Source organism: Delphinus delphis, chromosome 7 (genome assembly GCF_949987515.2).
Source record: "Delphinus delphis chromosome 7, mDelDel1.2, whole genome shotgun sequence".
NCBI classification, from domain to species: domain Eukaryota; kingdom Metazoa; phylum Chordata; class Mammalia; order Artiodactyla; family Delphinidae; genus Delphinus; species Delphinus delphis.
Window position 1 is genome coordinate 8,647,961 of NC_082689.1, and position 111,212 is coordinate 8,759,172.

Sequence of the window (111,212 nt, forward strand, 5' to 3'; positions counted from 1 at the left end):
GGAAGTAGAATAGCCAGAAAAATGGCTATTTGGAGGTCTGTTGCCCTTTGGATCAAACATGCCCAGAAAACTAATAGGCCAGGGACCAGCTCTGTGGAAAGACGAACTGGAAACACAACTGTAAAAGTGGTGCTTAATGTCAACCAGTCACTTCACTATTATAAGTGCCTTCATGTGTAAAATGAGGGGTTAGACCATACCGTTCTGATTCAATTAAAATTTAGGGAATATGTTAGTGCTAGGTTCTTTAACCTAGATAGATTATCTCAAGATAACAGCGTCTAGTTCACAGGGTTGTCGTGAGGAATAATACATGTGATTCTTAGTATCTAGCATGTAGTAAGCATGTAATAATGAGCCATTATCATTTAATCCCCCAACCTTGAGATAAACATTATTTCCTCTGTACAAATGAGGAAACCACTAAGGGACAAGATTAGGATCTGAACCAAAGTCTGAAGCCAGAGTCTACGACCTTCCCATTATGCAGTTCGGTTTGGAAGGGCCCTCCCTTCCAGTTCTTAATTGTAAAAAATGAAAGGGTAGAAAAGGAACTTGAGCTCTAGAAACAATCAAGCTAAGCAACTTCTAAGGGATTTGCCGTGCAAAACCGAAGTGTTGTCTCATTTATGACAAAGAAAATAAGGAGGCTGGGGAGAGGACTGAGACAAAGCCACCAAAGCTTCTTTGCCCAAGCTCAGCTGCTTCTCATCATCTCATGCCAGTGAGAGATTTCAGACACACCATCTTGCACATATACATACACAAAGAAAAGCCAAGGTTCTCCAAGAGTAAAACCCACTGAAAAACAGTCCTTAGAAGGATTGTTTAATCACTGCAGGAGATAAATAAGAAGACATTTGAATTAATCCCCTCATATGTCCTCATGGATTCTGTCCCAGTTGTTCTGTTAGTGCTCAGTTGTGGCTCTCACCATTCTCAACAGTACAGAGTCCAAGAATATATGATCATACATTGCGCGCTAGGGTTATAATGGTGAGCAAGACAAAAGTGGGGGAAGATATAGGCAAGTCAACTGGGCAATGAATAATAATATGGTGTGATAAGGACCACGGGGGCAATACTGGGTGCTGGGGAAGCAGAGAGGACCTCGTCCAGCTCTGGTGGGGGGAATTGGGGAGGGTTTCTTAGAAAAAGTCTCTTTAAATTGAGACCTAAAGAACTAACTAGTAGAATGTATACATATAGCTAATTCACTTCACTGTACAGCAGAAACTAACACAACATTGTAAAGCAATTATGCTCCAATAAAAAAAGAAAAAAAAAAGAAGCAACTAGTAGATTCACCAGACCTTGAGGGAGAGGCGGGAATAAAGAGAGAAGGGTATTTCAGGCAGAAGGAATAGTACGTGCAAAAGCCAGTTATCTCTAACTGGCATGAGATGATGAGAAGCTGAGCTTGGGCAAAGAAGCTTTGGTGGCTTTGTCTCAGTCCTCTCCCCAGCCTCCTTATTATCTTCATCATAAATGAGACAACACTTCGGCTTTCCACAACAAATCCCTTCAATGGATCTTTGAAGGAAGTGAAAGTGGTTCTAAGTGTGAGGTGGGAGAAGAGTGAAGAGATGGGAGGTTGGAGAGGTGAGTAGCAGCTAACACCTTGCATAACTTTGTACACATAGAAAAGGATTTGCACATTATTCAACAAAGAACCACTGAGAGATTTTAAGCAGGAGACTAATATGGTTTGCAATTTAGAAAGATCAGTTTGGAGAATGGAGTAGAGTGGGCCAAGTCTAGAGGCAGACAAACAGTTAAGTACTTAAACTAGGGATAGTGAACAGTGGGGAAGGAGGGTGGACGAACTGGAGAGATACTTGAGAGGCTAAACTGAGTCAAGGGTGAAGCCTTTCTAGATTTCTGGTTGGATCACCAGATCGAGGGGTTGTAATTAGCCTCAAGCGGGAGCAGAAGAGGCTGGACGTGCTTTGCTTATATGGTTTTAAGTGCCTGTGAGGCAGCCCAAATAGGGATGCCCAGGAAGTGGTTGGATGTGCACCCCCCTTGCCTTCAACTCTGAAACAGTGTGCCCCAATGACAACACTGGCAGTAATTGCTGCCATTTTCCCTTCTGTTTCTTCTATAGAATGTGTCAATTCTAGCTCCTGTCCTGTTTTCATACGTGACTTTATTTCATATATCACTTTAGATTTCTTTGCACCTTAGTTATCTCGGTGCTGTGCGTATCTTAGGAAATCTTCTAGGAAAAAAAAAATCAGGAAAAGAGATACGATCTCATCATAATCTGACCCAAGAGGCCATTTTACTTTAATAGCTTGCATTTTTTTTTTTTTTTTCGTTACACGGGCCTCTCACTGTTGTGGCCTCTCCCGTTGCGGAGCACAGGCTCCGGACGCACAGGCTCAGCGGCCATGGCTCACGGGCCCAGCCGCTCCGCGGCATGTGGGATCTTCCCGGCCCGGGGCACGAATCTGTGTCCCCTGCATCGGCAGGTGGACTCTCAACCACTGCGCCACCAGGGAAGCCCAATAGCTTGCATTTTTAAAAGCTATAACCTTAAGATTTAAGACCAAGATACAAATTCTAAATTGCACTTCTTACTGGGAACTAGTGCTGACTACTCCCTGAAGTTCAATCCACTTTTTTAGAAAGAATTTATTAACTTTGGCCAGAGACCCATGAATGTACCACTTCTCCCAGACTACTCAATTTTGGACAGTGACATCATCTACAGACTTCTGTTTTTTAAACATTTCATATATTAAGGGAAATGTTAGAGATAACTGTGTCTGAAATGCAAGCAATGTTAAGAGGTTGAACAGGAAGGACATAGCTAATGAGAGGCTAGGAAATGAGATAATCTCTTTTAGAGAATCATCTGATATTGAGGAAACAAGGAATTTACAAAGGAGGGGATACAATGAAATTAACCAACGAGTGGAGCCATCCTTTGGGATCAGTAACCTTTAGACCTGGACCTAACAACAAAGCTGTGGTAGATGAACGGATAGAGCTGATCTACCCAGGAGTTTGTTTCCTCTAAAAACAGGTTTTTTTTTTCTTTTCCAGACTCAGAAGGCTATATCTTAAATTAAGAAGTGAAAGAATCAAGGTTGGAATAAAGAGTTATTCGTGTATAAATGTTGGAAACTACCTACTTTTACTTTAATAGTTGAAGGCCAAGGCACAAAAGGCCCTACATAACCAAATGTCTGCATTTTTTATTACCTTTAAATTATACCTCAATAAAAAAAAACATGAAAAAAATGTCAGAAAAGGAGAAAAAAAGGGTACATTATTAAATCTTGTGGCTAAATAAACTGAAATAATTTATATCTATTGTCCTTAACAGGGTCAAAAGCAGGAAACAATAAGCAAAGCTTATTTAAAAAAAAAAAAGCTTCTGAGCTGCCTAAACAGACTACATTTCCCTTGGACCATTAAAGGGACTTCCACCTCAATAAGCGACGCCACCCTACACCTTGAATCCCATTAATAAAAATGCAGAGAATTCTTGGAGTAATAAACAAGGGCGGTTGTTTTTCTCTCTTATTTTTTCCATTATTTTGCAAATAATCTATAAAATAGTTTAACTCTTTCACCAATATTAAAGTCATGCATACTTATCCCAGCAATCAAAGATTTAGCTCTTTGGGTTTAGGCGTTTCATGGTGGGAGGAAAGAGTACTAGATCCATTTATTTAAAATCCAGGCTGAAAAACAAACAAGAAGTCCTTGTCCATCTGAAGATCTTAATATATTTATTTGAAAACCAAGTTGTGTGAAAGAGAACACTAAATAGTCATATACCATCTCTTCAACCAAAGACTTGGACACAAGGTCCGCACAGAGGCAATGATACATGCAGTGAATAGCAGGTCTCAGCATGAACTTCCTCACAGGCGTTTCCAATATGAGCTTGGACAATCTTCTTCAGGTGAGTAATAAAATCCTGGGGAAGCGGGGAGAGAGAGAAGCTAGGGTTATTCTTTATTTTAAAAACATTGAAAAAACCCCAAACAAACTACTAGATGTTGAAGTCTAAAACTAGCCTATAGACTTCCCTGGTGGTCCAGTGGTTAAGACTCCACGCTTCCACTGCAGGGGTAATGGGTTCAATCCCTGGTTGGAGAACTAGAATCCCACATGTTGCACAGTGTGGCAAAAAAAGAAAAAACAAAAAAACACGCAAAATAAAAAACCAAAACAACAAACAAACAAACAAAACCAAAATAGCCCCTAACTCTGCTGATGCAGTCCTAATACGACAGTTCGTGCTAAGACAGACTATAGTTTCCGAATTCTCATTTGACTGGATATTTTACCCTTTTAAAAACTAACAAGGGGAACTTCCCTGGTGGTCCAGTGGGTAAGACTCCACGCTCCCAATGCAGGGGGCCAGGGTTCGATCCCTGGTCGGGGACTAGATCCTGCATGCATACTGCAACTAAGAGTCCGCATGCTGCAACTAAGAAGTCCGCATGCTGCAACTAAAAGATCCTGCATGCTGCAACTAAAATCTGCATGCTGCAACTAAAATCCCGCATGCCGCAACTAAGACCTGGCGCAGACTAAATAACTAAATACAAAAGTAAATAGATAAATAAATAAATATGAAAAAAAACCTAACAAGAATCTAATTTCCAACTGAAAACTTCTAAGCCATTTTGTAGTTAGCTGTCTTGAAAGACTTAATCAGGGGGTTTTCAGTAAGGTATTGTGAAAGGCTGAAGAGGGCTAATGTGAGTTCAGTTCTGCACCCAGACTGCACCCAGGGTATTAATATTGTCATGTGCTGGTTGGGTAAAGCTTAGGAAACCATCAAGAGCTGGAAGACAATTTTCAAAGGCAGGAAGGCAAGTTATAAATCTCCAAACTGTGTCTTGGAGGCTTGAATATATTTTTCTACTAATAGCAGGGTTTCTGCCTTAACATTTATCTGAGATTTCTACAAAAGCTTTCATTAATTGCTTACTTAATGTGTAACACTCACAGCGTTAGATTTGCAACTTGACATTTCAAATGTATTTTTCTTTTGTCCTAATGTAATAAATGGTACTGATCTTACTTTCTTTAAAGAGTAGAATAAATTCATATTTGTTTGACAACGTACTTGTAGTAGGGTGGAATTAGAGAACCTTGATTATACAGTTTATATGTATCTTCAGATACGTGATGACCATTCAAAAAAAATTGGAGGAAACAGAATGACAATTTCGTGAAATTGCAATCTTTTTGCATCTAAAAACCCCCTTCAACATTGTTAGGACATTAGCATAATAATAATCTTTTTCAACTGGACAAAGCTTTGTGTTACAGTCTAACTGACCCCAAAGTACCTATAAGCACTATGGCTTATACATATTAGATGTTCAATAGCTTCTCAAATAAATGAATGGTAAGGCTTTTAGTGCCAAAAGTATTGCCAAAGGAAAGGGAGAGAGAGAAGAATCAGTGAGGAATTTAGACCTGTGCTACTCAAAGTGTGATCTACGGACCAGTGCCCGTCCACAAACTATAACTGATCCACAACAAGGAGCTTACATCAAAATGGAAATCACCTCCGTCACTGAGCTGTCAGTTCAGCTGACTTTTTTGGGGTTAGTGGGTAGCAAGGCTTTTTTGATGAGAGAAGCATTGAGTTACATTCTGGAGCAAGCTCCCTACTTCGTCATGGACCTATGAAATCAGTTTGCAGTCCAGCCACTTTGAATAGCACTGGTAGAACACTAGAGGGTAGAGAGTCAAAGAAGGAAAAAGGAATAGGTATATTCCATATTCATGAAGAGGTCAAAGAAGGATAAATTTTAATACTGTTTAGGTAAACAGGGATTAAGTACAAAAGGGAAAAAGTGAGACCATGTCTCTGTATAAAACATTTGTGAAGAACTGACTAAGAGATTTCCCTTGATACACAATTTTGTTCCACACACACCTCTGGTCCTTAGTCATCAATATACTCAAATGGTTCTGGGGGTTCTGGCTCTTGCTCCTCTTCCTCAATTTTCGGGCCATGGGCTGCCACAGGTTCCACCAGCTCTTCAATGTCTTCACTGGTATCCTTCAGAATGATGATGCCTCCAATGGACAGCTATTAAACAGAGCAAGGAATGAAGAAGCACAAGCTCCACTCGTATTTCCAGAATGCTCCAGAATCTTGAGTGCATATTTGTTAAATGGTACCTCAAGGCTACTAGAATGATTTGGAAATAAAGAACTGGGATGGAACTACCTTTCCTTGATGACAGTCAGGAAACCTGGGCATTTGTGCCTGTGTGATGCTACACTAGTGACTTAACTAAACTGTTCAAACGTAAGAAGGGGCTAATAAAATCTTCCTGATCTATTCCTTCAGGTTAGTCTGAGGGCTGAATGAGGACATCATTGCCAATGTGCATAAGAAAGGATAAAGATAACTGTAATCTATAGGAGTACCTGCAAACTTAACCCAGTGGTTCTGGATGGTAGAACATGTGGTGTTGCTGTTTGGATGATGCATCCCAATTTAAGAAGTATTTCTCAGTACTGCACTAGCCTCAGTCGGACTGCAGGGAGAATGTTTACTATCCAAAGACGGTATTCTAATGCCTTGTTACTCAGTGTGTGGTCCTGTACCAGTAGCATCCTCATTACCTCAGAGCTTGTTAGAAATGCAGAAAACTTAGTCCCGCTTTAGATCTCTGAATTTGTATTTTAAGAAGAGCCTCAGGTGATTTATATGCATGTTAAAGTTTGAGACGCACACTAGTCTAACAGATACTTTATCATTTGTGAGAAAACCATCATTTTCGACACAAGAGACAACCTAGAAATGAAAAGCCAATTTTTCTCCAGCAATTTCAGAATGATAGAGCAATATAAGTATCACAAATATCTGAGTGTTTTTCACTATAATCTACAAATCCTTGTGATGCGAGACAGTGAAAAACTAGACTAGAAACAAAAGGGAAGTAGAGTATAGAAGCAATTCTATTAAGCCCTCTCCCAAACATATTAGCAAAAGGTAAATTCAAAAATCAAACTGTCTGCCCTTCTCTGGTGTGCTAATCTTATTCTATTTGCTTGCCTGTGTCAAAGGAAATGGAAAGCTGCTCTCTGTAATTAAATCAGTCAACAGTGAAGGGAACATCTGGCAAAAACATATTTCTACCAAAGCACATTACTGGGAAGGAAAAAAAGCCCAAGCATGTTAGGAAAATGATTCATATATGTATAAGCATCTCTGCAGTTCAACCTAATCTAATTTTTACTCATCAGAACTCTGCTCTGCCACGCTATAAAACTGGTGTGCCTTCATGAATTTCTAAACTATTTCCCTTCTCTCAATACATACATATTCATACACATTAATCTATAATCCTTTCACTTAAAAAGCTTGCTTTCCTTGAAGAAAAGCCATTTTATGAATGGACCCTTCCTTTAATACCAATATTCATCCAAGAACAGAGTAACATGGCCACTATCCTAATACTCCATGGTCTAAAAGTTTATTTGAACCTTCTAAAGGACCAAATGGAGATCAATCTTTTACTCAACAGAAAATACCCATGTTCACCAAAGGACTTCCTGCATTTTGTAAATACATGGCTCCAGATTACAATGGAACTATTTCATGCTTAACTGGAATGCTCCAGCCCAAATCCTGCAATATAATCAACATATGGGAAGAACTTTTTATAGCTACATGGTTTAGATTTATTAATGCCTTATATGTTAGAGAGAAAGTTCACACTCTCTAAGCAGAGAATAAGATATATGACATTCTGTTTTCTGAGAAGGCTAGTGACAATGGAAGACAGAGGCAATGGGGCACTTCGGCTGCCAAATGTTCCACACTCTCTATAAGACATCTTTTAAGATGGACAGGAAACAGAGTAGGAATGCCACCCATTTTCAAAACTAAAGCTGCTGGGACTTCCCTGGTGGTCCAGTGGTTAAGAATCTGCCTTCCAACGCAGGGGACGCAGGTCTGATCCCTGGTTGGGGAACTAAGATCCCACGTGCTGTGGGGCAACTAAGCCCATGCACCGCACCTATTGAGTCCACGTGCTACAAACTACAGAACCCATGCACTCTGGAGCCCACATGCCACAACTACAGAGCCCACGTGCCGCAACTAGAGAGAAGCCCACACACTACAATGAAGAGCCTGTGTGCTCTGGAGCCCGCGCACCACAACTAGAGAACAGCCCGTAAGCCACAACAAAAGATCCCGCGTGCCACAAAGAAGATCCCATATGCCACAACCAAGACACAACGTAGCCAAAAAATAAAAAATGAAATAAATAAATATTAAAAAAAAAAAAAAAAAACAACCCTAAAGCTGCCTCTTTCAAATGCAATGTCTGAGGAAGGATCTGATGACCCTGCCATTGAGGGTTCTGGAGGGAATGAGTCAGGGGGCACCTCTTTCTTCACTGCATACACACAGAGGCAGTCTTTCCATCCTTTTTTAAAAAATTGAGATATAATTCACATAACATAAATGATCTCTTTTAAAGTATACAATTCAGTGATTTTTTTTTTAGGATACTCACAAAATTGTGCAGCCACCTCCACTATCTAATTCAAGAACACATTCATCAACGTAAAAGAAACTCTGCATCTGCCAGCCGTCATTCTCCATCCCCCACTCCCAGCTCCTACAACCGCTAAAGCAACTTCTGTCTGTATGGATTTGTCTATTCTGGACATCTCAAATAAACAGAACCATACATTATGTGGCCTTCTGCGTCTGGCTTTTTTCACTTAGGATAAGGTTTTTAAGTTTCAAACACGGTGGAGTATATATCAGTATGTCATTTCTTTCAGCTGAATAATATTGCATTGTGCATATCACATTTTGTTTATCCATCCACCACTTGATGGACATTTAAGTTGTTTCTACCTTTTGGCTATTATGTATAAAGCTGATATAAACATTAGTGTACAAGTGTTTGTGTGGACATTCACTTGGGCATATACTAAGGAGTGGAATTGCTGGGTCATGTAAGTCTATATTTAACTTTTCGAGGAACTGCCAAACTGGTTTCCATACAGGCTGCAACACTTTACATTCCTACCAGTACTATATGCGGCTTCCAATTTCTCCATATCCTTGCTAACTTTAACCTACAAACCTATTGTCTTTTTTTTTTTGCGGTACGCGGGCCTCTCACTGCTGTGGCCTCTCCTTGTTGTGGAGCACAGGCTCCGGACACGCAGGCTCCGCGGCATGCGGGATCCTCCCGGACCGGGGCACGAACCCGCATCCCCCGCATCGGCAGGCAGACTCTCAACCACTGTGCCACCAGGGAAGCCCCTATTGTCTTTTTGATTATAGCCATCCTAGGGTATTATGAAGTATCTCCTTGTGGTTCTGACTTCCATTTCCCTAATGATGAATGATGTTGAGCATCTTTTCATGTGCTTTTGGCCATTTGTAAATCTTCTTTGGAGAAATGTCTATTCAAATCCTTTGCCCATTTAAAATATACATTTTTTTAAAAATCATTGAGTTTTAAGAGTTTTAAAAAATGTATTTGGGTATAAGTCTCTTATCAGGTATGTGATTTGAAAATATTTTCTATTCTCTGGGTTTTTTTTCCACTTTCTTGATAGTGTCTTTCGTAACACAAAAGTTTTTAACTTGATTAAGTCCAATTTATCTTTTTTTTGCGGTTGCTTCTGCTTTAGATGTCACACATGAGAAAACACTGCCTAATCCAAGATCATAAAGATTTACAGATAGGGTTTATATAGTGTTAGCTCTTATATTTAAGTCTCTGATCCATTTTCAATTAATTTTTATATATGCTGTAAGGTAGGGATCCAATTTAATTCTTTTGCATATGGATAGCCAGTTGTCTTAAGCACCATGTCTTGAAAATACTATTCTTTCCCCATTGAAGAAAACCAATCGACCATAAAATGGATTAAAGACCTAAACGTAAGACCGGATACTATAAAACTTCTAGAGGAAAACACAGGCAGAACACTCTTTGACAGAAATCGCAGCAAATTTTTTTTTAGATCCATTTCCTAGAGTAATGGAAACAAAAGCAAAAATACACAAATGGGACCTAATTAAACTTAAAAGCTTTTGCACAGCAAAGGAAACTATAAAACAAAAAGATAGCATACAAAATAAGAGAAAATATTTGCAAATGATGTGACTGACAAGGGATTAATTTCTAAAATAAACAGCTTATACAGCTCAATATCAAAAAAACAAACAATCCACTCAAAAAATGGGCAGAAGACCTAAATAGACATTTCTCCAAAGAAGACATACAGATGGCCAACAGGCACATGAAAAGATGCTCAGCATCACTAACTATTAGAGAAATGTAAATCAAAACTACAATGAGCTATCACCTCACACAGGTGAGAATGGCCATCATCAAAAAAAACTACAAATAATACATGCTGGAGAGAGTGTGGAGAAAAGGGAACCCTCCTACACTGTTGGTGGGAATATAAATTGGTGCAGCCACTATGGAGAACACTATGGAGGCTCCTTAAAAAACTAAAAACAGAGTTACTATATAATCCTGTAATCCCACTCCTGGGCATGTATCTGGAAAAGACAAAAACTAATTCAGAAAGATATATGCACCCCAATGCTCATAGCAGCACTATTTACAATAGCCAAGACATGGAAGCAACCTAAATGCCCACTGACAGATGAATGGATAAAGATGTGGTATATATATGTGTACGTACACACACACACACACACACACACACACACACACACACACACAGGACTATTACTCAGCCATAAAAAAGAATGAAATAATGCCATCTGCAGCAACATGGATGGACCAAGAGATTATCGTATACTCAGTGAAGAAAGTCAGATAGACAAAGACAAATATAATATCATATCACTTATCTGTGGAATCTAAAAAAACGGTACAAATTTATTTACAAAACAGAAGTATACTCAGATAATACTGTAGAAAGCAAACTTACGGTTACCAAAGGGGAAAGGTGTGGGGGGGGGGATAAATTAAGGGGAAAGGGTGTGGGGGGGGATAAATTAGGAGTTTGGGATTAACAGATACACACTACTATATATAAAAGAGATAAACAACAAGGACCTACTGTATAGCACAGGGAACTACATCCAACATCTTATAATAACCTATAATGGAAAAGAATCTGAAAAAGAGTAGATATATACATAAATGTATAACTGAATCACTTTGCTGTCTGTATACCTGAAACTAATACAACATTGTAAATCAACTATACTTCAATTAAAAAAAAAGTCATATTGACCATAAATTTTTGGACTCTCAATTTAAAGTCATTTATCTGGATGTCTATCCTTATGCCAATACCAGTTTTGATTACTGTAGCTTTGTAGTAAGTTTTGAAATTGGGAAGTGTGATTCTTCCAACTCTGCTCTTCTTTCTCAAGATTGTTTTGGCTATTCTGGGTCCCCTGTATTTCCATATGAATTTTAGGATCAGTTTGTATATTTCTGCAAAATAAAGTTACCTGGGATTTTGATAAGGACTGTGTTGAATCTATAGATCAAATTGGGGAGTACTGCCATCTTGAGTAATACTAAATTTTCCAATTTGTGAACATTAATTATTGGCTCTGTAGTTTTTTTCCTTGTAATGTCTTTGCCTGGTTTTACTACAGAGTAATATTGGCCACACAGAATAAGTTTGGCAGTGTTTCCTCCTCTTGTATTTTTTAAGAGCAGTTTGTAAAGGATTGGTGCTATTTTTTCTTTAAACATTTGATGGAATTAACCAGTGAAGCCATCTGGCCCTGGGCTTTTCTTTATAGCTTCCTGATTATTAATTCAATCTCTTTACTTGTTATATATCTATTCAGATTTACTATTTCTTCTTGAGTCAGTTGTAGTAGTTTGTGTCTTTCTAGGACTTTGTCAATTTCATCTAAATTACCTAATTTGTTGACATATAGTTATTCACAGTATACTCTCATAATCCTTTTATTTCTGTAAGGTTGGTAGTAATGTGTAAGGCTGGTAGTAATGTCTCCTCTTTGTTTCCTGATTTTAGTAATTTGAGTCTTTCCCCTTTTTTTGATTAAACAGATAGAAATTTATTTGCCCTATATAGTAAGAATCATAACAATATCCAACTTTAGTATACACATACTGTGTGCCAGACATGGTTCTGTATGGCTCACGTATGTGCCAAACATACCTATATGTTGTGTCCCCTCCCCCAATTCATATGTTGAAATCCTACCCCACCCCCACAAAGTGTAATGGTATGAGAAGTTGGGTCTTTAGGATGCAATTAGGTCATGAAGGCAAAGCCCTCAGGAATGAAATTCATGCCCTTATAAGAAGAAACATGAAGAGAGTTTGCTTTGTCTTTCTCTGCTATGTGAGGATACAATGAGAAGAGGGCTGTCTATAAGCTGGGATGATGGCCTTTACCAAGAACTTGCTCATGCTGGCACCCTGTTCTTGGACTTCTAGTCTCAGAACTGTGAGAAAGAAAGATTTGTTGTTTAAGCCACCCAGTCTTAAACAGTAGGTGGCAATTTGCTATAGCAGCCAGAACAGACTAAGACATATTTTAATGCAAATTACATTTTTATACAGTGTGTACACATCAACACCAATTTATGATTGCACTGTACACTTGTCTTTTAAATCAGATAAGAGGAAAAAAGACCAGGGAGTGGGTGGTGAGCTGGCCACCCTGGGGACAGGGTGAGAGCAGACTCGGGCCACAGGGTGGGGTCCCTCTGGTCTAGAGTTCTGTGACCACATTTTCTGAACTCCAACTCATCTGATAAAGAATTTTTCTGGATCCCTTCATAATCTTAAGAATTACTGAAGACCACAAATAACAAATATTGGCAAGGATGTGGAGAAAAGGGAACCCTTGTGCACTGTTGGTGGGAATGTAAACTGGTTCAGCCACTATGGACAACAGTATGGAGGTTCCTGAAAAAACTAAAACTAGAACTACCAGATGATCTAGCAATTCTACTCCTGGGTATGTATCTGAAGAAAATGAACATTAATTTGAAAAGATATATGCACTGCAATATTCACAGCAACATTGTTTACAATAGCCAAGATATGGAAGCAATGTAAGAGTCCATAAACAGGTGAATGAATAAAAAAGAATAAATGGAATACTACTCAGCCATAAAAAAGAATGAAATTGTGCCATTTGCAACAACACGGATGGAATTGGAGGGTATTATGCTCAGTGAAATAAGTCAACGAACTAGCAGAAAGAGAAACTAAGAAAACAATCCCGTTTACAATTGCAACAAAAAGAATAAAATATCTAGGAGTAAGTTTAATCAAGGAGGAGAAAAACCTATATACTGATAACTGAATAAGACATTGTTGAACAAAACTGAAAATACAAAGAAATGGAAAGACATTTCATGCTCATAAATTAGAAAAATTAACAATATTAAAATGTCCATATACCTAAAGCAATCTATAGGTTCAATGTAATCCCTATCACAATCTCAATGACATTTGTTTTTACGGAAATAGAACCAAAAAAATCCTAAATTTTAAAATGTAAATACAGAAGACCTGGAATAGCCAAAGAAATCCTGAGAAAAAAGAACCAAGCTGGAGGTGTCACACTCCCTGATTTCAAATTATACTACAAAGCTGTAGTAATCAAAGCAGCATGGTATCGGCAGAAAAATAGACACAACAGACACACAGATCAATGGAACAGAACTGAACATTCAGAAATAAACCCACATATACAGACAACTAATTTACGACAAAGGAGCCAAGAGCATACAGTAGAGAAAGTAAAGTCTCTTCAATAAACCGTGTTGTGAAAACTGGACAGCCAAATGCGAAAGAATGAAACCAGACCACTTTCTTACAGCATACACAAAAATTAACTCAAAATGTATTAAAGACTTGAATGTAAGACCTGAAACCGTAAGACTCCTAGAAGAAAACACAGGCAGTATGCTTTCTGACATTGCTTTTAGCAGTATCTGTCTGGATATGTTTCCTCAGACAAGGGAAACAAAAGTGAAAATGAACAAATGGGACTACTTCAAACCAAAAGTTTCTCCACAGCAAAGGAAACCATCAATGAAAAGAAAACCTACCAAATGGGAGAAGATATTTGCAAATCATATATCCATCATACAAGAGGTTCATATCCAAAATATATAAAGAAATTTACAACTGACCAATAAAAAAACAAATGACTAAATTTAAAAAACGCAAAGGAGTTGAATAGATATTTTTCCAAAGAAGATACAGGTGGCCAACAGGCACATGAAAAGATGTTCAACATTGCTAATTATTAAGTAAATGCAAATCAATCAAAACCACAAGATATTACCTCATACCCATTAGAACAGCTATTATCAAAAAGGCAAAAAATAACAAGGGTTGGAGAGGATGTGGAGAAAAGGAAACCCTGGTACACTGTTGGTCGAAATGTAAATGGATGTAGCCATTGTGGAAAACAGTATGCAGATTCCTCAAAGAATAATCCAGCTATTCCACTTCTGGGAATATGAAAACACTAATTTGAAAAGATATATGTACCCCTCTGTTCATAGCAGCATTATTTATAACAGCCAAGATATGGACACAACCTAAGTGCCCATTGATAGAAGAATGGATAAAAAAGATGTGACACACACACACACACACACACACACACACACACACACACACACACAATGGAATACTTACTACTCAGCCATAAAAAAAGGATGAAACCTTGCCATCTGCAATAACATGGATACACCTTGAGGGTATTATGCTAAGTGAAATAAGTTAGATGGAGAAAGACAAATACCACGATTTCACTCATATATGGACTAAAACAAAAATATTAATGAACAAGCAAAACAAAACAAAGCAAAAAAAAAAAAAAACCATAGAGAAAACAGTAACTTCTTGGGGGGTGCGGGAGGGTGAAATGGAGAAAGGGGGGTCAACTGTATGGTGATGGATGGAAACTAGAGTTTTGGTGGTGAGCATACTGCTGTGTATACAGAAGGTGAATTATAATGTGGTATACACAAAACTTACATTTGTTATAAACCAATGTTACCTCAGTTAAAAAAAAGAAGAAAAGAATCCTTCTTTGTCTTTCAACAGTGTGATTATGATGTGTCTAGGTGTGGATCTCTTTATCTTACTTGGATTCACTGAGCATCCTGGATATGTAGATCAATGTTATTCATAAAATTATGGAAGTTTTCAGTCATTATTTCTTCAAATATTCTTCTATAATTTTCTCTCTCTTTTTGGGACTCCCATTAGCCCATTTCTGTGTATGCTGGTATGCTTGGCTTTTAACAGGTCTGTTCATTTTTTCTTCACCCTTTTTTTGTTGTTCCTCAAATGACCTATTTTCAAGTTTGCTCAAGTCTTCCTGAATCAGCTGTTGAGCTCCTCTAGCAAATTTTTCATTTCAGTTATTGTATTTTTCAAATCCAGAATGTCTATTTGATTATTTTTTACAATTTCTATCTCTTTACTGATATTCATGATTTGTTTAGATAACATTCTTATACTTTCCTTTAGTTCTATAGACATAGTTCCTTTAGTTCTTTGAACATATTTTAGTTGATTTAGTCTGCCTATTATGTACAACACCTAGGCTTCCTCAGAGAGAGTTTTATTTATTGCTTTTTTCCTGTGTATGAGTCATGTTTTATTGCTTTGTATATCTTATAATTTTCTGTTGAAAACTGGACACTTAAATAATACAATGTGGCAACTCTGGAAATCAGATTCTCACCTCTCCCCAGGGTTTGCTGTTGTTGTCTGTTTTGTGACTTTTCTATAAAGTGTTTTCTGTTGTGTGTGATCACTGAAGTCTTCTCTCAGTTACCTGATTGGACAGCTAATGACTAGCCAGGGATTTCCTTAAACACGTGGAACAATAAGTCTCCGAGTCTTTGCTGAGGGGCTATGTGTGTGATTGGGGCACACCTTCAATAGTCAGCCAGGCACAGACAGAAGAAATCTTTTCGCTTGTAAATGAACAACTGTTACAGCTTCCTCGGATTTATTTTGAGCAAAGGCTTAACAATCATTTAAGTTCCAGCTGAGGAAAACCAGTCTCCTCATATGGCCTCATGACACTGAGCATATACTTTGCTCTCTTTAGTTCTTCATAATTGTCAAAATCACTAGGTGTTTTGTGTGCTTAAAGTACTCACTAGTTGTGTACTAATATACCTGTTCCAGCATGAGCAGTTTTGAAAGGATGCTGTTAGAATATATTCTCCAGAAACATGTCACTTTAGCGAGCTGGGTTGCAGATTAGATAGCGACTACATTTAATGTGTCCATTAGTGGTTCTATTAATTCATTCATTCGACACTACAGACCAGCAGTATTAGGTCCTAGTAATGCAGAATTAATAGGAGATGGGAGAAAACCTGCAAGCTATTCCGTCTTTCCCGGCCTGACTGCCTGCTGCCCACAGATGGCTGATGATTTGTCACCACCACCAAGTAATATTCACTGACTGAGGATTTACCATGTTCCACATGTTGTTTTAAGTGTTTCACATATAACAACCTATTTAATCTTTACAATATTCCTAGGCGGTAGGTAGTATCACCATCCCAATTATTAGATGAGGAAACTGAAAGACGAAGCAATCAAATGACTTGTCTCAGTTACACAGCTAAGAAACAGCAGATCTGCAATATAAACTCAGTTCCGCCCAATTCTAGCTCTTCCACTAAATATCTTCCATCCTCTGCGCTTGTCTCCTCTAGCTGATAATCTAATCAGGTAAGAGCTTGACTCACAATTGTGGTTAAGAGTTGTCACCACCATCAGGGACCACCTTCAAGCTGATGAGAATGGGTTTACTTTTCTATAAGGATCTAGAAATCTTGTCTATGACATTTGAGACAGGTCCAGGATTTGAATGTATTAAATATGTCTACTAATGGTTCTCTAGTTTTCGAGATACAAGAACGTAGAAAATAAAGACATTATCATGGCTCAAATTTCTGATCAGCATTCGTTTCTAAAATGAAACATTCTGCCCTAGAATAAATTAAATGGCGTGAAGATCCTTTTCTAATTGTAAAATAGAACACTCTAAGTGCTTATGTATTAAATGTATTACCTTGTTCAATCACATTCCTATGAGTTAAGGATGATAATTCTTATTTTATAGTAGTGAAAACTGAGGAAGAGAGGATTAGTACTTGGCTTAAGGTCTCATAGGCTGAGAGTGGTAGAATCAGGATTCAAACTCAGGATGTCTGGCTCCAGAGTCTGTAGTCCAAATCACTATGCTGTATTAGAAACTTCCATGATGTAAGCCTTTGGTAGATGAAGGATGTTTGCAGGGTCACACAAAGAAAAGTCTCCCCAAATCTATATGGAATGCAAGGGAATGTCCTCTTTTGCTAAGAGATTTATTAGTACTACAGAGCTTTTCCCAATACTTTGGAGATTTATCCTTCTCTATAAAGATTCCATTGCCCTACAGATTAACATCCTACTGGTATATAGTTAAGGGCCATTGGTGACTTACTGGTTTGAAAGGCTGGTATCTGCAGGTCTCTGGCATGCTTAGGACCTTAAGCTGGGCAGGCATAACTCGGGCTGGGTTATCCAATAACTGGAAGTTTGGCTCAGGTTCTTTTTTCTTCTCTTTTTCTTCCTTTTTCTCTGCCTCATCCTACGGGGGAAAAAATAGCCCCATAAAGGTTCACTTCTGTTCTACATCACTGAATAATGTTTAATAAATTTACTGAGCAACTGTTGGGTGCAAAAGGTAGTTAGGATTAGACATAACGGAAGTAGAAGTAAAGTGATACCAGACTCAGACAAGAGAGATGGTAACTCTGCTTGGGGGTGAGAATGATACTTAACTTAGTTGTAAAGAGTGAGAAGGTTTTTCTATCATCAGAGATATTCAAAAATAAATGATGTTCCCTTTGCCTGAAAGGGCTTTTCTCTCTACCACCATCATCTCACTGTCTAATGAAAATCCTACTCTGCTCTTCAAAACTCATTTTAGTTGCCATTTCCTCCAAGAACTCATTTTTGATTTGTACCCTTCTATTCTTCCCATGAATGGGTATAATTTCTAAAGTCTCTTCCAATTAAAATTTTGAGTCTCCATGCTTGGAACAGGATAATTATTTAAAGGAAGCCAAGAGCAAGGTATAACAATGTTCAACTAAGGAAGAATCTGGACCATGACAGAGAAAGCTACATCAACCCATATGACCACCAAGTTATACCTACCACTTCCATTTTCTCCTCTTCCTTTTTTTCCTTTTCTTTTTCCTTCTTTTTAGCCTTGGCAGTTATAGATAGCACAGCAGTGGAAACCTAGAGGAGTGAACAGGGTAAATCATTTTAATCCCTTACTTACACGCAAATGTACAAGCCCAATGAGAATTCAGTTCTACAGTACTATTCTGTTTCCTGGTAGTAAGTATCATAAAGAACAAAATAATCTGGGAATATAAAGATAACTTACTGTTACAGTCATCAGGTAAATCTTTAGTTCCTAGAGGCCTGTGTCCAATATAACTCTAATTTTTTCTGATCTGTAGTATACCTTGGATGTGAGTTTGCTATGATAAGTTTCTAAGATAGAGATTTGGGTGCCACATCCTTTTTTACTTCATAGGGAAAGCACTGGAAAACAAAAATTTTCTCCAAACCTGGTCGTAAAGATCTCTCACTGGACTAGATGCCCTACAATGGTAATCCACAGTGGGTGAGTCGTTAACCTAGAATTATCCTCCTTGATGGGTCTCATTGAAATCAAAGGTGAAACAGGTACTTCGAAAGGCTGGGCAGTAATGGTGTAAAGCTGCCTTTGTTTTAGACTCAAAAGGGAGAGGGCCCTGAAACACAGCTGATGAAGCAGATACTGTTGTCAAAGGATACCATCACCTACCACCCGCAAATTTGGTCAGTTATATAATTATCCCTACTTAACTATAACATTTACAGCAAATAGTCAACTGGCTAATATGGAACATTTTCTTGAGGGAAAAAATCATTTTCCTAAACCTCAAGTGTCATAAAGGGTAATTTTACTGAGAAAACTACAGGGGCAAGCACAGCTCTCAATTTCACCATACTTTAACTTAACACGTATCAGTGAGTGTCTTCATGCTTGTGGGGAGGAGTATAAATTGGTTATATCCATTTTGAAAAGAAATTTAGTTGACACTTATAAAAATAAATAATGTGCATTACTTTTGATCAAGCAATTCCATATCTAAGATCCTAACCTATAGATATACTTGTACAAGTGCACAAATATACACGTATAAAAACTCTATTCCAGTCCCATTTGTAACAGTGACAAATCAGAAATAACCTTAAATGTCTATCAGATAAAGAACTGGTAAGACAATGATATATACATAAAGGGATTGCTCTGCAGCTTTGGAAAAAGAGATCAATACACATTGAAAGTTTTTTTAAAAAACTGTTAAAGTGAAAACAATAAGATGCAGAACAGCACACAGAATAATTCGATTTGTGGTATAAAAAGTATAGCTATGTGCAGAAAAAACATTTGGAGGGATTCACAAATTGTGATTCCTGCAACATGGGACTTGGATGACCAGGAGAGAAAAGGGCTTTCACTTTCTATTCCTGTGTAACGTTCGATTTTACTATGAGAAGTATTACTTTAAAAATACCTACTTTAAAACATAACAATATTTAAAACAAACCCAAGTAAAACACTAAGCAGCTCCTATATAGGTACAAATGGTGCCCAAAGTAGCAAAAAACCTACCTTTTCCTTTTCTTTTTCTTTTGGTACTTCCAGAGGGGCAGGATATGCAAATGTTGATGGTTTACAGTTTGATTTATATTGAACTTTCGGCATCTGAAGAAATAAGAGAATTCCCCCCCTCTATTAAAATAATCAAAATCAAGATTTAAGTATTCTATGCTCTTAACAAGCATACAGATGCCAAGGGGTGCCAGAAGTTTCAATCCTGGCTAAATTACACAGTTATTCAATTATGTTACCACTCCTCCCTTAAAGGCATCTCTCTTCTTTCACTGAATTAGTTTTGAGGTGCTTTACAGAACTACTGTGGTTCCCTATACTTTCTTCAAGCTCTGTGCCTTTAAACAGGCATCCCTTTCATTTTTACTGACCACACATCCTGCTTCAGAGCATTAAGTCCCACTCACAGTGTGAGCGTCAGATCAACTGTTACCTTCTTTGTAAAGTGTCATCTGATTATCTAACCTGCATTCCTAACTTCCATGTCCCTTCCTTGTACCACAGTAACAACCTATACACGTCCATATACAGTTTCTACACCATATAATCACAACTTACAAGAGTCTAGCATGAGCCTAATGGAAAAGTCGGCTTTGCATTACTTATTGACCAGGTTTAAAGTTCTCTAGTCTGAATTTTTCTCTATTTACCCAAGAGAATGGTAATGAGCATCACATTTACTAGGACAAGCAATCTTGTCTTTTCCATCCCACTTTCACTGTAAGGAATGGAAACAGAGATCATAAAATTGTGTGCCAGAGGAAGAAGTCCCTAAAGATTATACAGTATGTTTAACCACAATGTTAAATGTTAGGGATTGGGAAAACAAAAGATTCTTGCTCTGAGAGATAAAACTGCTCAATATTTACAAATGTGAGTAGTTTAATACTGAAACACTTAGAGGATAATTAATTGGCTATACAGTTATACTGAAAAAAATCAATTCAATGAAATACTCAATCTTTACCAGCCATTTTTTGGCCTAAAATTTTTCCACTCTGAAAACTTAACAGAATGTTTTAACAATGGCGATGACCAAATGTAAGAGTTATTTAAAGATCAAAAAGCCTCTGAGAGGATGCAAGACCAAGAAAGTGATTCATCAGGCCATAGGACTGAGAAAAAAGACATAAGCAAAAATCTCATTTAAAAAAAAAAAAAAGGATAGTGTGATGACAGGGAATGTATCACCTTAAGTCTTTGACTTAAGTGACTAGTTTTCTGTCAGTGTCCCTGGCTCCTCACTGCTGGTCTTGCTTTCTGCCACTACCAAACGGACATCCTCCTATCTTGTTTTCCCTTTAGCAACAATCCTCTCTTCCATCAAATGCTCTAGCATCACATAACACTGAAACATATCCCTGTCTCAAACCTTCCTTCCTTAATAAGATTTAGTTTAGGTCTTCCTTGCCCAGATTATTGCAATAGCATTGTAACAAATTTCCACTGATATCAGAATGTTTCTAAAATGCAAATCTCATTTATCTGCATGAAATCCTACAACAGCTCTCACAGACCTTCAATATTAAATAAAATTCATCAGTGATTATAAATCCTTTGCATATTTTTATATTTTGCCCCCCTCTTACCAATCCCTCTCAATTGATTTACCCAAGGTTACGCAGTTAGTAAAAAGACTTCATTTTCAAAACTTCCACCAACACACTCCTCTCAATAAGGTGATGATTCAGTCTGAAGGGAAAATACTTTATTAATAAGATGCCAACTAATCTTTAAGATTTTATGAAAATCCTCGTGAGTGGGTGGCAAATAGGATATGGTGAAGATACAATATAAAACTGAGGTCTCACAAACATACCTTTAAGTCCTTGTTAAGGCCAATGACACAGGTAGGGGTATAAGCCAATGACAGGAAGTGTGAAAGAGGAAACCAGAACCAGAACTGGGTAAAGACAAGGACGCCAACCACAGAAGGCATATGGGTGTGCCCAGTTCTGGACTGCAAGGAGATTGTGACATTATGTCCACCTGTAGAAAAGGAGAGAAATCATAAACATGAATCTAGTTGAGCAATAATAAAGATTTCTAAGTACTACACTAGGGAAAAATTTGGTGATTATTTTGAGAGTATAGTTCTAAAATCTAATATGAAGTCACTGGAATTAGTTAGCCAATGAGCTATCTAGGGTGTCCAAAATTGGAAATACTGGACTAAGGGTAATTTAGAACTTCTTTCTATATAGATAGGCATTTTTCAAAAACTAAGCCTGAAGGATATCAGAACGTGTATGCTTAATTAAATATTAATCTATATTGTACATTGGCTTTTAATGTGCAAACAAAAAGTAAAATTTTAGTACATATCATATTTGTAAACAGTGGCAAAGAGACAAGAGGTAAATACTGTTTGCTTATTTTTATTCTTTCTGCTTTAGTCATGTCTGAATGTAGGCAGCTCCAAGATTAACTAGCCTTGTGATCTTGGACAAATCACTTTACCTCTAAAAGTTTTTTTTCCCATTGGCAAAATGAGAGTTTGAACTTGAGCATTTGAACTAGAGCACTACCACTAACAAAAGAAAAATTTTAATATCCAATCCTTGATTCAACTGAAAAAATTTTTTGAGGAAGCACAATATGTAAAACAATGAAATCAGAGCTAATTCTGTTAAATCAGAAGAGATTTGGGGCTTGAATCTGACCTGTAAATCTACCTCTTTCCACGTCCCCTAGACTTTCCCTTGAGGGAGTGCAGAGAAACACAGTTTGAAAGCTAGTGAACAAGAACTAAGATCCAAGTATCAGTTAGCTAAGATCTCTACTGGGACCTCATAAGGCTGAGATTCTAGGAGGCTTTAGGGGTTGCAAACTTGAATGTCTTTAGGAACTGGTCAGGTAAACAAATGAGAAAAGTTGGACTGAAACCAGTGTGAATTGAAGCAAACTGAAAAGTTCATGTCGGGCTTCCCTGGTGGCGCAGTGGTTGAGAGTCCGCCTGCCGATGCAGGGGACACTGGTTTGTGCCCCGGTCTGGGAAGATCCCACATGCCGTGGAGCGGCTGGGCCCGTGAGCCATGGCTGCTGAGCCTGCACGTCGGGAGCCTGTGCTCTGCAACGGAAGAGGCCACAACGGTGAGAGGCCCGTGTGTTGCAAAAAAAAAAAAAAAAAAGTTCGTGTCATATTTAAAGAGGACGTGTTACTAGGGGTGTTAGATCCAGGGTCACTATGTAATTTTGTTTTTAAGAGTACACTTGAATCTGGATTTCGGACAAAATTTTGCAAATTTTGCTAGGCAGGCAAAAACGTATTTAAGGCAGGTACGGCCCATGGGCTGTTGTGTTGCAGCCTCTGGCCTATAGTAACAGTGTTAGTGTTGGACCCCAGAACTTTGAGACACGAATCTTTTAGTTTATATAATATAGCCCATAAAAATAAGGCTTGTTTGTGCCTAGTCACCATCCTAATATGAATTCCAATTCTGGATTTCCATTGCTCACATTTCACTTCTCTTCATCTCAGTATCACACAGACACCTTCATGTTTTTTATGTATTTATTTATGGCTGTGTTGGGTCTTTGTTGCTATGCAAAGGCTTTCTCTAGTTGCGGTGAGTGGGGGCTACTCTTTGTTGTGGTGTGCAGGCTTCTCATTGCGGTGGCTTCTCGTGTTGCGGAGCACAGGCTCTAGGTGCATGGGCTTCAGCAGTTGTCACACGTGGGCTCAGTAGTTGTGGCTCACGGGTTTAGTTGCTCTGTGGCATGTGGGATTTCCCCGGACCAGGGCTTGAACCCGTGTCCCCTGCATTGGCGGGCCGATTCTTAACCACTGCGCCACCAGGGAAGTCCTGCCTTCATGTTTTGCTTGGAGTTAGGAAGTGAGTACTAACTTTACTAAGCCAAAAAGCATTTTTTATAAGAATCAGCGTTCTACTGTTCAACCAAATAACCTAGATTTTCTTAATACTCCCTCTACAGATATTTCATTTAAGATTTTACCTAGAAATAAATCAGGTATACTTTAATTGTGTTTTTCCAACAGGAATGAGTTATACTTTTACTGTCTACTTATATTCTTCCCTATTCTAAACCCTACATTCACAGAATGCTTACAATATATTAAAAATTTTGAAATACTGAAAAAGATTCCAAGGAGCCTCCAATCTAGTGAAGACAGATAATTAGATAATTAAAATAAGGCACAAAAGTATTATGTTAGGTATAACTGGGTACTAGGCCCACCTACATGGTGGAGGCTGAATACAGTAGAAGAGGGGGGAAAGGCTTCCTAGAGAATGTGATATTTGATCTAAGTTTTGAAGCTGAATTTTCTTTTATTTCAATGAAACCTATCTTCTTCAGACTTAGAAACTAAACTAGCCTTTAGTTCTAATAGTTTGAGATTTAATATGAAACAAGGGCAAGTTTATTCTGTTGATAGTGTTTGCACAGTTTTACAAACTTCACCATAAACTTTCTTAATCTTCAGCTTTTCTCCTTGAAGAAACCAAATCATTGAGTGAGTTCTCATAAACTTTACTCACTCCTTTGAAGTTGCCCTCTCCAGATTTCCTCTACTACCATTCACTTCTGAGAGAGAAATTACAGGACTAAAATTTTTTCTAATGCAGTTGCAGAAATGTTTTCCAGGAAGAAAGGATATTAGCAAAGTGAAAAAGGGTAAGAAAATAATCTTATGCTCCTAATAGCAAATATGGCAGTACACGACTTTCATGTACTTAATGACACTAAAAAGAGAAATGGAAAGAAGCATCAAAACTTGATTGGTTCACCACAGATCAAACAGACACTCCCCAAAAAAAGATGGAAGGAGCGAAGGGCTCAAAGAGGAAGGAGGGGAAACCAGAGAGAGGACTTCTAGTAAAGATGGCAGAATAAAGCTAAAACAAAGAATTATTCTCTCCCCAATTTCGTAACAAATGACTCTAATTTAGTAGTACTAAAGAATGAGTAAAGGGTTGAAGCCTAAAACCACAAACTTCAAAAACTAGCAGCTAAAAGAAAACATAAAAGATTATGGAGTAGTAAAATGCTACTTCTAAATCCTATTTAAAAACCAGTTACCAAAAGTAGCCAATCTGAAAAGGTTACATACTGTATGATTCCAACTATATAACATTCTGGAAAAGGAAAAACTAAAGCTATAGAGACAGCAGAAAGATCAGTGGTTGCCCGGGGACTGGGGGTGCGGGGGTGGGGAGGGAGGGAGGGATGCAAATGTAGAGCACAGAGGATTTTTAAGGCAGTGAAAGTATTCTGTATGATACTGTAAAGGTGGATACATATCATTACGCATCTATCAAAACCCATAGAGAGTGAACCCGAATGTAAACTAGAGACTGACAAAATCCAGTCAGTTAAGGGTTAAGTCTTAGTATAGATACCTTGGAAAAAGAAACAGCAATAAAAGAAATGGTGGTGAGTACTGAATCCCTTTAAATAAGAAACTAAGACTAAACTGTGAGAATTATGATTTCACAAGAGTATGTAAATGTTACGAGCTATGACAATGTAAACATAAAAATTTTGGAAGGTGGCAAAGAATGAGAAAGGAGAAACTATGGCATGTCAATGTCTGTATCATTTATACATGGGAGAGAGTACCATCAAGAACTGAAATGGTTTACTTCATCTAAAGTATCTATAGAATACTGTCCTTATTTATATACAGCTGCAACGAACTATCTTTAAATTAAAAAGAGAGAAAAATATAAATTGTACGTTAAACACTAAAAATTTAAGCAGAAAACTCTCAACTTCTTGGAAAATTAAAACAGAACAAACTTTACTAGACAAATGGATTAAAAGAGAAGGGTATTTGCCTCAAAAATTTAGAAAACAAGGACTTCCCTGGTGGTCCAGTGGCTAAGACTCCACGCTCCCAATGCAGGGGGCCCGGGTTTGATCCCTGGTCAGGGAACTAGATCCCACATGCATGCCACAACTAAGAGTTCGCATGCCACAACTAAAGATCCCACATGCTGCAACGAAGATCCTGCGTGCTGCAACTAAGACCCAGCTCAGCCAAAATAAATAAATTAATTAATTAAAAAAAATTTAGAAAACAGCACCAACATTCTAAGAACGAAAAAGCAAATAAGAGTCAAGCAAAAATAAAGAATTTAGGGGAAAAAAAGATTAGCAATAGCATATAAACAAAAAGAGAAATCTCTAGCAAATCTAATTAAGAAAAAGATAATATAATCAAATTAGAAAGGAGACAGATTTTTTTAAAAAGCCTTATATATAAGGGAGATTACCTAAAATTAAAAAATAAGGATGCTGAAAATCTTAATATGACTAAAAATACTCTAAGTACAAAACCTGACAAGGTTAACAAAAAAAACTTACAATATCAAAAACTTCAGCTTCTTTCTCTGATTTCCTTCACTAGAAATATAAACACATTTCTAGTTGACCAATAAAAGAATATTTGCAATAAATATGGCTAACAGTGTTTTTATTAGAAGAAATTAAGATAACCAACAAGTGTTAGAAAAGCTCATCTAGTAATAGAATTACTATGAAAACCTTGAGATACTATCGTTTTACCTTCCAAATTAGCAAAGATTAATGAAAAAGATTATATTCTACATGCCTAGGGTACAGTTAGAAAAAGAATCTCACACTTGAATGAAATAGTTATGCTTCCTCCCTTCTACCCTACTGAGTGAGATATCACCAGTAATAACAGTTAAAGAATAGGCTGAATGAACCCCAAGTCCAAGGTACTAAAGCACACCATTCTATCTCTTTTTTTTTTCTTTCTGCGTTACGCGGGCTTCTTACTGTTGTGGCCTCTCCCGTTGTGGAGCACAGGCTCCGGACGCGCAGGCTCAGCGGCCATGGCTCACGGGCCCAGCCGCTCCGCGGCATGTGGGATCTTCCTGGACCGGGGCACGAACCCGTGTCCCCTGCATCGGCAGGCGGACTCTCAACCACTCCGCCACCAGGGAAGCCCCACCATTCTATCTTGAAAGGGTAGCCCATCTCTTTCTAAATAAACCATAGTGTAGTGGTGAAGAATGTGAAGTCAGGAGCCAGTTGGTACAGTGTGCTATGCATTTACTAGGCAAATATTCCATGTATCTTATTTTAGGATGATTTAGCTGCTAGAGTTTGTCTAAAACCTAATTTTTTCCTCAAAAAAATTCCAATGTCAAACTGTTTAAAACTGATATATATTAAGAAAATTAAAGGAAAAGAAATCAGCCAACACTCACTGAGCACTTTACTAAGTGACTGGGACTGTTTTAGTTGCTTTACATGTATTTTTAATCCACCAACACTATGAGGTAGACCTTACGAAACAAGAAAACAGACATAAAGAGGGGAAATATAGCTAGTACTGTAAAGGGACTGGGATTCAAACCGTAATAGTCTGCAGTCTTAACTCTACTAAATTATTTCTATGAACTACAGGCTCCAAATTTTCTCCAGGAGTAATTTGTCCCAGACTCCATTTCTACACTGTCATATAGTTAGAACATATATTTCATTAGATTTAGTTTAAACAGACAAATTAATATGGAAGATTTAAAAACATTTACCTGCATCCAGTATGCCCTGGGCCAGAATAGCGCCAAACTTGGCCATGACATCATCGTGTTTATCATTGATGACTTTCGAATACAGCTGTCTGAACTGATTCACCTGAAGGAACAAGAAAAACAATTATAGTCTAGTTCTATTCACTTGCTGTGTCATTTTCGAGCGGGGAATAGACTGCTCAAATGGCAATGAAACCTGAGTTCTGATTCACAACATTCAAAAAGAGAGCGTTCTGGGCTTCCCTGATGGCGCAGTGTTTGAGAATCTGCCTGCCAATGCAGGGGACACGGGTTCGAGCCCTGGTCTGGGAAGATCCCACATGCCACGGAGCAACTAAGCACGTGAGCCACAACTACTGGGCCTGCGCACCTAGAGCCTGTGCTCCACAACAGGAGAGGCTGCAATAGTGAGAGGCCCGCACACCGCGATGATGAGTGGCCCCCGCTTGCGCAACTAGAGAAAGCCCTCGCACAGAAACGAAGACCCAACACAACCAAAAATAAATAAATAAATTTATTTAAAAAAAAAAAAAGAGAGGGTTCTGGACTGGATTTGAAGGCAGAACAGTCCCATGGTTGAAATCATGGATGTCACGACTTTTCTGGTATGGGAGCACCAGCTCTGTTTTCAATCCTCATTCCACAGTGGATGATTCAGACTCGGGGGAATGCTGAGTGTGATTTCATATTGTACCACTGTTAGTCAGCAGGCTTAAACAGTTCAAGTGAACACTAAGGCTTTCAGTGAACTCTGAATTACACCTCTTCTGCTCACCATCAACCTACAGATTTCCTAATCGGCACAGTCCTTCAATTCTACCTTACAACAAACTACCTTTCACTGCAGCTGTGTGAGGCATATTTTGGATTTATATTCACATATACAATAAAGATTTTCATTATGCTTACACATCAATTTTCAGAGGACACATCACAATAATTACTCTTACCAAAAGAATACATCAAGGGACTTCCCTGGTGGCGCAGTGGTTAAGAATCCGCCTGCCAATGCAGGGGACACGGGTTGGATCCCTGGTCCACGAAGATCCCGCATGCCGTGGAGCAACTAAGCCTGTGTGTCTCAACTACTGAGCCTGTGCTCTAGAGCTTGCGAGCCACAACTACTGAGCCTGCACTCTAGAGCCCGTGCTCCGCAACGAGAAGCCACCGCAGTGAGAAGCCTGTGCACGCCAAGGAAGAGTAGCCCCCACTCGCTGCAACTAGAGAAAGCCCGCGCGCAGCAATGAAGACCCAATGCAGCCAAAAATAAAATTAATTAAAAACAAAAAGGGAAAAAAAAATCTTAAAAAAAAAGAACACAGCAAAATGGAATATACGCTGACTCATTCAGGGAGGGATTACTGGTAATTTTTGTTCGCTTCTTTATTATTTTCTGTATTTTCTAAAATTAACATATATTACTTTTATAATTAGAAAATAATATTTATAAAATATATGTTCTCATCAAAATATCTGATTTTTGGGTGACAATAAGGGAAATATTTTATGCTTCCTCCATGTCTTACACTTCTCTATTTTCCCACCAAGTGCTTTTCAAATGGTAAGCACCCAGAAAGGAGTCGGCTTGTTCAAGAAGCACATGATCACCAGAGCTCCCCAAATCTGCCAAAGGCAGAAAATATTGAATTTGAGTTTCCCAATATAATGATTTTATCTGCATTACATATTCTTTCAGAATCTCTTACCCTTTTCATTTATCTTGGTCGGGGAGGCCACACTGTGATACAGCGCAGAGTAACATAGGGTCAGACAACACTGGCTTATAAACACCTCTGCTCTAATAAGCTGTTTGGGTAAGTTACTTGGCTTTTCTGAGTCTCAGTTTCTTCGGCTGCTGTAAGGACTATATGAAGTAATACATATGTAAAGTAATGTGTAAAAGTAATGTGCAAAAGGCATTTTATGATTCAGTAAGCATGGCTGTCTTACCATATCAGAGCAGAGTCCTACCAGTCCTCCATGACTATCCTCTCTGCAACTTAAATACTGCTATCAAAATGATATTCCTTAAAATGGTTCTCACTTATTTATTCATAGGCAACGACAGAATGTGATAGCAAAAACAATGAACTAACTCTGCCACTACCCAGCATATGACCATTAGCAATCCACTCACTTCTTTACATCTTACTTTCTCTAACTATAAAACCCTGCACGATGAGATCATCACAAAATTCCCTTCTAGTTTTAAAAATCCTAAGGTTTGATGATTTTACTCTGGTTCAACAAGTCAAATTCCTTTGATTCTTAACTTATTTTACATGAACACTTATATTACCTTATATAGGATGGAAATTTTATGTGCTAAGTTTACATGAACTTACAAAAAGAAACGTTGGACAAAGCACTGTATGTACATTATAAGGAAGAACTGAAATATAAAACCACATCCCAAACAACAGGACATTTGGTGAAACTAAAAGATGGAATAAAAAAAATCAATGCAAATACATAACGGGTTTATCCAATCAATATTAAGTAGACTAGTACTTTAAAAAAGCTAGTTTTTGTTCATCACTTAAAAATTTTTCCTCACATTTTATTACTTATGCAGCAGTAACTTAATTTTCATTATTACGATTCTTCATAAAGAATTATTATATTAGGTTAGGATAGTATCTTATTTGGAAGGCGACTTTGAGCCCATCTGGTCTACTCTGCCTAATTTACAGATGTGAAAAATGGAACCAAGATAGGTAAAATGACTGGCTTGCTTGTGATTACAAACAATTAATTGCAGTCATGGCTAAGGATCATGATTTTCTGACTCAATTTCATCGCTATGAATAGTATGGCCCCCACATAAAACAAATTAGAATTTGTAGGAGAAAATCATATTAATTTCCCATTTTATATTATGATAATCTCACAGAAAAGACAATTAAATTTCAGACAATGCCGTGACCCATGCCTTCTGCTGTGCCTGATTATCTAAAATCTACCTTCTCCAAATCCTGCATTTAAAACACTCATCATGTTTTTAACTCTGTACACCTTATACTGTTGGAAAAAAACAAAACCCATACTTCTATGTCAGCGAGAAAAATAAAGGATGGGAGAAGGGCATAAAGTTCCATAAACGTCTTTTCTGTGGTTACTTATCACCTAGGTGTGTCTCTTCCTGTTTTTTTTTTTTTTCCTGTTTTCCTGGATATAGAAATGAAGCTGTACATCAGGGATCAGTTTTAGAGGTTTTTTTTCCCCTCTTCTCTTTCTATGACATTACATTAGCTCTTATGACTTCAACTAGGTATATAATTCCTTCCATGAGCTCACTGAGGCCCGAAGAATTTTGGAATTCAGAATTTAGAAAGGTGACATGGTGCACACACCATAAGTTATGCAATATGCTCAGTGGAGCGTGGGGGTAATATCCCGTAAGCAACCAAATTAATATTTCTGAAGCAGCAAAATGAATGTTTACTAAATGTGATAAAGGCTATAAATGAGTTCATACTGGCTCAGATTTTACAGCCAAACGAGTCCTTAAAGACAGACAAAACTCTTAGTTTTCAGACCTTTCTGTAAATTAGAATTGCAGATAAAGGCCATGAACTTATATAATTTATCTGGGCTAGTTCCCATCTCTTTCTTTAGTTCTGTTTTTTTTCCTATGCTCTCATCTTAAATCCAACTGACTTGCTATAATCTCAAACTTAACATGCCTAATGTGAAAATTATCTTTATTCTTTTTCAAGATTCCTGGCAATGCTATCATGATTTTCCCACTATCAATATCCCAAGTGATGTTTTCAGCTCCCTCCTCAATCTTATTAGTATTATTTTGTTCATGGTAGTTGGTTGTGCCTTTTCTTTATATTATCACCAACACTTTTAGGGTCCAAATCCCTGTCTTACTTAAGGCAACAGTATGGTAATACAAATTACTATTTAAAAATGTGTTATGCTGTAAAATAAAACCTTATAATATAAACGTTCATGCTGATTTATTTTAAAACTGCAAAAGCTGATCAAACTTGGCCAAATATGATCCTACTTCCAAAAAGGGTACATGCCAGTGGTGGGAGAAGCTTCCTTGTAATAGGCCTCAGGCTAGATGATATTAGGCAAGGAGGAGCACAGGATCCCATTCTTACACTTTAATATTTTTATCTGATTCTATATATGATACTTGTTATATACATGTTCAAATAACTGCTAACAGTGGAGTTCACTTAATAAGAAAAACAGAAGATAGATTCTTCATAAAGAGTTGGGTTCTGGAGACAAAATAACTCCAAGGACCCATAAAAGAACAGTATTCTAGTTAAATGGTTCTGAACCTCTGGTCTAAGAGCCTTCTAAATTGGGTTTGTAATCACCCAAGGGTGTATGTATGTTCTGGGGTCTATGTTTGTGAGAGTGAGTGAGCAAGAAACTGGCAGAAGAAAAGCAAAGATGTACTGGAGTTAGTTAAGCTAAGACCACAATGAGCTTAGTGTTTAGACAGCATTCTGTAAAAGGATGTGAGGTAGATCATGACTGCATAAAAAACATTTCCTTTGGAAATTTCCATTAAAAATCTCACAAAATATCTGAGAAATGTCCCTTCTGTATTCCTTTGAGGAGGGGGTTATAGTCTTGATGAAATTAACACTTGATCTTTGATTTCAAGGCATTTTCATGGACTGGTTTGTAACCTTGTGACTAGGACTCTGTAGCCTTGAGAACTTACTTCTCTTCAAGCTTGTTAACAGCTTTTTCTTTTCAGCAATATCACATGCCACCCCAAAAGAATATCAATTTTTTAAATTTTGGCCACGCCACGTGGCTTGCAGGATCTTAGTTCCCGGAGCAGGGACTGAACCCATGCCCCCTGCAGTGGAAGTACGAAGTCCCAACCACTGGACCGCCAGGGAATTCCCAGAATATCAATGTTGCCTTCTTCGCAATTATCAGGTAAGAGAGAGATATAAACTATATATAGCCTACAAAGCTCTTGATCACATGCTTAAGAGCAGAAAACGATGAAACAGAACTTAAAGTTTAAGGATTCATGAAGTGAGTAACAATTTTACTCTAAGGGATAGTGTTTCCAGAAAGAACATCTGTTGTATACACTTTTGCTTTTGTAGTCACTGGGGTACACATTTAACTTTCCCCATTGAGTTTATATTAATGGCACAGCCTACCAGCTATAACTGCATTTTAACATTCTTATCAATACCCAAGATTCTGATACAATGTGAAGACGCAAGTGTACACCACATATTCACATCAGCTAAGACTTCATTCAACAAAATTTATGGAATGATTACAAAATAGTAATTATTTAAACTGCTGTATTTTTTACATTTTCTAAATATGAAAAAGTTTTATTTATTAGAATAAATAGTTGAAAGGTTTTTGAAACTATACAGCCTACCCTAACCTAACCCCACCCCCATTACAAAGTACTCTGCCATTGTTGGTACAGAGCTTATGGTTATAAAATCAATGAAATCCTATAGCAGAGGATAGGAAGATGGGAAAACATTTGTCATGTTCACAATACACATAACAAGAAAGCAACATGCGAGGTCAAAGTGAATAAATATCTATATATTACTGTTAGGGGACGTGCATTCCATGGTCAAACTTCCCTCTTTAATGACATTACTCAGTTGGATAACCTCCAGCTGATAAAGCTCAACAGAAGATCAAAAGTAGAAATAAAAGATGCAAAAGCTACTCATAACTGTTCTATTTAAAAACAAAAACCAAAAAGAAATGTGGTCTGCTTGAAAAGATGTTTATATTCTAGAAGATACAATATATTAAATAATGTATTATTAAAAGAGGATGAGAAGTTTGATTCTATTTTTGCAATAATCCAATTTTTATAAGTCTTAAAAGTGATTTTAGGAGAGAGTAGGACTGGATAAAAAAAAAAAAAAGGACAACAACAAAAATGATAGCAACTGCTCAGAAAAGGAAATCTATTAAAGCTCCACAGAATAATCAATGAGTTCTGAAATTTTTTTCTCCTCCTCCCCAGTCTATCTATTGATACTTTGCTAAAAATGAATCTGCTTAATGAGGCAGAAGACAGTATACCAGTGGCTTTTTCTGTTGTCAATTTCTTTGACTGTTTCTTATATAGGAGCAGAATTATACAAGGTTGTTAAATGCCCTAACTTTAAATTAAGAATTAAAGATCTGAAATTACTGCATAAGCTATATACATCTATTAAACATGTCACACATGGTAATTTTTAGTATATGTAATAAGATTTATGCACTTTCTGTTTCTCAACAAAATGAGAAGTTCTGGGTGAGGTGCCAAGATACATTAGTTACCGAAGTCCGAAATGAGGTCTGAGAGACTAACATGAAGAAATTTTAAAACAGATGCCTCAAAATCTGTTAGGGGGCCATCCACAAGGTATATATGAGGACTTGATTGTATCAATAGAAGGATATGTCTACGGGGATTTCTCTACGGGGAAAGGATTTCTCTACGGGGAAAACTGGGCTTTAAGTCTTTCCCACTAACACTAAGCCTAGAGATGGGCTTCAGAGAGACCATGTGGTGAGCATGTGGTGAGCCTAGTATGATCAGTGGTCATTGTGCACTGACATCTGACACATGAGTTATGAGGCATTAGCTACTGACTGAGGCACAAGCAATGAGAGAGAGAGGGGGAGAGAGAGGGAGAGGCAGGCAAAGGTGCACTGAGAGCCAATTATACTCCTACCTACAAGAAGGGCAAAAAATGCAATAGTGTTTCTGTGGACAGATGTGGGTCAAAGAAGAAAGAAAGCCTTCCTGGAGCCATTTGAAACCCTGCCCAAGGGATCTCCAATGAGGGCAATGACATTCTAACAGAGAATCTGGATGTACTCATTTCTAAACTGAGATTGTATATATTATATAAAGTTTTTATTACCTCAGAAGGATGGATCAAAAAAAATCACAGACCACTTAGTTTGTATCTTGTATCACAGGAACAAGTTATCCTACTGAATAAATTTTAAAAGCACAGCAGGAGGCAAAAATTCAAGTTGATTTTTATGATTTTGTCAACCCATGAGTTCTAATTTTTCAAGTATGGCTATATAACTAAATTAACAAAGTGACCATAAATTTATAAAAAATGCAATCAAAGAGTATTATATACTTAAAGTTCTCCTATTTTCCTACCTCTTTACTTTCTGTGAGTTCAGTGTACACCATATTTGAGGTAGAAGTGTCCTCAAAAGAAGATAAGCTACCAAAGAAAAGCCTGAACCAGGTCTCTTCTAGAGAATTTTTTTGTTTGCTCACCTTGGGACAAGTGATTTCAGTCTGCTGGATCATGATGAGAGCCGAAGCTATGAGAGCTCCTTGCCTCACATAGTTCACAGGGTCATTTGTCATTGGTTCTAGCAAATTAATTGCTTCCTGAAAGCATTAACAAAAAAAACTTTTAATAAAGTTTATATAGCTAAATTTTCAGATTAGTTACTGTCTTTCTAAGTCAATATTTTCATCTAACATTGTAATCACAAGTTAATTTAAGACAACTTGGATGCAACAGTCAAAACTGAGTATGCTTTAAGTTTCAATATAATTGATGGTAAGTGAAAAGGAAGCTTACAACACAAGTGCTCCTGTCTTGGGGTAAAAGAGATAAAAAAGAAAGTAGAAAAAATGAGATTAATGTTTGATAAACACCTATTATTTTCCAGGTGCAGTGGGAGGTATTTTATATATATTATCCATTTAATCCTCTTCATCCTAAAACAACAATAACAGCAATACAAAACAATCTTTAAAAACAAAGAAACAGAGTTAGGTAAAGTAAATTGCCAAAAATCACATAAGTGTAGCAAACTCAGGCCAGTCTGACTCTAAGTATCCAACTTCCTTCAAATACTAGAGTAAGATAATATCTTAAGATGATTTTACAAAATCTAATTTAAAAAATTAAATAAATCGAATGTAAATTGAAACAAACAAAAAACAAAGAGAAACAAAACTCCCAAAACAAAAAAGATTTTACCTGCTAGGAGAATGGCAACACAAATTAAGTCAAATAGGACTAGAAATGATTCCATGGTTACACTTCCCACATATGGTGGGATTTTCCAAAATGTTTACCAGGATATCCCCAATATCATATTCTTCAGAATACCAGTTCTATGAAAACAGGATTCCTTGATTAAATAAGTTTGGGAGCTCCTGCATACTGTATATCACCCCCTCTTGAGATTCAAAAACGTATCTAGCACACCAAGGGCTCCAGGAGTGTACATATCATAACAAAAGGTTCAAGAAACCTTATTAAAGAAACTACTAGACCTTTGCATAGCCCAGCATCTGTTCATTGTATTTGACCAAGAACTCTTTTGCTCCATATAATTTCTATTACATACCCTGCAGGACCTTTGTTCAGTGCCCCTTACAAGATCCTTAGGTAGGTATAAATTTGGAGGAACAAAGCAATTATTTTATATGATTATCAAACTTAATTTAATACAGTATGTCATTTCTCAAATGTCCTTTGTTCCAAAGCCAAGTAAAGGAAGAATAAATTGAATCCTTTTTTGGGGGGCGTGGGGGAATGACTTCAGATTTCCTTTCACGTTGATTTATTTACTTAAGAAATATCAGAGCAAGAGACTGGTTCAAGATAGCGGAGTAGAAGGATGTGCGCTCACTTCCTCTTGAGAGAGCACTGGAATCACAACTAACTGCTGAACGATCACTGACAGGAAGACACTGGAACTCACCAAAAAAGGTACCCCACATCCAAAGACAAAGGAGAAACCACAATGAGATGGCAGGAGGGGGGCAATCACAGTAAAATCAAATCCCATAACTGCTGGGTGGGTGACTCACAAACTGGAGAACACTTATACCACAGAAGTCCACCCACTGGAGTGAAGGTTCTTGGTTCATCTGCTAACTTTCCTTCTGCTAACTTTGGAGATGAACCTTGGAACCATGGAAGCCCCACGTCAGGCTTCCCAACCTGGGGGTCTGGCAACGGGAGGAGGAATTCCTAGAGAATCAGACTTTGAAGGCTAGTGGGATTTGGTTGCAGGACTTCAACAGCACTGGGGGAAACAGAGACTCCACTCTTGGAGGGCACACAAAAAGTAGTGTGCGCACTGGGACCCAGGGGAAGGAGCAGTGACCCCATAGGAGACTGAACCAGACCTACTGCTTGTGTTGGAGGGTCTCCTGCAGAGGCAGGGGGTGGCTGTGTCTCGCCCTAAGGACAAGGACACTGGCAGCAGAAGTTCTGGGAAGTACTCCTTGGCGTGAGCCCTCCCAGAGTCTGCCATTAGACCCACCAAAGAGTCAGGTAGGATCCCGTGTTGGGTCGCCTCAGGCCAAACAACCAACAGGGAGGGAACCCAACCCCTCCATCAGCAGACAAGCTGATTAAAGTTTTACTGAGCTCTGCCCACCACCAGTCCCTCCCATCAGGAAACTTGCACAAGCCTATTACACAGCCTCATCCACCAGAGGGCAGACAGCAGAAGCAAGAACTACAATCCTGAAGCCTGTGGAACAAAAAACACATTCACGGAAAGAGAGACAAGATGAAAAGGCAGAGGGCTATGTACTAGATAAAAAAACAAGATAAAACCCCAGAAAAACAACTAAATGAAGTGGAGATAGGAAACCTTCCAGAAAAAGAACTCAGAATAATGATAGTGAAGATGATCCAGGACCTCAGAAAAACAATGAAGGCAAAGATCGAGAAGATGCAAGAAATGTTTAACAAAGACCTAGAAGAACTAAAGAACAAACAGAGATGAACAATACAATAACTGAAATGAAAACTACACTAGAAGGAATCAATAGCAGAATAACTGAGGCAGAAAAACGGATAAGTGACTTGGAAGACAGAATGGTGGAATTCACTGCTGTGGAACAGAATAAAGAAAAAAGAATGAAACGAAATGAAGACAGCCTAAGAGACCTCTGGGACAACATTAAACGCAACAACATTCGCATTATAGGGGTCCCAGAAGGAGAAGAGAGAGAGAAAGGACCCGAGAAAATATTCGAAGAGATTATAGTCAAAAACTTCCCTGACATGGGAAAGGAAATAGCCACCCAAGCCCAGGAAGCACAGAGAGTCCCAGGCACAATAAACCCAAGGAGAAACATGGCAAGACACATAGTAATCAAATTGGCAAAAATTAAAGACAGAAAACTTACTGAAAGCAACAAGGGAAAAAATGACAAATAACATACAAGGGAACTCCCATAAGGCTAACAGCTGATTTCTCAGCAGAAACTCTACAGGCCAGAAGGGAGTGGCATGATATATTTCAAGTGATGAAAGGGAAGAACCTACAACCAAGATTACTTTACCCAGCAAGGATCTCATTCAGATTCAATGGAGAAATCAACAGTTTAAAGACAAGCAGAAGCTAAAAGAATACAGCAGCACCAAACCAGCTCTACAACAAACGCTAAAGGAACTTCTTTAAGTGGGAAACACAAGAGAAGAAAAGGACCTACAAAAACAAACCCAAAACAATTGAGAAAATGGTAATAGGAACATACATATCGATAATTACCTTAAACATGAATAGATTAAAAGCTCCAACCAAAAGATACAGGCTCTCTGAATGGATACAAAAACAAGACCCATATATATGCTGTCTACAAGAGACCCACTTCAGACCTAGGGACACATACAGACTGAAAGTGAGGAGATGGAAAAAGATATTCCATGCAAATGGAAATCAAAAGAAAGCTGGAGTAGCAATATTCATATCAGAGAAAATAGACTCTAAAATAAACAGTGTTACAAGAGACAAGGAAGGACACTACATAATTATCAAGGGATCAATCCAAGAAGAAGATATAACAATTATAAATATATATGCACCCAACACGGGAGCACCTCAATACATAAGGCAACTGCTAACAGCTATAAAAGAGGAAATCAACAGTAACACAATAATAGTGGGGGAATTTAACACCTCACTTACACCAATGGACAGATCATCCAGACAGAAAATTAATAAGGAAACATAAGCTTTAAATGACACAATAGACCAGATAGATTTAATTGATATTTATATGATATTCCATCCAAAAACAGCAGATTACACTTTCTTCTCAAGTGCACACAGAACATTCTCCAGGATAGATCACATCTTGGGTCACAAAACAAGCCTCAGTAAATTTAAGAAAACTGAAATCATATCAAGCAACTTTTCTGACCTCAACACTGAGATTAGAAATCAATTACAGGGAAAAAAACCTAAAAAACACAAACACATGGAGGCTAAACAATACGTTACTAAATTACCAAGAGATCACTGAAGAAATCAAAGAGGAAATCAAAACATACCTAGAGACAAATATGACAATCCAAAACCTATAGGATGCAGCAAAAGCAGTTCTAAGAGGGAAGTTTATAGCTATACAAGCCTACCTCAAGAAACAGGAAAAGTCTCAAATAAACAGTCTAACCTTACACCTGAAGGAACTAGAGAAAGAAGAACAAACGAAATGCAAAGTTAGCAGAAGGAAAGAAATCATAAAGATCAGAGCAGAAATAAATGAAATAGAAACAAAGAAAACAACAGAAAAGATCAATAAAACTAAACGCTGGTTCTTTGAGAAGATAAACAAAATTGATAAACCATTAGCCAGACTCATCAAGAAAAGGAGGGAGAGGACTCAAATCAATAAAATTAGAAATGAAAAAGAAGAAGTTACAAAAGACACCGCAGAAATACAAAGCATCCTGAGAGACTACTACAAGCAACTCTATGCCAACAAAATGGACAACCTGGAAGAAATGGAAAAATTTGTAGAAAGGTATAATCTTCCAAGACTGAACCAGGAAGAAACAGAAAATATGAACAGACAAATCACAAATAATGAAATTGAAACTGTGAGTAAAAATCTTCCAACAAACAAAAGTCCAGGACCAGATCGCTTCACAGGTGAATTCTATCAAACATGTAGAGAAGAGCTAACACCCATCCTTCTCAAACTCTTCCAGAAAATTGCAAAGAACACTCCCAAGCTCATTCTATGAGGCCACCATCACCCTGATACCAAAACCAGACAAAGATACAACAAAAAAAGAAAATTACAGACCAATATCACTGATGAATATAGATGCAAAAATCCTCAACAAAATACTAGCAAACAGAATCCAACAACACATTAAAAGGATCATACACCATGATCAAGTGGGGTTTATTTCGGAGATGCAAAGATTCTTCAATATACACAAATCAATCAATGTGATACACCATATTAACAAACTGAAGAAGAAAAACCATATGATCATCTCAATAGATGCAGAAAAAGCTTATGACAAAATTCAACACCCATTTATGGTAAAAACTCTCCAGAAAGTGGGCATAGAGAGAACCTACCTCAACATAATAAAGACCATATATGACAAACCTACAGCAAACATCATTCTCAATGGTGAAAAACTGAAAGCATTTCCTCTAAGATCAGGAACAAGACAAGGATGTCCACTCTCGCCACTGTTATTCGACATAGTTTTGGAAGTCCTAGCCACAGCAATCAGAGAAGAAAAAGAAATAAAAGGAATACAAATTGGAAAAGAAGAAGTATAACTGTCACTGTTTGCAGATAACATGATACTATATATAGAGAATCCTAAAGATGCTACCAGAAAACTACTAGAGCTAATCAATGAATATGGTAAAGCTGAAGGATACAAAATTAACGCACAGTCATCTCTTGCATTCCTATACACTAATGATGAAAAATCTGAAAGAGAAATTAGGAAACACTCCCATTTACCACTGTAAAAAAAGAATAAAATACCTAGGAGTAAACCTACCTAGGGAGACAAAAGACCTGTATACAGAAAACTATTAAGACACTGATGAAAGAAATTAAAGATGATACAAACAGATGGAGAGATATACCATGTTCTTGGATCAGAGGAATCAATATTGTGAAAATGACTATACTACCTAAAGCAATCTACAGATTCAATGCAATCCCTATCAAATTACCAATGGCGTTTTTTACAGAACTAGAACAAAAAAGTCTAAAAATCTGTATGGAGACAGAGAAGACCCCAAATAGCCAAAGCAGTCTTGAGGGAAAAAAATGGAGCTGGAGGAATCAGACTCTGTGACTTCAGACTATACTACAGAGCTACAGTAACCAAGACAATATGGTACTGGTAGAAAACCAGAAATATAGATCAATGGAACAGGATAGAAAGCCCAGAGATAAACCCACACACCTAGGGTCAACTAATCTATGACAAAGGAGGCAAGGATACACAATGGAGAAAAGATAGTCTCTTCAGTAAGTGGTGCTGGGGAAACTGGACAGTTACATGTAAAAGAATGAAATTAGAACACTCCCTAACTCCATACACAAAAATAAACTCAAAATGGATTAGAGACCTAAATCTAAGGAAAGACACCATAAAACTCTTAGAGGAAAACATAGAAGAACACTCTTTGACATAAATCACAGCAAGAGATATTTTGATCTACCTCTTAGAGTAATGGAAATAAAAACAAAAATAAACAAATGGGACCTAATGAAACTTAAAAGCTTTTGCAAAGCAAAGGAAACTACAAACACGACGAAAAGACAACCCTCAGAATGGGAGAAAATATTTGCAAACGAATCAAGGGAAAAAGGATTACTCTCCAAAATATATAAACAGCTCATGCAGCTCAATATTAAAAACACAAACAACCCAATCCAAAAATGGGCAGAAGACCTAAACAGACATTTCTCCAAAGAAGACATACAGATGGCCAAGAAGCACATGAAAAGCTGCTCAACATCACTAATTATTAGGCAAATGCAAATCAAAACTACAATGAGGTATCACCTCACACCAGTTAGAATGGAATCATCAGAAAATCTAGAAACGACAAATGCTGGAGAGGGTGTGGAGAAAAGTGAACCCTCTTGCACTGTTGGTGGGAATGTAAACTGATACAGCCACTATGGAGAACAGTATGGAGGTTCCTTAAAAAACTAAAAATAGAATTACCATATGACCCAGCAATCCCACTACTGGGCATTTACCCAGAGAAAACTATAATTCAAAAAGACACATGCACCCCAATGTTCACTGCAGCACTATTTACAATAGCCAGGTAATGGAAGCCACCTAAATGCCCATCAACAGACGAATGGATAAAGAAGATGTGGTACATATATACAATGGAATATTACTCAGCCATAAAAAGGAAAAAACTTGGGTCATTTGTGGATGGACCTAGAGACTGTCATAGAGAGTGAAGTAAGTCAGAAAGAAAAACAAATATCGTATATTAACACATATATGTGGAACCTAGAAAAACGGTACAGATGAACCGGTTTGTAGGGCAGAAATAGAGACATAGAAGTAGAGAAGAAACGTATGGACACTAAGGGGGGAAAGTGGCGGAGGGATGGTGGTGGTGTGATGAATTGGGAGATTGGGATTGACATATATACACCAATATGTATAAAATAGATAACTAATAAGAACCTGCTGTATAAAAAAATAAAATAAAATTCAAAAGAGAAAAATCAGAGCGATTAATAAATAATACAAATACCATATAAATGTATTCCTTTTCCTCACTTCCCTGAAAAATGTAGTGCCGTTGTTTAGAAGAGAAAGTTTTGCAAATGTTACTCATATTGTCAATATTGTTTATGAAGTATTCATGATAAAAATATAAGAAAATTTCCAACTTATAAGTTAAAAGACACTAACTTGGCCTTTGAGGTATGTGATATGACCTCAAAGATACATTTTAGACTAAATAGGTGTTTCAGGCTTTTAAGAAACAAAATTAACGTGCCAAGTTTCAGACAGATAGGTATTGATACGTAGATCATACAAACTATCTAGAAATAAAGCAGACTTGTTTAGTATGAGTAATGAAGAATATTCATTGAATTAAATTGTCAGATACTGTGTCTCAAAGAACATTTGCTCCTAGATAGCATATTAAGTTTAGAATAATCTGGAAAGAAAAAAATCTAATTTACATTTAACTTATGAGGTCTGACATAAATGTCTACTAAATACCGGAGGGAGAAAATACTTAGTAAAACATCCAACTATATTTTTCCTTTGTTTACAGAACAGATGTGTCCTAGAAAAAAATGAAGGCCTATTTCTATAAACTGTATTTTATACACACAATGACTTTTCTAATAACACTGAAGATACATTCTCATGTAAGAAATTCTCCTCCAAAAGAAATGAAAACATTTAAAAAACAAAACTGTGAGGACAGAGACCACGTCCAACTTGTTCATCATCATATCCTTAAAATGATCTTCCCTTCATCATTCGACAAATATTTACTGAAACTCTACTATGTGCCAGGTCTGACTTTAGGTTTTAGCAGTGAACATTCTGTTCTCAGGGACCTTACATTTCAGTGGAGAGAAGACAGACAATAAATAAATAGGTGTAAAAATATGTCAGGTGGGGCTTCCCTGGTGGCGCAGTGGTTGAGAGTCCACCTGCCGATGCAGGGGACGTGGGTTCGTGCCCCAGTCCGGGAGGATCCCACATGCCGCAGGGCGGCTGGGCCCGTGAGCCATGGCCACTGGGCCTGCACGTCCGGAGCCTGTGCTCCACAACGGGAGAGGCCACGGCAGTGAGAGGCCCGCGTACCGCAAAAAAAAAAAAAAAAAAAAAAGAAAAACAATGTCAGGTGGTGATGAAGAAAAATAAAGCAGGGTAAGGAGACAGAATAAGAATATTGGAAGGGCATGTCTCTATAAATTTTTATACAATTCTCGCCATATATAGTGAAAATGCCTATTTTAATTCCTAGCTTTAATAATGTTTTATGTGACTAGAAAAAAATTATTTGTATCCAATACTAATACTCTTTATTAGAAAAAAAGTCAAGCAAATTAAAATGTAATTCCTGGAATCAATCAATAAACTAATAATTATGCTTTACTTTAGTTCGGACAAGAGATGATTTTTAAAAAGTGGCTCCTTTCTTATGTAAAGACACTGGGAATATAATCATGTTCTTCTTCCCTCTCTCTCTCTCACACACACACACACACACACACACACACACACACACACACACACACACACACGCCTGTGTGCTATTAAAAGAAAAGTGCACCTTTTGGGGAACTGGCCAAGGTGTGTTCATGTGCTCTATGAAAGGCAAAATGTGGTGATTTATGTTATTGCTGTGAATCAAGAATACTTGTTACTAAAGCATTGGTGCATTTCTTTATGACTCTCAATGAAAAACTGTTTTCAAATTATCAATGTACCTGACCCAAGTCTTTATTTTGTCAATTTTGTGGGCTTAACAAATACCAGGTTATCTATTATGTTCTTGAGAAAACAGGCAAACAGCAGTTAAATATAAACTTAAAACAAACACACAAAAAAATCAAACTGAGTTGACTGTGGTGGCCTCAAATAAGAACTTTGATTTCCACAATACTTATTATGCAAATTAAACATGTAAAATAACAATGTAAAGCCAGAGTAGCTCTTCAAAGAAAAAAATACTATTTCTTCTTTTTAAAGAAATCAATGCTTTCATAAAAAATTCAACAGCATTGTTTTCATTAGAGCCATCCATGTAATGTGGTGGTTTGTTCTTAAACGGCTTTGAGCAATCCAGAATAGTTAAGTGAGGAAGTTCTGGGAAGCTTAACTTGTGAGGCAAGTTAAGTCTTACAGATCACACCACACTTGTATTTTTACAACTGTTACATAAACTTTTCAGCTACAGAAAACAGTCTGGCGCCAGAAAAGAACTGACCGCATTGGCTTTGGCCTTTACCTTGTTTCCTGTACCAGCACAGCAGATGCCCAGGGCCATTGCAGCTCCATAACGCACATGAGGATTGTAACTCTCTGACAACAATGAAACGACACTGGGGCACTGTTCAGGGGTCCTGATAAGAAACAGAGAAAGTGAAGACAGTGTTATAGATAACATATTTTAAATCAAGATGGAAGAATTTTAATCAATTTTTTGAAAGTTATGGGAAACAACAGAGTTATATTTAACACAGAAGTTACAGAATTAAAAATCTCCAACAGAATTCTAATTATTGATATTAGAAAGCTATCTTCAACATTCAGAGAATATATGAAAAGAAAGAGGAACATATCAGTGATCCCTCAACCACAGCTCTGCATCACAGCATTACTCATTCCCTTCTGTCTTCTCCAGGGTGGGGAACAGCCCTACGGGGGGTGGGGGGGTGGGGTAATGGGGACGGGGAACACTGCCCTACGTCCATTCTTATAACTCCTGCTTACTCTGTGTCTTGTTTCAGAAGACAAAAGTCACTTACAGAGACTCCAAGATGTTTCCAAAGCTGCACAGTATTACTCTGATTGAATATTAAATTGTTAAATAAGACTTGGTATGAAAAAATTGATTTTTTTTGTCTTCAGCAATTATTTTTGTGTTGATAAGAATAGAGAAATTGTTCTTTTCTTATCTTCTTCATATTTGCAGCAAATACAGAAGAGAGGACAACCTTGACAAATGAAGTATCTGATCTCATCTTTGAAGGACTATCCTGTTATAGTGGTCACTCCTGAGGGGGCAGCAGGTTGGGTGTAGTAACTAGAAGAGACTGTAAGGGGAGTTTCTGGAAGGCTGGTACTGATGTTGAACTAGGTGCTGGTTACACAGGTGTGTTCAGTCACGAAAATTCATCAAGCTGTAGGCTAATTATGTTCATATTTTTAGATGTATACTACACTTCAATAAAAACTTAAAAAGAGACTATTAATATATTACGTTTCATTAGAACACTTTTTCTTTTTTCTTTTTCTTTTTTTTTGCGGTATGCGGGCCTCTCACTGCTGTGGCCTCTCCCGTTGCGGAGCACAGGCTCCGGACGTGCAGGCTCAGCGGCCATGGCTCACGGGCCCAGCCGCTCCGCGGCATGTGGGATCTTCCCGGACCGGGGCACGAACCTGTGTCCCCTGCATCAGCAGGCGGACTCTCAACCACTGCGCCACCAGGGAAGCCCAATAGAACGTTTTTTAAAAAAAGTATCCTGTTGTGAATAAAAGCAGTTATTACCTACAGACCAATTTAAATCTATAATTCTATGTTGAAATTGTCCTCTAGCCTCAAACTCCAGTGAATGGTAAATTCAAATTTCAAATGGAGTAGAGCCAAGTTTATGCAAACTGTCTATAAAGGTGGAATTTTGGGGGAGAGGCAAGATAGGGGTAGGCGATTAAGAGTACAAACTATTATGTATAATATAAATAAGTTACAAGGGTATATTGTACAACACAGGAAATACAGCCAATATTTTATGGTAACTATATATGGAACATAATCTTTTAAAATTGTGAATCACTGTTGTACATCTGAAACATATATTATACATCAACCATACCTCAAAAAAGAAAAAAAGGTAGAACTCTGCTACCACTCTTTCTTGAAAATGTTCTTTCTCAGTTTGATGAAGCTAGCTCCTAGTACGAAAAATCTGTAAACAATCTAGTGGCAACAATACAGAAGAATAGTATAAAGAAAGCAATGTACTAGGAAACAGAAGATCTGGGTTCTAGTCTTAGTTTTGTTAGTTTCTCAGTACATGACATCAGGCAAATCACTTAAATTTTCTTTTCTGTAACTAGAGATAATATTTCTTGACTATCATGCAGGAATAATATAAAAACAAATGAACAAATACACATATGCTTTCAGTTAATGAGTACTGAGGTAAATAACAGTAAGTTATATAAGAAGTAAAAAACCCATGTTCTAGTTCCTGTTTTGCCTCTAAATAGCTGGGATAATTTTAGACAAGGTTCAATTAACCATACACCTTGGGGTCCCTTTTCACATCAGAAAAAGAACGAATTGGACTAAAAGTTCCATAAGGTCTGTTCCACTTTACAATTCTATGGCTTTTAAAAATGAATCAATCATCAAAGGTTTTAAATCAGTGTTCATTATTACAGGACATTTCATCAATGAGAAATATTCCTATGAAATAAAAATGAAATTTTAAAGGTGATATCATACCAAAGAGGTTGCTGGAGAATTAGTGTAGTTGACAGCATCATTGTTTAACTTTTTAAAAATAAATAATTAATTAATTTTTGGCTGCATTAGGTCTTCGTTGCTGTGTGCGGGCTTTCTCTAGTTGTGGTGAGCGGGGGCTACTCTTTATTGCAGTGCACGGGCTTCTCAATGCGGTGGCTTCTCTTGTCGTGGAGCACGGGCTCTAGGCGTGCAGGCTTAGTAGCTGTGGCTCACGGGCTCTAGGTGCGCGGGCTCAGCAGTTGTGGTGCACGGGCTTAGTTGCTCCGCAGCATGTGGGATCTTCCTGGACCAGAGCTCAAACCTGTGTCCCCTGCATTGGCAGGCAGATTCTTAACCACTGCACCATAAGGTTAAGTCCCATCATTATTTAACTTTTATTTTTCACTTGCATTGGGCTAAGAACTTAAAAGTTCTGTCCATAATTTTTTTTTAAATGTATCTATTTTTATTATTTATTTTATTTTTGGCTGTGTTGGGTCTTTGTTGCTGCACGCGGGCTTTCTCTAGTTACGGCGCACGGGCTTTCTCTAGTTGCGGCGAGCAGGGGCTACCTCTTTGTTGCGGTGCGCGGGCTTCTCATTGTGGTGGCTTCTCTTGTTGCGGAGCACGGGCTCTAGGTGTGCAGGCTTCAGTAGCTGCGGCTCGCGGGCTCTAGAGCGTAGGCTCAGTAGTTGTGGTGCATGGGCTTAGTTGCGCCGAGGCGTGTGGGATCTTCCCGGACCAGGGCTCGAACACGTGTCCCCTGCATTGGCAGGTGGATTCATAACCACTGGGCCACCAGGGAAGCCCAGTTCTGTCCATACTTTGATACTCAAATCCTCTGACAAACTCAAACATCTTATCACATAACAAATTATAAATAAAACCACTCAAGACTGCACATGTCTCAAGGGGCAAGGATGGAGACTGTGTCTTCTGTACTTTTTCCCATAAATTAGTGGCACAGTGCTAGGTACTAAAGATAAAATAATTTTTATTACTTAATAAAAGACAAAGGGAGCCAAACTAAATATATATTTAGAGACTTGACCAACAAGTATTTCCTACTAGGTTCAAGTCCTAAGGGTTAATCACTGGGAAAAATATCAGGCCCTTCCTTGTTCCCCTCCTCACTTAAGTTTTTAACTCAGCTAGATAATCAAAAATGAGAGAGTTAACAAGTACCTCTGAGTTACTTCATAAGGGCTAATTGTGTGTCTTTTAATTTTATGTGCTTTGAAGTTCCCAGTAGGGGGACCACATAAAGGGCTAGGGAAGGCCTACTTTAAAAAGTAAAACACTGAAACAGGTAACTAAGTTCTGATTTGTTGTTTCAATAAAATTTCTTGGCTTGTAGCTAACAGTCATCTTACCAACTTACTATTTGTACAACCTTCCAGAGAGCAGGAATTGTGCAAGGGCATATGCACAAGTCACTACCATATTATCCAACCATAAAGTGCACATATGAATTCCTTTTTTTAAAAACATACTGGCTATTAACTACTGTTTATTGAATATTTTGTACAACCTCAATATTAAATTGTATTAATCAAAATGCTTTCAAGAATATGTGTCTTTTCTAATCTATCTTCCCTAGAAAAGGAAAAAATATAGCACTATACATATACAGGCAGAAACACTGTTCTAAGCACGTGGGTTTGGTCCATCGCAGCGGGAATTTGGTGAGGACATAAACCTCACGGTAGTCCCTTGGCAGAGTTATGAATTTATATTTTCATTAGGTAGGTGCCACAGGATTACCATAATGACACAGGAATTAAGAGTATTCCCTCTGTTTAAGTCCCTTGTACTCCCTACCAACAGACTCCAAATAATCTGAGCAGCATCCTGAATTTTGAAGTGCCCGTTGAACATCTTTAACTAAATAGTCCACAAATACCTCAGTCAATACACAGAATTCTGTACAGAAAGAGGAATAAAGGGCACCCCTCCCCTAAACTGCTTCTCTTTCCGTCATGACTATTCATCTATACACCAAGAAAACTCACATTTTCAATCATTCTATTCTCTCATTCCCCACATCTAAATAATACAGTGATTCCTTAAACGATCTCTCTCTTCCTCCTCTCCCTTTCGTTTTCAACATGCTGTGGTAGAGAGAACGTGGGCTTGGAATTTGAAAAACCTGGATTCCAATTCTAGTGCAGCCATTTATTAATAGAATGGCAATCATTAAGTCTCTCTGAGACTTAACTGCTTCATGCATAAAATGATATCTGCTCCACCTTATTTATGCTGGGGAGTTAGTGGTGTGGTAGAGTAGAATACTATACTATAATTACTAAAATCTTAATGCATAACCAGAAATTGCCTTTGGGCCAGAACCAGGAATTTGGTTACTAGTATGCTGTAGTTTGGGCTCTTATTTTTTAAGAAAGGTAAGGCAACTCATACCCAAAAGTTCATTCAAAACAATGTAAAACAAGTTGGATATTAAACCTAGAAAACTGGTTATATACAGGGTTCTGACCTCCAGATTTCCTCACCAACTTTTTAGGGAGCTAATGGCACAGAGAACACTTTACCTACCTTGCCCCTCAGCTGCAGCAAGGACAGGACATTCCAGGGAAAAGTGACTCACAAAGAGCTTATCCTAAACGTATCTTAAAACTTCATTTATTTTATGATCTCCCACTTGTTAAAAGTATTATACTTAGAATAGGGCATTAACAATTTCATGAGGTTTAGAAAAAAAATTTTGCCTGCGAACATAAATACAGAGCTTTGCCTGGGAGCCTAACGCAAAGAGCTTTACCTAGTTGATTACCATAAAAGACTGATATAGGTTGTGAGGGCTATAAACTCAAAAGCACATAAAAAATTCTTTTATGTTTCTCAGTCTAATAATAGTTCCAACTCTGACACCTTCTTCAGAAAATTTGTTAAGACAAGGAACGACAAATTCTTTAATTAGCTTAGACATTCAACCTCTTCAAGAGTACAATAAAATCATAATATTCTAGGTTTATTTTAATTTTTCAACAGGCAGCTCTAAAAGGACAAAAGAATTTTTCTAAGCAATGATCGCAATGCAAGCATTCACTGAAAGCAAAACTTACATTAATCTTTATCCAAATACATAATACATGTTGGTATATATGTCTAATTTTTAAAACTAAGCTAATAAATGATAAAATTATATCATCACCATCTTGAAACTGGTAATGAATTAATGGACAACAGCATCATTATCAAAGACGCTAACATCATGAAAAGAGAAACAACTAGACCTTACACCTTATGTGCACTGCCAGCCCCTTCTTAATAAAAAAGGAGGAGGAGGAGAGGGAGGAAGGAGGAGGGGAAGGAGGAGAAGGAGAAGAGAAAGAGTGAAAAATTGAACCAGAATGTGACCAAGCCTCTAGATCTAACTATCAATTTACAGGAAATATAGAAGACCAAAAAACATTATATTACACACAGGGATGCAACTGAGAAAGAGGGGGGCAAGGCAAGGGAAGGAGAAAGAACCTGCAAATTAATAGAAAATACACTAACTCTTTAATAACAATTCATAAGGCTTTTTTTCAGTTATTTTAGATAATTCTGACTCTCCTTGAATGTTAGCTTTTCTATGTAAACATTTATCTCTTTAAGATAATGTCACAAAATAATTCCTGTAGTTTGTTTTAATGGCTTTGGATCAACATTTAAAACTAAGTATTTAAATGACTAATCCCTGATCAGCAACACAAGTTCATCTCTATGTCTCTGTGAACATATTTAGAAAAATAAATGTCTAGAAATGTTCAAGTCACAGGAAAAATAGTGGATTTTGTTATATTGGCTGGGGATAGTTAGAGAGCAAGGAATTCAACACTTTGATTAGCACAAAATGTGTTACCTATGACTTAGCTTTTCCTCATATTTACATTTTGATATATTAAATTTAAAAGTATATTTACTCAGACAATTACAAATTTGCTAGCTGCATTTGTTCTCAACAATGGAGCTACATGTTGTGGGAATTCTAGCAACATTTCTTGCTCTCTTTATTTCTTGGCTAGTTTATAAAAATTTAAAAAGTGAATACCATTAAAAGAGGGGAGATATTTAACATTTTGAATTTTGTTTTCATCACAACATAAAACATACATAAAATATTATCACAAAAATAACTGAAAAAGAAGAAAACAGTTTCATTTCCCAAAAACACTTCTGTCCTATGAAACTCTGTATCCTAAGCTACTGCTATTTGTAGTTTTTTACTACCGTTTTTATGAGTTTTTTTTTACCATCAATTTAGTATTTACTGAATTATCTATCTACTACATGTAAAGTACCACAAGGAAAACAAAACCACACAGATCTTGCCCCAAACCTTACAAATTTAGTGCAATCTTTAATGTTTCTTTTTTAACATCTTATTGGACTTCAGAAAACTAAAAATAATTATAGTTTTAGACAAGCTTTTGGTAAGTTTCCAAACAGATTAATTTCTTTCAGGTGCTGCCAAAATGGAGTGAAAATATCTCAAATAGGTGAGAAGAAAATAGACTGAAAAGATTTATATAAAGAAATTGCTACTTCACCATAATAAGAAACATGGCTCTTAAAAATCTCAGATTGCATTCCTGAACCTAGAGAAATGTGTAACATTCAAAAAGTTACAGAATTATCAGCATGTTTCCCCCTGCCCTTCAAATCATCAAACTAAGAAATGAAAAATTCTCTAGAGGGGGTTCAACAGCAGAATTGAGCAGGCAGAAAAAAGAATCAAATAAGGTTAACTGATAATATTAAGTTAGGTTAATTGAGAATTGAAGTTAGGTTAGTTGAGATTATCCAATCTGAGGAGCAGAAAAAGAATGAAGCAAAATGAACAGAGCCTAAGAGACCTGTGGGTGACACAAAACACACCAACATACTCATAATGGGAGTCCCAATGGGAGAAGAGAAAGAGAAGGCTGAAAGAACTCTTGAAGAAATAATAGCCAAAAACTTCCCAAATTTTGATGAGAGACTAGAAACTTAACAAACTCCAAGCAGGATAAACTCAAAGAGAACAGTGAACAAAAAAGACAAAGACTACATTCTAGTAGGAGAAAGACAATAAACAATAAATGATAAAGTAAGTAAAAAGGTGAAGTTCTAAGGAGAACCAAAAAAGTAAATCAAGGTAAGGCGTATTGGAAGAGCCAAGAGAAGGGGGCATTTTGCAGTATTCATTAGAGTAGTCAAGGCAGGCTTCAATGATAGGTGATATTTAAGCAAAGAAAAGACGGCAGTGAAGAAGTGAGCCAAGTGGCTATCCAGAGAAGGAGTATATTAGGTAGAGGAAACAGCTCAAGCAAGGGCCCTGTGGGGGAATGACGCCCAGCATGTTTGAGGAGTGGCAAAGAGGCCAATAGTTCGAGTGTAGTGAAGAGGGGAAGAGTAGTTGAAAACAGGGCCAGACTATAGGAAACTTGGTTTTTACTATGAGTGAAGTGAAGGGCAGTCAGGATTCTAAGCAAAGGAATGATATGATCTGACTTGTTTAAAAATGGTAATTTTGGCTGCTCTACTGAGACCAGAGGGCAAAGGTAGAAGAAAGAAGATGAGTTAAGAGGCTATCTCACAAATCTGGTTAAGATATAACTGTGACTCGGTGGTAGTCATGAACATGGGGGAAAAAGTTTGAAATTTGGTACATATATTGAAGTAGAATAAACAAGACTTCCTGATGGTAAGACGTGAAAAAAAAGAGACTGGAAGAATGCAACGGCCTTTACCTGAGACAAAGAAACCAATAGATAGAACAGATTTGGAGGGAAAGGGCAAAAGTTCAATTTTGGACATTTTGAGTTTGAGATGTTTTTAGACATCTAAGGGAAATACTGAGTAGGTAATTGAATGTAACAGTCTGGAGTTTGAAGGAAAGGCCTAGGCTAGAGATACAAATTTGGGAGTTTTAGTGTATAGGTAGTATTCAAAGCCTTAAGTGTGTCTGAGATCACCAAGTGTGAAGGGACAGGAGATCCAGAAATGAGTCCCAGAGGAGCCCCAATATTAAACAGGTTGAGACGAAAGAGAACAAGTAAAGGAGACTACACAGGAGTAGTAATGAGGTAGGAGAAAATCCAACAGTGTGGTCTAGTGGAAGCTAAGCAAAGAAACTATTTTAAGGAAGGGGAAGGGGAAATGATCAACTGGGTCAAATGCTGCTGTGAAGTAGGCAGAGCAGGTTACATCACCTCCTTTTTACAAATGTAGAAATTAAAGCTCAGAGAAATTGGTTTGTCTGAGCTCCTAACCCTTAAGTATGCTGCTTGTCTCATCTCATGACCACAAGATCACAGTCATTGGGCTGGAAATAGAGTTTTAGGAGTTTTTTTCAACAAGTTAATGGAAAACCGTAAGAGTGAATGGAAGGAGAAAATGAAGAAGGAGAAAAGTCAACAGGATAGGAACCTCTGAAAATCTACATATTAAGAGGGTAGAATAAGACTTAGAAAAGATTCTGTAAGAAAGACAAAGAACGCAGGCAGGATAAGGTGTCTTTGGTTTTTGTGTGTGTGTGTGTAGGAACCTCCCTCCCTCTCCTGGACCAGCCCCTTCTCTCCACCCACCCACCCCACGGCCCCCCAGTCCATTCTCTACTCTGTTGCCCAACAGCAGGTTTCCCCTGAGGTGCATGGAAGCCACAGGAAGCAGGCCTTCGTGCTGCCTTCAGGACCTTCGCCTAGGCCATCCCCTCCCACCCCTTGGTCTGACACCCTCTGGGCTCATCTTTAGGCACCTGTCCCTCCCGAAGTATTCCTCCTGTTTTAGGCTGTAACAGCATTTATCACACTGCGCAGAGGACCGCCCTGTTCCCCGCGCAGTCTGCAGGGTGGAAATACTGTGGCAAACACACCTCTCAGAATTACTAGAAATTGACCTTCCCTCTCTGAGCATGCTGCCTTATCTGTAAAACAAGATACTGATAGTCTGTGATTATGGTGGGGATTGAATAAGATTTTTTAAAGCAGCAGGTACTGCCTACGTTGGGTGCAAAATGAAATGGGAGCTTTAAAAAAGAACTTCTGACAGCTGCAGCTGTTCCTTGCAAACTGCAGGACACGGATCCAGCCCACGACCGCAGTCTTGTGTAGTATATTCAGGCCGCACTGAACACGGGACCTGCAGGTGGCGGAGCGGACTGTGTTGATGGAACAGAACCTAGAACTGGGGCGATGGGCTGAGGCCCAGCGGTGACAGGTCGCTTCTAACGGCTCCTGGGCACCCAGAGCCCGGAGCTGCACTGGGGTGCCGGGTGCCATGGTTCCGGGGTGCAGAGGTTCCGGGGTCTCGAGGTCCCGGAATCCCACGGTCCAAAGTGCCGGAACGCGACCCAAACCCAGCCACAGCGGCCCTCGCGCTGACGGCCCCGCCCCTCAGATAAGGTGTCTTTGAAGTAAAAAAAAAGATACAAGTTTTAAAGAGAAATGCTCAGTCAATAGTGATGAATACTGCACAAAATCAACAATTGGTGTTAATTAGTGACTTTCTAAGAGTTATTTTAATAGAATGTTGGGGATAAAAATCTGATTACAAGGGTTATAGATTGGGTGGGTAGTAAGAAGGAAAAAGGATAGGCAATTCTCTAAAGAAGTCAAATGATGAAGGAAAGAGACTTAAGGGATAAGGAAAGGTTTTTATTTTTCATTAACTGTAAACCTGAGCATGTCTGCAAGAAAGAACTTAAAGCTGAGGAAATGAATATTCAAGGCATGGATTCTATGTGTGAAAAAGAAGATACTTTATTCAGCAAGATTGCAAAGAATTACCATAAAGAGTTGGGACTAAGGATTTAAGTAGAAGTTAGTTATGGTAAAGAGGAATGACAACATGATCCCAAACGATAGGATGGATGAAAAGAAAGACATTTTAAGAAGTTGAAAGGTGACAGAGCTTTCAGATGGGTCTAAGTCTTTCATTAAAATAAGATGTAAGAGACTTCCCTAGTGGTGCAGTGGTTAAGAATCTGCCTGCCAATGCAGGGGACATGGGTTCAAGCCCTGGTCTGGGAAGATCCCACATGCCGTGGAGCAACTAAGCCCACGTGCCATAACTATTGAAGCCTGAGTGCCATAAGTACTGAAGTCTGAGCACCTAAAGACCGTGCTCTGCAACAAGAGAAGCCACCATAATGAGAAGTCTGGGCACCACAAGGAAGAGTAGACCCCACTCGCCGCAACTAGAAAAAGCCCGTGCGCAGCAACCAAGACCCAACACAGCCAAAAATAAATAAATTAATTAAAAAATAATAATAAGAGGTAAATTCAGTCACCAGGGAAGAATGAGCGAAGTTTTAGCTCTTTCACTGATCTCGTCAAAGAGAGTGAACAAGAAAGGAATTAAAAAAAAAAAAAAAAGCCAAGAAATATTTGAGCTGCACTGAGGGCCCTGTTGAAGTGAGTTAGTCTTAGCTGTACCATATCTATAATTATCAGTATATGCGTTTGCACCCCTCATGAAATTATAAATTATATTGATATAAAGGCAGAAAATGTTTATCTTGTTCATCACTGTATCTCCACAAGCTAACAGAACTCAATGAATACTTCGCAAATGAATGAATATGTAGTGGACACAATCCACATATTGTCAAAAATTCCTTAGTGTGTTAGTGTTTGAAAGATACTATGACTGAGAGATAAAAAATATCTTTGACTGATATTTAAGTTGTCAAGATATTAGACTGTCCCTTTAAGTAGAAGACAGAATCTGTTCAATAAATTAAAAGGCATCAGGGATAAAAATAAGTATTTTAGAAAAAAAAGTACCAATTAGGTGTTTTGGTTATGGTCAGATTAGAGTTTGAGTTTGACCTTTAAGCTACTTTAGTAAGAACTAATTTATCTGGAGTTCTTGGTAAATGAGATATTCTACACAAATAAAGTTTCCAGATATTTGAAATCTCATTCTACCATTTAGAATCATACTTTTATATCTTTTTGTCATTTTGGATGAAAATTAAAAAAAATGCATTTCACGTATTCCTGTCATCCAAAACAGAGCTGAATAAAGATGATTTAACCTTTATTAAATATATGGTAGTCAACACTATGGTATCAATTACACCACAGAGTTGTGGAGGGCTGAGTTATGAGAGCTACAAGTCTCTATTGTGAGTAGACCTACACGCCTACACTTGTTAATTCCTGTTTTTTAATTGGCCCCCTTTGCTATTACCAAAGTGCTTGTCCACCTCTTAATCTGTTACTCTACTCTGGAGAAGGGAGGGAAACGTGTTTGTTAAAACTGTCTCAAATATTAAAACAATAACAACAAAAAAAACCGTCTGAAGAGTGAATTTATCAATGGATATTCTTTTGTACTATTTAGATTTACCACCATGTGCAAATGTTTGTTTTCATTAAAGATGGGGGACAGAAGTTTTTGTGACTGTGTTTAGAGCAAAAAGATTTGGAGTGGGGACTTATAGACAGCCTTCTGCCTAATGTGCATGAGGTTTTAGAACACAGGTTTAGTTATTTGCCAACTGAGAGATTCATCTACCCTTTTATTATTATTATTTTGCTTTCTCTCCGATTATCAGCTATGCTTCTAATAACTCAAGGTTGCCAAATAAGTAGTTGTTCTAGCTAGTTATGTCCTTTAGCCATTAAACTAATTAAAAATACAAAAATAAAATAAAAACATTCCAAGAACCAATTTTAACTACTTTTAGTTAAGGTTTAAAAAAAAAAAGTGAGGGACTTCCCTGTGGTCCAGTGGTTAAGAATCTACCTTTCAATGCAGGGGACACAGGTTTGACCCCTGGCAGGGGAACTAAGATCCCACATGCCGTGGGGAAACTAAGCCCATGAGCCTCAACTACTGAGCATGCGAGCCACAACTAGAGAGCCCGCATGCTCTGGAGCCTGCGTGCCACAACGAAAAGATCCCACATGCTGCAACCAAGATCCTGCGTGCTTGCAACTAAGACCCTATTCAGCCAAAAATAAAATAAATAAATAAATATTAAAAAAAAAAAGAAAGTGAGTGAATGTGGGTGAGAAGGGTCGGCATTGGCACAGTATTATAAAATAATAATGTTTGGTATTTTTATAATATACTCAATGAATATTTTAATAAATTTATCTGTAAACACAAATCAATGAAGGTTTCTTTCATACAAGTCTTTTCATTAAATATAATGATGCTATTTTCAATCTGACATTACTTGTTTTGCAGATACCTATCTGCCTGCATGAGCACAGGGATCAAATTGTGGTTCAGAATAAAGCAGTTATTTTAAGATATTTTCATAGTCCTGAAGAGAAATTCTGGCACATTAAAAACCATCTGATTGTTCTTGAGGATTATTTTGTTCGTTTTCACCCAAAATTCTTAGTAAATATTTTTTGTAAAATATTGAATTTTGAGTTAAAATAAAACAAATATTGAATAAAATCTGAAGTGCTCAGTAGAACTGAAATGAACAAAATATTTTCCAATAACTTTCACACAAGGGAAGGAATATAAATTTGAAACAGGGCATAAATGCTGTTGCCAATGTAGAAGTAATTAAATAATTTTAAACTATGAGCAATCTATGATGATCTTTATTTATTTTTTGCCACATGGCATGCGGGCTCTAGTTCCCTGACTAGGGATCGAACACGTGCCCCCCTGCAATGGAAGCACAGAGTCTTAACCACTGGACCGCCAGGGAAGTCCCCTATGATGACCTTTTAAAAGGAAACCTTGAGAATGCTGAAGTTCTAGTACTAAGCTAGTCTTACAGTTTAAGGAAAACTCAGATAGAATAGCTGATAAGACTTTTACACTAATTTTCTGAAATAAGGCAGAAATGTATTTTCATTATATATCACATACTTTCCCCAATGTATCTGTGAAAAAAAAAAACTGCCAATGAACCAACTCCCAAATCCAGAGGCCATCTTTTTAAAAGCAAGCAATGAAAAAGTCTCTTCTAAAACTTATGTAAGCATGTAGAATTCAAACCTTTCTGTGTTCTTCTATATAAGGTTGTAACCAGAGCAAATTAATTGTGTTCCACAACAAAGGCATAAAAGCTGGATAAGAATCTTGTTTCACTGGTAGAAATTAGAGCTCTGGAAATCACTCTAAGGTTCACTGGGCAGAACCTTCACGGAATTAAAGCTCTAGTATCTCTAGATTGTATCTTATTCTTTCTCAAATGGGAAAAACAGCCTAGGGTTAATCTAAAACAGAACTACGTTAAGCTAAAATGACAGAGTTTATTACAGTCCCCCCAATATTAAAGAGAGCTCTTAAGAATATAACTTGAATAAGGGTCACGAACTGGTTTAACATACTTAACTAGTGATTTTATGAGTTATAATGAATGCTGCTACTCTCTAAAAATGAATGTATCAAAGATGAAATAACCTCCTTGGCACGCTTACAGCTATACAACACATTTGTTTCATTGCTTTCAAGCACCAGTGCTGGAGGCTCAGAATAAGTCAATGGGAGGAGGACTTCAGTCACAGCAGCATCTGGTCTACTGAGCAGATAAGATGACATGCTTGGGAGAGTAAAGAGCAAGCAAGAGGTAAGTATTTAACAAATAAATATAGAGTTGATCTAAAGAGTTTTCTTTTTTACTTTCTTCACAAACTCTTGCTACCATAATCTTTTATTTCTATTCAGTGGTTAAAAAAACCAAAATGAAAAATTTACAAATGTTAAAGGGGAGATTTTTAACGTGGGATTTGTAGATTTTATGAATAAATGATTTAATCTTCCTCTCAGCTTCCCCTCCTTCCCTCGGAAACTGGGAAGGTTAAGAAAAAAATTACTACTTAAAACCAAAAAAGAACTGGTTCAAATTTGGCATAAAGCGATAAACATAAAGTGATAAATTTGGAAAATATTTGTTGCAGAAACATGCTTTCTTCGAAGGATGAAATAAGTAAAAACAAGTATCTGGATTCTAGTAATACGTATTTTCTCCCCTTCTTTCAAACTAAAGGAGTTATAAAATGTTTTACAAAAATGGCATTTATATCAGTATTAAAATAAACCTGCTCAGACAAAACCCAATTACAAATAAGGATTCCTAGCTGGTAAATCATTTATTTATACGTTAGGGGGGCTTGGAGTGTTTCTAGGTAGATGGCCAGTGTGTATGAAAAGTTCTATTCAGAACTATTTGGTGCTCTGATGTTTCTAATCTTCTGTACATATTCTAAAGTAAAGGTAAAAAGACATTCAAGGGTCAGGAAACACCTAGGTTTTTATTATACCACTGAAAAAATTAATATATCTCGTTTCATTAACTGGAGCATACCAGGCATACGTTTATGAGGACTGGCTGCATTGTCACAAATGCACAAGAGACCTATTGAGGAGGGAGGGGCTACTAATAAATTCAACTTTTTAAACTGGGTTTTGAAAATAAAGAAATAAAATAATGCAATTGACATATTTTTATATCTAGGGGAAGCTCTCTGGCATTCAAATTCAAACTCGACTCCACCGCTACAAGAAAAAAAAAGAGGGAGAGAGAGAAACCAAAAATATAGTCTTTTTTTCACAGCTATCAGTTTCTTTCACTAAGCCTTCGGAAACCGGAACCTCTGCAGAATACTAAACACTCGGGCCTTACCTACAGACATGGACAAATGTATGTATGCTCTCATTTTATAGAACTTGAAATTCTTTTTTTAAGGAAGGAGTCAACTTTGGCCTTGAGTATTTGGCATGGGTACAAAGGCTTAAAAATGCAGATGACCAGCTTAGCTACTGACCATGCTGACCACTGTCTGGAATCGGAAAAAATTAAAGAAAAACAATGAATGGCTCTCTCTTATAGAATATTCGAACGACGCACAATTCCTGAGCACATTTTGCAGAGCTCATTTGACCATTTAATCTCTTCTAACTGGTCTGGATTACAGACAGAATCGATACCAGACGAAATGAAACAGATTGTTGAGGAACAGGGAAATAAGCTGCACTGGGCAGCTCTTCTGATACTCATGGTGATAATACCCACAATTGGTGGAAACATCCTCGTTATTCTGGCTGTTGCACTGGAGAAAAAGTTACAGTATGCTACCAATTATTTCCTAATGTCCCTGGCAGTGGCTGATTTGCTGGTTGGATTATTTGTGATGCCGATTGCCCTCTTGACAATAATGTTTGGTAAGTATTTCATTTTGTTCCTGCCATCAAACCACCGCACTATGGTATACTATTAGAGAAACAGATACTCATTTAATCTTTAAATATGGACTTGCACTATTTAAAGGTACAGTGAGTAAACAGTCCCTCATTTTTCATCATTTTCTATGGTTGATAATCAGTTTTAAAGAGCAAAAAATAATTTCTTGGAAACAATTCCATTCCCTCCTCAGCCACCTAACAAAATCATTTAAAAAGTCATCCAAGTTAGCAATATTCATATATTCTGCATACATTACCTAAAAATTATTGTGAAGAACAGACCTATACTTTACCCCATTACTAGTACTTTTTTTTTTCTTGATAAAGCAATATCTAGGACACTGCTGTGACAGTTAGTGTGCTGGGTTAATCATTAATAATAAGGTCTTTGAATCACTGAATTCCGATATAAATCTCTAAACCCCAATTTAAATTGGAATTGTTCTAAAAAGTCTTGTTATATCTCTTTATAGTTTGTGTACGTAAGACTTAAACACAAGTCTTACACATGTGTCTTGTTAACAAAAAACTATGTTTAGTTGCTGAAGGAATGGTCTGGCTCAGAGCATCTCAAGAGATGATCCATCTGTTTAATTTTTATGATTTCTGACCATTTATGTCCTTGATATATGTTAGAGGAATCAGACCTCTAAGTTACTAAAATAAGGGATCAAAACCTGAGTTATTACAATAATTTAAAATATAATTAGAACTGAAATCTTAGTTATAATATTGATAAAAAAGATAACGATATTAAAATGATATAAGTAGTTTCCTATTCATGCATATCATCTCTAGTTAGAGAATTTGGGTACACACAAATAATTCTGATGATGAATTATGAGGGCTCTTAAGAATCAGCAGTAAGAGAATATTTAACTTATTTAATGCTTGACATTAATTGATATTCCATTCATTAATTGCTTAAGAAAAAATGATTATTTGTAGCAGATAGGGCTTCTTGGAATTGCTTATATGGTGAAGATAAAAATATTTCAGGTTATAGAAGTAAAATTTATTAACTAGAATATATATTAGAAGGTGAAGAAAAACTGCCATTCAAACTATTGTATTCAGGTTTAAATGTTACATTTTTATAAGTAAGTACAGAAAGATATCTAAAAGTAAGTACTTGATCCCCCATATATAATCGGATGGTGACGGGCTAAAACTTCCCATTCTAAATCAACTCTTATCCAGGCTTTAAATTCTGTGGTAGGACATGCAGTAATGAATAAGGTTTTCTGCTTTAGAAGACTCTCTAATCATTAATATTGCCTGTCTATACCCCTCCCTTTTACAAATTTGCAACCTTTTGAATAATCTAGTGCTACACATAACCATGGAAAATAATTAAGAAATCTTACTCTAAAGGAGAACCTAAACAATCTTAATTCTGAATAAAGTTTAAAAGAAATAAATGAGGATTATGCAGGAACATTTATGCATATATGGTAAAGACTGTATAGGCATTGATTCAAACTCTTATCTCCATGCACACAATAGTTTAATGTGTCAAATCACTCTTTAAATTGTGCTTTGCTAGGCGTACAAAAAATATTAAAATGCTCGTCTCATACTACCACAAAATTTAATTGACGTTATGTTGAATAAATGAGATTGAAGTGAATTTTAACTTTAAAATCCATGAGTCCATCAAACATCTATTGGTCTTTGCAAAATACTGTGGTAGATACTTAAATCAACAACTAAACAGTTAAGGAATCTTAAAAGGCAAAGTTTCATGGCATTAAATAAGCTGACAAACAAAACACAAAAGCAGACAACAGTGATAATCCCATGTATTCCACAGGAAAACAGTAGGTACATAGCAGCTGAAAACTAAGTTTATATTTAAATATTTGGGGCCCAAGATATTCTTAGCTATAAGAGTCAGCAGAAAATCCAACATATTTTAACACAAAATATGTAGAATGTCTTCCTATGTCTGAAATAATTATTACATTTTTAACCTAATTTTCTTCTTTCAAATGTAAATTTTTAATTACAAAATAAACTCTTTCATAGACTGAAACACTTCTACTATCAGTAATTAAGCTATATAGAAAGGTTAGTAGATTTTTAAAAATAAACTAACCTGGGAACTTAACCACTATTCAAAATATTACTGAATTAATTCATTATTGAAAACATTATTCTATTTCTATGAGAAAATATATGAGAAAATGCATGTTGCCCTCTAAAAAGCTTCAAAAGGATGCATTCATAAATTGGGAACTGCACATATTATAAATGGGGACCTGACTTCAAATACTAAGAGTTTTTGATAGCCTTTCATGTGTTAACAAATACTAAGACTTTCTAAATTAATGCATTTATAAGAATTTCTATAATCTTAAAATGCAGAAGTAGATTTTGTGTATTTTTCTCTCATTATAGGGATAATCTTCAGAACTTCTGAAGTCTGTACAAACAAAAGTGTCCCTGGCTCTGTAAACATAAACAAACTAATTACCACTATGAATGACATGTTATTTTAGTTATCTCACGGAAATTCAATGACAGTAACACTGAAACTTTATATTCTAATAAAATGTAGTTTTTAAAAAAAAGGAGAGCACTGAAAATTTTAAAGTGGCTTTTATACTGAGAAACATTTTATTGAACCAAAAATTTGTATAATATTTGATTATATATTATTTGAATTTCCTCCAAGATTATTATGACTGGCAGGCAAAACATGGTCTTTCAAATTGTGCTACATCAACTTTTCTGTCACTTCTTCCTCTTTGGGAGCATTGGACTTAACCTTTACTTTCCAGTTTTTTACTGTTTTGTCTATAATTCTTAAAAATCATGATCACAAATTAGTAGCTTATAACATAAGGCTTGAAGTTGCCTAGGTTAGAAATACTTGAGTAGGACGCAAAGGAAAACAGAACATCATATGCCGATATAAAAAAGAAAGATTATTCACAGTTTAAGAACGTCTCCGAACTTTGCCTTCTCTCATGAAATAAATGATTAAAAATGTAAAGGGAGTAAATACAGCATTTGGTCATTCATTGGTCATTACTGGCTTATTTACAACAAGTTTTAATCCATGTCTCATGATCTGTAAGTTGAAACAGTATCTGTGGTACAGTTGAAAGAGGGTGTATAAAATGGCTGAAAGATGGGGGTTTGAAGCAAGATACCCTAGGCTTTGAATCCTGGTTCTCTTGTATTGGCTTATGCAAGTCACTTAACAACATATCAGAGTTCAATCACCTTGTCTGTAAAATGGTTATGCTACATCTTCCATTGCCAATATCTTGTGAAATTGTCAAGTAGGTCCCAGCACGTTTTAGGCACTAATAATTGGCAAGTACCAGTACAACATGCAAAGGGTTTATATACTTAAATATAAGATTTAGTTTGGATGTGAGTTTCACCAGAGATGAGATAAATGTATAGCAGTAAAAGAAAAACAAATCAGTTATTCATTTATGCAGTGAAATGCTGCTCTACCTAATTCTTAAATGAGGGAGCAAAGCAATTAAAGGCACTTCTTTTTGGAAAGTGGAAATTTTAAAAAACCAAGGAAAAATTTTTATAAGTATTAAATCACTCGAAACGCTTAAAACACTATATTGGACATCTAACCCCAGGATACCTCATATGCTCAAATGTAACGAAAAAACAAGAATAACAAAAACAAAGCAGAAGCTTTGTAATAAAAATTTAAGCACTGGTCTAGGTCTGTCTTTTCCAGAAGATAAATATAGAAACATAAGAATTTGAGATTAAAAAAAACGTGTACTTGAAAACTATGTCCTTTTTGGACATTAGAGCCATTTAGGATTTGTCCTGCTCCAATACATTCATGAACTATTTACCTCCACGAACATAGTCCTCTTGGGATGGCTTTAAAAATAGTCTTTAAATCCTTAAAAGGGAAACCTTTTATGTGCCAGATTCAGAGATTAATGTCAATTACTTTCCAAAACAAAAAAACGAACAAAAAGGCATGGCAATGTTTGGCAATGCACATAGGTTACTTATGCTTCTTTGCCACATATATAAATAACATAGTTAAAATTCAACTTTAGTAAAAGGCATACTTTCATGACAAATTTAATTAAAAGTTGAACAGTTAAACATGTTCTCACGCCCTTTTTTTGAAGTACAGTTTAAGTTTAATTGGATGCACGCACTCTTGCTACAGCAGGCAGGAAGACAAACACACCAGGTTTTATACGGATGATATGGCTCATTGTTTCTAAGTGGGAGTGTTTTAATGGTTGGGCTAGTTGGCTAGTTTCTGTCAAACAATAATAGTAATAAGAACTAACATTTTGAGTGCTTTCTCTATGCCAGATATTGTTCTAAACACTTTACATGTATTATTGCATTTAATCCTCAAAGCAACTCTATAAAATCAGTATTATTATTATCATCCCCATTTTACAAGAGAGGAGATAAGAATAAGTAAGTGGCAGAGATACAATTTGAACCTAGGAGAACTGATTCTAGAATTCACACTCTTAACCTCTGTTACACTGCTTTCTCAAATGAAATGAGAAATTATATCAACCAAAACTATAATATTTGGCAAAGACAACATTTATATCTCAAATAACTCTATCGAACAGGAGGGCCACAGAATTTTCTCTAGGGACAAGGCAGAACCCAATATTTTTCTAAGGTTATGTTTCATATTAAATGATACAGAATATGTGGGTCTTAACCAATACTTGCATGAATCCTTGAAATGACTGCCAGACATCTTTTCTGAGGAAGATATTAGACATAGGTCTAAGAAGTTACTGAGCCTTCCCTGGGAGACAAATAGAAACGTATGTAACTGAACGGCAGTTCTACCACCCCTTATGTATGATGGTATAGCACACAAGTCTTCATTTTAAACAAGATATTTGTGCTACTAATATTTTTAGATAACAAACTGTCCATGATCCAAGACTCATCTAAGACTTGTTTTGCTCCTATAATTATCAATTTGTAATTATTTTAGGCACCCAAAGAAATGCCATTATTCAAACCTTATTGGAAGTAAATTCCTCTTTGAGTTTAATGAAGTGGATAGGGCAACGAGGTGGGAAGTGGGATTTGTTTTTGTTTTTGTTTTTTTTGCGGTACGCGGGACTCTCACTGTTGTGGCCTCTCCCGTTGCGGAGCACAGGCTCCGGACGCGCAGGCTCAGCGGCCATGGCTCAGGGGCCCAGCCACTCCGCGGCATGTGGGGTCTTCCCTCTGCGGCACGTGGGATCTTCCCGGACCGGGGCACAAACCCGTGTCCCCTGCATCGGCAGGCGGACTGGACTCTCAACCACTGTGCCACCAGGGAAGCCCGGGATTTGTTTTTCAGAGAAATTTTGTGTGCTTTCTTTTTGTGGGACAACAAATACTATATAATTTAAATGTCTTCCCCTTTCTGTATTAGCTTTTATTAAAAAAGTCTAATTTAGAGCCCCAGCAGTAATTAATTTAGTTTAAGTACCTGATAACTTATTTCCCTTAGATTCTTTCTTTCTTTTTATGTTCCATTTAAAATAATACATTACATTCTTATGGAAATAAGTTAGACATAATACATTATAACAAATAAATGAAATTATAAATCCTTAAACCAAATTAAAACTCCTAATAAAAATAACATATAAGTTTTTGAATAGCTAACCTATCTCACCATACCAAGTTAACCTTTTTCAGTTACTCTGAATAGTAAAAAACTTTTCTGACCTTGAGCCTATCAAATTAATACTATTTAGAATGAAAATATCTGGACTAGAAAAAATCCTTTCATAAACTGAGAATGTCTAGAACTGTTTTTAACTTGTATAAATTATTGTATCACGTGATTTCTACTTTAGGCAATTATTTTAGCTTTGTATAAAAGATACCTATTTAATGCAGTCATCTGTTACTTTTATATTAGTTTCATAAAAACAGTCTATTCACTAGTATTTCATGAAACTTGGAATCATAAAGGTTAATCAAAAAGATCCATCACTCTTAATTCTAAATCTCAGTCTCTTTCTTTCTTAAAGAAATTTCTCTATCACGTTTCAACATCTCTACTATTATCAATTAAGAAAGCACTCAAGTAATAAAATTTTAATGATCTGCATTAATTTTAATATCCACTATCCACTTTCTGTTCCAAAATTGGAGTTTATAAAATAAATTCATTATGTTGGAAAAGGAGGCTAACAAGGTTTCACAGGCTTGTGAAAACCAGCATTAAAGAGCTTTCCCTCTTAGCTCACAATTAGAAGTATGTGGGTCAGGCAGTTCAATTCCAAAGACATGTACTTTTCATATGAGAATTCTATTGTGGCTTCCTACTCACGGCTACTAGATTTATGACTAGAATTTTCCAGACCTTAATTTAAAAAAATATAATCCATAATTAGAATAGCTAAATAGGCAAGTTTAAATTTATTAGCAACCCACTTTGAAAGATGATGGAGATCATGCATTTAAAAAAAGGAAGCCTATAAGAAGATATAAGATATAAGACATTAATTATCTGCCTTTTAAAATCCTTAACTATGATTAACATCTCTGGTTGTAGCTCTAGGCTTGAGTATTTTTCTACTTCCTACTCAGTTCTAAATCTGAACTTCAGGATAGTTGAAGATGAAGCCTCACTTCAAGTAGCTTCCACTGCAAAACTATCTGTCATGGATGATTCTTTCCACTCTAGACCATAAGTTTGCTTAAGCTCAGGTCAAAGAGTACATTGCTGCCTTTGTTCAAGGTCCTTTTCCACTAGTTAACAGGAAAACTGAACACTACGGCTAAGAGGGAGAAAGTCTGATTGATTAGATTCATTCTAAACACAAGTTTCTCTGCCATACTTTATTTCTTTGTTTATTTTGAGCGGTCTTGCATAAGTTTGTTTCTGTGAGGAATTCTGAGTGCCTATCCTACGCCAGCAAACTCAATACACAACCTTTTCAAGAAAGCAGTGCTTCTCAAACACTAATCTGCATACAGATCACCTGGGTATTTCCTTCAACTGCAGTATGATTCAGTACCTAAGGGATGAGGCCCAAGAGCCTGCAGTTCTAACTAGTTCCTAGGTGATGCTGATCCTTGCTGATCTGAAGAGCACACCTTGAGTAGCAAGGCCCTAAAGAACACTTTCAATTAACATTTAAATTTTGATAAATAAATGCTCCCTCTCATATTCAAAGACTTAATTGTACCACAATTTACTCATCCACAAAATCAATGATATAATCTCTAAGGTCTCTTCCAGCTCAAGGATTATAATTTATCATCTCTGTCCCTTATCCCCACCCCCAATTCAGTGAAGTAGGAAAAGTCTGATTACAGTAATTTACTTAAAAGTATGAATTACTCTTTCCACCTAATGCTTTAAATCCTTTTGAAAGAATCTGCTGAGCATGGAACCAAGTACCAAGGAATCATTTATCTTTTTTTCAATAAAAAATTCATACTGATTTTGTTTTAAAAAGAAATATTTTAATATTTCTATTAAGCATGCCACATACCAACTTTGGAAACAGAAGGCACCAAATGGTGTGTTTGTCAGCCTTGCTACCTACCTTTTTTTTTTTGCTACCTATTTTTTTTTTTTTTTTGCTACCTACCTTTTTTTGTGAAGTATCCAAATATTTTTCACTGAGATCCCACTTGAGTCTTGAAAAAGACATATTCAAGTCTATCTAAAACCTCTTTCCCTAAATTATGGTCCTTTTTTGATCTGGGATACTAACCTTTCTCCACACCCAGGCTTCCTGAATTTAAACAGTTTACAATTAAAGGGTCTCTTGGTGCTCTGAAATCCTGAGATAGTTATCTTGGTTCCCTCTTCAATTATCTCAATCATTTTATACCTGTCAAAGTCAGATACACTCGCAAAAACCAGGAAAAGAAAAGTAGTTTACATGTCAGTGGACATACAATTAAACCATAAAAAGGGTTTATATAATCAAAAGTTAATATTTCTAAAGTGTTTCAGACTGTATGAGGTATAGAATAAATGCTTTTTAAATAAAAATTTGTTAAATAAAGTACTATGCTTAATAATGAGATTTTCATTTTAAACCCAAGTCTGTACTGTTTATTACATCTCCTTGCTTGGAGTGAAGGATGGACTATATTGGAAGGGTAACAACCCATTTTTCTTTGGAATAATCTGAAGCCATTCCTTTTGCAAACTTTATTTAAGAACTATTTCTGTCAAAAGGAAAACTCAAGTCATTCCACTTAATTATTTCACCAAATTAGAGTTTGCTATAAACAAGGATCATACTGCTAGTTAATGCTAGAAGTAAGCCGAAATCCCAGGCCTCACTGAGACTGCCATGCTAGTATTCTTTTTGCCACATTATATTGCTTCCTCTATTCGGTAAATGTTTTTTTTTTTTTTAAATACAATAGCAGTTTAAAAATAAATTTTATCTGAATAGTAAGGTTAAGTTCCAGTTGCAACACTGTATACATTTTTAAAAGATCACAAAAGGAATACACAAAAGAGCAAAGGTCAAAATAATGCTAAAAATGCTAAACTGATTTAGGAAAAGAGCTGTAATTATTATACAAAACAGAAAATGTATTTAAAGGGTACCATCTACAGAATGTATTTAATATTACTGACTCCATTATCTGAAGTCAAACATTATCTTGGAGCTTAAGTCGTAAAATTTCAGATGAATACAGAAAAAGGTTAAAAAATATGTATCACTTAAAAAAGAAACTGTAGATTAAAGGTTGCCATTTTGAGGAGAATATGTTTTTGTTTTGTTTTTCTTTCTTTCAGAGGCTATGTGGCCCCTCCCACTCGTTCTATGCCCTGCCTGGTTATTTCTTGACGTTCTTTTTTCTACTGCATCCATCATGCATCTCTGCGCCATTTCAGTGGATCGTTACATAGCCATCAAAAAGCCAATCCAGGCCAATCAATATAACTCACGAGCTACAGCATTCATCAAGATTACAGTGGTGTGGTTAATTTCAATAGGTATGTGGGGAATGTCAGGGTGTGGGGTGGTGTATATAGGCTTTGGTTCCATTTGGCTAGGAGATTACCAGGCCTGGTAGACACTGTTACACCCATACAAGCTCCTCACAACATTACATTCATCGTACAGCCTCTAAAGCACACTATCAGCAAAAAGTGTGAAAAAGAAGAAAAGTTCAAGGCTTGATTTTGACATGCAGGAAGACTAAATCTGAAAACAGTTTTCATATATGTCAACCGATCATTAAGGTCTGGGTAGCATGCAGAATCTTGAAATTTTATTAAAGTAACAACAATTTAAAAAAATGAAATGCATCTTAAATCACACCTAAGAAGATAAATAGGAAAAGAGGAAAAAAAACAAAAACAAAAAGAACCCAAACTTTTTGTATGCAGGTATCAGAGTTCATATATTCACCTTGGAAACCAGTATGTATGCAGACTAAAGGCATTACTGTCTAAGTGTTTTGAACATGTTTAATTACAAGTTTTAAGAGATACACAAACGATGTTCAGAAATAATTTTTGGGAGAAATTGTATTTCTTCTAAACTGTTTTTATGCCCCTGTGCCCATGTTTAATACTCAAAGATAGCTGCTATATTAGAGTATCTTAGCATGAAGTACAGCATAAATGATAACTCAAATCTTTTAAATAAGTTAGTATCAGAAAAACAGATTCACAACGGTTACTATGATCATTAACGGTTTGCCAGCAGATTCACATTCTCCTAGTAAGGAAAAATTCAAAGAAGAAAAAAAATCAAGAGAGACCTGAAAATGCTAAAAGGAAAGCAAGAAAAAGATGTGACTTCTCTCCCTAATCAGAAAAAAGAACGCTGGGGGAAAAATCAAGAAAGCAAGACACTGAAAATGACCTTTATATTCCCGGAATAAAGATACCAAGGCCAAACCTCTTTTGAAAAATTTGGAGGTAAAACTAAGGACTGTTACTAGTCTGGCTTGGGAGGAAATTAGGGTCAAGGAAAACTCTATTCAGAATGGAGGTATCTGCAAGTAGAGAGAAAAGGCTAGCTTTGGGGACAGAGGCTGATTGATAGAAGAGGCCCCTAAAAAAGAAGCTACGGAAAAGGCATGGATGGGTGACAACTGCCAAAATTTAGAGTGGACAGAAGGAAAACTAAAGTAGTTCATATCAAACAACCCATACCTTTTTGGTAAGCTCAGTGTGATAAGGGAGAAGGAAAGGGAAACAGTGTGTGTTAGGGTAGGCTGGAGGCGGGGGGTGGGGGGGGGGAGACAATAGGGCAAAGGTAGAGGGAAAATAGGAGAAATGGCTCCTTAAGAGAATTAAAACACTGAAACTGAAATATAATCAAGCCAATAAACAGCCTGTTGGTACCTCAATCAAGGCTGGATGACATGAATTTATAAATTGATCAAATTTATAGAGTACCTATGATATGTTAGATACTAAGAATACAAAGATAAATAAGAAAAAGAATCTTTGCATTCAGGAAGATGGACTAATACTAAGTGATATGTATACAGGAAGAAAAGAATAAAAAGATGAACCCAAAATTACAGCTTAGAAGGATCTTACAAATCTACTTTTTCCTTTTACAGATGAGAAAAGAAACCTAGAGGTTTTAAACAGTTGGCTTAAAGACTTAACAGCTTTTTAGCACAAAGGCCAAGATCAATGCCATTTTCATTTCATCACACTTTGTGTTGTAGAACCAATGACAATTTAGTGACTTTGTAAAAGAAAAGGCAAATAATGAGGTTAGTTCAGTTTTTAAATTCTACAAAGTGCTAAAAAAAAAAAGAGCTCACTTTCTTCTTCTGAATTTACAGTTATCCTAGGTAACATCTGACAACAGTAAGGCGAAAGGAGAATAAGAGGGTAAGGTATAAAAAATACTAGTGAAAACTTAAATGACATTGACCAACAAGCTGGTTGGGAAGGTAATCTGAGCCTTGATGGGAGTTAGTGGAATGTGAAAAAAGAGAAGGAAGGATGCACTAGATGTCAAGATAACTGTAAAGAGAAGTAATGAAGAGCAGCAGGACAAGAAAGGGAAATATCAGAGTTCATGATTTTCGATATGGGCCAGTTTTTTCTTTTTTTAATTTATTTATTTTTGGCTGTGTTGGGTCTTTGTTGCTGCGCACGGGCTTTCTCTAGTTGCAGTGAGTGGGGGCTGCTCTTCATTGTGGTGTGCAGACTTCTCATGCAGTGGCTTTTCTTGTTGTGGAGCATCTAGGCACACAAGCTTCAGTAGTTGTGGCATGCAGGCTCAGTAGTTATGGCTCGTGGGCTCTAGAGCACAGGCTCAGTAGTTGTGGTGCACGGGCCTAGCTGCTTCACGGCATGTGGGACCTTCCTGGACCAGGGCTCGAACCCATGTCCCCCGCACTAGCAGGCAGATTCTTAACCACTGCGCCACTAGGGAAGTCCCTATGGGGTAGTTTTAAGTGGACTTATGGATGGATGGCTTCAGGAGTGCACTGGAGTTGAAGAGTTCAAGAAATATAAAATTAGGTGTTAGAAGAGTAATAAATGGGATGAAGTCATGGAAGATGATAGCAAGGTTAACAGTGGATAGAAAACTATAGCAAGGGGCCAAAACCATTAAGGAAGACAGACATATATCCTGGAGGTTGGTAGATGATCTAGATGGAGAATAGAGTGGTATAAGTAGCTTAAATAGACTTTAAAAGGGAAGTGCTTTGGGGTGGGGAAAGAACAGTGTAATGATTACCTGCAAGTAACAGGGTAGAGGTGGGGCCAGCCAAGTTTTTCTATAAAGGGCAAGACAGTAAATATTTTGGTCTTACAGATGCTATATGGTTCTGTCAGAAGTACTCAACTCTGCAGCAGAACAAAAGCAGCCATATATAATACATTAACAAATGGGTATGGCTGTGTTCCAATAAAGTTTTATTTAAAAAACAGAAGGCAGGCCAGATTTGGCCCTTGGGCTATAGTTTGCTGACCCCTAGTGTAGAAAAGAAAGTATACAGAATCCTCTTTCTGGTGTTATACCTGAGGAAAAGCAGAAAAAGCAGTGGCCTCCATTAGAAAGGGTTTGAGGAATATATTCTTGTCAAGGTCTCTTTGCTACCATAAAAAGGCTATGCAGGTGATAGGAGTACTTTTAGATTCATAAAAGTGAATTCTTTCATGATACTTCCTAGAGTTGTCTAAAGATCAATTAATTCAGACTTATTTTAAAGTATCTGCTGTTTCAAAGGGAAAGGATTAGGGTTAACCCTTGTGCTATCTTGCTAATAAGCTACTTCACTAATAAACAAGGTCATATTTAAATACCTACTTCATGGTATTTAAAGTATAATAAAATTAGCATGAGGTACATTTCTTTCGTTTTTATTAGAGGAACCTTCAATCTTGAAAATAAATTTCATGGCTTCCCTGGTGGCGCAGTGGTTAAGAATCCGCCTGTCAATACAGGGGACACGGGTTCGAGCCCTGGTCGGGAAGATCCCACATGACGCAGAGCAGCTAAGCCCGTGCGCCACAACTACTGAGCCTGCACTCTAGAACCCGCAAGCCACAACTACTGGACCCAAGTGTTACAACTACTGAAGCTCGCGTGCTCAGAGCCCATGCACTGCAATGAGAAGCCCGTGCACCACAATGAAGAGTAGCCCCTGCTCACTGCAACTACAGAAAGCCCGCATGCAGCAACAAAGACCCAACACAGCCAAAAATAAATAAATATTTTTTAAAAAGCAAGTAAATTTCATGATCCACTCGCTCTCAAATTTTTAAGTAGCATTTGAAAAAAAAACAATAAACCCTGAGTTTTCCCTAAGAAGTCAGAAAGAAAAGGTTAAAAGACATTCACAAATATCAAAAGATAAAACTGTCTGTTAAATGAAACTGTGTAACCTCAAAGATTATAAAATAGGTATCTACTCAGAATTAAGATATTGCATGAATGTATTCTTAAGTCTCTTTAGCTCAACTACACTGGATATTAAGATAAAAGCAGCTTCTCTTCTGAATTCTTTTCCTTAACTTGGGATAGATCAACAAACAAAAATAGATAATGAGAAATGGAGAATAAATGAAGACATTCTCTACTATTTCATGCATACACTATGGTTTTAGGGAAGCTTTAATTACAAAACTGAAACCACTAACCAATCTCTTTAAAAACAGCAGGTTTGCTTACTTAGGTTCTATTTGTCAAATCTTCCACTGATTTATTGCTTGACAGATTCTGCATTGTGGGTACCAGGAATTACAATACACTAATAGGGTAAAGTCAGTAAGATAAACTTTAAAAGGACCTAATCTAAGAGTCAAAGGTCATAAAATAACTCAATTTATCTTGTTTCTTCTTCCTTAGGCATTGCCATTCCAATCCCTATTAAAGGTATAGACACTGATGTGGGTAACCCAAACAACATCACTTGTGGGCTGACAAAGGATCGTTTTGGCAATTTCATGCTCTTTGGCTCACTGGCTTCCTTCTTTACACCTCTGGCGATCATGATTGTCACCTACTTTCTCACTATCCATGCTTTACAGAAGAAAGCTTACTTGGTCAAAAACAAGCCACCTCAACGCCTAATGTGGTTGACTGTGTCCACAGTTTTCCAAAGGGATGAAACACCTTGCTCAACACCAGAAAAAGTGGCAATGCTGGATGGTTCTCACAAGGACAAAACCCTGCCTAATGCAAGTGATAACATACTTATGCGAAGAACGTCCACAGTAGGAAAAAAGTCAGTGCATACCATTTCCAATGAACAGAGAGCCTCAAAGGTTCTAGGGATTGTGTTTTTCCTCTTTTTGCTTATGTGGTGCCCCTTTTTTATTACAAATATAACTTTGGCTTTATGTGATTCCTGCAACCAGACGACTCTCAAAATGCTCCTGGAGATATTTGTGTGGATAGGCTATGTTTCCTCAGGGGTGAATCCTCTGGTCTACACCCTCTTCAACAAGACATTTCGGGATGCATTTGGCCGGTACATCACCTGCAATTACTGGGCCACAAAATCAGTAAAAACTCTCAAAAAATGCTCCGGTAATGTGTACTTCCAGAATCAAATGGCAGAGAACTCTAAATATTTTATGAAACATAGAATGCGAAATGGCATTAATCCTGCCATGTACCAGAGTCCAATGAGGCTCCGAAGTTCAACCATTCAGTTTTCATCAATCATTTTACTAGATACACTTCTCACCGAAAATGAAGGTGACAAAACTGAAGAGCAAATCAGTTATGTATAGAGTAACGGCACAGTTTTTATGTAACTAATACAATGATGAGTAAGATAAAGAAGATATAAATATACCAAGAATTACACAAAAAATTACATCATGTATCAAAAATCATCTCTGTAAATTAAGAATTATGTATTAAGATTACCCAATTTTATTTGGGCAAAATTATTCTAACGAAAAAAATCATTTTTGTATAGTTGCAAATTAAAAAACAATCCAGCACACTAGTTAAATGCTAAGATAGTCAAATGAAATAAAATTAAATAAATCAATAAACTTCTGGCTTACAAAAAAACAATGTCACCATAAGAATTTATTTAGTTCCTAATTGTATGCAAAGCTATGCTAAGAATGAAATAAACAAAACAAGTATTAACCTTGTCTTCAAGGCATTAAAGACATAAGGCATAACACAGAACAACAGTGATAGGGTTGAACAGAGGACTAAAAATAAGTGCATAAAATAATGATCACATCTGAAGGTAAGCTGAGATTGCCATTCATAGTCTGGCTTAGTTAAATGTAGTCACAATTTTGCACTGATCAGGAAACTGTCTGATGGAAGGGGTAGGGAGAGTAGCTGGATATCACACAAAGTGACACGGTCTTAGAACTAGAGCTGTTTGTTAGATGGCTCACACCAAGCATCTACTCAGCAGAGGTGCGTCTACCGGAGGAGAAGGAGAAAGCAAATGAAACCAGTCTTGGGTACCTAAACCTCATTATGTTTCTCAAAGAGCATGCAATAAGGCATGGGACCTTATTAATCCAGGAACCTAAATTTTAATGATCTTATAAATGAGATCATGGCTGCCCAAGCTTCCCCAAAGACTTGGTTGAACTTCTGGTACAAAATTTTTTATTCATCTTTTTGTTACTTTACTTTGCACTACAAGATCTGGAATAAATCCAATCTATGCTGTTTACTAACTGATTGAATTTACAAAAAATACTTAATTTCTCAGTCTCCTCATCTACGTTTCATAGGGTTCTTATGAGAATGAGTTCATGTGGGTACTCTGTAAATGGAAGCCAATTCTATTTACTTTTGATATTTTAATTTTTTTTTTTTTTTTTTTTTTGCGGTACGCGGGCCTCTCACCGTTGTGGCCTCCCCCGCCGCAGAGCACAGGTTCTGGACGCGCAGGCCCAGTGGCCACGGCCCACGGGCACAGCCGCTCCACGGCATGTGGGATCCCCCCGGACCGGGGCACGAACCCGCGTCCCCTGCATCGGCAGGCGGACCCCCAACCACTGTGCCACCAGGGAAGCCCCGATATTTTAATTTTTTAATTATTTTGTTTATTTTTGGCGGCGTTGGGTCTTCATTGCTGTGCGCGGGTTCTCTCTAGTTGCGGCGAGTGGGGGCTACTCCTCATCGCGGTCCGCAGGCTTCTCACTGCAGTGGCTTCTCTTGTTGCGGAGCATGGGCTCTAGGCACGTGGGCTTCAGTAGTTTTGGCATATGGGCTCAGTAGTTGTGTCTTGTGGGCTCCAGAGCGCAGGCTCAGTAGTTGTGGTGCATGGGCTTAGTTGCTCCGTGGCATGTGGGATCTTTCTGGACCAGGGCTCAAACCTGTGTCCCCTGCATTGGCAGGCGGATTCTTAACCACTGTGCCACCTGGGAAGCCCTTGATATTTTATTTTTATGCTACTCACATAAATGGTGAATAAATTTAGGCTGAGGGAATCTGCAGTGAAGACAGCCCATATCTTAGCCTTTCCTTTTCAGGCTGACCCATTCTTATGCCTCAACCTATTGCTCCATCCTTGCTCCCTTCCAGGCAACACAGTTTAAGAAAATTATCACAAGAAATATGCTGGCTATGGAGAAGCTCACTCAGCATAAGAAAACCAGGTATATAAAATTCAAATTGCAGAATCCTTTCCTAGAACATGGTTCTATTACAGATCTTATGGGCTCTATGTCATCTGCCAGAAAGAGTATACCTTACAAATTTAACTCCTAAATCACTAAAACTTTAGGCATTTTTGTGACAACTCTTTTTTCAGCAGTGTTAAAGGTGGGTTATCTCCGCATGAAAGGATGTTTAACATCACTAATCATTAGAGAAATACAAATCAAAACTACAATGAGGTTATCACCTCACACTGGTCAGAATGGCCATTATCAAAAAAAACTACAAACAATAAATGCTGGAGAGGGTGTGGAGAAAAGGGAACCCTCTTGCACTGTTGGTGAGAATGTAAGCTGATATAGCCACTAAGGAGAACAGTATGAAGGTTCCTTAAAAAACTAAAAGTAGAATTACCATACTGCCCAGCAATCCGACTACTGGGCATATACCCTGAGAAAACTGTAATTCAAAAGGAGTCATGTACCACAATGTTCATTGCAGCTCTATTTATAATAGCCAAGACATGGAAGCAACCTAAGTGTCCATTGACAGATGAATGGATAAAGAAGATGTGGTACATATATACAATGGAATATTACTCAGCCATAAAAAGAAACAAAACTGAGTTATTTGTAGTGAGGTGGATGGACCTAGAGACTGTCATACAGAGTGAAGTAAGTCAGAAAGAGAAAAACAAATACCATATGCTAATACATATATATGGAATCTAAAAAAAAAATGGCTCTGAAGAACCTAGGGGCAGGACAGGAATAAAGACGCAGACATAGAGAATGGACTTGAGGACACAGGAAGGGGGAAGGGTAAGCTGGGATGAAGTGAGAGAGTGGCATGGACATAAATACACTACCAAATGTAAAACAGATAGCTAGTGGGAAGCAGCCACATAGCACAGGGAGATCAGCTAGGTGCTTTGTGTCCACCTAGAGGGGTGGGATAGGGAGGGTGGGAGGGAGACACAAGAGGGAGGAGATATGGGGATATAGGTATATGTATAGCTGATTCACTTTGTTATACAGCAGAGACTAACACAACACTGTAAAGCAATTATACTCCAATAAAGATGTTAAAAAAAAAAAGGGATGGGTTATCTCGAATAAGAGGCAAAATAATTTACGTTCCTTAAAAAAAAAAAAAAAGTCATTCTTATCTATTTTGGTTCCAGTCTCTAATATGAAGTGTTTGGCGTATGTTAAGATTTACATTCTTGCCAAGTCAGAGATTAAGTTTTCAGATATCACTCCAACAGTATTCCAAACTGTGTCTTAGGTATCTGATGGCATATAAAATTGTTTCAGAAAATTTAAATACTAGAGATGGCAATCTCACTGGCAAAGCTCTATCCCTAGACAATCTAGATTAGAAGGAGTATCTTCCCACATGCTCTATACTGACTTCAAATTTGTGTATGTGCTTAAACATATGCACACCCACAGAATTAACTATAAGACCTTTAAGCTGTTCAGCTTCAATTCCTGAAAAAAAATTCCTTGCTTACAGTTAGCTGAGAGCTAGTTAATGAGATCATTCTAGTATTTCCAGAAGGTTCTAGAAAAAGAAATACAACTCCAATATAAACTATTTCTGAAAAAGTACAACACAGCACAAAATTTTTAGCATTTTGATACATAACTGATATTTCTATTCTAAAACATTTTAAGGAAATCTATATTTAAAAGCAAATCTCGAAGTTAACCACTGCTATGGCAACAAAGGGACTCTCTTTAATAGTTCTATCTTCAAAGAAAAGGAATAGATTGTACCTATTTAGAAGAATAATTTTGAAAAAAATTTTTTTCACTCTACTCCGTATTTATTTATTTATTCCTTGCGGTACGCGGGCCTCTCACTGTTGTAGTCTCTCCCACTGCAGAGCACAGGCTCCGGAAGCGCAGGCTCAGTGGCCATGGCTCACCGGCCTAGCCACTCCATGGCATGTGGGATCTTCCCAGACCGGGGCACGAACCTGTGTCCCCTGCATCGGCAGGCGGACTCTCAACCACTGCGCCACCAGGGAAGCCCCATTATTATTGTTAATTGAATGCGAGGGGAAAACAAAGATGCAGATAGAAGGAAGAATTAAAAAAACAAAACTAAAGGAAGTTACAGCATCCAGACACTGAGGCAGAAACAGAAAACAGCACACAGAGAATATGTATCAAATTGATACAAAATTGTGAATGGAGATATTGTAAAGATAATTTACACATTTGGTGGTAACTATCTGATTGCTAGGGTTCCTTCAAATGCTAAGGATCTATGATGATGCAACATATTTCTATTCAAGAAACCATTTTTTGTGGTCTAAAAAGTATCTGCACCAAGAATCTCCCTCTGATCTTGTGAGATCCATCCATATCTGCAAGTAAATTAATGTATAAATTGAGAAATATTTAGTGTTATATTGTAAGCTTAAGTCATAGCAAAGATGATCACGGATATCAAAGATTATCTAATTTTTTTTTTTTTTTTGCGGTATGTGGGCCTCTCACTGTTGTGGTCTCTCCCGTTGTGGAGCACAGGCTCTGGATGCGCAGGCTCAGTGGCCATGGCTCTCGGGCCCAGCCGCTCCGTGGCATGTGGGATCTTCCCGGACTGGGGCACAAACCCGTGTCCCCTGCATCGGCAGGCGGACTCTCAACCACTGCGCCACCAGGGAAGCCCTATCTAATTTTAAGAAAGGTCTATATCAGATCATCACCTTGTTCACCATTATAGCAACTTAATTTCAACAAGTATATAAAAACTAATACTTCTATTAGCCTCTTTCTTCATTTTCCTTTCCGATGTGAAGATGAAATAATTCAGATTCTGTTCAATTCCAACTGAGTTTTCAGTCAATGCCAAGCACAGTACTGTACAGAGTAGTGACAATAAATCTGCTGACTAGACTAATAACAATGGACCCATGAATCACCTATTTACTGGATTAAAATTACACTAGGTTCATTTCAACTTGGCAAGAATGTTTTTCAATTTAATTTTCTATTTTTATCATACAGATTATGAACATATAACCCACAAATACCAGTAGAAAGAAACAGTGAAAACACTACAACTCCCTGGACTATCCTAAGAATAAAGGAGATAATATACATGAAATTTTTTTTTTTTTTTTTTTGCAGTACGTGGGCCTCTCACTGTTGTGGCCTCTCCCATTGCAGAGCACAGGCTCTGGACGCGCAGGCTCAGTGGCCACGGCTCATGGGCCCAGCCGTTCCACGGCATGTGGGATCTTCCCGGACCGGGGCATGAACCCGTGTCCCCTGCATCAGCAGGCGGACTCTCAACCACTGTGCCACCAGGGAAGCCCTACACATGAAAATTTTTAGTTTCCTACAAAGACAATTTCACCTTAGTTGCTGAAGTACAAATATGTGTTTACTGATATGTTTTCAGTATTTGTGTCCAATAAGTACACTTTAAAAGAAGTTTTAAAAATTAAGAAGAAATAAATCCTTAAAACACAATTCAAGGGGGCCAAATGTCTGTGGTTATTTTAAAAGTATCATTTAAAAGGGAAGAAATGATAAAATGGAGCACACTAAGAAAGCAACCGATGACACATCAGAAAACATTTACTAATTCTTAGGATACAGTACAGAAACTTTCCAAATATTAAACTTAATAAGGAAATTTGAGAATAAAAATGTTCTATCACAGACACTCAGAAAGAAGGCGCTCTGAAGTAAAGGCATGGTAGACAAAGCATTGGTCTATCCTGAGACTTGTTTTGAATTTCTGTTCTACCATTCAGCTCTATGACAACAGGAAGTTTTGTTAACAATTTTGGAATTCAATTTTCTTCTCTTCAAAAAAAAATGGGAATACTGTTTTATTTCTAAGGTTTTTTTCACCTTTAAAAGTTATCACTCCAAGGCTTCCCTGGTGGTGCAGTGGTTGAGAGTCCGCCTGCCAATGCAGGGGACATGGGTTCGTGCCCCGGTCCGGGAGGATCCCACATGCCGCGGAGCGGCTGGGCCCGTGAGCCGTGGCCGCTGAGCCTGCGCGTCCAGAGTCTGTGCTCCGCAATGGGAGAGGCCACAACAGTGAGAGGCCCGCATACCGCAAAAAAAAAAAAAAAAAAAAAATCACTCCAGGGAATTGACAACAATCTAAAATTAGAGAACTTGGCTTTAACTGCAACTCCTTAGACAAGTTGATTACATTTAATTTTCTTCATCCATGAAGTTTTAGACAAAGTTACCTATAAAGTCTTTTCCAGTTTCTACCTCTTATAAGAATCATTCTGAAGAAAAAAGAAAACAACAGCAACAGAACTCTGAATGGTCCCTTAGAAATAATGAGCACAAAAACAACTCATTAGCTGGATCTGAGTATCCTAGGTAGTAGAGATCTTAGCAAAGCCTAAAAGCAGCTCATGGAAGACATCTGCTGCTGAAACTGGGAACTGAGCACATGTGTAAGCTACAGTAAACACAAGGGCAGAAATGAATTTTGATAATTAGAGAGCAAAGCACTGTCAGGTTAAAAATGGAAGAAAAACAGTTTTCACGAAAGCTCAACTTCCTGTGTGGCAGAATACACACACTAGGTGACTGATTTATATGATATAAAATATAAAGTGACTAATAGGAACAGTTAGTAGCCGACTGAATAGATAAAACACAGGAAGAGACCATGATGAGTAGGATTCTTTATACAGGCCAATAGTTACTAAGGGCACACCTAGAAGAATATATTTTCCATATACAAATTATCTAGTTTTCCAATAAGAATTAAAAAAAAACCTCCCCGAATAGCAATAATAAAACCATTTGTTTTTGGTTTTCAATTGTGTCTAATCTCTAGAACAAAATTAAGGAAAGGTTAGCATCACAGGTTGGCTAGAATGATATGCCAAAGATGACAGGAAGGAAACAGAACTATTCAACTTCTATTCTGCTTCCATCTTTTGTCTCAGGAGAATGCTTTTTAGACCAGAAAGATAGAAAGTAACGTTGTTAAGACTGATCAAAATGCAAAACAGGTGAAGAGACTGGGTGCCTTAAATGAGTTCAAGTCTCTAAGCTAAATGAATCACTTCCCTGAAACAGAACTTGTGAATATAATTGTAGAACCACTGTTGACAAATCTGAGCAAAAACAGAAAATGGCAAAGATACAAAAGGACTGTACGTGGCTAAATATTCCAGTGTTCAAAAAGAGACAGGACTCAAGAAATTTAAACTATGGGGCCTGCTGTAGATCTTTTGAAAAAATGTGGAATAGCTTAACACAAATAGGTTTTATCAGATCTCAGAAAAGGAATCAATGAACACGTGATACTTCTATGAATTTACTAAAAACAATAATAACCAATTAACCACATAATCTGTTTTAGAGGTACCAGACTAGTAGATCTGTATAAATACTATGACTTTAGGATTTAGTGAAAGTTCTCTAGTCTCTCTGTGAACAAGTTAGACAAATGAGGTTAGAGGTAATACAATAAAGGAGATTAGTATTTTTTTGAACAACCTCATTCAACAAAACTGACTGGTGTAAGGAGAAACCTATTAACATGCTACATGGATGTGTGCTTTGCTGTTTTATTCAACATTTTTATCCACAATAGGAAAAATATATTTAGTGCCTGCAGTAAATGGTTAACTTCCTATCTTGCATCTTAGAGAAGGTCCTCTAACCAGTTCACAGTGGATGTTGAGTAAATATTTGTTGGAAAAAATATATATACAATCTATACCAAAGATGAAAAGTACATGAAACTCATCTTACATGCACCTTCAGAACTTATTTTACTGTGTAATTTCACCACAAGTAAACTCTAATAAGCAGTGCCCAAAAACGAGCTGAAAGAAATACTTTTTATTTTCCTATGTTGCATTTTAAGATAAAGTACCTAAGCGAAAAGAAACAGTGTATATGAAATTGGAGAGAAGAACTACTGTAAGAAGTACTACTGCATCTACCACAACTATTGCAACTGCCACTACTCATACACACTTGAATAGCACTTACTAGTGCCAGATACAGTTCGAAAGACTTTAGACATATTAATTCACTTAACTGTCAAAAAACAGTCTTAGGTACTATTACTATACCCTTAGGAATTTGAAGTTCAAAGACGCTAAGTAACAAGCCCAAAGTCACTCAGCTAGTAAGTGACAGGGCCAAGATTCAATCCTGGCAGATTGGTTTCAGAGTGTGTCCTCTAAATCACAACCATACTATAATGCCAAGGGCATCTCCAAATCTGCACATTTTCCACTCCTTTGCATTTAAACAAAACCTAATACCTTTCACTCTCATTAAAGAGCTTCAAGAACTCTACAAGTCTGTGTGAGAGATAGCATCCCTTTTGAATTACCAATATACATGGGAAGAGGACTACTGCTTCTCAAAGAGCATCTCAGACTCTCAAAACATACTGGCTTCTTTTTCAGAGGAACAGTACTAACTTTAATGTTATATGGTCCTCACTCTGAACCTAGACATACTTCCTCAGATATTTAGTTTCTGTTTAATTACTAACTACAAATAGAAATGGAATATAAATAGAATCAGAAGTTAGAAATTATTACCTGAAGAGAATGAACCCAAGTGATTCTACTGCTGCCCTCCTGACATCGTCGTTAACATCACTTACCTAGGAAAAAATTTAAAGGATAATTACATTATACTACATGCATCCTATTACTACATTCATCACATTACTAGAATAAACTGATATGAGAGGCCCACATCATTTAAATGTAAACTAGATCTCATTAGTATATTACCGTAGCCACCTCCCTAATCCATGGTTTCACTTTCAGCAGTTTCAGTTACCCACAGTCAACTGTGGTCTGAATATTAAATGGAAAATTCCAGAAATAAACAATTCATAAGTTTTAAATTGCATGTCATTCTGAGTATTCTAATGAAATCTCACACCATCCCACTCTGTCCCGCCTGGGATGTAAATCATTCCTTTGTTTGGTGTGTCTCAGTTGTATATGCTATCCACATACTAGTCACATAGTAGCCCTCTCAGTTATCAGATCGATGAGGTATTGCAGTGCTTATATTCAAATAATCTTTATTTTACCTAATAATGGCCCCAAAGCACAGGAGTAGTGATGCTGCAATTCAGGTATTCTCTTACTGTGCCTAATTTATAAGTTAAACTTTATTACAGGTATGTATGTATGTTATATATATGAAAAAACATAGTATATGGACTATCCGTGGTTTCAGGCATCCACTGGGCGTCTTGGAACATATACCCCGTGGGTAAGGGGGGACTACTGTATTCCTCTATTAGAATGTCTTACCCCAATTAAGAAAAATTCATCTGAGAATTTCTTCATTTCAAGGCTTAGAAGCCTTTATAGTTTGGTGAAGTTTAAGATGCAGGGCTACTTCTAAAGACTATTTCAGCTCTACCATAGCTTTTGTGGGCCGCGTTGAAAATCTAACCATTCCTTCAATGTTGTTTTCAAAACTGTATGTCCTAAACTCAAGCAAAATACAACCATCTATAACATACCACATGCTGCACTGATAAATAATAAATTATTAATAAATACTGTGTCATGTGAATATCTCTAGGAAGAAAGAAATAATAATAGCTCTAAATCCTTTCTGCATGGGAAGATGACCTTGGGTCTACCATCTCCCAGCACCAAGATGGTAGAAACCTACTGGGTTAAGACATATGGAACGTCCACTGTGTTATCAGGCAACATTATTTATCACTGAAAAACTGTACCTGGATTGGGTGACTCTGAGTGGAAAAAGCCTGTTGGAAAACATGGGCATTGGCTTTCCTGTGCAACGTGTCTCCTGTCATAGAGCATGTCCCTTAGGGGTACCTGGAAGCTAACTTCACAGGCTGGAAAAAGAAGTCGTTCCTATTGTTCATTAGATTTCCCTACCCTGGGGTGGCGGCACACATTCACATGGTCTTTTTTTTTAAACACAATAAAAGAGTTTAATAAGGTGTCCAGTTTACAAAATAAATCTAAAAAAATCAATAGCTTTTGTTTTACACCAATAATAACCTGGCAGAAAATGTAATGGGAGGAAAATTCCATACACAATCGTAACAATAAATATGGAATACCCAGGAACAATTCTCCTGAGGTGTGTTGAAGTCCTAGACGAATGCTTTACAATTTATTTGCAGACGGGAAGACATATCATGTTCCTCAAAGGAAGCAGCTGATATGCAGTTTGAGTTTTCTGTGTTGCAACTCTCATTACACTTGTATTAATTTGTTCTGGCATCTGTATTCCCTAAGCTCAATGTATTCCATTAAGCTCAATGATGCCAAAGACTCCGTGTCATTCCCTGCTGTGTTCTAGTGCATGTCCAAGTTCCTGGATCCATTCACATGGTCCTGTCCCTTATAAATGAGGGTGCCCCTTGGAATAGAGTTTCAGAAGTTGCTCCTAAATGACTTTAAGGACTTTCATTCAAATAGACACACTGTCATCCTTTCCTGTATCCTTCTGAAAAGCTAAGTGAACCTGGCGCTAGGTTATGGCTGACTGTGCTCCATGAATGAGAATCTGAACCTGGGGCCGCTGGTGATAGTTATGTGGTGTGGGTGTGCAGTCATCAGGACATTTAGTGTCCGTCTGCAAACTTTCTCTTCCATGCCTATCCAAGAAAGGTCAGAGTACTTACAGCAACGTGTAGCAGGCGGCGAATAGCTTTGTTGTTACCTGAACCACAATAAGCCATGGCCACGGTATACATTCCAGATCGTCGAAGAATTGGATCCTAAGAAATAATTCAATATCAATCATCAACTTATTTCAGATAGTAACTTCTACAGGCTTAGTTTCATCCATCAGGGGAGCTGGTTTTAGGTAAGAAATGAACTCAAGGAGCACCATTTTGTGGTTGGCAGTTCTCTACACAAATGGAGAATTAAAAGACTCTAATATGGTAGTAGTTAACTGCTTCTAATTCCCAATATTCTGTGCAACATGCCTATGCTGCCTCACACTTTTTATAAAGTATAAACTCAAGCCGAATACCAACACTCACTGCCCTATGATTCTCAACTTCCATTTGTCAAACAACAAAGAAGCTTGCTTCTAATTCTACATTCTAACTTGCTTTTACCTTATCACTTAATTCTTGGCCACTGAGCACTGAGTGGAAGAGATATGTAGTCTGATAGGTGAGCAAAATAATTAGTTTTATCAATAAACTATAGCAGTGGATGTTTTTATCAGATTACAGAGGACAGTACTGTTTACCACTGACTACCTACCATATACAATACCATTGTAAAAACAAAACAAAAGGCAAAGGAAAAAAATCTCACCCAAATAAATAAGTATAGAGATTGGCACTGTTTTCTGATGAAAAAACAATGAAGTAAACTTTATGTCTTATTAAATGATTATGAAATCATCCCCAAAACATTATTTCTAAAAGAAATCAACTTATATATTTCTAAAGAATTTTTCTAAATCTGCTTATTTGAAAAATCACTGAAGTCTTGATTAAATTTAAAATTCTCAAATTAGCCCTGCTCACCTCTTTTAATCAGTGTTTTTCTTTCCTAAATTCTATAAGGCTTTATATATCTTTTGAGAAGTTTTATCAACAAATGTGCCTAAGAGTTCTGATAGGAACAAAGATAATTTCCAGTAAAGGTTAAGTGTTTCTGTAAATGCTGGATATAACAACCGGAGGGTGAGGAAATGCAGGGAAAAAAGGATGAATAATATGTGACCTTATCACGGCAGAGAGATTCAATGAGAGCATCAGCCTCCTCCATCCTTCCGTACATCACTAATGCTATGCCAACTGCAAGACCACGTAGAATCTTCTCATGTTGAGTTTCCTGTGCATAGCCAACCATGTCCTCAATAGCCTGGGCATTTTTAGAGCCCAACATAACCAAACCTAGGGCCAGGCCAGCTGCTTCCCCTAGTGAGTGAAAAGCAAAACATTAAAGAGTACGAGTTATGTACGTAAAGTAAATAAAACATATCCTATTGGAAGTGCTAACTATTAGCATCAACTATCAAAACAACCATTAGCTTCTGAGAGCATTGTTTCAAGCCATCAGACATAAAGAATTGTTTATGTGGAAGTACATCCATATATTTACAGCTATTTTCCTTTTAAATCTTGATAGGATACACTACAAAATCCTACAGAGATTTCAAAGGAGACATTATGGCAATATTTTTTCTACATTATCACCTAGCAGTAGAGACAGCCTCAGGATACAAGCAGATCACTCTAATAAACTTCTATTTGCAAAAGTCAGTTATACAGACATACACACAAGACATACCATTTTAAAAAGCCTATATATCACAAAACATATTTTTATAAAATGAGTTTGATAAATGGGGCAAATAGAGAAATCTATTCCTATACTTCCTAAAAAGAATTCTCTACAAATAGAGAAATCCATTAGATTTTTAAGAGACCACAAAATATAGGTAGAAAACAAATATTACAGTTACATTAATTAATCCTAGAGTTTGTTATCTTTGGAAAGAATCACTTACCTGTCACAGCATCATCCTGATAAAGGTTTGTTTTTAGCAAATCATACACATCCTGGCGTGCAGTCCCCATGGCAGCCAAACCAAGGCCCAGACTGCCACCATGTCGAACAATCTAGAGAAAAAGGATGGGCTCCATTTATTTGGTACACTGCACTTAAAATCCAACTTTCATTCTAATTTCAAAATACGTTGTGATATTAGGCATGGAAAGCAGCTGGCCTAGGAAGTATGATCAAAGGATACAGAGGGCCAGTGGTAACCTCACCAATTTCAGTTTCAAAAGAATGCTGCTTGCTGATGCAAAATAATAGTGGGTTGAAAAGGAAATGAAAAAAATGAAAGTGGAGACAGTACAGCTCTCTTTTAATAAATTCACATGAGAAGGGGAGGAGAAAGATGACAACAACTAAAAGGGAGAAGCAAGTGGTGAGGAAAGATTTTTTTAGGATAGGTGAGACCTGAAGATGCTTGTGGACTGAGGGAGGCAGCATAGAAGGAAACTGAAGATAAAGGAGAAAAAAGTTTCTTCATAACTTCATGGTTATGAAGAAAGTGGGAGAAAATGGTGTCAAGACCAAAAGTTAGTCTTTATTTGAAGAACACTTTTGTGGTGATCTGTTACTTTTGAATGTACGGTATCCTTTTATTGGTGACAGCACCCCACTCCTGCTTGGGGAATATTCCTCCCCGCTGGTTCGAGTCTTGGTGGAACCATCACTTAAAATAAGCTCCCATCTTCCCCTAGCGAAAGTGTGGGCCTGTGACCCAAGACAGGCCAATCAGATGCTCCTCTGGAATTTTAATCTTTCTTAGGTGGAATGACCCAAGGACCAAAAACATTTCAAGTTCATTCATCCTGACAGTAGTGCCCTGAAGAGATGATCCCATTACTTCTTGTTATCTAGATTCCTAGAACTGCCCTGTGCTTAACCTTTGTGAGAACTGGTTCATCAGCTTTTCCTTTAATTAAATAAGCTACTTCCAATAAACTCCTTGTTTAAGCAGAGGGTTTTATTGCTGGTAACCAAAAGTTTTATCTGACAAGAAAATTTTTACCTGAGACCAACAGAGGAAATGAGGTAGAGATATGTATAAACTATATGATTTGTGGATAGGGGGTTTATTAGCTGAGAAAGACCTTCCTACTGGCCTCAGTCTTTTCACTGAAGTAGGACAGAATTTTCTGGCTCACTTAGCTACTCTCCCGATAACCTTCTAAAAGAGACTAACATAAAAGTTAAAGTCTAAAATCCTAGGTGTCAAGGTTCCTTAGAAAAAGAACAGGGCTGCTTAGTAAGTTTTTCCAAAAGAGTTACATTTAAAAAACCATCGAAGTTCAAACAAGCAAGATTCTGATTCCCAAAAGAGTACATGCAATTTCTTTGGGCTTTAGTTTCCTGAAAAATAATAGAATTAGGCTAAATGATCACTAAAGTCACTTATATAACATAACAAGACTCTGAAGTGTGGGAATACAACACATATTTTATCAATATAAATATCTGGTACTTTATTTTGCTCCTCACACACAAGGTTTAAAGGACTGAGAAGCACAATTTTAGCTTATAGAGAAGGAGAGGAAACTACCTTCAAAAGAAAAGATTCTAGGGACTTCCCTGGTGGTACAGTGGTTAAGACTCCATGCTCCCAATGCAGGGGGCCTGGGTTCGATCCCTGGTCAGGGAACTAGATCCCACATGCATGCCGCAACTAAGGAGCCCATGTGCTGCAACTAAGGCGCTGGCCAGCCATAACTAAGGAGTCCACGAGCCACAACTAAGGAGCCCGCCTGCCACAACTAAGACTCATGCAACCAAATAAAGAAAGAAAGAAAAGATTCAATGAGAACAGTACTGGTTTGGGAATCCTACAAAATTTCTATTCACTGAAATAATTTGGCAAATTTAATGTTTCCCTGGACTTTTTTTTTTTTTTTTTTTTTTGCGGTACGCGGGCCTCTCACTGTTGTGGCCTCTCCCGCCGCGGAGCATAGCCTCCGGACGCACAGGCTCAGCGGCCATGGCTCACGAGCCTAGCCACTCCACGGCACGTGGGATCTTCCCGGAGCGGGGCACGAACCCATGTCCCCTGCATCGGCAGACGGACTCCCAACCACTGCGCCACCAGGGAAGCCCTCCCTGGACTCTTAAGTAATGGGAATTTATTTTTCCATTCTAATACTTACATCATTGCTGGCATTCTTAAGCTGGTTAAGCAGATAGTCAATTATATCACCCCCATGATTGGCATGAATGAGACCTAGTGCATAGAGACCTCCACCTTCCTGATAGGCTGATCCTGGAGAGGTGTCCTTGGGAAGATATGTTGCCATTAACTGTAATGCTTCCTTCTCATGACCCTGTAAATTTGAGCCACCACAAAGGTGTCAGTAAAGGAAAGTTAGAGAAAAGAAGATGTAACATTTTCTATGATTATTGCTTTTTCTCCAGAGTGAAGGGGGAAGTGGGGCTCTCTCCTAAGCAACTTTATCACTCACACAAGAAGACAGCCTTTAAATGACCCAGTCACATCCTGGTTAGAAACAAATGCTGCAATTCCCACCCCCTCCTTGTTTTATAACAGTTCCCCAAATTCATCTTAGGTAATGCAAATAACTTATTTCAATTCATTTTGAGAAATGTCTTAGCTAGTCTTCACAGGAAAAAGGCTTCCACTTTTTATAAAAAAAACACACACACATTTCTTCTTTACTTTATCCTTCCCTGTATGAGGACTGACCCAATTTAACAAAATGTACCCGTCAATGAATTATAGTAAACTTTAGTTTTTTTCTTAACTCCAGGAAAATTGCTTCTGTTCTGATGCCTGCTCACAGTGATCGGTATATATTACCTTATGAATTACACCCAAACTGGCCGTGGCTGTAAATTTTGCCCAGTTAGTGGCTCTGGCTAACCATTCCAAGTTATCTCTGTAAGAAAAGGAAATTCAGCAACACTACTGAAATGAACTCCATAAAGCTTTTTATAACGCTAACGTCAAAGCATTAAAATGTTCACCTTGAGCTGTTACAAATCATTTTACTTTATGGATCTCAAGTTACTGATGATTCCATTTTACCTCCTAAGTTGTTCTTAATATTTTGAGGACTTTAAAAATGCATGACATGTAATTCCACTATGAACAAAAGCAAAACTGTATCAAATTTCTAAGCTTAACGTATTTCATTCAAAAACCTATATTCAAGGCAACTAATAGAGAAAATTAATTTTACCTCAAAACAAGTAGGCATATGCAATTTAAAAAATTTATAAAATAGAAAAGTAGAATTTAAAATTCAGGACTGTCAGGCAGGGAAAGTTCCCCACATCCATGTGACAATGTCAACAGAGTCTCTGTCAAAGACAATTTTAAACCAAAGTGGGAACCTACAAGCATATTTACCTAAGAAACTGGTCACTGGTAGTCCCACAGTGCATAAAAGAGTTTGCTATAACAGTTGCTGTGTGACACACAGAGTTCCTTACCGCATCCTACAAAAACAAATACAGATTTTTATCATTAGCAAAGTATTCCTACAAACGCAAGCTTGCATGTGAACACACAGTAAGAGGCCCTGTTTTGTGGTGAAAACATGAATAAACTGAACTGGTATTTAACATATGAACCTTGGATATTTCTTTTATAAACATTAAATAGCTAGCTTATAAAAAACAAGCAAGTCAAACAAAGTTTTATTTGTGGTCTTAACTTGAGGTCAGTAGTAGATTTTGGGTAGGAATTTATGCAGCAGACTTTCTAATTTTTGGTTTCTGAACAGTTCGCCATTTCTCTTCAGTATCTTGCTCAAGGTCTCCAAAGTATTGGGGTAACCCGAGGAGCAATGCTGCACCTCTTCCGGCACTGTAACTCTGGCAAGCACCAAAGTTATTTTGTTCATTTTTATTTATTTATTTATTTTTGCGGTATGCGGGCCTCTCATTGTTGTGGCCTCTCCTGTTGCGGAGCATAGGCTCTGGACGCGCAGGCTCAGCAGCCATGGCTCACAGGCCTAGCCGCTCCGCGGCATGTGGGATCTTCCCGTACCAGGGCATGAACCCGTGTCCCCTGCATCGGCAGGCGGACTCTCAACCACTGCGCCACCAGGGAAGCCCCTATTTTGTTTATTTTTAATGAGACTGCGTTATAAAGATAAACATCAGAAAACTGTCATAAATGCAGATTATATTATTCTTTTTGCCATCTGTAAAAATTATTTTGAAAGTCTGGAGAAGCATGATTACATATACCTCAATCAAACAACTGTTTAGTAATGGAATAGTATATGACAATAAAAAATGAATAAATGACTTTGGGAAAGGATACTAGGTAAATAACACAGGCAAGGCAGGAAGATTTTTTTGTACTATGTATCTTTTTATATTAAAACATTTTTTGAACCAGATGAATAGATTATCTGTTCAAAAATTAATAATTGTTAGGATCAATATCTCAACAAAGGTTACAATATCAAGGTAAGAACCCCTATTCTCAAGGAGTTTGCAGTTCAGTGGGAAAAACAAACACACAAATAACCTGTATTAATGTTCTGATTGTGGTATTTGTCCAAATGCCACACGTATACATTCAAATAAAAGCTAACTTAAAAAAAAAAAAGCCACTAAACTTCCCAATGAGAGACTAGCACAAAAAACAGGAGCTCAATCAATATTAATTCCTTTTCTTCTTCAACAAGATCAAGCATTTCTCCCATTGTTATTTTTTTTAAATACTTATTTCCTTGATCAGGAATAAAATGCAACAAATTATTCAATAACAAATATAAGTACTTATTCAACAAAGAAATAAATATAAAAAAAGGCCTCCATTACAGATGAATTTCCTACCTTTGTGTTTTTTAGAATCATGAGATCTGTGTTATTGTTTCGTATTAAAAACTGCAGATGTAACTCAATAGCCATTTCACCACTTAGAATTTTAATCATTTTCAAAGTCTGATCCTTGGGCTCTGGACTCTGCCGAACAAACAAGAATGAAAATTATTGTATTACTGAAATCCAGTAAGCTAACTTTATTTTAACAGCACTAAACCAGTGAAATTCAGTCATACACACAACAAAACCCATATTTTAACAGTAGGATCTAGCAAACTCATGTATCATTTATTTGAGAGAAAGTAATTTATTTCTTTATTAGATGCCATTGAGATATGATACCAGCTTGATGGAAGAATGCAATTCATTCCAAACTCACTTCCAATATAAAATATTTTAATATTAAAAAAAACTGTAAAAGAGTAACTAATTACCGGTGATATGCAAGGAGAACTACTTTATACACAACCAACTTATAGTTTAGGTGAGAAACTCCCTCCTCCAAATTGAGAAAAAGCACCTTTAACCAACACATATATATGATCTCATGAACTACCAAGCCATCAACACAACTCTCCAACCATGTGAAGAAGAGTTGAAATTTATATACCTGATAACCAGAAACCAAAAATCCTGATGGAGGAAACATTTACATCCAACAGACCACTGCTCTAATCCTTGCCCCACTCTCCACACACCATGAATACTAAAAATAAAGACAACTAAACTACCCCCTCCCCCTCTATGATAAGTTGCCATTTATTTGTTAGAAGCCATACTTTTTTCTCACCCTGTGACAGGTAATTCAGAGTTATTCTGGACAGAGTTCATTCTTTGATAAGGATCTAAGGATTTTATTTCTTCTAAGTCAAGTGCCTTCTGGGATTGATCTTTTTTCTTTTTTGGCTGTGCTGTGTGGCTTGTGGGATCTTAGTTCCCTGACCAAGGATTGAACCCAGGCCCTGTCAGCAGTGAAAGCGCCGAGTCCTAACCACTGGACCACCGGACCACCAGGGAATTCCCTGGGATGAATATTTAAAATTTTACTTTTTATAGAAAATCCATTTTTATAAAATAACTTTGGTATCAAACTTAATAATAAACCTCCATAAAAGCAGGTATGAAACACTTTTAAATAATTTACAATATAGTGTGGAAATATATGTTTAAATGGCAACCTCAACTTCAAAAAGCACACTTACCACTTCTGGTGTCTTTCCTACAAGTACACTACCTGTCTTTTCTTCTGTTTCCATTGAGTCACTAAAAGGAAGAGAACCAATAGTTACTAATGTGATAAATCTTTTCTGAATAGTATGTGTGGGTGGCTTTTTTTTTTCCTTTTAATCAAACTGAAGGTCTGAACCATGTCCAAATTAAATATCTTGCAAGGAAAAAACAGTTAATTACTTCTTAAGTACTGCCATTAGGAAACGAAAAAGATTGTAAAATAAGATGGAGGCAACCCAGTTACTGGATTTCCACCAAATAAATTCATAAAAACACGCAAAGCAACTAACTAGGTTAGCAAAATATATGGACAACAAAACCAGGTGACAAAGTATCTCCCAGATTCCCAAAACACGGTCAGGTGAAGATACACCACCACGAGCCACAAAGACCAGTCTGAAGCAAAGCAGCTGGAGCCTCAACAACTCTTAAACGAACCAGCCGACACCCCCTTCTAGGTCAAAGCACTACACTGAGGAGAAAATGCTGGGCACAGAATCCAAATTAAAGCGGCAGAAATGAGGGAAAAAGAAGGCTGAAATAAAAGTGAGAAAGGAAACAGAGCCAGGAGATCTCAGAACACAAAGACACCATTTTGTTTAAAACTCCACAAACACGATAAAAGAGGAAATTCTAGAGAACAGGGAAATTAGGAAAACTATCCTAAATCAAGCCTCCTTTGTAAATATTTAGGAAAACTAATTTCAGTAAAGATAAACCACAGAAAAGGATCAAAGTAAAATCCCATTCACTATTATAAGAAAAGATTATTTGAAAAGAGGTCAAAGATATGAAGAACACTTTTACAAGATATAAAAGAATATTATATATGAGAAATGAAATAATATAACTAGGGAAAAACTGGGAATGGAAGAAGAAGGATAATTACTTCAGAAATTAAGATCAACTCAGAAAGAACATGAAAGCAAATAAACACAAGAACAGGAGAGGGTAAGGAGAAAGACAATTTTAAAATCAAAAAGAAAGAAATTAAATGCTATTACCCCACGATTAGGAACAAAGGAAGAATGTTTGGATTTCCTGACCAATGCAGAAAAAAATAAAGGTGGAAAAGATATGAAAGTTATAAAGGAAGAAGTAAAATTGTCTCTGTTCACAGATGACATGATTCCTATGTAGAAAATTCTATAAAGGGATCTATAAAAAAAATTTACTAGACCTAATAAGTGACTTAAGCAAGGTTGTGGGATTCAACATTAACATAGAAAAATCAATTGTAATTCTATATATTAGCAACAAACAATTGGAAACTGAAATTTAAACGTACCACTTACAGCAGCATTAAAAGACCTAATATACTTAGGAATAAATTTAAGGGAAAATGTACAAAACTCCTGTACTAAAATCTACAAAAACACTGTTGAGAGAAATGAAAGAAAGCCTAAATAAATGAAGATTACAAGATTACTGACTTACAGTAATTTTTATTAGTTCTAATAAAAGTGTTAAAAAAGCTGAGAATGGGGACTTCCCTAGTGGTCCAGTGGTTAAGAATCCGCCTGCCAATGCAGGGGACACGGGTTCGAGCCCTGGTCCGGGAAGATCCCACATGCTGTGGAGCAACTAAGGCCGTGTGCCACAACTACTGAGCATGTGCTCTAGAGCCTGTGAGCCACAACTACTGAGCCCACGCACCTAGAGCCCGTGCTCCGCAACAAGAGGAGGCACCACAGTGAGAAGCCCCCGCTGGCTGCAACTAGAGAAAGCCCGGGCACAGCAACAAAGACCCAACACAACCAAAAATAATAAAAATAAATAAATTAAAAAAAAAAAAAAGCTGAGAATGTTTCTAACTGTACAAATATGTAACCCAAATGCCTAAAATCTAGCCCAACCTACCCCACCTGAGTTTCTTTTTTTTAATTTATTTATTTTATTTTTGACTGCGTTGCGTCTTTGTTGTCGTGTGTGGGCTTCCTTCCTCTAGCTGTGGTGAGCGGGGGCCACTCCTTGCTGTGGTGCACGGGCTTCTCACTGCGGTGGCCTCTCCCGTTGTGGAGCAGGGGCTGTAGGCGCAACGGGCTTCAGTAGTTGTGACTCCCGGGCTCTAGAGAGCAGGCTCAGTAGTTGTGGCAGACAAGCTCAGCTGCTCCGCAGCATGCGGGATCTTCCCAGACCAGGGCTCATACCCATGTTCCCTGCATTGGGAGGCAGATTCCTAACCACTGCGCCACCAGGGAAGCCCTATCTGAGATTTTTAATTTACCTGATTAAATAGCACACGTGCTGTCTGGCAAGCACCCTCCCCATCAGACAACCACTTCCATTTCTTTCCATAAGGGTCCATTTCTTTGGTTTTCCTTAATGTATGCAGCAGAGTGCAAAACAGAGCAATAGCTTTAGTAAGAGGCTAATCTATGAAAGCTAATGGTGAAATTTATTCTTAGATTATGTTGTCTATAAATATCTATTCCCAAAATGAAATAAAGATTGTTGAATTAGTTCTGATACAGAAAAAGATACTTTTACCTGTCTTTCTCTGATCCTGGAACAGTACCCGTATTGGTGGATCCAGGCACAGAAGCAATAGGGGTGCCAACAGTTCGAAGATTCTGGATTACAGATGACAAAAACTGCTGGCTAGCGCTTTCATACAAATCAAAACAAATCTGATAAGCCATCAGGAGGTTGTCTTCCTTTACCAGTTTTTCTAAGATATCACTCACGGCCTGAGGATCATCTAAGAAAATTAAGCACTGAAATGCAGATAAAGAACAATTAAATAATAATTGAAAACTTTGTCTACAAGATACTTACAGAGTGATAGTCAACAAATATAAGTAAAGGCAAACTGGGGCAGACTAACTATCTAGTCTAGCATTCTATTTCTGATCCTGGCACCAAAGTTTTCCTGAAAATGGAATCTGCCTTCCATAAGAAAATCCATACAACTTATATTCACAGCTCCTAACACTGTGCCTGGCAATCAGCAATATTCAATAACCAGTTGGTGAGTGAATCTTGGCTTCTTTAAATCTTATCCATAAATCGCTATCAAGTGCTCTGCAGTAACTTATTTTCTGCTTTACCATAAATTGTAGGAGTTGTTCATTCATTTAACACATTGTATTGTGCTGGGCCAGGACAAGAGGCACATTTTAAAATGACCATTTTGAAGTATTTCTCTTACTACTCTTAGGATTTGCCACATGTTTTAACAAAATCCACCCAATAAATTTAGGATTTTTCTTTTAAGAATTCAATTTAAATTTTCTTGTTCCCTTAAGCAGCAAATAACTCAATTTCAAAATGAACACATTAACCAAAGTTATTATAAATTAAGAATAGGAAATTATGGAAACAAAATAAATGACCAATACCAGGAGACTGGTTAAGAAAGGCAAAGTATATCCACTGAATGACTACTGCACAATCAAGAAAGAGTTTGTATAAGAATTTGTGAAATGTCAAAACATGAAAAAATGTTAAATTGAAGGAAATATATAATTGATACTGTTTGCTTCCAGGGAAGGGAAATTGGGAGCCAAAGGAAAGAAGTGTCAAGAAGACTTTTTACTGTATATCCTTTGATTCTTCACGAATTTTGAATCATGTGAATGTAATATTATCTGTTCAAAAATGTATTTTAAAAATGTAAAATAAATTAAAAAAAATTTTACAGGGACAAGGAATAAAATAGCTAAAAGAAATAAAATTACTTCTGAGGAATAAAACTGAAATACATAGAGGAAGAAAGCAAAGGACTACCGTTTTTCATGTAAGTTTTTAAAAACCATTTTTAAAACTATTAAAAACTATTTAGAAGCAAACAAAACTCCAAAAACCTCTACAGAGAAAAGTGAAAGGAAATATACTGTTAGGTGGACTTCGGGTGATATAAAGGTGGATATTTTTCTTCTAGCTTTTTCTGTGTTTCACACTTGGTTTAAAAAGCATCAAAAACTATATATAAAATAGATAAGCAACAAGGATTTACTGTACAGCACAGAGAACTATATTCAGTATCTTGTAATAAACTATAATGGAAAATAATTTGGAAAAAAAAAAAACCTGAATCACTTTGCTGTACATCTAAAACTAACATAATACTGCAAATCAACTATACTCAATTTTTTAAAAAAGCATTGAAAAAAAGGATGTATTAATCTAAATTTTAAATATGTATAGAGGATACAAACACATATTGAGAACACATTATAATGAAAATATAACAAACCAAATGCGTGATAAAATGCTGTGCTCTAAGCAGAATACAAAAATTTGTCAATAAAACACAATCTAGCCATTGAAAAGAATGAGGTAGCTCCACATGTGCTAGTAGGTGGAGGAAAAACAGTTATGAATCTTTTAATTGGGAAAAGGCCAATGGAAAGGGAAAGATACACTTTTCATTTTATATATTTTCTATACTGTCTTAATTTTTTTTAAAGTGTGCAAGCAAGTCCATACAATAAAAGAGATAAAGAAAATATACCCAAAGGTCTTGTCTGGTGTTTGGGGAATGAAACCAAAGATAATTTTTATAGCTGAAATTCTTTTTAGAAATGACATAACATAGGTACCGTTTTTATCTTTTCTTCTACCTTTTTTTTTTTTTTAATCTCATTTTCCAAAATTTCCTTAAATGCCTGGATTATTTTCAAAGTGAAAAAAAGAATACATAGAAATAACATATTATAACAGCTTTTTAGTTTTGAGAGATTCAGTTTCTTATCAGTAAAATGGAATATAAACGCATAAAGTATCTTCACAAGGCTGTTGTAAAGATCAATTGAGATACATGTATGAAATTGTAGTGACGTGATGTTATATAATATAATGTAGTGAGGCATGGCTCAGCAGTACAGTGTAAAGTAATGCAATGTTATTACCTGACAAACATTGATGAAATCAGGTTTCTCCAAGTTCATGTAAATTTTAACTAGAACTCTCAGTACTTTATTCCGAAACTGTTTATTCTGCATTAAAGACATGCAGAGCTTGAGGCTATAAGCCAGCATTCCTGGGACATCATTCTGAAAGAGATAATTTGAAGAGATATGATTATCTGGTTACTGAAGCATGTTTATTTAGAAATCAAATTATTTTAATAGATATTCTTTAGTCATTCTAGGCAGCTAAAGATTTATTTGCTACTTAAACAATAAACCTTAAAATTTTTAACCATTTTAGATGAAAACCTTAAAAGAAAATTACCTATTTCCCTGTCTTCATGAAAAAAAATAGGTTGAAAACAATTAAATATTTAGTGATCATCCAGGATCATGACTATATGACCATAGTATACTATAACTGTGGTGGTGCTGTTAATTATTATAAAAAGATCTATACAGCTGTACATATACCAAGTGGCTATGCTTTTCAATTGTGTCTGCCTCTAGTCTTGCTAATCCTCATGACTTACCGCCTATACTCACTGGCCAGGAACACAGTGTGATAGAACTATTCTCCAGCTCTGAGTGACTCAAGCTTTGAGTGCTGTCACATCTAGCTGGTGCTCTCCCGAGGAAATTTTGACTCCAGATTATTTGTTTATTTATTTAATAAATTTTTTAAAAAATTTTATTTATTTATTTTTGGCTGCGTTGGGTCTTCACTGCTGCGCTCAGGCTTTCTCTAGTTGTGGCAAGCGGGGGCTATTCTTCGTTGCGGCACGCGGGTTTCTCACTGCAGTGGCTTCTGTTGTTGCGGAGCACAGTCTCTAGGTGCATGGGCTTCAGTAGTTGTGGCGCACAACTACTGTGGCTTAGTGCTCCGCGGCATGTGGGATCTTCCCGGACGAGGGCTCAAACCCATGTCCCCAGCATTGGCAGGTGGATTCTTAACCACTGTGCCAGCAGGGAAGCCCCTCCAGATTATTTATGTTTACCTTGTGGTTCTTCAAAGCATACCCAATATTTGAGATACTAACCTATAAAGTCCTTCAGCATGATAAGCATGCTGAAGAGCTACAAGTGTACTTTTCAAAAAGCGAGTTGAGAAATTAAAAATTCACAAAATTCACTAATTCGAAAAGATATACACACCCCAATAGCAGTGTTATTTACAATAGCCAAGATATGGAAGCAACTTAAGTGTCCATCAACAGATGAGTGGATAAAGATGTGGGGTGTCACACACACACACATATATATATACACAATGGAATACTACTCAGCCACAAAAAAGAATGAAATTTTGCCATTTGCAGCAACATGGATGGACTTGGAGGGCATTATGCTAAGTGAAATAAGTCAGACAGAGAAAGACAAATACTGCATGATATCATTTATATGTGGAATCTGAAAAATACAACAAACTAGTGAATAAAACAAAAAATAAAAGCAGACTCACAGATAGAACAAACTAGTAGTTATCAGTGGGGACAGGGAAGGGGGAAGGGCAATATAGGAGTAGCGGATAAAAAAGGGTTATTATAGGATTATATGAAATCATGTGTGTGAAACTTTCGAAAACTGTAAAGCACTATAAAATTTAAAGATAGCTTTGTTCAATGATTAAAAAAATATTTTTTTAAAAAAGCAAGTTGTGACCTATCGGCGTATACATTATGAAATCAACTTAATGGGACTAGCATTTTTTAAAAAATGAAATACAATTTTAAAATATCAGGATTACATTGTAAGTAGAAAAAGTAGGTATTATTTCATCCTAAGTTACATCTATATGTACATGTGCACTGGGATGTAAAGTAAGATGCATTTCTCACTCTGCTTTATTCTTTTTAAAAAAATTTATCACCCCTTTACCTTATAGGGAATAAGGCTTCACTGCCTATTCCCCCAGTGGATTATTCCATTTGTGCAGGAACTTTGTTGGTCTTGTTTGCCACTGTATCTCCAATGTCTAGAACAGTGTCTGACACAGAATATGCACTCAAAAAATATTTGTTGAATGAATAAAAACAAATATTTTAGTTCTATTCACCTGAAGACAAGGAGAAACTACAACTGCACAAAAATCAAACAGAGCAAAATAAGGGCCATTCTATGACACTGGGTCATTCATTCATTTACTCATTTAAACTAATCTTACCACTGCTGCTAAACACTGCCTTAGGCTTTGGAGACCCAGTGGTGAAAGTACCTATCCTTAAGGAGGTTATAATCTGGTGGACCTAGCTGGACCTAAGGGTTGAGGAGGGTATGGCTGGCAGGGATTGACAGAAGGATCTGTAAACAAATGACAGTTGAGCTGAACTGTGAATCTTGAACAGGAATACAGCAGGTAAAGAAAGAAAGGGAAAAGGATGTTTTTGGCAGGGGCAATACTTTTGGCAAAGGGAATGGGGTATGGTACATCTAGCAGAAGAGACAAGGTCAAAATGGCTGGAGTGCAAAGAGCTAGCTTGTGGAAAACGATAGGTAGTGAGGCAGGCAAAGTGGGCATGCAGATCAATGTCCATTTAACTCAGTCTTGCACCTCTCTGACCACTTTGGTTGGTGACTTACAACTGTCATAATTATTGCAAAACACCCCCAAACCAGGAATGTAGCTTACAGTTTTAACCATGATAAATGCATTACAATAGTAGTTTACCCATACAGTCTTCTTAAAAAGGGCAGGGTAATTAAGACAACTTCCCCATGCAAGATCTCAAAGGAATAAATGTGGTAAGATAAAAGCAACTATTTGACAAACACAAAACACAGCCAAGGTTCATTTATAAACATAAAATACATATATTTTATAAATATAAAAATAAAATTTTTCGCAAAAGAGCACCTTATTATATCTAAGTTAGATTTTCTTTTCACTATCCATGCAATTTTCAGTTTTAATTATTTGCTCTGCTGATTCTTCATCAATAGCAACCTCTAAAATCCCATCATCTACCTACCGACTCAAGTATAGTCTTCTCAAAGACGTCCAATCTTCGTGTCTCCAGAGCAATGCCGATAGCTTGCTTATACTTGTGATCATCTAGACATCGTTGAAACATTTTATTCACAATGCCTTCCAATCTCTGGTCAATTGGTTTTTTTTCTCCTTCAGGCAAATCTGCATTTTCCACACACTGTTTGGTGTAGTGATCAATGCACTTTGCTATAGAGAAAATAAAATAACTCTGATCAGATGGTAAATTGGGCTATACTACTAGAAAGGACAATGCCTACATTTATAATCATAAAAATAACTTATGGGATGACTATGGAGTAATGAGCAAATTTCAAATTTTTTAATGCTGTAAGTTATACCTTCAAATTAATATTGTTCTGTTCGTAACAGTTACACTGCAGGGCTACACACTAATTCCAGTAAGCTGACATTATTTAAAACATTTCTAGGACTTCCCTTGTGGCACAGTGGTTAAGAATCCGTCTGCCAACGCAGGGGACACGGGTTCGAGCCCTGGTCCGGGAAGATCCCACATGCCGCGGAGCCACTAAGCCCGTGCACCACAACTACTGAGCCTGCGCACCTAGAGCCTGTGCTCTGCAACAAGAGAAGCCACTGCAATGAGAAGCCCGTGCACTGCAACGAAGACCCAATGCAGCCACAAAATAAATAATTTAAAAAAAAAATTTCTCTTTTTACTGTTTATTATTCAAAATTATGTTATTCAACTTGACTAAGTTGCTTATTCTACAGAGTTGGCTACAAACAGCTGCTGTTTTCACTCTCAAACACAAACACTTGCCATGATTGAGGATATTAACAAAAACCCTATTGTAGCAATTATCACATGGCTATAAATTACACTTCTTCACATTAATGAAACTATCAGATCCTTGATAGTAGAGAGTCTGTCTATGACCTGAAATGTGCCACAGGTTCTAAAGGCAATCCCAAGAAGATTTCCAAAAACCTTTCCGGCAATCAGCTAAAATATTCAGTCTCAATGTGAGGTAGGTTGAACCTATTCACATATACTTCCCCTCTCCCCCAAACAGGGAGTCTGAAAATTCATGCAGCGGTGCATGTGCATAATTTGGCTTTCCCATTTCACAGTGATTTGGTGAATGGGGAGGATGAGGCAACATACTGAAGGGTATCATGTTTACAACTTACACTACTTTACAATCATAACTTAAACTTTTTAGGAGCAACCAAGAAAGGAAATTTCCCTAAACCTTCTTCCACCTTCTTAAGGAAAACAGCCACTCAAGCTGAATGACATATATAATAGTTATCCTCTCTATAACTCACTGGCCTGTCACCCTCCCTTTCAAAGAGAAAGGTACAAGGAAAAGGTTAATTAGTTGCAAACTATAGCCCCAGGAAACAGAAATGATTTGAACTAGGATAAAGAACTGCTGGTCTACTAGATGGCCCATGTTAATGGGTCTGTATTTTGGGGGAAGCAGAGGACTTTTATAAATTGGAATATACCACATTCAGGGTCCATCCAGGTAGGATTAGGCAGGTTCAGGTACAGTTAGTAAGAACTAAGTGGCACTCACAAGCAGACCTTAAACAAGTTAGGTTGCAGAAAATCTTCACCAGGCCCTAATATGAGCTTTTTGAACCAAATGCAGTTGTGAGGAAACATTCCCCTACCTCATCAGAAAGGAATCTCAGATTTATAACATTTGGGGAGCTTTCCTTAGTTAATAACTGAGGAAGAAAAATGTTACCTCCCAGGTTTCAAATGAGACCTGTGCTCTGACTTACCAGGTTTATGTCATAACTGTATTCCAGAACCGAGCTTCATTCCTAGCTGAAGTCTTATAACAATCGGGAGAAGATTGAAAATTCTAGCCTTGAATTTTCTGAGTGTACTGTTTATGACATTCATTAAGAGCCTAGGAAGGCTTTCCTAAATTCTATTTTATATATTCTCTCACAAATCTCACTGACATTTAAAAAAATCCATTCTAATAGTCCCAAGAAAACTAGAAGGGTGAACCCCATTTCCACACAAAGAAAAGCAAACAGAACTGGTCTACCAGTCAACAATCACCTTCTACAAGCTAAGACTAAGATGATACATAGGAAGGCATCTACCACCTCATAGCCTCTTAGAGACCAGCTGTCCTGATTAAAAGCATCATTTGTAAAATGTTAACATTGCAAGCACTTGCAGATCACCACAGGAAAAAATTATCAACATTCATCAAAAAAAAAATCCTTCAAATAAGAGAGAAGAGATAAATGCACTTAACTCACCATTTCTAACTTAACGTAGGGAAAGTGCTCTGGTTTCAAATGATACGGTCTATTCTTTAAAATCATCTGTTCTTCCCACAGGATTCACAGATGAAAACTCCAATTCAGTGAGTTCCCAACAACAATAAACTTACTTGCAACATTCTCACACCATCATGGCAAAAAAATTTTAAATGTGAACACAAAATCTTACTTCAAACTTCAGGGACATTTGAAAAGTACCTCTCTGGACTGCCTTGTGCAGCATTTCCCAATTTCTGAAAGAGAATACCAATATTCTCCTTTTAAGGGTTCAGGTGAATAATGCAGATCTCCTCTTAATCAGCAATTCAAAAAACTATACTATACACACTTGACAGAGAACACACTCTTGGGCTCTCTGTAACTATGATCTAAAGCTTGATAGTCAAAAAGACACGTCTGAAGGGTATGCAATCCCTTCTTTCATCTATTAGAACAGGAGTTTTCAAACATTTTTAAAGCTACAAAAGCTTTGAACGAACTCTTACAGAGCTGGTTCAACTTACAAGACAGAGAATCCCAAACCTTACCTGTGTGCTACCCTCTCACTTCAAAAATACAGAAGCAAATAAAAAAACAATGGCTACTAGTAGAAACAGTATGGATTTTGTAGTGAGGAAGCCTGGGTTTTAAATTCTGACCCTCCTATTTAACAGCCATGTGCCTTTATCACCTTGAAACCCAAGTTTTCTCATCTGTAAAACAAGGCTAGCTCCTTCTTCACAGGGCAACTGTGGAATAAACTATGCTATGAAGAACGACCAGTACAGTGCCTAGTACAATGGAAACACTCAATAATGGTTTCCTGTGTTAGAAACAACTCTATAAATTACTATCATTTAATTTCTGATATTCACAATAATCTGATTTAATTTTTTCATATAACAGTATGCTCACTGGAAAAGAGATAAACATAATCACTGAGATAACTATCTTTGTGTTAAGTTGGCTGCTTCTGAATAATTTCTTAGATTCATTCTTAAAATATTTTGTGAGTAGAGTGTCTTTATTATTACTGTTATTCATATTATTGTTCATTAGGACAAAAAATAAAGCACAGAATTCTAAGGCAGATCTAAAAACTCAGGCTGCATAAAATTACTGTAGAAAGATTATGAACTTTCAATTAAAATGAAATGTGGCAACCTCAAAGATTCAGGGAAAAAAATGCTATATGTACTAGAGCAAGAAAGAAGCCAACAAGATAAAGCCTTACTAGATGGAAGATAATTACCTATAATAGTCTCCACATATTCAGAGTTATCATTGACATTGAAGAGGTCACCTGCTCCAAGTGCATAATTCAGAGACTCCTCAAAAGCCCCCAGGTGATAAAATACTTTAGATGCCACTAAGGCTGCAAACTGCCGACTCCGGAAACCTTCATCTTCATACAAAACTTCTCTGAAAGAAATTAGGAAGTATAGGCCTAGTTCAAACTGTGGTTCTCCTTAAAAATTCCAAATCTAAATACTCAAGCCGCAATTTAGTGGCAGCAAATCTCTAAATGAATTAATAAGCCACAAGACCCACAGATAATTAAGGTTGATCTACTTTATTCCAATTTATAGAAATAAAGTAAATTCTTACATTTTGTCTACAGACTCAGAAATTTCTGCCCAGAAGTCATTGACCACTGCATTCAATTTGTGTAGTGCAAATTCCTGTAGAAGATAAAACCAAAATTCGATTTTGAGACAGACTTACCATTATACTTCCTTAAAAAAAAGTTTCCAACAAATCAGTGGCCAAATTCTAAGTCATATTTACTAAATGACAAATACAAAAGTTTACCAACTGACTTTCCATTGGGCTTACATACTTCCTTTCTGTTTTCAATCATAAAACATAATGTCATTCCTTATCATACTGAACATTTTTCTTCTTTGACAGTATGTGTAAGATTGACTGTAGGCTGCTGGTTTGGATATAAATGAATTCAGGTGCCTAGAGCCAACTGAAGTATATTCCAAATTTTTGTCATATGAAAATAGTTTTAAAATATGTGATACAGAAGTAACTTTTTGTGATTGCCGTTGATAAGAAAACTGGTGTGTGTGTGTGTGTGTGTGTGTGTGTGTGTGTGTGTGTGTGTGTGTGTGTGTGTGTGTGTGTGTGTGTGTGTGTGTGTGTGTGGTTTCCAGGTGCCACACTGAGATTTATTTGCCTCAGCTTTGTTAAACTCTAGGGAAAACCACTGCTGTTGCCAAAATACTGTCCTGTCCTTTGGGGCTAGATTTCAGTGACTAGGTATAGACTAAGTAGGACGGCTATTTTAAATGGTGGAAGATATACAGTTATCAGTAAATTCAAAGAGCTTCAAAGTACTCATATTAAGCCCAGTTAATTTTTCTTCAACTCATACCTTAAGCTGTGGTTCTTCTTCATCCAGAAGAGAAATTATTCCAGCTATAAGACAAAAGGTATATGATTATGAAATACATATCCTAAGATAAACTAATGCTTAGTCAAAAATATATCAAGAGTTGGAAAAAAAGTATTTTTTGAGGGGTGACTTCACTAGAGGAATCATTATTTTTCTTTAAAACTGAAAAGGTTTATATTTCAAATTTTAAGAATTAACTATGTTATCAAACCCTCATAATACCATATATATCACATTATTTGCCTAATTCAACAGTTTTCAAAGCATGGTTCCTGGATCAATTAGCATTAGCATTACCTGGGAACTTGTTAAAAATAAAAATTCTTGGCCGCATCACAGATCTACTGAATTAGAAATTGTGGGGATAGGGTCCAGTAATGGAGCCATAAGCCTTCCTTGTCATACTGATATTCATTACAGTCAATCACTGGCCTAATTTACTGACCAAAATGAGAAACTTTCCTACACAATTTTAGAATAAAATTATTCACACAAAATAAACCAAGAGTTATGAAATTATTTACAAAAGCAGGAGTATTTAGTCATCAACTCACAGAATAAAATAATTCGATTATTTCAAGATGCCTATATTAAGGCACCTCTGTTGTAATCACAAGTAACCTAGAAGGTTTTGCTAAATGATGAGCAATCTCACTTGTTCTGACTTCAATTACTGAAGCACAGCATTCCCCATGTGACCCTGAGGTGATTAGCACTAACACTGGGGAGTAAAGGAAATAACAGTCCTCTCCAAAAAAATGCACCCTGAAATACAGTCATATATCAAAGGGATTATTAGAAAAAAAGACGTGGGAAATTACCATCCTTGGACCATGAAGGAAACTAAACTGTCTCTCAGATATGTTTTCCATGTAGGTCTTAAAATCATTCCGGAACACTGAGCTGGAACACTGAGTTGAAACCGTGAGCTGATACAAAGTGTCAAGGCAACTTTCCTTAGGAGATGTAGCCATTTCTAACTGGTAAGTGTAGGTCTGCCAAATAGCTTCAAAATTTAGCAAACAAAACTATGCCATGGTTCTAGCTAGGGCATACTACTGTTCAAAAAGCATTAAAGCAGATAAAAGGAACTTCTTGGTACTCTAGGTTGGTATAACAAACCCAGAACAGAGAGGTTGAATTGACAGCATGAAGAGAAGACAGATTAAAGAATGCAATCAGGGGAGGGGAGGGGGATTGTGAACTAGTGACATCGAAGAGCTGATAGACAAGAGTACCTTAAATGTGGAACAGATCATAAATGGCAGAATGCTTTATCGAAACACTAAAAATGCTACCCATTCCCTTATCATCAATCAACGGTATGTCTGAACTGCTTTTACCAAAAGAGGTGATGGATTTCTGTATACTCTGTTTGGTTTCACTTATGACTATGTTATATGGTTGTCCTGGCTTAGAAATGCAGCCGTTGTCCGTGGAACACAACTAAATCAAATACCTACACTTCATACACAAATATTTCTCATCTTAAAAACAACAGAACTCACCTTTAGATGCGGGACGAGGCGCACCTGGGGAATGGGGAATGTTTCAGGATGCTAAAAAGTTTCTTATGCCATAATATGAAGTCAGCAGATATTACCTAAAGTTGCTGTATCAATTTATAGCATTATTTTAAATAGCATATTATTTATAAATATAAAGGTATGCTCCAGAAGACACAGCTTAAAAGTTGAAAACAGTTGCCTCAATGAATAAGGGAAAAGAGGAGTGGGAGACTATTGTTTTAAAGCTTTTACGCATAATTTTCCTTTATTATGTTAAAAAAAAAATTCATTCTCACGTCTCCCTCCAGTAACCACCTATCTCTATCTCTCCGCTCCCTTTCACAGCCAAACCTCTTGGAAAAACTTAACAGTGCATGTTGACCTCTTATTCACCACTGTGTTCTTAGTACCCTGCAAGTGCCTAGGCAATAAATGAACAAATAAACTGACTAATCCAAACTAGTACCTGTTAGGTTCTGTTTAGCACCCGGGACAGATCCTAACCCATAGAGAGCCAAAGGACAGGAAACCAAGTGACAAAAGGTTTGGAGCAGAAGCTGATAAGTAATCTAGTAAACGTAACCAATGACAGTAACGAATACACACTATGCTATCACCACCGAGTCTCAGAGTAAGACCTCAAAAATCATTAGGTTTAAAGTCTAGTAAATCCCCACCAAGTGGTGTTTCAGCCTCTACTTAAAATACTCTGGTGACTGATTTATTGATTTGATTAGCTAACTGATTTCTTCATTCGAGAAATAATTCTGAACTTCTGTCATCTGCTTGGCAGTTGTTCTAAGAATTATGAAAAGTTTCCCGCCCAAAATTCTACCACAGAGAGAAAAACAGTAGTCAGGCAAGTAAACAAAGTAATTACAGGACTGTAATGAAGAGAGGGGACAGCTGAGGGGGAGAGATGCAGCATGTTTTAATAGAATGATCAGGAGAGACTAACATCTGAGCGGAAACTAAGGATTGAGAAGCTAAGGGAAAACTTGAGGAAGAGGAGTTTAGAAAGGGGGAAAAGAATGGGACAGGGCCTGAGATAGGAGAGAAATTGACATATTCAAGGAACAGAAAGGCCAGTATGATTAGGGTATAGAGAGGAAAAAAGTAGTACAAGACAAGCCAGGAATCAGATCATGTAGGCCTATAAGCCTGGATTTTATTATAAGCACAATGGAAACCACTGAAGGATTTTAACCAGAAAAATAATATTATGTGATTACGGTTTAAAAAAGAATACTGACTACAGCACGAAGAATGGACTATACGGAGGCAATTGTTGGAAAAACAAAACCTTAAGGCTGTCAAAGCAAGGCAGGCAAGAGATGAAGGTGGTGTGGGCTAAGTAGAGGGATCTGAAAAACAGTGAGGCCTACGTCTACAAGCAGCAAGAAATTTAGTGCTCATTTTCTCTTTAGAGAACTCCGACTGGATGGAAAAGCTTTTCCTTACATTGAACTAAAATTCATCTCCCAATCATCTGTAACCACTGGAGACAAAACTCTAATTCCACGTACACGTGACAGCTCTTCAAGTCTTTAAAGAGAACTATTATGTCTCCCAGGGTCTCCACCAATTTCTTTAAGCAATCCTTATAAACACATGGTTTGGAGCTCCTTACAAGTTACAGTCCTCTGATTATCAGTCTGTTTAGAGCAAAGCACTTGTGGGGCAAGTGCAGAGTAAAACAGGACGAGAAAAAAGTTTGTGAGCAGGCACGAAAAACGGCACCGAGGCTGTGGACAGCTACGTGCACATCAATCTGCAGCCCAGGACTTAAAAATCTCCACTTGAAACCTGACTTCTACAGCTTATGCCGCTGCAAACGTCATTCCACGATCTACGCACACAACGGTTAAGTGTAGGAAACCTGCCCCAGACACCCATGAGTTCTTTCTTCAAGGCGGCATAGTTAGCATCTAGCCTCAAAACCACAGTTGGATTCTCAGTATAATGTCTGCTTTCAGGATGCTGTCTTCACCGAACACGAAAGTTCTCTGGGTGCTTTAACTAAATATCCTTAGAACAGACCCAGAAACGACCCGCCTCAAGCCTAGTTTAATTTAGATTTCCCTCTAAAGAGAAAGGTGCTAGGTCAGGTCGAGAAGTACTTAAGTAGCATGGGCTGCGTTACAGTCCGGCTGCACTGGGGGACCATCCCACCCTAACCACCTGCAAGGAAGGGCTGGGCTCGGACGGCCCCACGTGGTCAACCGCCGAAGGAAGAGAATTAAGGAAAACACGTCGGGGTCGGAGAAGGGCCCAGGAAGCCCCTCGTGTCCGGGCACGGGGGTGTGGCTGCGGAGCAAGAACGAGCCGGTCAACCCAGCGCGATTCCCCCGAGCCGGAGGGGGTCGCGAGGGCCCCCGGAGAGCCCGGGCCACACTGCCAGCCCCCGGCCCGGGTCGTGAGCCTCGCGCAGTGAGGAGCCGCGCAGGCCGGTGCTCCGCCGGGAGGTGCCCAGTCACCGGCCCTGACTCAGCTAAAAGCCGGCGTGGCGTCTCCTCCCTTTCGGCGCCGGCTGCGATCCCACTCACCGGCTGAAGTGATCATGGCTGCGCCCCGTACTAGCCCGCCCGCTCGCTCCCTCGCTCGCTCGCCGCACCGGCCGCGCCGTCTGTCAACTCCCTGCCCGCTCGCTCCGCCGCGCCGCCTGGCTCCCCGGGTGCCCGGTTCAGTCAGTCGCCTCTTCAGGCCACCGGCTCGCTTCTCATCCAGGACCCAGCCCGCCCCGGGGCTGCCCGCTGTCCCGCCTGCGGCCTGGCGCGAAGTCTCCCCAGGCCTGTGTCTTCCGTGCCGCCACTGCCGCCCCGCCTCGCGAGGGAGGGTGCACGGAGAGCTCCATGGTGTTCTCTAACCCTCCTCGAGGTCAGCGATCCCGCGGGAATGGAAACCGTCGTCCGCACCTGGGATCAGGCTTCAGAATAGCCACCCCTAGACAAAGGCCTCCCTGCCCCCCCCCCACCGTCACCCGCCATTGCTGAGAAAAACGGGTTGAGGAGAGGTGCTCGCGGGGCTCGCAGCGCCACCTGCTGCTCCGGAAGTCTCCCTGCAGCGCCCACCCCGCGCCCCAGCCAAGCCTTTAGGGATCCCGGTAAGGCAAAGAGCGTTTTCTTAGAAGGGTGATTTTCCATTTTTTTTAAAAAACCAGGGCCCAGCTTCCAAAGAAATCCAAACATAAATGCTTTACAATCATAGCACGATGAATCCCTAAGCAAGCACTGGTTTATAATAAAGTTGAACAATGAAGGTTTTTATTTACATTTGGAATAGTTAATACTGTACATGGTTTAAAAATCAGAAATATAAAAAGATATACAGTGAAAAGTGTTCTGAAGGAAAAACAAATTTTCCGTTCTTGTCTTACATCTGACCAGTTCCTCTCTCCCTCCGTAGCGACAGGTTCCTGTTTTTTATTGTATCTAATTTGGAATGCCTGTTGTGATAGCCATCTGCAGTCTTGTACCAGCTTTACTAAACAATTTACTTCCATAGTCAGTACTGAGAAAACCTTGACAAAGATTTGTGACAAATGGTGGCATTTTAAAGCCACTAGCCTTATCAAGCTACTCTTCAGCTGGATAGTGACCTACTAAAGCTTATTTCTGAGGCCTTCTCGAAACAATGTAACCCAGTGGCACAAGCCAATGTTTTGCAGTTGAAATAAAATTTGGTTTATGACACACTTGAGTGTATGTGTGAATTCTTTTTTTTTTTTTTTTTTTTAACTCTTGTGGCCAAGTTTCATGACATGTGAGATCTTAGTTCCCCAACCAGGGATCCAACCTGCGCCCCCCTGCTTTGGAAGTGTGGAATCTTAACCACTGGACCGCCAGGGAAGTCCCAGGGCATGTGTGAATTTTTTTTAAATTAGTATTCTTAGGCTATTGTTGTTAAAATATATTAAATATAATTATTAAACACTTTTCAAGACACTGTAGCTCAGATTGAAAGACACTCATCTTGGAAGTGTGCACGAAAAACAAACAGATTGAGTGCGTGGGAGTATTATTTTACAGAAGCACTTTGGCTGATCCCTCACATAAAGATAATTGTGCGCCCCACACTCCTAAAAGAATCAGACACAAACGCTAACAGGTAACGGGAATGAGTGAAGCAGGCCGAGTGTAAGAAAACACCAGCTCAGCAGGATGGTGCAGGGCAACTGACACTAGTGTCAGGGAAGCAGTAGGGGGTGGTGGTGACTGTGACAGAATGAAGAGTGATGCCGCATCTAAGGAGAGCCATGGCTACTCAGCTCCGACGGTGTTGCAGTGCCAAATGCAGGGCTACTGTCGTGAGAGCTTCTGATTTTTCCAAGAAAAGCCAGAAATCAGAATTTTGTGTGAAATCCTCGGAATTTTACATGTTGGCAAGTTGGGTGAAATGGGTGAAGGGGGTGGAAAGGTACAAACTTCCATTTATAGGATAAATCAGTCCTGGGGATGAATGTACAGCATGACGACTTACAGTTGTATGTTGGAAAGTTGCTAAGAGAGTAGATTTTAAAAGTTCTGATCACAAGAAAAAATTGTAACTTGGTGTAGTGATGGATGTTAACTAAACTTAGGGTGATAAGCAGTTCACAGCATACATATATACCAAATCATTAGGCTGTACACCTAAAACAAATACAATGTTATATGTCAATTATATCTCAAAAAAAATGTTGGCAACTAATTCTAAATGTTTTAAAGCAGAGAGGTGGCCAGTTTGCCATCTCTGCTCTTCAAAAAAAGACATTCTCTATGGAAGGACGATTCTTCTCTGGCTGGGACGCTGAGCTTGTAATTGCCACAGTCTCATCTGAGCCCCATGGGAGCCCTCTGAAAGGTCCCTCTCTTCTTGGACATTCTGCTGTCCCAGGCCTCTGGCTTCTCCCTTTCCATTCCATTCTGCACTCTTTAGTCAGAGCAATCTTTTTCAAAATTCAACTCTGACCACGGCCTCTGCTCCTTGAAACCCCGAGTCCCCATCTTGGGCTCTATTCTTCTGCTTTGTTCTTCCCTGTTTCCGTGCACAGGCTTCTTCTCACTCCCCGTTCTCCCTGTGGGAGTGCAATGCCTCGGATTGCTATGGACAAGGTGGTGGCCCTAAAATGTACCCCTGCAGCCCTGCCCTCTCTCCAGAGCATCAGACTCACACACCTACCAGGCATCTCTGCTTGACGCTCCTTAATTCAACGACCTCAAAGCTGCATACATTGAGGCC

The 111,212-nt window shown here is 37.5% G+C and overlaps 2 protein-coding genes across 2 annotated transcripts; one reads left to right on the top strand and one right to left on the bottom strand.

Moving 5' to 3' along the window:
* Positions 1–3,628: 3,628 nt before the first annotated feature.
* Positions 3,629–108,690, bottom strand: PSMD1 (proteasome 26S subunit, non-ATPase 1). Its single transcript, XM_060015945.1, has 25 exons — positions 108,539–108,690; positions 104,464–104,507; positions 103,689–103,762; positions 103,333–103,502; positions 99,808–100,013; positions 96,839–96,982; positions 94,476–94,702; positions 91,958–92,018; positions 90,768–90,896; positions 89,326–89,414; positions 88,774–88,852; positions 88,106–88,279; positions 85,921–86,032; positions 85,131–85,327; positions 84,068–84,163; positions 81,978–82,042; positions 44,004–44,118; positions 34,519–34,635; positions 27,252–27,354; positions 21,542–21,711; positions 19,723–19,815; positions 18,204–18,290; positions 17,485–17,631; positions 5,918–6,073; positions 3,629–3,934 (listed from the first exon to the last, which is right to left on the bottom strand). The coding sequence occupies exons 1-24, from the start codon at positions 108,552–108,554 to the stop codon at positions 5,927–5,929; spliced, it is 2,862 nt and encodes a 953-aa protein (XP_059871928.1). The 5' UTR covers positions 108,555–108,690; the 3' UTR covers positions 3,629–3,934; positions 5,918–5,926.
* HTR2B (5-hydroxytryptamine receptor 2B) lies at positions 56,659–74,201 on the top strand. Its single transcript, XM_060015944.1, has 3 exons — positions 56,659–59,357; positions 68,134–68,334; positions 72,674–74,201. Exons 1-3 carry the CDS (start codon positions 59,009–59,011, stop codon positions 73,561–73,563), a joined length of 1,440 nt encoding a protein of 479 aa, XP_059871927.1. The 5' UTR covers positions 56,659–59,008; the 3' UTR covers positions 73,564–74,201.
* Positions 108,691–111,212: the final 2,522 nt, after the last annotated feature.

Excerpts from the sequence above, each read along its gene's own strand:
- PSMD1 (XM_060015945.1), bottom strand. Across the intron at positions 103,503-103,688 it reads TCTGAGTCTGTAGACAAAAT|AGAAGTTTTGTATGAAGATG; the intron begins GTAAGAATTTAC and ends AATTTCTTTCAG. Across the intron at positions 88,853-89,325 it reads ACCAGTGACCAGTTTCTTAG|AGATAACTTGGAATGGTTAG; the intron begins GTAAATATGCTT and ends CTTTTCTTACAG.
- HTR2B (XM_060015944.1), top strand. The coding sequence starts at position 59,009 with ATGGCTCTCTCTTATAGAATATTCGAACGACGCACAATTCCTGAGCAC. Across the intron at positions 59,358-68,133 it reads CCTCTTGACAATAATGTTTG|AGGCTATGTGGCCCCTCCCA; the intron begins GTAAGTATTTCA and ends TCTTTCTTTCAG. Across the intron at positions 68,335-72,673 it reads GGTGTGGTTAATTTCAATAG|GCATTGCCATTCCAATCCCT; the intron begins GTATGTGGGGAA and ends CTTCTTCCTTAG.